At 43.3% G+C, this 144,179-nt stretch overlaps 3 protein-coding genes across 4 annotated transcripts; 1 reads left to right on the forward strand and 2 right to left on the reverse strand.

The window, feature by feature from the left end:
* Window positions 1–19,935: 19,935 nt before the first annotated feature.
* On the forward strand, window positions 19,936–75,128 carry jph3 (junctophilin 3). 2 transcript variants are annotated; one of them, XM_021568438.2, is made up of 5 exons: window positions 19,936–21,391; window positions 34,802–35,603; window positions 61,374–61,498; window positions 67,239–68,257; window positions 71,293–75,128. In XM_021568438.2, the coding sequence occupies exons 1-5, from the start codon at window positions 21,010–21,012 to the stop codon at window positions 71,371–71,373; spliced, it is 2,409 nt and encodes an 802-aa protein (XP_021424113.2). In that variant the 5' UTR covers window positions 19,936–21,009; the 3' UTR covers window positions 71,374–75,128. The 2 variants fall into 2 exon arrangements, with proteins under 2 accessions (XP_021424113.2, XP_021424120.2); XM_021568445.2 differs by having other exon boundaries at window positions 67,245–68,257.
* Window positions 75,129–77,546: 2,418 nt separating this feature from the next.
* Window positions 77,547–92,039, reverse strand: klhdc4 (kelch domain containing 4). The gene is made up of 12 exons (XM_021568459.2): window positions 91,821–92,039; window positions 91,505–91,596; window positions 89,981–90,059; window positions 87,622–87,720; window positions 80,582–80,718; window positions 80,372–80,464; window positions 80,004–80,166; window positions 79,790–79,868; window positions 79,444–79,652; window positions 78,917–79,325; window positions 78,710–78,829; window positions 77,547–78,372 (listed from the first exon to the last, which is right to left on the reverse strand). Exons 1-12 carry the CDS (start codon window positions 91,920–91,922, stop codon window positions 78,197–78,199), a joined length of 1,758 nt encoding a protein of 585 aa, XP_021424134.1. The 5' UTR covers window positions 91,923–92,039; the 3' UTR covers window positions 77,547–78,196.
* A 19,689-nt stretch (window positions 92,040–111,728) lies between these two features.
* Window positions 111,729–142,425, reverse strand: slc7a5 (solute carrier family 7 member 5). The gene is made up of 10 exons (XM_021568487.2): window positions 141,491–142,425; window positions 129,326–129,451; window positions 118,299–118,404; window positions 117,133–117,177; window positions 116,772–116,895; window positions 116,499–116,602; window positions 116,287–116,383; window positions 115,905–116,054; window positions 114,689–114,866; window positions 111,729–114,574 (listed from the first exon to the last, which is right to left on the reverse strand). The coding sequence occupies exons 1-10, from the start codon at window positions 142,068–142,070 to the stop codon at window positions 114,519–114,521; spliced, it is 1,566 nt and encodes a 521-aa protein (XP_021424162.1). The 5' UTR covers window positions 142,071–142,425; the 3' UTR covers window positions 111,729–114,518.
* Between the last annotated feature and the right edge of the window lie 1,754 nt (window positions 142,426–144,179).

A 144,179-nucleotide genomic window follows, 5' to 3' on the forward strand; every position in this document is an offset into this window, starting at 1 on the left:
GGTAGCGTTCTTGCATCCACCAAACCCAGATTCGTCAGTGGGATTGCCAGATGGTTAAGCGTGATTCATCACTCAAGAGAACGCATTTCCACTGCTCCAGAGTCCAATGGCGGTGAGCTTACACAACTCCAGCCAATGCTTGGCATTGCTTGTGGTGATCTTAGGCTTGTGTGCAGCTGCTCTGCCATGAAAACCCATTTAATTCATTTCAGTTTGAACTCGGTAGTGAGTGTTGCAACCAAGGACAAATTATTTCTATGCGCTACACACTTCAGCACTCAGCGGTTCCGTTCTGTGAGGTTGTGTGGCCTACTACTTCGCGGCAGAACCATTGTTGCTCCTAGACGTTTCCACTTCACAATAACAGCACTTACAGTTGACCGCGGAAGCTCTAGCACGGCAGAAATTTGACGAACTGACGAGTTGGAAAGGTGGTATCCTATGACAGTGCCGCGTTGAAAGTCACTGAGCTCTTCATTAAGGCCATTTGTTTGCCAACGTTTGTCTATGGAGAGTGCATGGCTGTGAGCTCGATTTTGTACACCTGTCAGCAACGGGTGTGGCTGAAATAGCAGAATCCCTCATTTGAAGGAATGTCCACATACTTTTGTATTAATAGTATATATTATTGCAAACATATTTTTAATATGTGTATTGCATTCATATATTGTTGAAAGATGCACTTGTTTGATGTTTGAGTATTCTCTAATGGAATTTCTTTCCTTGACCTCATAGTAGATTGACATTTATTCTCATGAGTCCTGTCCTGGAGGCAGGACTGATCCACTGGCCAAAAACTGATTGAATCAACATTGTTTCCACGTCATTTTAACCTCCCAAAAAATCAATATGATGATGTTAAATCAACATTGAAAACTAGTTGGATTTACACCAGTCATCATTGTAAGGGCATTTTGTATTTTTTTCACCTAACTTTCCAATGGCATTGTGAAATGTTTTGTTGATTTTACTTCAAACTCACAATTATTGAAAACTCAACACAATGTAAATCAAAACTAGAAGTGGAACAGTTGACCCTACAGGTGCATCAAAGCTGGGACTGAGAGTCTGAAAAACAACTCATATCTCCAGGCAATCAGACTGTTAAATAGATACCACTATCCAGCTTCAACCCGGTACTCAACCCTGCACCTTAGAAACTACTACCATATTTGCATAGTCATTGAACACTTTAATAATGTTTACTTACTGTTTTGCCCACTTCATACGTATATACTGTATCCTAGAAAAGACTCATCCTATATATCTACTGCTGTACAGACATTTTCTATTCATGTACTGTCCATGTCTATACACACCATCATATACATAAAAAGTGCATTTGGAAAGTATTCAGACCCCTTGAATTTTTCCACATTTTGTTACATTAAAGCCTTATTCCAAAATTGATGAAATAGTTTTTCCCCCTCATTAATCTACACACAATACCCCATAATGACAAACAAATATTGGTATAGAATGTATAAATGTATGAATGTAAAATGTATTAAAAAAAACATAAGTATTCAGACTCTTTACTCAGTACTTTGTTGAAGCACCTTTGGCAGCCTCGAGTATTCTTGGGTATGAACCTACAAGATTGGCAGACCTGTATTTGGGGAGTTTCTCCCATTCTTCTATGCAGATCCTCTCACGCTCTGTCAAGTGGGATGAGGAGCGTCGCTGCACAGCTATTTTCAAGTCTCTCCAAAGATGTTCGATCGGGTTCAAGTCCGGGCTCTGGCTGGGCCACTCAAGGATATTCAGAGACTTGTCCCGAAGCAACTACTGCGTTGTCATGGCTGTGTGCTTAGGGTTGTTGTCCTGTTGGAAGGTGAACCTTTGCCCCAGTCTGAGGTCCTGAGTGCTCTGGAGCAGGTTTTCATAAAGGATCTCTCTGTACTTTGCATTGTTCATCTTTCCCTCGATCCTGACTAGTCTCTCAGTCCCTGCCGCTGAAAAACATCCCCACAGCATGATGCTGCCACCACCATGATTTCACCATAGGGATGGTGCCAGGTTTCCGCCAGACGTGACCCTTGGCATTCAGGCCAAAGAGTTCAATCTTGGTTTCATCAGACCAGAGAATCTTGTTTCTCAAGGTCTGAGAGTCCTTTAGGTGCCTTCTGGCAAACTCCATGGGGGCTGTCATATGAATTTCCAAAGGGGCTGTCATATGAATTTTACCGAGGAATGGCTTCCCTCTGGCCACTCTACCATAAAGGCCTGATTAGTGGAGTGCTGCAGAGATGGTTGTCCTTCTGGCAGGTTCACCCATCTCAACAGAAGAACTCTAGAGCGACCATTGGGTTCTTGGTCACCTCCCCAACCAAGGCCCTTCTCCCCCGATTGCTCAGTCCGGCTGGCCGGCCAGCTCTAGAAGGAGTTTTGGTGGTTCCAAACTTCTTCCATTTAAGAACGATGGAGGGCACTGTGTTCTTGGGGATCTTCAATGCTGCAGAAATGTTTTGGTACCATTCCCCAGATCTGTGCCTCGACACAATCCTGTCTCTGAGCTCTTCGGACAATTCCTTGGTTTTACATGCTCTTACATGCACTGTCAACTGTGGGGCCTTATATAGACAGGTGTGTGTGCCTTTCCAAATCATGTCTGATCAATTTAATTTAACACAGGTGGACTCCAATCAAGTTGTAGAAACATCTCAAGGATGATCAATGGAAACAGGATGCACCTGAGCTCAATTTGGAGTCTCATAGCAAAGGGTCTGAATACTTATATAAATAAATGATTTCTGTATTTAAAAAAAACAACATTTGCAAACATTTCTAAAAACTTGTTTTTGCTTTGTCATTATGGTATATTGTGTGATTGATGAGGAAAACATGTATTTAAGTAGGGCTGTAAAATAACCAAATGTGGAAAAAGGGAAATGGTCTGAATACTTTCAGAATGCACTGTATATTTATATTCAGGAGTCTGACATTGCTTGCTTTAATATTTATATATTTCTTAATTCCTTAGCCTACTTTTTATTTTTGGGATTTGCGTGTATTGTTATTACTGCACTGTTGGAGCTCGGAACATAAGCATTTCGCGACAACTGTGATAACATCTGCAAAATATGTGTATGCAACCTATAAAATTTGATTTAAACTTTCTGTGTCCAGTCTGTGCCCAGTTGGGTGCGATTTCCCCTTAATTAGGCCAGCTGCAAAGTCTAAATTGGCTATATTGTAAAAATTCATTAATACTAAAATGTGCTTTTTGGTCTTAATTTAAGGTTAGGATTAGGCATTAGGGTTAGCATTGTGGTTAAGGTTAGGGTTAACAGTGTGGTTAAGGTTATGGTTCTATTTAAAATCAGATTTGAGGACTTTGTGTATGTGCCAGCTAGTGACCACTCTGCAGAGCTGCCTCCAGAACAAGATTCACAACGAAAAACCCTAACCTGCAACCTCATACAGGCTGTAATCATAAACACTGAGTGCTATTTGAATCTTGAATTTCACCTAATGAGAATTTCAAGTTTTCTCAGCTTGTTGTAAGGCCTTTTTTACCTCTTATACATGACCTTGCACTTCCCATAAATAACCAGTAGATGTCCACATTAGTTCATGCTTTGATGCACTGTAGTACCAATAGCCTGATTTGGCAGCACACACACACACACACTGTCTGGTTAAAACCAGACAGGATCAAACCTTTTTTTGAAAATTTTGCCTAAAATGACATACCCAAATCTAGCCTCTAGCTCAGGACCTGAAGCAAGGATATGAATATTCTTCATACCATTTGAAAGGAAACACTTTGACGTTTGTGGAAATGTTAAATTAGGAAAATATAACACATTAGATCTGGTAAAAGATAACACGAAGGAAAAAAATGGTACCATCATATTTGAAATGCAAAAGAAAGGCCTCAATGTATTATTCCAGCCCAGGCACAATTGAGATTTTGGCCACTAGATGGCATGCAGTGTATGTGCAATGTTTGAGACTGCTCCAACTAACCATTGCATTTCTGTTCAAAATGTTGTATCAAGACTGCCCAAATGTGCCTAATTGGTTTATTAATACATTTTCAAGTTCATAACTGTGCACTCTCCTCAAACAATAGCATTATATTATTTCACTGTAAAAGCTACTGTAAATTGGACAGTGCAGTTAGATTAACAAGAATTTAAACTTTCTGACAATATCATATATGTTTATGTCCTGGGAAATGTTCTTGTTACTTACAACCTCATGCTAATCGCATTAGCCTACGTCAGCTCAACCGCCCCGCGGGTGACCCAGTGACCCTGTAGTGCAGTGGTTCCAAAACTTTTTATAGTCCCGTACCCCTTCAAACATTCAACCTCCAGCTGCATACATAGCATAGCACCAGGGTCAGCGCACTCTCAAATATTGTTTTTTAGGCTTACATCATTGTAAGCCTGCCACACACACACACTATACGATACATTTATTAAACATAAGAATGAGTGTGAGTTTTTGTCCCAACCCTGCTCGTGGGAAGTGACAAAGAGCTCTTCTAGGACCAGGGCACAAATAATAATATTATAATAATCAATAATTTTCTCTTTATTTAGCCATTTTACATATAAAACTATATTTGTTCATCTAAAATGGTGAATAACTCACCACAGGTTAATGAGAAGGGTATGCTTGAAATTTTTATTTATTTTTATTTTACCTTTATTTAACCAGGTAGGCAAGTTGAGAACAAGTTCTCATTTACAATTGCGACCTGGCCAAGATAAAGCAAAGCAGTTCGACAGATACAACAACACAGAGTTACACATGGAGTAAAACAAACATACAGTCAATAATAAAGTATAAACAAGTCTATATACAATGTGAGCAAATTAGGTGAGAAGGGAGGTAAAGGCAAAAAAGGCCTTGGTGGCAAGGTAAATACAATATAGCAAGTAAAACACTGGAATGGTAGTTTTGCAATGGAAGAATGTGCAAAGTAGAAATAAAAATAATGGGGTGCAAAGGAGCAAAATAAATAAATTAATTAAATACAGTTGGGAAAGAGGTAGTTGATAGGGCTAAATTATAGGTGGGCTATGTACAGGTGCAGTAATCTGTGAGCTGCTCTGACAGTTGGTGCTTAAAGCTAGTGAGGGAGATAAGTGTTTCCAGTTTCAGAGATTTTTGTAGTTCGTTCCAGTCATTGGCAGCAGAGAACTGGAAAGAGAGGCGGCCAAAGAAAGAATTGGTTTTGGGGGTGACTAGAGAGATATACCTGCTGGAGCGTGTGCTACAGGTGGGAGATGCTATGGTGACCAGCGAGCTGAGATAAGGAGGGACTTTACCTAGCAGGGTCTTGTAGATGACATGGAGCCAGTGGGTTTGGCGACGAGTATGAAGCGAGGGCCAGCCAACGAGAGCGTACAGGTCGCAATGGTGGGTAGTATATGGGGCTTTGGTGACAAAACGGATTGCACTGTGATAGACTGCATCCAATTTGTTGAGTAGGGTATTGGAGGCTATTTTGTAAATTACATCGCCAAAGTCGAGGATTGGTAGGATGGTCAGTTTTACAAGGGTATGTTTGTGATGCATGTAACTCTGTAATGTTTGGTTGTATTAGAGAGAGTCTCAGTCTTAAATAATTTTCCACAAACAGTCTATGCCTGTATTTGGTTTTCATGCTAGTGAGGGCCGAGAATCCACTCTCACATAGGTACGTGGTTGCAAAGGGCATCAGTGTCTTAACAGCGCGATTTGCAAAGGCAGGATACTCTGAGAACAGCCCAATCTAGACATCTGGCAGTGGATTCTGATTAAATTAAATTTTCACAGAACCGCTTATTGTAATTTCGATGAGGCTCGCTTGTTCAGATATCGGTAAGTGGACTGGAGGCAGGGCATGAAAGGGATAACGAATCCAGTTGTTTGTGTCATCCGTTTTGGGAAAGTACTTTCATAATTGCGCACCCAACTCACTCAGGTGCTTCGCTATATCACATTTGACATTGTCCGTAAGCTTGAGTTCATTTGCACACAATAAATCATACATTGATGGAAAGACCAGTGTGTCCTTGTTAATGTAAGTAAAGAAAGTTTTCTTTAAGTAAAGAAACATTTAAGCTAGTATCTAAATTTAAAAAAACGTGTCAATACTTTGCCCCTTGATAACCAGCGCACTTCTGTATGTTGTAAAAGCTTAACATTTTCGCTGCACATATCATTGCATAGTGCAGAAAATACACGAGAGTTCACAGGCCTTGCTTGAACAAAGTTAACCATTTTTACTGTAGTGTCCAAAACGACTTTCAAGCTGCCAGGCATTCCTTTGGAAGCAAGAGCCTCTCGGTGGATGCTGCAGTGTACCCAAATGGTGTCGGGAGTAACTGCTTGCACGCATGTTACCACTCTACTATGTCTCCCTGTCATGGTTTTTGTACTAATCAGTACAGATACCAACACATCTTGACCAACAAAGTCCATTTGATGTCACAGAGCTGTCCAGTACTTAAAAAATATCCTTTCTTGTCCTGATTTCCAGTGGTTTGCAGAAGAGGATGTCTTCCCTAATTGACCCCCCGTAAACGTAACGGACATATACCAGGAGCTGTTCCAGGCCCACCACATCTGTTGACTCATCCAGCTGTAACGCATATTTTTTAAACATTTTTATTTCACCTTTATTTAACCAGGTAGGCTAGTTGAGAACAAGTTCTCATTTACAACTGTGACCTGGCCAAGATAAAGCATAACAGTGTGAAAAGACAACAACACAGAGTAACACATGGAGTAAACAATAAACAAGTCAATAACACAGTAGGGGGAAAAAAAAGAGTCTATATACAGTGCCTTGCGAAAGTATTCGGCCCCCTTGAACTTTGCGACCTTTTGCCACATTTCAGGCTTCAAACATAAAGATATAAAACTGTATTTTGTAGGGGAAGAATCAACAACAAGTGGGACACAATCATGAAGTGGAATGACATTTATTGGATATTTCAAACTTTTTTAACAAATCAAAAACTGAAAAATTGGGCGTGCAAAATTATTCAGCCCCCTTAAGTTAATACTTTGTAGCGCCACCTTTTGCTGCGATTACAGCTGTAAGTCGCTTGGGGTATGTCTCTATCAGTTTTGCACATCGAGAGACTGACATTTTTTCCCATTCCTCCTTGCAAAACAGCTCGAGCTCAGTGAGGTTGGATGGAGAGCATTTGTGAACAGCAGTTTTCAGGTCTTTCCACAGATTCTCGATTGGATTCAGGTCTGGTTTGACTTGGCCATTCTAACACCTGGATATGTTTATTTTTTAACCATTCCATTGTAGATTTTGCTTTATGTTTTGGATCATTGTCTTGTTGGAAGACAAATCTCCATCCCAGTCTCAGGTCTTTTGCAGACTCCATCAGGTTTTCTTCCAGAATGGTCCTGTATTTGGCTCCATCCATCTTCCCATCAATTTTAACCATCTTCCCTGTCCCTGCTGAAGAAAAGCAGGCCCAAACCATGATGCTGCCACCACCATATTTGACAGTGGGGATGGTGTGTTCAGCTGTGTTGCTTTTACGCCAAACATAACGTTTTGCATTGTTGCCAAAAAGTTCAATTTTGGTTTCATCTGACCAGAGCACCTTCTTCCACATGTTTGGTGTGTCTCCCAGGTGGCTTGTGGCAAACTTTAAACAACACTTTTTATGGATATCTTTAAGAAATGGCTTTCTTGCCTCTCTTCCATAAAGGCCAGATTTGTGCAATATACAACTGATTGTTGTCCTATGGACAGAGTCTCCCACCTCAGCTGTAGATCTCTGCAGTTCATCCAGAGTGATCATGGGCCTCTTGGCTGCATCTCTGATCAGTATTCTCCTTGTATGAGCTGAAAGTTTAGAGAGACGGCCAGGTCTTGGTAGATTTGCAGTGGTCTGATACTCCTTCCATTTCAATATTATCGCTTGCACAGTGCTCCTTGGGATGTTTAAAGCTTGGGAAATATTTTTGTATCCAAATCCGGCTTTAAACTTCTTCACAACAGTATCTCGGACCTGCCTGGTGTGTTCCTTGTTCTTCATGATGCTCTTTGCGCTTTTAACGGACCTCTGAGACTATCACAGTGCAGGTGCATTTATACGGAGACTTGATTACACACAGGTGGATTGTATTTATCATCATTAGTCATTTAGGTCAACATTGGATCATTCAGAGATCCTCACTGAACTTCTGGAGAGAGTTTGCTGCACTGAAAGTAAAGGGGCTGAATAATTTTGCACGCCCAATTTTTCAGTTTTTGATTTGTTAAAAAAGTTTGAAATATCCAATAAATGTCGTTCCACTTCATGATTGTGTCCCACTTGTTGTTGATTCTTCACAAAAAAATACAGTTTTATATCTTTATGTTTGAAGCCTGAAATGTGGCAAAAGGTCGCAAAGTTCAAGGGGGCCGAATACTTTCGCAAGGCACTGTACATTGTGTGCAAAAGGCATGAGGAGGGTAGGCGAATAATTACAATTTAGCAGATGAATAATTACAATGATCAGATGGTCATGTGCAGGTAGAGATACTGGTGTGCAAAAGAGCAGAAAAGTAAATAAATAAAAACAGTATGGGGATGAGGTAGGTAAATTGGGTGGGCTATTTACCGAAGGACTATGTACAGCTGCAGCGATCGGTTAGCTGCTCAGATAGCAGATGTTTAAAGTTGGTGAGGGAGATAAAAGTCTCCAACTTCAACGATTTTTGCAATTCGTTCCAGTCACAGGCAGCAGAAAACTGGAAGGAAGGTGGCCAAATGAGGTGTTGGCTCTAGGGATGATCAGTGAGATACACCTGCCGGAGCGTGTGCTACAGGTGGGTGTTGCCATCGTGACGAGTGAACTGAGATAAGGCGGAGCTTTACCTAGCATGGACTTGTAGATGACCTGGAGCCAGTGGGTCTGGCGATAAATATGTAGCGAGGGCCAGCCAACTAGAGCATACAGGTCTCAGTGGTGGGTGGTATAAGGTACTTTAGTAACAGAACGGATGGCACTGTGATGAACTGCATCCAGTTTTCTGAGTAGAGTATTGGAAGCTATTTTGTAGATGACATCACCGAAGTCGAGGATCGGTAGGATAGTCAGTTTTACTAGGGTAAGTTTGGCGGCGTGAGTGAAGGAAGCTATGTTGCGAAATAGAAAGCCGATTCTAGATTTGATTTTGGATTGGAGATGTTTAATATGAGTCTGGAAGGATAGTTAACAGTCTAGCCAGACACCTAGGTACTTATAGATGTCCACATATTCTAGGTCGGAACCATCCAGGATGTGGATGCTAGTCGGGCGTGCGGGTGCAGGCAGCGAACGGTTGAAAAGCATGCATTTGGTTTTACTAGCGTTTAAGAGCAGTTGGAGGCCACGGAAGGAGTGTTGTATGGCATTGAAGCTCGTTTGGAGGTTAGATAGCACAGTGTCCAAGGAAGGACCAGAAGTATACAGAATGGTGTCGTCTGTGTAGAGGTGGATCATGGAATCGCCCGCAGCAAGAGCAACATCATTGATATATACAGAGAAAAGAGTCTGCCCGAGAATTGAACCCTGTGGCACCCCCATAGAGACTGCCAGAGGACCGGACAACATGCCCTCCGATTTGACACACTGAACTCTGTCTGCAAAGTAGTTGGTGAACCAGGCAAGGCAGTCATTAGAAAAACCGATGCTACTGAGTCTGCCGATAAGATAATGATGATTGACAGAGTCGAAAGCCTTGGCCAGGTCGATGAAGATGGCTGCACAGTACTGTCTTTTATCGATGGCGGTTATGATATCGTTTAGTATCTTGAGCGTGGCTGAGTTGCACCCGTGACCGACTCGGAAACCAGATTGCACAGCGGATTTGAGATGGTCAGTGATCTGTTTGTTGACTTGGCTTTCGAAGACCTTAGATAGGCAGGGCAGGATGGATATAGGTCTGTAACAGTGCTCTTGTTCTCCATGGACTTTACAGTGTCCCAGAACTTTTTGGAGTTACAGCTACAGGATGCAAATGTCTGCTTGAAAAAGCTGGCCTTTGATTTCCTAACTGACTGCGTGTATTGGTTCCTGACTTCCCTGAACAGTTGCATATCGTGGGGACTATTCAATGCTAATGCAGAACGCCACAGGATGTTTTTGTGCTGGTCGAGGGCAGTCAGGTCTGGAGTGAACCAGGGGCTATATCTGTTCTTAGTTCTGCATTTTTTTAACGGAGCACGCTTATCTAAGATGGTGAGGAAGTTACTTTTAAAGAATGACCAGGCATCCTCAACTGACGGGATGAGGTCAATATCCTTCCAGGATACCCGGGCCAGGTCGATTAGAAAGGCCTGCTCGCAGAAGTGTTTTAGGGAGCGTTTGGCGGTGATTAGGGGTGGTCATTTGACTGCGGACCCGTAGCGGATACAGGCAATGAGGCAGTGATCGCTGAGATCCAGATTGAAGACAGCGGAGGTGTATTTGGAGGGCCAGTTGGTCAGGATAACGTCTATGAGGGTGCCCTTGTTTACAGATTTAGGGTTGTACCTGGTTGGCTCCTTGATGATTTGTGTGAGATTGAGGGCATCTAGCTTAGATTGTAGGACTGCCGGGGTGTTAAGCATATCCTAGTTTAGGTCACCTAACAGAACAAACTCTGAAGCTAGATGGGGGGCGATCAATTCACAAATTGCTGGGACAGCTGGGAGCTGAGGGGGGTCGGTAGCAGGCGGTAACAGTGAGAGACTTATTTCTGAAGAGATTAATTTTTAAAATTAGAAGTTCTAACTGTTTGGGTATGGACCTGGAAAGTATGACATTACTTTGCAGGCTATCTCTGCAGTAGACTGCAACTCCTCCCCCTTTGGCAGTTCTATCTTGACAGAAAATGTTATAGTTGGGTATGGAAATCTCCAAATTTTTGGTGGCCTTCCTAAGCCAGGATTCAGACATAGCAAGGACATCAGGGTTGGCAGAGTGTGCTAAAGCAGTGAGTAAAACAAACGCATATAATTCACTGGCTTGTATGCAAAGCAGTAATTGTTTCAAAACATCTCCTGCCATGGCACTGATGCATCGTGAAACAGTGTTGTTTGATGAAGGCAGTGTCTGTATAGTTTTTGTTGGCCTTTTCCCCCAGCATTGTCCCAGCCATATCCGCGGCAGCAGGAAGAATTAAGTCCTCCACAATAGTATGGGGCTTGCCTGTCCTAGCCACTCGGTAGCTCGCCATGTAAGACTCTTCTAGCCCCTTATTAGTAATGGTATATGTTGCTTTAATACATGTCTTACTACTCTTAATTATCGCCCCAAAATGTTCTTTCAAATTGGCATATTTTGTTTTGAAATGTCTGCACAAGAGTGAAGGTTTCATTGAGTTGTGAGATATTGTGAGGTGCTTTTGCACTTATAACACACTGTTTATTTTATTTATTTATTTTTTATTTCACCTTTATTTAACCAGGTAGGCAAGTTGAGAACAAGTTCTCATTTACAATTGCGACCTGGCCAAGATAAAGCAAAGCAGTTCTACACATACAACGACACAGAGTTACACATGGAGTAAAACAAACATACAGTCAATAATACAGTATAAACAAGTCTATATACGATGTGAGCAAATGAGGTGAGAAGGGAGGTAAAGGCAAAAATGGCCATGGTGGCAAAGTACATACAATATAGCAAGTAAAACACTGGAATGGTAGTTTTGCAATGGAAGAATGTGTAAAGTAGAAATAAAAATAATGGGGTGCAAAGGAGCAAAATAAATTAATTAATTAAATACAGTAGGGAAAGAGGTAGTTGTTTGGGATAAATTATAGGTGGGCTATGTACAGGTGCAGTAATCTGTGAGCTGCTCTGACAGTTGGTGCTTAAAGCTAGTGAGGGAGATAAGTGTTTCCAGTTTCAGAGATTTTTGTAGTTCGTTCCAGTCATTGGCAGCAGAGAACTGGAAGGAGAGGCGGCCAAGGAAAGAAAGTGTGGCTGAGGAAAGGCACTACACCCAATTTAAGTGAACCCCAAATCAATGTAGTTCTCATCATATTTGCGCCTCTTCGATGATCCAAGTCCCTGTCTGTTGTTCGGTGCTTTCCCAGGTAAGGGAGTAGTAGCTCTTCGGCTGCATCAGATTCACAACTGTCAGTGTCCATGCTAACTGGGCTAACAACAAATGTACAATTACTAATGCTAGCATTGGATGTGGTCGTGGAAGCACCACCAACTTGTGTCATCGACAGGTGCAGGTGTAGTACTGCTGGTAGTGTTTCTTACTTTTTTTAAACATTTATCAATTTTCTAGCAAATCCCTCCGAAACTTTCATTATGCACACCTGGTCCCCATTTCCCTGATTGTAATTGTATAAATGTTCCCTTTGGTTCGCCATTGGGCTGTCGATTAGTGTTCCAATGTCCGTTGGTTGTGTGAGTACCTGTGCTTGTTTTGACTTTCTTGCTGCTTGTATTGCGCAGATGATTACGGGTCTCGTCCGGTGTGGTATCATTGTGTGCGTGTGTGTTACGGGTCTCACCCCGGTGTATGTATTCGAGGTACTCCTCGCTCTTTTGTTTGGGTTTCAACCCTGTGTTTTGTATACATGTTTGGTTGGTCTTCATCCCCTTGCCTTTACATGGCATGCTGTAATTTGGGTAAATAAAAAAACATATCACGCATTCCTGCACCTGTCTCCCGATCCCTTTATGCCAACATGACAAACGGAATGAGCAACAGCTACTTTGGCTACATACGGACGTTAGTGAAATTCCCACGAGAGAGCAATGGTTAATATGATTGGATGTTAATTATTTGGCTAGGCTACCTGTATTTGACATTGTTGTTATTTCGCTGAAGACTAGACGGTTTCATTTTATTTTTGGCACTGAATCCAGGCTACTCACGTGAGAAAAAAAACCTCACCCAATTGTATAGCCCCGTTGGAAAATATAAATGGACTGTTTGAAAATGTGTTTTTAAATGTGAATCACATTTTTATTTGGCGTACCCCCGACGGAAAAAGTAGACCTCCAAAAGTACAAGGTTTGCATAACTGTAATGGTATGTGAGAAGTGTAAGTTGTGACTGTGTTAACAATACCAGAGGTCACATGTCAATGCACTCTAATGACCAGTAGATAGAGCAGCATTACCCATCTTCCCTGATCGATCATGCTACTTCTGTTCTGCTGCCAAGCCTTTAGTATCAAAATTCCAACACACATTCACAAATCTAGATGTATTTGTTAGGGGGTGGTTACAACTAAGATGTGAACTTGATGATCCTTTTAAACAGATGGAAGGTCAAGAGAGTAGGTTTCTGTTTAATGCTGGTCTATCTCTCCTTGCTGTTATTTCACTTGACAACATAGGAAAACCCTTCTTTGCCGTTGAATGTTTTTGTAAAGTTCCACAGATGCGTTTCAGAGAGGATCCATTATATAATGTTTGATGATGCGAATGAATCAGCGTGGCCTGTTTTCTCTAAGGATGGTGACTGTCATTGAGAGTAGCTATCAGCTGTGTGGCCACCTGGGCCTCAGCTTACTCATAGGCGCATCATGCTTTTGCCCCTTCGGGATCCCCTTGCGTATTAATAAAGTTATGCTTTTGACAAATCGCTCAAATTCCCTCACAGCCCCATGGCAGGCACACACATACACATTTGGCATCTGTTGACCCGATGTGGCATACTGCACAGCAGAAAGTATGTGACAATAACTCTGAGTGCTGGATTGTAACTTGAGTGTATTTGTGTTTCAGGGATTCAAGGACAAAAATGTTGGGACATAAGGACTCCCATGAGCCCTAGAAGCCATTTTGAGATTATATGTACCCTAACCTTAACCCTTACACTCATTCTAAACCAAACCCTAACCCTAAACGTAACCGTAACAAGCAGTTGCTTATCGACAGTTTGTTGATTGTATCTGTAAAGCACTTTGTTTATTGCCCCCTCTATCTGCCTGTTCCTCAGTTTGATCCCCGTGTCAGCGTTAATGTCATTTTGTTTCTCCTGTCCAGACGCTGTCAGTGTTTTGTTTCATGTCCGTTATTTATTAAATGTTCACTCCCTGTACTTGCTTCTCGTCTCTCAGCATCTGTCCTTACTCTGATTCAGAGGGCTTGTGTTAAATGAGGTATACACATTTCAGTTGAAGGCATTCAGTTGTACAACTGACTAGGTATCCCCTTTCCCCTTTCCCTTCCAATCACGGCCAGTTGCGTTACAGCCCAGGATTGAACCATGGTCTGAATTGACGCCTCTAGCACTGAGATGCAGTGCCGTAGACCACTGCGCCACTCAGGAGCCCCTTTATATGGAATCATGTAGTAACCTTTTTTTTTTTTTAAACAAATCAAAATATATTTTATATTTGATTCTTCATAGTAGCCACCCTTTGCCTTGATGACAGCTTTGCACACTCTTGACATATATACATACAGTACTGTGCAAAAGTTTTATGCAGTTTCAAAAATAGACATGTTAATAGATTATATTTAACTAAATGCAAAGCGAGTGAACAGAAAAATCAAATCCATATTTGGCGTGACCACCCTTTGCCTTCAAAACAGCATCAATTCTTGTAGGTACACTTGTAGAAAGTCAGGGATTTTGTAGGCATATAGTCAGGTGTATGCTTAAACAATTATACCAAACAGGTGCTAATGATCATCAATTCAATATGTAGGTTGAAACACAACCATTAACTGAAGCAGAAACAGCTGTGTAGGAGGAATACAACTGGGTGAGGATCAGCCAAACTCAGCTAACAAGGTCAGGTTTCTAAAGACAGTTTACTGTCAAAAGTCACACACCATGGCAAGACTGAGTACAGCAACAAGATGCAAGGTAGATGTACTGCATCAGCAAGGTCTCTCCCAGGCAGAATTGTCAAGGAAAACAGGTTTCCAGATGTGCTGTCCAAGCTCTTTTGAGAAACACAAAGAAACGGGCAACGTTGAGGACCGTAGTCGCAGTGTTTGGCCGAGGAAACTTACTGCAGCAGATGAAAGACACATCATGCTTACTTCCCTTCGCAATCGGAATATGTAGAGCAGTGCCATCAGCTCAGAATTGGCAGAAAACAGTGGGACCCTGGTACACCCATCTACTGTCCAGAGAAGTCTGGTCAAAAGTGGCCTTCATGGAAGACTTGCAGCCAAAAAGCCATACCTCCGACGTGGAAACAAGGCCAAGCAACTCAACTAACTACGAAAACACAAGAACTGGGGTGCATAAAAATGGCAGCAGGTGCTCTGGACTGATGAGTCAAAATTTGAAATATTTGGCTGTAGCAGAAGGCAGTTTGTTTGCTGGAGAGCGGTACACAAATGAGTGTCTGCAGGCAACAGTGAAGCATGGTGGAGGTTCCTTGCAAGTTTGGGGCTTAATTTCTGCAAAAGGAGTGGGGGATTTGGTCAGAATTAATGGTCTCCTCAATGCTGAAAAGTACAGGCAGATACTTATCCATCATGCAATACAATCAGGGACTCATCTGATTGGCCCCAAATGTATTCTGCAGCATGACAACGACCCCAAACATACAACGAAAGTTATTAAGAACTATCTTCAGCGTAAAGAAGAACAAGGAGTCCTGGAGGTGATGGTATAGCCCCCACAGAGCCCTGATCTCAACATCATCAAGTCTGTCTGGGATTACATGAAGAGGGAGAAGCATCGGAGGCTGCCTAAATCCTCAGAAGAACTGTGGTTAGTTCTCCAAGATGTTTGGGCCAAACTACCTGCCGAGTTCCTTCAAAAACTGTGTGCAAGTGTACCTAGAAGAATTGAGGCTGTTTTGAAGGCAAAGGGTGGTCACACCAAATATGGATTTGATGTAGATTTTTCTTCTGTTTACTCACTTTGCATTTTGTTAATTGATAAATACAAACAATTAACATGTCTATTTTTGAAAGCATTCTTACTTTACAGCATTTTTTCACACCTGCCTAAAACTTCTGCGATGTATGTATGTATATATATATATATATATATATATATATATAAGAGAGAGACACACACACGACTGGGGCAGCTCTAGCAGGGCAGAAATTTGATGAACTGACTAGTTGGAAAGGTGGCATCCTATGACATTGCCACATTGAAAGTCACTGAGCTTTTCAGTAAGGTCATTCTACTTACAATGTTTATTTAAGAGATTACATGGCTGGGTGCTCGATTTTATACACCTGTCAGCAAACGGTGTGGCTGAAATGGCAGAATCCACTCATTTGAAGGGGTGTTTACATACTTTTGTATATATGCTGTATATACTTGTTTTTTTTACTCAGTTGGGGTCTCAACTTAGAATAGTACACATTTTGAAAAAAAGTGCTATCTTGAACCTAAAAGGGTTCTTTGGCTGTCCCCAAAGGAGAAACATTTGAAGAACCCTTTTGGGTTCCATGTAGAACCCTTTCCTATGGGGACAGCAGAACAACCCTTTTGAAGCATTTTTTTTCGTAAGAGGGTAGAATACACAAGGTGCAATTTCAATTAGACCATGTCAGCAAATAATTTTAGATTGGTAAATTAGTCTAGCGGCCAGCTATCTAAATTTAGTATTCATGGTCGAATTACCGGCCGGAGGGCCCCTGTTGATTTTGTTAGTCAGTCTCAGTCAGATATCACATTATAAACTGCAAACATTTCACCACCCTATGGCAAAATGTGTAAAATTGCGTGAAATTTGCTGTAAAACAGAATTTTCCTCTCCACTCCATGGCAAAATAAGTAGAATTGCATAAAATGTGTTTAAAAAAATTAGAAAAATCTTCTCTCATGGCAGAATATGCAGAATTGATGTAAACTTGCTTTAAACTGCACCATTTTCTCTACGCCCCATGGCAAAATGTGTAGAATTGCACAACATTTTTAAATTCTCTCTGCTGTCAAGAGGGGGGTTGCTGGAATGTTTTGCTCGCAATGTGGTGGGGGGGGGTGTCAGTCCTCTCAGTCTATTTATTCCCAGCTCAGCTCAGTCTGATCTCATCCCAGGTAATTGACTGGATAAACACATCGCCAACATGCCAGCTGAGTGTGTGATAGGGAGAGACATGGCGATTGGATAAGCGGGAGGGCGGAGTCAGCGAAACACTGGGCGCAACTAAAGAGAGACTAAAGGAGGACAATGTGTAAAGCAATTCTCCTTCACTGTGTCAGAGATGTTTTACTCAGCATCCTCTCTCTCTATATCTTTCAATGAAGTCCCAACTTTGGATGTTAATATATCATGTCCTGACATTAAACGTAGGTTCAAAATGGGGATTTAAGAAGACCTGTTTTCTCATTTAAGTATCGTATGTCAATGTTATTCATCTGATGTCATATCAAACCAATGTCCATATATTATTAGTACTATGTGGGTTTATTGAAGGTGATACACATCCATTTTATTTGTAACACGCTTCGTAAACAACAGGTAGAGTAACAGTGAAATGCTTACGGGTCCTTCCCAACAATGCAGAGAGAAGAAAAACAGAAATAATAGAAAGATAATGACACAAGGAATAAATCAAATTGTATTGGTCACAAACCAGTGTTTAGCAGATGTTATTGCGGGTTGTAGCCATCACCACTTCCGCCGAAGTCGGTTCCTCTCCTTGTTCGGTCGACGTCACCGGCTTTCTAGCCATCGCCGATCCACCTTTCGTTTTTCCATTTCTTGTTTTCCTACACACCTGGTTTCAATTCCCTCAGTATTAGACGTATATAACCCTCTGTTCCCCCCCATGTCTGTGTGTGGAATTGTTTGTGGTTTTGTGTATGTGCACGCTAGACTGGTTTGCGCTGGGTTATGTCAACCCATATTGTGTTTAGTGCCGTGTGTTTTGTTCGCCCAAATAAAAGGCTCCTTTGGCTACCCAACTTCTCTCCTGTGCCTGACTCCCTTACAGCCAGTTACACATACCAAACAGCAGCAAAATGCTTGTGCTTCTAGCTCCGACAGCGCAGTAATATCTAACAGTTTCGCAACATATAACCAAAATACACCTAAATCTAAGTAAGGAATGGATTAAGAATGTATTGGACTTTGGACTAAGATACAGTGGCATAGTATAGAATACAGTATATACATATGAGATGTGTGATGCAATATCTACACACAATTAAAGTGACTAAGATACCGTAGAATAGTATAGTGTGCAGTTTACACATATGAGATGAGTAATGCAAGATATGGAGACATTATTAAAGTGGCTAGTTGCTTGGCCATGCAGTCATAGGTGAAGAGGGAGTACAGGAGGGGCTGAGCACGCACCCTTGTGGGGCCCCTGTGTTGAGGATCAGCAAAGGGGTGTTGTTTCCTACCTTAACCACCTGAGGGTGACCCATCAGGAAGTCCAGGACCCAGTTGCACAGGGCAAGGTACAGACCCAGGGCCTCGAGCTTGATGATGAGCTTGGAGGATACTATGTTGTTGAATGCTGAGCTGTAGTCAATGAACAGCATTCTTACATAGGTATGCCTCTTGATTAGATGGGACAGGGCAGTGTGCAGGCAATTACATCATCTGTGGATCTATTGGGGCGATAAGCAAATTGAAGTGGTTCTAGGCTGGCAGGTAAGGTGGAGGTGATATGATCCTTGACAAGTCTCTCAAAGCAATTCATGAGGTGAGGGCTACTATGAGTAATGATAACTTGGCTATATATATATATATATATTAACCTTTATTTAACTAGGCAAGTCAGTTAAGAACCAATTGCTCAGGGACAGAACGACAGATTTTTACCTTGTCAGCTCGGGGATTCGGGGATTCGATCTTGCAACCTTTCGGTTACTGGTCTAACACTCTAACCACTAGGCTACCTGCCGCCCCATACATGGAGTACAAGTACTGAGTCGATGTGCAGTATGTAGTAGGTAGATACAGTATGTACACATAGGCAAGGGTAAAATGACTAGGCAACAGGATATATAATAAGCAGTAGCAGCAGCATATGTGATGAGTCTAAGGAGTTCCCACAAGTGAAGGGAAAAGGTGAGAGGAGGAGAGTGCATAGATGCGAGACGGAATGCAACAAAGGGATAATGCTGTTATGCAGCTGCTATGAAAGTGAACTGTGTTTTCATTCTGCCGATTCTGTTGAAAACCGTTTCATAAACGGAAGCAAACGGAACGAAAAGGTGATAAACATACCTGAATTTGTCCAGTAGAAACTTTTCTTTGCAACTGTAGAACTGATGATGATTACACCCTAAATCAGCTAGATGCAGGCAAGAGTGTGAAAGGCGGTATTGAATGTGTCAATATCTGTCCCATTGACTACTCAAATTTCTCTCGACCTGTGCACTTACGTTATAAACTTTAATTTGTAGGCTAGGTTGTAGCAACCTCATGATGGGTATAGGGAAAATGTTAGTATCATGTAGTAGCCTAAACCTATCGATGTTACATTGAGCTGGGTGAGTGGGATATGAATGGCAGTAGTGGTGTGGACCATGTTAATTTCTTACTGATGTGGACACCATCTGCTAACCATGTGTATGTGACAAATAAAATTTGATTTAGGAACTTGAAGCTCTGGACCTGCTCCACTACAGCCCCTTCGATGTGGATGGGGGCATGCTCAGCCGTCCATTTCCTGTAGTCCCCGAATCTCACAATGAAACAGAATTGTGGTGAATACAATCTTACCACAAGTACGAATGCTGTCTAATAAACTTAGATTTAGCCGTCTCTATCTATTACCTCATAATTTGCGTACATGTTGATGAATCATGTTTTTATTCACAGACCAGAGATGGAGAGGTCAAAGGAGCTAAAGGCTTAAGAAAGCAAATAAAAAACATCTCTACTCTTCAGGGCAGCAAAAGAGAGAGGAGACAGAGGCTTGGATCTTATGCTGCCTCTGTCTCTTTAAAAACAGGAGCATGCAATCTCTGCTCTTCAGGGCAGCAAAAGAGAGAGGAGAGAGAGGCTTGGATCTTATGCTGCCTCTGTCTCTTTAAAAACAGGAGCACGCATGTGAGGGGGAGGGGGTGTTGGCTAGTTGGAACAGTCCTCCTCTAATGAGGAGATTTGAGAGACACCAGAGAGAGAGAGAGAGGGAGAGAGAGACCCAACCATAAGGAGAAAGGGGGAATGAGATGACAACAGAATGCAGGCTGTGATACATAAAAGAGCATGATGTATTGAATCAAAGGAAAAGGAGAAATAAATCTGGATTTCTCACCGGCAAGGGAGCAAGAATAAAAGCATCAGTATCGCTAAACCACTTAAGGACGTGGATTAAAAAAGAGAGAGGGAAAGGGAAAGGAGAGGAGGAAAATAATCAGATCACTTGTTTATTTTCATGGTCCGTGTGCGCACTTGCTGTCGGTGAGAGTGTGCATATGTGTGTGCGCATATGGGAAGAGACTGCATTGCTGTTCACTAGCAGAGGCATCAGGAGAGAACCAAGCTGAATCCCTCTTTTTTTCTTTCTCTCTCTCTATTTCTGTGTTGCACTGTGTGGCAGGAGCATGTTGGGTGGGTTGAGTACAAACGACAAGCTGAGCTAGCCAAAAGAGATGGACCTGTAACGCTGTAAATGCTGTTGGATCTGGCCAGTGGCTGCGTGGGATCCCAGGTTTCTAGGTGGAGCCTGGTGGTCTTCAGCTGCTAGGGAGAGTTAAAGCTAAAAGCCCCAGAGAGGAGGAGGCACAAGTATCTGGGAGTGTGCCGGCAGTGGGGCCCTGCGTGGAGGGAGGGGGCCTGAACCTAAACCCCAAAGAAAAGGAGTTTGCTGCGTTTGTGTTGGCAGGGAGGACGCATGGCTGGCGTGGGCCTTCCCCCTTCTGTGAGCTGCAGCTGTAGGAGATTGGACCGGGAGTGAAAGTGAACCAAACCTCCAGGATAATGGTTTGAAGAGGTTCCCGCTGCTCCTCCCTGGCCTGACAGGAGGGACCCTACACTCTGGGGGTCTATTTTGCTTTTTCCTCTTTTTATTTTTCTCTTTAAGTCAACCCGGGGGATTTGTTTGGGTGTCTTCCTCCCCCCCACACCTCATCATCATCATCATCACTAACCCCACCTCCATCTCTGTTTTTAGTTTGTTTTCTTTTTTTGAGATTTGGGGGATTTGCCAAAACCTATTTCATGCATGTCCACTGGGGGCAGGTTCAACTTTGATGATGGGGGGTCATACTGTGGGGGGTGGGAGGAAGGCAAAGCCCACGGCCATGGCATCTGTACTGGGCCGAAGGGCCAAGGCGAGTACTCAGGGTCCTGGAGCCATGGCTTTGAGGTGGTGGGGGTGTACACATGGCCCAGTGGGAACACCTACCAGGGCACCTGGGCGCAGGGCAAGCGCCATGGGATTGGAATGGAGAACAAGGGCAAGTGGGTGTATAAGGGGGAGTGGACAAGTGGATTTAAGGGACGCTACGGCCTCAGGGAGAGCACCGGCACCAGCGGGAAGTACGAGGGGACCTGGAACAACGGTCTTCAGGACGGATACGGCACTGAGACCTACTCCGATGGAGGTAAGACCCAATCCCAGACCCAGACTGAGCCATGTTTAATGGGTGAGTACCCTCTGTGTAAAGCATCAACATATGGATTTTGAGATACAGACCAGCAGGCCCATTCTTCAGAGTGAGTTGACAGTATTCGGGGAAACCTAGGTGCACCACACACACACATAATCTAAATGTCACTTGCTTCATTCTTCTCCTATCTCTCAGACACTCTCTAATCTCTCTTTCTCCGTCCATCTGTCAATTGGGAAAGCAGATCCCTCTCCCCTGCTCGTGCTGCAGTGGGAGAGACATTCCGAGGCCCAAATTAAGGCCACCGGACTCCGCATGCAGCCTGAGAGAGAGATTTCAGGTCACCCCCAAAGCATAGGGAACAAGCAGACAGACAGAATCATGGTTAACCTGGCTGGGAGGCCATAAATACACACCTTGAAGCTGACAGTGATGAGAGTCTGGAAGTCCTTACTCTACCTCAAATGCACACACACTCTCTCTCTACTAAGGTGGATTTCAGATCCATTCTGATATATTTATCAAAACACTTCCTTTAGCAAGGCAACGGTACTTAAAACAATCACACAGTCAAAGGGCATGACGGTCTGTAGAATATTTAGATTTCTTCTGGTGAAACCTCCTGGTGCAACATCATAGTCTTAGTATAGAAGGTTCTATCTAGAACCTAAAAGGGGTTTCCAATGGATTGTCCCCATAGGATAACCCTTTGAAGAATCCTTTTGGGTTCCATGGAGAAGCCAAAAAGGTTCTACATCAGTGGAGGCTGCTGAGGGGAGGATGGCTCATAATGATGGCTGGAATGGAGCGAATGGCATCAAACAAATAGAAACCAGCCATTACCACGAGACCGTCCTCCCCAATTAAGGTGCCACCAACTTCCTGTGTTCTACATGTAAGGTTGTTTTTTTTTCTCTAATTTGATTTTGAATTCTCTTGTATTTTATATTCATAAAATGTGTGAAATTGTAAAATGCAGGGCTCCCTTGGTCTCAATGGGTATCCTTGTTAAAAATAGTAGAACCATTTTCACAGAGGGTTCTACATAGAACCAAAAAGTGTTCTAGCTGGAACCAAAAAGTGTTACCCTATGAAGACAATGAGGAACCCTTATGGAGCCCTTTTTTCTAAGAGTGCATTGTTAAAGTTATATAACTCTCTAGCACCAGAACCTTACACAACTATGCACCCAACCAACAGCCCAATGAACACTGGCTGAGTCAGGAGAGGAGGCTAATGAGGACAGAATATGCAGAATAGATATGACACAGACGATATCCACAATGATAACAGTTACAGTGTCCGCTCTGAAGTGAGCACCAGGCCAGCGAGGCTTTGTTATAATGAAATGAGTATGAGGCATAAGATAAAGAAAGGGATTTGGAGAAGACAGACTGGTAGATGAAGATGGAAAAGCATGAGGTATACGATAGAATAGTGTACTATTTTCATATGAGAGAAACTTCAAATCTACAGTATTCATTATGTAACACTTCAATGTGTTCGTAAATCAGTCAGTGTCTTTAAAATACTCCAGTATACTCTTCCTGTCTGAAGGCTTCAGCATTTTATGCCCAACAACAATTGTTATCAGTTGATTACACCATCTAACATTGACAATAAGAAAGTCTTGCATTCTACCCCCGAACTTTGCTCACACCCTGCTTATCTTACCACTCCTCAGGAGAAGGATCTATGCCTGGAGCAGTTGTTTTTCTCTGTATTTATATCTGTCTACCTCGTTCCACTGCATTACAGCAGTGGCGCCTCTGTCTCTGTACAGCAAGTTGCTGTGGGAACGCACACAGACATGCAGCAGGGCTGCGTGTCACAGGGGACTCAGTGTTGCTCACTCTGATTGGCTGGCTGACTCTGCTAATGTTGTTTACTTACTTGAGCAGTGAGCGCTTATCTGGCTGCTATATCATAATCACAGAAGAAAGTGACAGAGAGGGGGAGACAAAGATACAGAGAGGTTACAGTAGCATTGTCTTTGCTCTCAGGAGGAGCTAGAAATTGTATACTGTCAATGGCCATGGAATGAGGAACCCATCCAAGTAGCTATCTAAGGAGAACACTACAACAGTGCCTGTAAAAGAGAAGTTACTACATGTCATGTAGTGTTTTTGATGGTTGTTGACACTCCACCTTGATTGCTGATTAGCACATCTGTGATTGGGAGTAAAGCAAACTCACTGTACTGGGAGCTACAGGAAACTGTCCTGACAGTTGTTTCTGGATATGAGTCAATATTACAGTGCAGTAGCCTGTATGATTTGACCCCTGACCTACATACTGAACCATCATGGTTGTTTAGAAATGGTTTGTGCCCTGTAGAGATGAGGAGGGGGCTAATTTTGTAGATGGCCAGGCGATTTAGGTGATTGTATCCTTGGGCAAGGTGTGTTATCTAAGTTACTGAGGTAATCTTTTTGCTGTTGAAACGGATTATGTTAATGAGACCAAAGAGACACCAAGAGCAGTTCCTCAAAATGATGAACACGATGTGAACAAACGTTTGTGATGTCCCAATTCAATTTTTTGAGGGGAATTAACGTTCAAATCATAATTCAATTTTTTAGGATGTTTCTATGAGTTAAATAATCCTTAAATGGACAAATCTAAGACTGGGGCACATCATCGCCTCTCAAAAACTAAATCCCTTAACCGGATAACATCCGTAGTCGATTTAAGCTTACTGAGAGATTTAGCTTTTAAACTGCAGCTCATTTTGAATGTTGCCGTTTCTCTAGCAGTTTCGCTAGCTGTAGTCTGTCCTGGATTGCAGTCTGTCTGTGTCTGTTCTAGCCAGCTCTTCTATGGTTGTCTTGCAAGCAGAGTGACATCAAACATTCCCATAGCCACATGATGCTCCTGTTTCAGAAGATGACACACACATTACGAAAGTAGCACCTGCTTTACAGCCCAGACCTATCTTACAACACTGCTGTAGCGTGTCTCCTGTTCTGTCCCGTGCACATTACTCTGTGTCTCTCTCACACAATCGCACACAAACACACTCAGATCTGATCTGCAAGTGCTGACTTGATGAAATATAAAAATGTTAATAATTCATGAAAGAGTTCATCCAAACACATTTCTTGCCATCCTTACTCCAGTTTGAATATCCTCTTATGAATTGTACACACTATGCGGTCGAGGGCTTTGTGTTGCCTATTAGGGGGGGTCCAGGTCAATTGGTTCCAGGGTCAACACCCTGGGGGTTCAGGGGTAGACTTCGAGGTAGCCTATGTTTGCCCTGTTTGGTGGGTGTGGCGGGGTGTGGCTTGAAGTAATGAGTGACATATTTGAAGGGCAGCGGTGTATTTTGAACCCACAGCCCAACCCCCTTCCCTGTTTTTCAACTGGTCGTTCAGAACATCACTGTTTCCCTTTAATTGAACGTTGCATTAAAACAATTTGTCCTGAACACAGCTCTGGTGTCTTTTCTACTCCAAAATTAATGAAAATAAAATGATGGTAAGGCCATTAAAAGGTCATTTCCCCCTCCAAAAATGAGGCTAACAACATAGTGGCTGAACCATAGGATTGCCCATCTGTATTTGTGCTAATCATTAGCTAGATCAGTGCTTCCTAAACCCTTTCAGTCATGGCCCCCTTTCATCATGGGGGAACAGCATCTGCTGAAAAATATTATAAAGGAGAAATAAACCATCGAACCGCTGTGCAATGTCACAGGCATCCCTATCAATGAAAACTAAGGTGGGCCAATTTCTTTTCTCAGTTGAAATCAAATGTAAAGGTGGTTCTGAAGCATTCTTAGGGTGATTATTAGGTTGCATTAACATGATGAGTGCTTTCCCCCCCAAAATGTTGGCCTTCAAATGTGTTTTCTAAACATAAATATGGAGGATAGGTTGCTGCTGCTGATGGTCAGAGTCTGTGAGACAGGCATGCTGCCTGTGACTGGGGAGATAATCAAATCAAATTGTTTTTGTCACATGAGCGGAATACAACTGGTGTAGACTTTTCCATGAAATGCTTGCTTAAGAACCCTTTCCAACTAGGCAGAGTTTAAATATAGTAATAAAAATAGTAACACATTAGATATAAATTAAGATACACAAGAATGGAACTTTATACAGGGAGTACCAGTACCAGATCAATGTGCAGAGAGGTACGAGGTATTTGAGGGACATGTACATGAAACAGGCTTGCTTGAGCCTACTGCTTGAGGTTCAGAGAAACAGCCCTTCTCTAATTCTGTAGCCTTCTAGAAACCAGTTGTTTCAAAGTGTAGAATACTACCAAATTTGACTTTGAACTCACATAATTTTACCTAATATAACCGTTACCAATTATCAGTCATTTTGAGAAATACCGCTCACAATATAGTTGCACAGCAGAAGAGCGCTTCATTGGTTTATAGTTAATCCATGAGGAGCTCTTTGATCATGGGATGAAATACTATAAAGCAAAAATAAGTTGCTGCTGGATAGTAAACACTGCGGAACAGCCTTTGTGTAAACAAACTTCCAGAAGTAGTCAAAGCACTCTTATTTAAAAGCCTTTCATTTATTATGATCACGAACCCCCTGTCCCCCCCGCAAGTTATGCGCCTGTATGCAGCCTATTACAGTGGGCTCCAAAATGACTGGCAATGCACAAACAATACTTAAACAAATATAAACAATTTCATTATAGAGAGAAACTCAAAATACCAACATGTGAGAAATGCTGTACTTTATTAATGTTTCAATGGAACCAACCAAAATCATTCAATTATTTAATACAAAATACATTTAACCAAAATCAAGGTTTCATAATTATTGGCACTCCTCATTTAGTACTTAGTGCAACCACCTCTAACAGCATGGAGTCTTTTCCTGTAATGTTTGACAAGGTTAAGGAACACATTTGGAGGGATTTTGGACCATTCCTCTATGCAGATCCTTTCAAGATCCTTCACATTCTTGGGATTGCGCTTATCAACTGCCCTCTTCCACTCAGCCCACAGGTTTTTGATTGGATTGAGGTCCGGCGACTGGGATGGCCATGGCAGAACATTGATTTTGTTGTCACAGAACCATTTCTGTGTGGATCTTGAGGTATGTTTCTGGTCATTGTCTTGTTGGAAAGTCCACCTACGGCCAAGTCCCAGCCTTCTGGCAGAGGCAACCAGATTGTCAGCCAAAATTGCCTGATACTTGGTAGAATTCATTATGCCATCAATCTTAACCAGTACCCCTGGCACCTCTGGAATTATAACAGCTCCAAAACATCACTGACCCCCCTCCATATTTCACCATGGGTATGAGGTTCCTCTCCTTGTATGCATCTCTGTTTCGACGTCAAACATGCCGATGCTGTATCTGACCAAAACGTTCAATTTTGGTCTCATCTGACCAGAGCACCTTCCAGTCATAATTTAAATGACGTTTGGCAAACTCCAAGCGCTTGCGTCTGTGTCTTGGGGCTTTCATCTCGCAACCCTTCCAAAGAGCCTGTGGATGTGGAGGTGGCGTCTGATGGTGCTTTTTGAAACCTGGTGACCCCAAGACGCCACCAAGGCCTGCAATTCTTTCACAGTGATTCTTGGGGATTTTGTTGCTTCTCTTGCCATCCTCCTCCCTATCCTGGGGAACAAAATGCATTTGCGTCCTCTACCCGTGAGGTTTTCAACTGTTCCATATCTTTTGAATTTTCTAATAATTGCCCTGACCGTGCTCAGTGGTATATTCAATTGTTTGTGGATCTTCCTGTAGCCATTACCAGATTTATGAAGGTTTAGGACCATGTGTCTCTTTTGAACTGCTAGTTCTTTTGTTTTCTTCATGGTGTTGGATGACAAAGGGATATTGCATGCGTGTTACCTCATTTTTATACTCTAGTGAAACAGGAAGTGATGTAATGGCTCAATATAGTTCGTTAAGACTTAGATCAACTTAAATAAGTGGAATTTAATTTGTGGTTTAATTTTGGTAGATGTTATTTACAATAATCTTTAATGGTGCCATTAATTGTGAAACCTTGATTTGGAGGACATTGCTTTTTAATTAAATCAATCAATTATTTTGTTTGGTTCCATTGAAACATTATTAAAGTACAGTATTTCTCACATGTTGGTATTTTGAGTTTCTCTATAATTATATTGTTTATATTTGTTTAAGCATTGTTTGTGCATTGCCAGTCAGGGGTGCCAGTAATTTTGGAGCCCACTGTATATCAAAATGAGAGCCATCATTTGATTACAGGTTGAGTAAACTTGCAAAAAGTAATGCAATCTCGATTGGAAGGAATATACAAACAGCCAAGTTCAGCCTAAAAACAGAACAACGCACATTGTTAAATACCCTATAATAAATTATGTTTTGGCGCATAATCAAATCAGGATTGCTGTGATGTGTCCGCGTCTCTGATCTTTCCGCGTTTAACCATTTGTGCTGCCGCCTGTACTGCTGTTCTAACGCATCTCGCAGCACTCCGGATGAAAACCTCCATCGAATTCGTTTTGACATGTGAGTTGCAGAGTCCATAGAAAACTAAAGATTCTTAGAAGATTATTGTAGGCTAAATGCATTACATACTAGGCCTTAATGTGAACAAGCTGTGCATGAAAACGACGGAAAGTGTTTTCGGGTGCGTTTCTTTCAAAATGTTAGCTGTTTTCATGGCTGTGGGGAAATTAAATAATATGCTCCCTGATTATTAACTCGACCGAGAGATGCCTCCACAATGCAGAATTTTCTACTACGCCCGAGTTAACCGATGAAACTATTTACTGTAGCTTCATTCTGAAATGAAATAGGTTTTCCGACTTCCTGATCGAGCTGTAAGGGCACATAGCCGGTGGGAAACTGTTCAGGCAAACCACAGATGAACGTGCATCCATCCACCCAACCCCACAAAGAGAACGTATAATTAACACCATGGAGTCTATAACGGCTACGTACTGTAGGGATGACACGATTCAAGTAGGCCTGCCTATAACATGTTTTGCTTGATGTGAAATGATTCATGACATGTTTTTTATGTCAATGTCAATGAAAGGAAAAGGAAAATGTCACTGACATTTCAAAGGCGCACAATACCTTTAATTTAATCAACACACATTTGTTCAAAATTTATACAGATACTGCATTTTTTCTCTGCTAGATGTGACATTGGATTTAATTTATGTATATAATCCATGTTCATGTGTGATGCACCAGACATTATAGCCTAGCCTAGCTATGCTTGACTAATGACTGTAGTGAGATACAAGTCCTAATGGGGAGATTCCCATGGAGTCAATGGATCCCCAAAGACTCAGAGTTTACCCATGCCGCCCTCTCCTGAGAGAGAGAGAGACATCCATCCCTTCCCTACTTTCTTTATGCTTGACCTCCTTCACTGAGAAAATCTGCTGTTGCAGGTCGGGAACACACCAGTCTTTCATTACGGCCTTATTCTAGTTAATGTGTCTGCAAACTATAACAACAATATAATATGCTGTGTCATGGACCTGATCACACTTTCAAGAGAGGGGAAGTCACTTCTCTGTGTATGTTCCAGCCAGACATAACCCACGTTATTTCAGTCAGGGCTTTATTTCAGCTGTGTCAGCAAAAGCTGTAAAAATACAACATTTTCAAAGACACACGGAAGAAGCACTCATACTCCTACTTACACACACTCACACATTCTCAACCCCCAATCTCTCGTTATCTTTCTCTTTCTCTCTCCCTCTGTATTTCTCTCTTTACCTTTGGAGAGTCTGTGCTGGAGTTAAAGACAGTGGGTGAAGGTGCGGAGCAGAGAGCTGGAGAACAGGAAGTGATCCTGGATAGAAATATGAGATGTGCCAGAGCAGAGCTGGAAGGCACAGGCTAATTTCTCACTGTCTGTCTTGCTGTCACTGTCTTTCTCTGTGGGAATATAAATGTATCCTATCAATTGAGGCCTGTGTTTGATCCATCATATGTCACACAGCTGTTGACTGATCAGGCGGGTGTGGCCAGATGTCGGCCAGCTGTCTGGGACAGGAGGAGTATTTTAAAGACACTGACTGATTTACGGACACATTGAAGTGTTACATAATGAATACTGTAGATTTGAAGTTTCTCTGGAGTGTCCCTCATATGAAAATAGTACACTATTCTATCGTATACCTCATGCTTTTCCATCTTCATCTACCAGTCTGTCTTCTCCAACCAAATACTAATTTTCCCCCATAATTTGAAAATAAATTCTTTAAAAATCCTACAATGTGATTTTCTGGATTTTTTTTCTCATTTTGTCTGTCATAGTTGAAGTGTACCTATGATGAAAAGTACAGGCCTCTCTCATCTTTTTAAGTGGGAGAACTTGCACAATTGGTGGCTGACTAAATAATGTTTTGCCCCACTGTATATAGGCCTGGCAGTATACAGCCCAGAGAATATGCAGATGCCCACCCAGCTTCAGTCAGACTGCCAGACCTGTTCTGAAGAGTAGTAGGTTTCAATAGGTTTCCATTCTAACTGTGGCGGCAGAAGTAGCAGCAGCACCAGTAGCAGCATCACCTCTAGCAGAAGTATCAGCAGCACCACTAGCAGCAGTAGCAGAAGTATCAGCAGCACCACTAGCAGCAGCAGTAGAAGCAGCAATAGCAGCAGCACCTCTAGCAGCAGTAGCAGAAGTATCAGCAGCACCACTAACAGCAGTAGCAGCAGTAGCAGCAGCACCTTTAGCAGCAGAAGCAGCAGCACCTCTAGCAGCAGTAGCAGCAGCCCCTCTAGCAGCAGTAGCAGCAGCACCTCTAGCAGCAGTAGCAGCAGCACCTCTAGCAGCAATAGCATCAGCACCTTTATCAGCAGTAGCAGCAGCACCTTTATCAGCAGTAGCAGCAGCACCTTTAGCAGCAGTTGCAGCAGCACCTTTAGCAGCAGTTGCAGCAGCACCTTTAGCAGCAGTAGCAGCAGCACCCTTAGCAGCAGTAGCAGCAGCACCCTTAGCAGCAGTAGCAGCAGCACCTTTATCAGCAGTAGCAGCAGCACCTGTAGCATCAGCAGTAGCAGCAGCACCTTTATCAGCAGTAGCAGCAGCACCTTTAGCAGCACTAGTATCAGCAGCACCTTTATCAGCAGTAGCAGCAGCACCTTTATCAGCAGTAGCAGCAGCACCTTTATCAGCAGTAGCAGCAGCACCTTTATCAGCAGTAGCAGCAGCAGTGTGTTGCTGTGGGGGTGGGGATATCCAACACTCTCTCTGCTGTTGCCTTATTGAGCCATCCAACCCTATGCATTTCACTGACATGCCAGCCCACAGAGATCAATAAAGGCAAAGAGTACAGGGGAGTGTGTGTGTGCGTGTGCTTGGGGTTAGGGAGTTTGGAAAAGGGGTGATACAAACAGAGATACTGAGATTGGTTGGAATCCTTATAGGGGCCTAAATGTGCTGATTCCACACATAAGCAGCATATTATAGAATGCTTGGCACGTTGAATCACAGAGCAAGAGGAGCTATTACATCAGAGGGTTTGCTCAGTCTTTGGCAGCACGGAAAGGACAGAATATAGATTAGATAGGCTGATACTGTATATAGATGGATCCCATAGATCCGTCAATCCGGCAGTGTGTGTGTAGTGTGTATGTGTGCGTGTAAGAGAGGAAGATATAGAGAGAGAGGAACAGAGAGAAACAGAGAGCGACAGAGAGATAGGCAGTGAATTGTCCTAGATTTCAGCACCACACAGTTGGACTTAAGCTGTAATGGGAAATAGAGAAATCCTGCTACATCTAAAATACCAGCTACTAAGGCAGTATACAGAGGGAAAGTACTGGATTGCGCCTATTCACAGACAAAATAGACTCGGAGTGTAGTTCACGTTTTGAAACCATGCTACTATCTCTAAAGAAAGGCCTTTAATGATTCAAAACTGTCAAAACATCATGTCATGTATCGCATCAGGCTGAAAATCTGTCACATAACCTCACATAATAGTATAGCACTGAACTGAATTACGGAATCCAGAGAGCGGGTCAATCTCAGAGTGAAGCATTATTGTTTTGGAATGACAATTGGAACCTAATCTTTGACCCTAGCCAGCCAGGATCAGTTTGCTACCTCTACAGTGCATTTGTAAAGAATTCAGACCCCTTGAGTTTTTCCACATTTTGTGACGTTACAGCCTTATTCTAAAATTGATTAAATACATGTTTTTCCTCTTCAATCAACACACAATACCCCATAATGACAAAGCGAAAACAGGTTTTTAGACATTTCTGCAAATGTTTGAAAATAAAAAACAGAAATACCTTATTCAGACCATTCGTTATGAGACTCGAAACTGAGCTCAGGTACATCCTGTTTCCAGGTACATCCTTGAGATGTTTCTACAACTTGATTGGAGTTCTACTGTGGTAAATTCAATTGATTGGACATGATTTGGAAAGGCACACACCTGTCTATATAAGGTCCCAAAGTTGAGAAAATAGCTGTGCAGCGAACCTCCCCATCCAACCTGACAGAGCTTGAGAGGATCTGCAGAGTAGAATGGGAGAAACTCCACAAATACAGGTGTGCCGAGCTTGTAGCGTCATACCCAAGAAGACTTGAGGCTGTAATCGCTGCCAAAGGTGCTTCAACAAAGTACTGAGTAAAGGGTCTGAATACTTATGTAAATGTGATATTTCAGTTTTAGTATTTTTTGTAAATTTTCCAACATTTCAAAAACCTGTTTTTAGCTTTGTCATTATGGGGTATTGTGTATGGATTAATTGTGTGTAAAAATAAACAATTTAATCAATTTTCGAATACGGCTGTAAAGTAACACAGTGGAATAAGTCAAAGGGTCTGAATACTTTCCGAATGCACTGTATACAGGACTATTCTGAGACGTGATCTGCCAGAGGGGTTGGCAGACAAGATGATAAACAGCTGCCATACTGGACGTCTCAGGGAAAATAACATTCCATTATTTTGTTGGCAAAATGTCCCATAAATAACGGTGCTGACAGGAAATGGGATGGACATGGTGATAGATGTTATAAGTGCTCTTCACTTACTTAGTACCTCTCCACAGTTTCACTCATACATATACTGTGTACATGTATACTGTGTACAAGTGTACAAAAGATTAAGGACTGCCCTTTCCATGTCATAGACTGACAAGGAGAATCCAGGTAAAATCTATGGTCCCTTATTGATGACACATGTTAAATCCACTTCAATCAGTGTAGATGAAAGGAAGGAGAGAGGTTAAAGTTTTTTTAAGCTTTGAAACAATTGAGACATGGATTGTGTGTGCCTTTCAGAGGGTGAATGGGCAAGACAAAATATTTAAGTGCCTTTGAACAGGGTATGATAGTAGGTGCCAGGGACACCGGTTTGTGTCAAGAACTGCAACGGTGCTGGGTTTTTCACATTTCCTGTGTGTATCAAAAATGGTCCACCACCCAAAAGTCACCCAGCCAACTTGAGTCAACATGGGCCAGCATCCCTGTGGAATGCTTTCTACACCTTGTAGAGCCCATCCCAACGAATTGAGGCTGTTCTGATGACAAAACATGTTCTTAATGTTTTGTACACTCAGTGTATATTGATGACAAGCATAGTATTATTACTCTATCTTTAGTATAGTAGTGTTGGTACTGGTAGTAGTAGTGGTGGTACTGGTAGTAGTGGTGGTACTGGTAGTAGTAGTGGTGTTGGTACTGGTAGTGGTAGTGGTGGTACTAGTAGTAGTAGTGGTGGTACTGGTAGTAGTAGTAGTAGTGGTGGTACTGGTAGTAGTAGTGGTGGTAGTAGTGGTACTGGTAGTAGTAATGGTGTTGGTACTGGTAGTACTAGTAGTAGTGGTACTGGTAGTAGTAGTAGTAGTGGTACTGGTAGTAGTAGTAGTAGTGGTACTGGTAGTAGTAGTAGTAGTGGTGGTACTGGTAGTAGTAGTGGTGGTACTGGTAGTAGTAGTAGTGGTGGTGGTACTGGTAGTAGTGGTGGTACCGGTAGTAGTAGTAGTGATGGTACTGGTAGTAGTGTTGGTACTGGTGGTAGTAGTGGTACTGGTGGTAGTAGTAGTAGTGGTACTGGTAGTAGTAGTAGTTGTGGTGGTATTAGTAGTAGTGGTACTGGTAGTAGTAGTAGTGTTGATACTGGTAGTAGTAGTGGTACTGGTAGTAGTAGTAGTGTTGATACTGGTAGTAGTAGTAGTAGTAGTGGTACTGGTAATAGTAGTAGTGGTGGTACTGGTAGTAGTAGTAGTGGTGGTACTGGTAGTAGTAGTGGTACTGGTAGTAGTAGTAGTGGTAGTAGTAGTAGTTGTGGTACTGGTAGTAGTTGAAGCATTCATTGTCTCAGGTAAGATGCAGACCATGCTGGGCAGCGAGTATTACTGTAGTTCCATCAGCTGAGTCCCGACAGAAGGATTTACACATAGTAGACTCTTTGTTGAGATATGAAACGACTCCTCCCTCCCCAGTTCTCACTCTCCCCCTCTCAATGGCTGGAGCACATTAAAAGCATGTCATCACATTTTTCCCCAAATATGACTTTCAGGAAAGTATGGGGGAAAACATTTAATGGTGTTGCATTAATGAACGTGAACTGTAAGTGAATTTGTCCCAATACTTTTAGTCCCCCTCGTTTTAGGGGACCATGTACGCAGCGGAGAGTACCACGCACCCGATATGGATGAAAATACAGACAGCACGTCAAAATACAGAGTGTACAGAGAAGTACAGAGCCAAAACAACAACAAATTGTCACTGTCCCAATACTTTTGGAGCTCACTGTATGTGCAATGTTCAGAGACAGTGAAGGAAGAGCTTTGACGTGGGTGCTAAAAAGATTGGAGGAGAAAATGGTTGATTGGTTTGTTCTATGAACAGGGAATGAAAGGGAGAGCAGTCACAGAGGGAGCTTTGGTATTGTTCTATAAAGCATTAAGTGAGAGGACGGTTGTCAAGTGTGTAAGTAGCGTTGGTACTGGAAGTAGTAGTGGTAATAGTAGTGGTGTTGGTACTGGTAGTACTAGTGGTACTGGTAGTAGTAGTGTTGGTACTGGTAGTAGTGGTACTGGTAGTAGTAGGAGTGGTGGTACTGGTAGTAGTAGTAGTAGTGGTGGGACTGGTAGTAGTGTATTTTGATGTCTGCTAGCAATCATACCATTCCCTTTTGAAGAACCTAAAGAGTGGGTATGAGTCTAAGGGGATAATATCATTGCTCTCTGCCCAGGAGTTCAGCCCTACAGCTGACCTGTTACTGGTGGTCTGGTGTCTCAATGCTAACAATGTGATACAACAAGGTCTCACTGTGAGGGTGAACAAACATCACATCTCGCAGTACCCCCAGACACCTTAGGCCCATATCTCCCTCACTAGTGTTGTGGTTGTCCTTGAAATATATGAAAATGAATTATTTATTGATATGCTGTTATATCATAGTGGCATGCATTGTAACATTTGTCTCTGTGTCTTTCTGCAGGTACGTACCAAGGCCAGTGGGTGGGGGGGATGCGGCATGGATACGGCATGCGGCAGAGTGTGCCATACGGCATGGCAGCCGTCATCCGCTCTCCGCTGCGTACCTCCATAAACTCCTTGCGCTCGGAGCACAGTAACGGGACGGCTCTGCTCACGGACCGGGCCGGCGTGGGGAGTGTGGGCGGGACAGGCTCCACCAGCAGTCCGGCAGTGTCGCGGGGGGGCTTCGTGCTCACTGCTCACAGCGAGGCAGAGCTGCTGAAGGGCAAGAAAAAGGGTCTGTTCCGAGGTCGCTCCATCCTCAGCGGACTCAAACTGAGGAAGTCAGAGTCCAAGAGCTCCCTGGCCAGCCAGCGCTCCAAGCAGAGCTCGTTCCGCAGTGAGGCGGGCATGAGCACGGTAAGCTCGGTAAACTCTGACATCAACTCCACCATCAGCCTGGGAGAGGGCGAAGCCGAGCTGGCCGTCGCCGAGGACGATGTGGACGCCACGGCAACGGAGACCTACTGCGGCGAGTGGAAGAACGACAAGCGCACGGGCTGTGGGGTGAGCCGGCGCTCGGACGGCCTGCACTATGAGGGTGAGTGGGTGGGAAACAAGCGGCACGGGTACGGCTGCACCACCTTCCCTGACGGGACCAAGGAGGAGGGCAAGTACAAGCAGAACGTCCTGGTGAGCGGCAAAAGGAAGAACCTAATCCCCCTCCGAGCCAGTAAGATCAGAGAGAAGGTGGACCGGGCTGTGGACACGGCCGAAAAGGCTGCGGACATCGCCAATCAGAAGGCTGAGATCGCCATGTCCAGGTAAGACCCAGCAGCAGGTCCATAATTTACACCTTCCGCTTCTTTGCTGTCCTCTTGGTCAACTCAAATTAAATGATCCAATTCGTACGTCCAGTCCCTAAATCTCTGCGACCACAGAACACTTTTCAAGGGAGTTGCCCTGATGAGGATGTGGACAACTGTGCGGAAAAGGGCGGACTTAAGTGGAAGGTGTAAATCACTAGTAGGCCTTATTTGGAGCAGGTCCATGTGTAGGCCTTACTAGTAGGCCTTATTAGCAGCAGGTCCTTGTGTAGGCCTTACTAGTAGGCCTTACTAGCAGCAGGTGCATGTGTAGGCCTTACTAGTTGGCCTTACTAGTAGCAGGTCCATGTGTAGGCCTTACTAGTAGCAGGTCTATGTGTAGGCCTTACTAGCAGGCCTTACTAGCAGCAGGTCCATGTGTAGGCCTTACTAGTAGATGTTACTAGCAGCAGGTCCATGTGTAGGCCTTACTAGTAGGCCTTACTAGATGTTACTAGCAGCAGGTCTATGTGTAGGCCTTACTAGTAGATGTTACTAGCAGCAGGTCCATGTGTAGACCTTAGTAGTAGATGTTACTAGCAGCAGGTCTATGTGTATGCATTACTAGTAGATGTTACTAGCAGCAGGTCCATGTGTAGACCTTACTAGTAGATGTTACTAGCAGCATGTCCATGTGTAGACCTTACTAGTAGATGTTGCTAGCAGTAGGTCCATGTGTAGACCTTACTAGTAGATGTTACTAGCAGCATGTCCATGTGTAGACCTTACTAGTAGATGTTACTAGCAGCAAGTCCATGTGTAGGCCTTACTAGTAGATGTTACTAGCAGCAGGTATATGTGTAGGCCTTACTAGTAGATGTTACTAGTAGATGTTACTAGCAGCAGGTCCATGTGCAGACCTTACTAGTAGATGTTACTAGCAGCAGGTATATGTGTAGGCCTTATTAGTAGATGTTACTAGCAGCAGGTCCATGTGTAGACCTTACTAGTAGATGTTACTAGCAGCAGGTCCATGTGTAGACCTTACTAGTAGATGTTACTAGCAGCAGGTCCATGTGTAGACCTTACTAGTAGATGTTACTAGCAGCATGTCCATGTGTAGACCTTACTAGTAGATGTTGCTAGCAGTAGGTCCATGTGTAGACCTTACTAGTAGATGTTACTAGCAGCAGGTCCATGTGTAGACCTTACTAGTAGATGTTACTAGCAACATGTCCATGTGTAGACCTTACTAGTAGATGTTACTAGCAGCAGGTCCATGTGTAGACCTTACTAGTAGATGTTACTAGTAGCAGGTCCATGTGTAGACCTTACTAGTAGATGTTACTAGCAGCATGTCCATGTGTAGACCTTACTAGTAGATGTTACTAGCAGCAAGTCCATGTGTAGGCCTTACTAGTAGATGTTACTAGCAGCAGGTATATGTGTAGGCCTTACTAGTAGATGTTACTAGTAGATGTTACTAGCAGCAGGTCCATGTGTAGACCTTACTAGTAGATGTTACTAGCAGCAGGTATATGTGTAGGCCTTATTAGTAGATGTTACTAGCAGCAGGTCCATGTGTAGACCTTACTAGTAGATGTTACTAGCAGCAGGTCCATGTGTAGACCTTACTAGTAGATGTTACTAGCAGCAGGTATATGTGTAGGCCTTATTAGTAGATGTTACTAGCAGCAGGTCCATGTGTAGACCTTACTAGTAGATGTTACTAGCAGCAGGTCCATGTGTAGACCTTACTAGTAGATGTTACTAGCAGCAGGTATATGTGTAGGCCTTATTAGTAGATGTTACTAGCAGCAGGTCCATGTGTAGACCTTACTAGTAGATGTTACTAGCAGCAGGTCCATGTGTAGACCTTACTAGTAGATGTTACTAGCAGCATGTCCATGTGTAGACCTTACTAGTAGATGTTACTAGCAGCAGGTCCATGTGTAGACCTTACTAGTGGATGTTACTAGCAACATGTCCATGTGTAGACCTTACTAGTAGATGTTACTAGCAGCAGGTCCATGTGTAGACCTTACTAGTAGATGTTACTAGTAGCAGGTCCATGTGTAGACCTTGCTAGTAGATGTTACTAGCAGCATGTCCATGTGTAGACCTTACTAGTAGATGTTACTAGCAGCAGGTCCATGTGTAGACCTTACTAGTAGATGTTACTAGCAACATGTCCATGTGTAGACCTTACTAGTAGATGTTACTAGCAGCAGGTCCATGTGTAGACCTTACTAGTAGATGTTACTAGTAGCAGGTCCATGTGTAGACCTTGCTAGTAGATGTTACTAGCAGCATGTCCATGTGTAGACCTTACTAGTAGATGTTACTAGCAGCATGTCCATGTGTAGACCTTACTAGTAGATGTTACTAGCAGCATGTCCATGTGTAGACCTTACTAGTAGATGTTACTAGCAGCAAGTCCATGTGTAGGCCTTACTAGTAGATGTTACTAGCAGCAGGTATATGTGTAGGCCTTACTAGTAGATGTTACTAGTAGATGTTACTAGCAGCAGGTCCATGTGTAGACCTTACTAGTAGATGTTACTAGCAGCAGGTATATGTGTAGGCCTTATTAGTAGATGTTACTAGCAGCAGGTCCATGTGTAGACCTTACTAGTAGATGTTACTAGCAGCAGGTCCATGTGTAGACCTTACTAGTAGATGTTACTAGCAGCAGGTATATGTGTAGGCCTTATTAGTAGATGTTACTAGCAGCAGGTCCATGTGTAGACCTTACTAGTAGATGTTACTAGCAGCAGGTCCATGTGTAGACCTTACTAGTAGATGTTACTAGCAGCAGGTATATGTGTAGGCCTTATTAGTAGATGTTACTAGCAGCAGGTCCATGTGTAGACCTTACTAGTAGATGTTACTAGCAGCAGGTCCATGTGTAGACCTTACTAGTAGATGTTACTAGCAGCATGTCCATGTGTAGACCTTACTAGTAGATGTTACTAGCAGCAGGTCCATGTGTAGACCTTACTAGTGGATGTTACTAGCAACATGTCCATGTGTAGACCTTACTAGTAGATGTTACTAGCAGCAGGTCCATGTGTAGACCTTACTAGTAGATGTTACTAGTAGCAGGTCCATGTGTAGACCTTGCTAGTAGATGTTACTAGCAGCATGTCCATGTGTAGACCTTACTAGTAGATGTTACTAGCAGCAGGTCTATGTGTAGGCCTTACTAGTAGATGTTACTAGTAGATGTTACTAGCAGCAGGTCCATGTGTAGACCTTACTAGTAGATGTTACTAGCAGCAGGTATATGTGTAGGCCTTATTAGTAGATGTTACTAGCAGCAGGTCCATGTGTAGACCTTACTAGTAGATGTTACTAGCAGCAGGTCCATGTGTAGACCTTACTAGTAGATGTTACTAGCAGCAGGTATATGTGTAGGCCTTATTAGTAGATGTTACTAGCAGCAGGTCCATGTGTAGACCTTACTAGTAGATGTTACTAGCAGCAGGTCCATGTGTAGACCTTACTAGTAGATGTTACTAGCAGCAGGTATATGTGTAGGCCTTATTAGTAGATGTTACTAGCAGCAGGTCCATGTGTAGACCTTACTAGTAGATGTTACTAGCAGCAGGTCCATGTGTAGACCTTACTAGTAGATGTTACTAGCAGCATGTCCATGTGTAGACCTTACTAGTAGATGTTACTAGCAGCAGGTCCATGTGTAGACCTTACTAGTGGATGTTACTAGCAACATGTCCATGTGTAGACCTTACTAGTAGATGTTACTAGCAGCAGGTCCATGTGTAGACCTTACTAGTAGATGTTACTAGTAGCAGGTCCATGTGTAGACCTTGCTAGTAGATGTTACTAGCAGCATGTCCATGTGTAGACCTTACTAGTAGATGTTACTAGCAGCAGGTCTATGTGTAGGCCTTACTAGTAGATGTTACTAGTAGATGTTACTAGCAGCAGGTCCATGTGTAGACCTTACTAGTAGATGTTACTAGCAGCAGGTATATGTGTAGGCCTTATTAGTAGATGTTACTAGCAGCAGGTCCATGTGTAGACCTTACTAGTAGATGTTACTAGCAACATGTCCATGTGTAGACCTTACTAGTAGATGTTACTAGCAGCAGGTCCATGTGTAGACCTTACTAGTAGATGTTACTAGTAGCAGGTCCATGTGTAGACCTTGCTAGTAGATGTTACTAGCAGCATGTCCATGTGTAGACCTTACTAGTAGATGTTACTAGCAGCATGTCCATGTGTAGACCTTACTAGTAGATGTTACTAGCAGCAAGTCCATGTGTAGGCCTTACTAGTAGATGTTACTAGCAGCAGGTATATGTGTAGGCCTTACTAGTAGATGTTACTAGCAGATGTTACTAGCAGCAGGTCCATGTGTAGACCTTACTAGTAGATGTTACTAGCAGCAGGTATATGTCTAGGCCTTATTAGTAGATGTTACTAGCAGCAGGTCCATGTGTAGACCTTACTAGTAGATGTTACTAGCAGCAGGTCCATGTGTAGACCTTACTAGTAGATGTTACTAGCAGCAGGTCCATGTGTAGGCCTTATTAGTAGATGTTACTAGCAGCAGGTCCATGTGTAGACCTTACTAGTAGATGTTACTAGCAGCATGTCCATGTGTAGACCTTACTAGTAGATGTTACTAGCAGCAGGTCCATGTGTAGACCTTACTAGTAGATGTTACTAGTAGCAGGTCCATGTGTAGACCTTGCTAGTAGATGTTACTAGCAGCATGTCCATGTGTAGACCTTACTGGTAGATGTTACTAGCAGCAAGTCCATGTGTAGGCCTTACTAGTAGATGTTACTAGCAGCAGGTATATGTGTAGGCCTTACTAGTAGATGTTACTAGTAGATGTTACTAGCAGCAGGTCCATGTGTAGACCTTACTAGTAGATGTTACTAGCAGCATGTCCATGTGTAGACCTTACTAGTAGATGTTACTAGCAGCAGGTCCATGTGTAGACCTTACTAGTAGATGTTACTAGCAGCAGGTCCATGTGTAGACCTTACTAGTAGATGTTACTAGCAGCATGTCCATGTGTAGACCTTACTAGTAGATGTTGCTAGCAGTAGGTCCATGTGTAGACCTTACTAGTAGATGTTACTAGCAGCAGGTCCATGTGTAGACCTTACTAGTAGATGTTACTAGCAACATGTCCATGTGTAGACCTTACTAGTAGATTTTACTAGCAGCAGGTCTATGTGTAGGCTTTAATAGTAGATTTTACTAGCAGCAGGTCCATGTGTAGACCTTACTAGTAGATGTTACTAGCAGCAGGTATATGTGTAGGTCTTATTAGTAGATGTTACTAGCAGCAGGTCCATGTGTAGACCTTACTAGTAGATGTTACTAGCAGCAGGTCTATGTGTAGGCCTTAATAGTAGATTTTACTAGCAGCAGGTCCATGTGTAGACCTTACTAGTAGATGTTACTAGCAGCAGGTCCATGTGTAGACCTTACTAGTAGATGTTACTAGCAGCAGGTCCATGTGTAGACCTTACTAGTAGATGTTACTAGCAGCAGGTCTATGTGTAGGCCTTACTAGTAGATGTTACTAGTAGATGTTACTAGCAGCAGGTCCATGTGTAGACCTTACTAGTAGATGTTACTAGCAGCAGGTATATGTGTAGGCCTTATTAGTAGATGTTACTAGCAGCAGGTCCATGTGTAGACCTTACTAGTAGATGTTACTAGCAGCAGGTCCATGTGTAGACCTTACTAGTAGATGTTACTAGCAGCATGTCCATGTGTAGACCTTACTAGTAGATGTTACTAGCAGCAGGTCCATGTGTAGACCTTACTAGTAGATGTTACTAGCAGCATGTCCATGTGTAACCCTTACTAGTAGATGTTGCTAGCAGTAGGTCCATGTGTAGACCTTACTAGTAGATGTTACTAGCAGCAGGTCCATGTGTAGACCTTACTAGTAGATGTTACTAGCAACATGTCCATGTGTAGACCTTACTAGTAGATGTTACTAGCAGCAGGTCCATGTGTAGACCTTACTAGTAGATGTTACTAGTAGCAGATCCATGTGTAGACCTTGCTAGTAGATGTTACTAGCAGCATGTCCATGTGTAGACCTTACTAGTAGATGTTACTAGCAGCATGTCCATGTGTAGACCTTACTAGTAGATGTTACTAGCAGCAAGTCCATGTGTAGGCCTTACTAGTAGATGTTACTAGCAGCAGGTATATGTGTAGGCCTTACTAGTAGATGTTACTAGCAGATGTTACTAGCAGCAGGTCCATGTGTAGACCTTACTAGTAGATGTTACTAGCAGCAGGTATATGTCTAGGCCTTATTAGTAGATGTTACTAGCAGCAGGTCCATGTGTAGACCTTACTAGTAGATGTTACTAGCAGCAGGTCCATGTGTAGACCTTACTAGTAGATGTTACTAGCAGCAGGTCCATGTGTAGGCCTTATTAGTAGATGTTACTAGCAGCAGGTCCATGTGTAGACCTTACCAGTAGATGTTACTAGCAGCAGGTCCATGTGTAGACCTTACTAGTAGATGTTACTAGCAGCATGTCCATGTGTAGACCTTACTAGTAGATGTTACTAGCAGCAGGTCCATGTGTAGACCTTACTAGTAGATGTTACTAGCAGCAGGTCCATGTTTAGACCTTACTAGCAGATGTTACTAGCAGCAGGTCCATGTGTAGACCTTACTAGTAGATGTTACTAGCAGCATGTCCATGTGTAGACCTTACTAGTAGATGTTACTAGCAGCAGGTCCATGTGTAGACCTTACTAGTAGATGTTACTAGCAGCAGGTCCATGTGTAGACCTTACTAGTAGATGTTACTAGCAGCATGTCCATGTGTAGACCTTACTAGTAGATGTTGCTAGCAGTAGGTCCATGTGTAGACCTTACTAGTAGATGTTACTAGCAGCAAGTCCATGTGTAGGCCTTACTAGTAGATGTTACTAGCAGCAGGTATATGTGTAGGCCTTACTAGTAGATGTTACTAGCAGATGTTACTAGCAGCAGGTCCATGTGTAGACCTTACTAGTAGATGTTACTAGCAGCAGGTATATGTCTAGGCCTTATTAGTAGATGTTACTAGCAGCAGGTCCATGTGTAGACCTTACTAGTAGATGTTACTAGCAGCAGGTCCATGTGTAGACCTTACTAGTAGATGTTACTAGCAGCAGGTCCATGTGTAGGCCTTATTAGTAGATGTTACTAGCAGCAGGTCCATGTGTAGACCTTACCAGTAGATGTTACTAGCAGCAGGTCCATGTGTAGACCTTACTAGTAGATGTTACTAGCAGCATGTCCATGTGTAGACCTTACTAGTAGATGTTACTAGCAGCAGGTCCATGTGTAGACCTTACTAGTAGATGTTACTAGCAGCAGGTCCATGTGTAGACCTTACTAGCAGATGTTACTAGCAGCAGGTCCATGTGTAGACCTTACTAGTAGATGTTACTAGCAGCATGTCCATGTGTAGACCTTACTAGTAGATGTTACTAGCAGCAGGTCCATGTGTAGACCTTACTAGTAGATGTTACTAGCAGCAGGTCCATGTGTAGACCTTACTAGTAGATGTTACTAGCAGCATGTCCATGTGTAGACCTTACTAGTAGATGTTGCTAGCAGTAGGTCCATGTGTAGACCTTACTAGTAGATGTTACTAGCAGCAGGTATATGTCTAGGCCTTATTAGTAGATGTTACTAGCAGCAGGTCCATGTGTAGACCTTACTAGTAGATGTTACTAGCAGCAGGTCCATGTGTAGACCTTACTAGTAGATGTTACTAGCAGCAGGTCCATGTGTAGACCTTACTAGTAGATGTTACTAGCAGCAGGTCCATGTGTAGACCTTACTAGTAGATGTTACTAGCAGCAGGTATATGTGTAGGCCTTATTAGTAGATGTTACTAGCAGCAGGTCCATGTGTAGACCTTACTAGTAGATGTTACTAGCAGCAGGTCCATGTGTAGACCTTACTAGTAGATGTTACTAGCAGCAGGTCCATGTGTAGACCTTACTAGTAGATGTTACTAGCAGCAGGTCCATGTGTAGACCTTACTAGTAGATGTTACTAGCAGCAGGTCCATGTGTAGACCTTACTAGTAGATGTTACTAGCAGCAGGTCCATGTGTAGACCTTACTAGTAGATGTTACTAGCAGCATGTCCATGTGTAGACCTTACTAGTAGATGTTACTAGCAGCAGGTCCATGTGTAGACCTTACTAGTAGATGTTACTAGCAGCAGGTCCATGTGTAGACCTTACTAGTAGATGTTACTAGCAGCATGTCCATGTGTAGACCTTACTAGTAGATGTTACTAGCAGCATGTCCATGTGTAGACCTTACTAGTAGATGTTACTAGCAGCAAGTCCATGTGTAGGCCTTACTAGTAGATGTTACTAGCAGCAGGTATATGTGTAGGCCTTACTAGTAGATGTTACTAGCAGATGTTACTAGCAGCAGGTCCATGTGTAGACCTTACTAGTAGATGTTACTAGCAGCAGGTATATGTCTAGGCCTTATTAGTAGATGTTACTAGCAGCAGGTCCATGTGTAGACCTTACTAGTAGATGTTACTAGCAGCAGGTCCATGTGTAGGCCTTATTAGTAGATGTTACTAGCAGCAGGTCCATGTGTAGACCTTACCAGTAGATGTTACTAGCAGCAGGTCCATGTGTAGACCTTACTAGTAGATGTTACTAGCAGCATGTCCATGTGTAGACCTTACTAGTAGATGTTACTAGCAGCAGGTCCATGTGTAGACCTTACTAGTAGATGTTACTAGCAGCAGGTCCATGTGTAGACCTTACTAGCAGATGTTACTAGCAGCAGGTCCATGTGTAGACCTTACTAGTAGATGTTACTAGCAGCAGGTCCATGTGTAGACCTTACTAGTAGATGTTACTAGCAGCAGGTCCATGTGTAGACCTTACTAGTAGATGTTACTAGCAGCAGGTCCATGTGTAGACCTTACTAGTAGATGTTACTTGCAGCATGTCCATGTGTAGACCTTACTAGTAGATGTTGCTAGCAGTAGGTCCATGTGTAGACCTTACTAGTAGATGTTACTAGCAGCAGGTCCATGTGTAGACCTTACTAGTAGATGTTACTAGCAACATGTCCATGTGTAGACCTTACTAGTAGATTTTACTAGCAGCAGGTCTATGTGTAGGCTTTAATAGTAGATTTTACTAGCAGCAGGTCCATGTGTAGACCTTACTAGTAGATGTTACTAGCAGCAGGTATATGTGTAGGCCTTATTAGTAGATGTTACTAGCAGCAGGTCCATGTGTAGACCTTACTAGTAGATGTTACTAGCAGCAGGTCTATGTGTAGGCCTTAATAGTAGATTTTACTAGCAGCAGGTCCATGTGTAGACCTTACTAGTAGATGTTACTAGCAGCAGGTCCATGTGTAGACCTTACTAGTAGATGTTACTAGCAGCAGGTCCATGTGTAGACCTTACTAGTAGATGTTACTAGCAGCAGGTCTATGTGTAGGCCTTACTAGTAGATGTTACTAGTAGATGTTACTAGCAGCAGGTCCATGTGTAGACCTTACTAGTAGATGTTACTAGCAGCAGGTATATGTGTAGGCCTTATTAGTAGATGTTACTAGCAGCAGGTCCATGTGTAGATCTTACTAGTAGATTTTACTAGCAGCAGGTCTATGTGTAGGCCTTAATAGTAGATTTTACTAGCAGCAGGTCCATGTGTAGACCTTACTAGAAGATGTTACTAGCAGCAGGTCTATGTGTAGGCCTTAATAGTAGATTTTACTAGCAGCAGGTCCATGTGTAGACCTTACTAGAAGATGTTACTAGCAGCAGGTCCATGTGTAGACCTTACTAGTAGATGTTACTAGCAGCAGGTCCATGTGTAGACCTTACTAGTAGATGTTACTAGTAGAAGGTCTATGTGTAGGCCGTACTAGTAGATGTTACTAGCAGCAGGTCCATGTGTAGACCTTACTAGTAGATGTTACTAGCAGCAGGTCTATGTGTAGGCCTTAATAGTAGATGTTACTAGCAGCAGGTCTATGTGTAGGCCTTAATAGTAGATTTTACTAGCAGCAGGTCCATGTGTAGACCTTACTAGAAGATGTTACGAGCAGCAGGTCCATGTGTAGACCTTACTAGTAGATGTTACTAGCAGCAGGTCCATGTGTAGACCTTAGTAGTAGATGTTACTAGCAACATGTCCATGTGTAGACCTTACTAGTAGATGTTACTAGCAGCAGGTCCATGTGTAGACCTTACTAGTAGATGTTACTAGCAGCAGGTCCATGTGTAGACCTTAGTAGTAGATGTTACTAGCAGCATGTCCATGTGTAGACCTTACTAGTAGATGTTACTAGCAGCAAGTCCATGTGTAGACCTTACTAGCAGATGTTACTAGCAGCAGGTATATGTGTATGCATTACTAGTAGATGTTACTAGCAGCAGGTCCATGTGTAGACCTTACTAGTAGATGTTACTAGCAGCAGGTCTATGTGTAGGCCTTAATAGTAGATGTTACTAGCAGCAGGTCTATGTGTAGGCCTTAATAGTAGATTTTACTAGCAGCAGGTCCATGTGTAGACCTTACTAGAAGATGTTACGAGCAGCAGGTCCATGTGTAGACCTTACTAGTAGATGTTACTAGCAGCAGGTCCATGTGTAGACCTTAGTAGTAGATGTTACTAGCAACATGTCCATGTGTAGACCTTACTAGTAGATGTTACTAGCAGCAGGTCCATGTGTAGACCTTACTAGTAGATGTTACTAGCAGCAGGTCCATGTGTAGACCTTAGTAGTAGATGTTACTAGCAGCATGTCCATGTGTAGACCTTACTAGTAGATGTTACTAGCAGCAAGTCCATGTGTAGACCTTACTAGTAGATGTTACTAGCAGCAGGTCCATGTGTAGACCTTACTAGTTGGCCTTACTAGCAGCAGGTTTATGTGTAGGCCTTACTAGTTGGCCTTACTAGCAGCAGGTTCATGTGTAGGCCTTACTAGTAGATGTTACTAGCAGCAGGTCTATGTGTAGGCCTTACTAGTAGATGTTACTAGCAGGTCCATGTGTAGGCCTTACTAGATGTTACTAGCAGCAGGTCCATGTGTAGGCCTTACTAGTAGATGTTACTAGCAGCAGGTCCATGTGTAGACCTTACTAGTAGATGTTACTAGCAGCAGGTCCATGTGTAGACCTTACTAGTTGGCCTTACTAGCAGCAGGTCTATGTGTAGGCCTTAATAGTAGATTTTACTAGCAGCAGGTCCATTTGTAGACCTTACTAGTAGATGTTACTAGCAGCAGGTCCATGTGTAGACCTTACTAGTAGATGTTACTAGCAGCAGGTCCATGTGTAGACCTTACTAGTAGATGTTACTACCAGCAGGTCTATGTGTAGGCCTTACTAGTAGATGTTACTAGCAGCAGGTCCATGTATAGGCCTTACTAGCAGCAGGTCTATATGTAGGCCTTACTAGTTGGCCTTACTAGCAGCAGGTCTATGTGTAGGCCCTGCTAGCAGCAGGTCCATGTGCATGCCTTACTAGCAGCAGGTCTATGTGTAGGCCTTACTAGCAGCAGGTCTATGTGTAGGCCTTACTAGCAGCAGGTCTATGTGTAGGCCTTACTACATTAGTCTGTGTTTAGTTTCAAATTTCAAGTTTTATTTGTCACATGCACAAGTACAGTGAAATGCTTAACTTGCAAGCCCTTCCCAACAGTGCAGTACTCAATATCAAGATAGTATAGCAACACAAAAAGAAATAGGAAATAAGAAAGGAAGAACCACATTTACAATGTGCAGGGATACTGGAGTAGCTGAGGTAGATACAAGTTACTGCCAAAATAAATAAATGAAGGATAAAAAGTGTATTGAAATGAAATGAAATGCTTCCACACAGGTGTGGTTCCTGAGTTAATTAAGCATCATGTATAAAAATGATGGGAAGGCCATTATTTTGGTCGTTATTCTGCTACCATGACAATGCCACCAATTAGAGGGCTCGAGTGGTCACTGAATGGTTTGATGAGGATGACAATTATTTAAACCATATGCCATGGTCGTCTCAGTCACCAGATCTCAACCGAATTGAACACTTATGGAAGATTCTGAAATGGCGCCTGAAACAGCGATTTCCCCCGCCATCGACAAAACACAAAATTCTGGAATTTCTCGTGGAAGAATGGTTTCGCATCCTTCCGATAGAGTTCCAGACACACTGTTCTGGTTCGTGGTGGCCCAACACCCTAAAACACTTTACATAGTTTTCTTTAATTGGGCAGTTACCTGTATGTACTTGTTGGCAGGGATCAGGAGAAAGTGACTAGTAGCTGGAGAAATAATAATTATAGTGAACAATATGGCAGGAGGATAAGCAATGGGTGTGTGAGTATGTGAGTCTGCAACAGTGTCAGTGTAGGTGTGTGTGAGTGGGTAGCTATTGTGTATCTGTTTAAAAGTCCCATTGCTTGGGGTTAGAAGCTTTCTCAGAGCCTGTTGGTCTGGACGGAGGCAGAGAGAACAGTCTATGGCAGGGGTGGCTGGAGTCTTTGGCAATTTTTCTGGCCTTCCTCAGACTCCACCTGGTGTGTATGTCCTGAATGGCTGGGAGCTCGCTCCCAGTGATGTGCTGAGCCGTCCGCAACCCCCTCTATGAGGGCGTTGCAGTTGCCATACCAGGCAGTGATGTAGCCAGTCAAGATGCTCTCAATGGTGCTTCTGTAGAAGTTTTCAAGGGTTTAAGGGGCCATGCCAAATCTCTTCAGCCTCCTGAGGGCAAAGAGGCACTGTCCATGTTAAGTTATCAGTGATGAGGACGCCCCCATCCCATCAATGTGGATAGGGGTGTGCACGATCAGTTCCTTGGTCTTGCTGACGTTGAGATGTAGTCCTGGCACCACATCAGGCCTACTACCGTTGTGTCGTCATCAAACGTGATGATGGAGTTGGAGCCGTGCATGGCCACACGGTCGTGGGTGAACAGGGAGCCACGTGTGAGGGTCAGCGTGTCAGATGTGTTGTTGCCTACCCTCACCACCTGTGGGCGCCCATCAAGAAGTCCAGGACCCAGTTGCAGTGGGAGGTGATCAGTCCCAGGATCCTGAGATTGGTGACGAGCTTGGGGAGGACTATGGTGCATGTTGAACGCAGAGCTGTAGTCAATTAACAGCATTCTCACATACACACAGCATACACACAGCATTCTCAGGAGGCTGGTAGAGGGTCAGCTTTGGGTTAAGCTGGATGGATGGAGAGCTTATAGTATCTCCAAATAGCATTTACTAGGGCTTAGTTTGTGGAAGTATCCCCTAATGGATGAAGACTGGCTTTCACTTTCTGATTGGACTGACGAAATACACGGAACAAAAATATAAACACAACATGTAAAGTGTTGCTCCCATGTTGCATGAGCTTAAATTCAAATCAAATCAAAATCAAATCAAATTTTATTTGTCACATACACATGGTTAGCAGATGTTAATGCGAGTGTAGTGAAATGCTTGTGCTTCTAGTTCCGACAATGCAGTAATAACCAACAAGTAATCTAACTAACAATTCCAAAACTACTGTCTTGTACACAGTGTAAGGGGATAAAGAATATGTACATAAGGATATATGAATGAGTGATGGTACAGTGCAGCATAGGCAAGATACAGTAGATGGTATCGAGTACAGTATATACATATGAGATGAGTATGTAAACAAAGTGGCATAGTTAAAGTGGCTCGTATTACATAAGGATACAGTCGATGACTAAAGATCAAGGGTTTAATGAATTAAAGATCCCACAAATGTTCCATGTGCACAAAAAAGCTTATTTCTCTAAAATGTTGTGCACAAATTGGTTTATATCCCTGTTAGTGAGCATTTCTCCTTTGCCAAGATAATCCATCCACCTGACAGCTGTGGCATATCCAGAAGTGGAATAAACAGCATGATCATTACACAGGTACACCTTGTTTTGATGGAGCATGCAAAAGGCAAGATGACTACAGGACTGTTCACCAGAACTGTTGCCAGAGAATTAAATGTTAATTTCTCAACCATAAGCCACCTCCAACGTTGTTTTAGAGAATTTGGTAGTATGTTCAAACGGCCTTCCAACCTCAGAAGATGTGTATGGTGTTGTGTGATCGAGCCGTTTGTTGATGTCAACACTGTGAACAGAGTGCCCCATGGTGGCGGTGGGGTTATGGTATGGGCATGCATAAGTTACGAACAACGAAAACAATTGAGTTACCGTGACGAGATCCTGAGGCCCATTGGCGTGCCATTCATCCGCCGCCATCGAAAGATCTGTACGCAATTCTTAGAAGCTGAAAATGTCCCAGTTCTGCATACTCACCAGTCACCCATTGAGCGTGTTTGTGATACTCTGAATCTAAATGCATGACAACGTGTTCCAATTCCTGCCAATATCGAGCAACTTCACAAAGCCATTGAAGAGGAGTGGGACAACATTCTACAGGCCACAATGAACAGCCTGATCAACTCTATGCGAAGGAGATGTGTTGCACTGCATGAGGCAAATGGTGGTGACACCAGATACTGACTGGTTTTCTGATCTACGCCCCTACCTTTTTTTTTAAGGTATCTGTGACCAACAGATGCATATCTGTATTCCCAGTCATGTGAAATCCACAGATTAGGACCTAATGAATACATTTCAATTGACTGATTTCCTTATATGAACTGTAACTCAGTAAAATCTTTGAATTGCTGCATGTTGCGTTTATAATTTTTTTCAGAATAAAAGACTATGGTAACATTGCGGTATATATCACATTGTGTTTCTTTTGAAGTAAATATCTTCAGGGAGTATTTATTTAGTGATAAACGAGGGTTGGACTACATACAGTGCCTTGCGAAAGTATTCGGCCCCCTTGAACTTTGCGACCTTTTGCCACATTTCAGGCTTCTTGTTCTTCATGATGCTCTCTGCGCTTTTAACGGACCTCTGAGACTATCACAGTGCAGGTGCATTTATACGGAGACTTGATTACACACAGGTGGATTGTATTTATCATCATTAGTCATTTAGGTCAACATTGGATCATTCAGAGATCCTCACTGAACTTCTGGAGAGAGTTTGCTGCACTGAAAGTAAAGGGGCTGAATAATTTTGCACGCCCAATTTTTCATTTTTTGATTTGTTAAAAAAGTTTGAAATATCCAATAAATGTCGTTCCACTTCATGATTGTGTCCCACTTGTTGTTGATTCTTCACAAAAAAATAAAGTTTTATATATTTATGTTTGAAGCCTGAAATGTGGCAAAAGGTCGCAAAGTTCAAGGGGGCCGAATACTTTCGCAAGGCACTGTAGATGGTTGCTCTTGGAGATCATACATGGATATGGAAATGTGAATGGCGTCATGGCTATATAAACAGTGCATCCCTCTTTCAGACCATGTGTGCATTTGTTTGTATGTACGTGTGTATGTCAAATCAAATCGAATGATATTTGTCACGTGCTTCGTAAACAACAGGTGTAGACTAACAGTGAAAAACGTACATACGGGTCCTTCCTAACAATGCAGAGAGATAGATAAATAATATGTGTGTGTGTGTACTTGCCTGCCTGTCTGTCTGTTTGTCAGTGTTTGTGTGTGGTTGACAGAGGGAGATAAATAGAAAGTGTAACTAGGCCATAAGCTTTCATAACAGAATATCTGTGTGTGATCTGCCTGTTTATTCATTTAGTTCTCTACTCCTGTGTTGGGCCATGGAGGCCTGACCTACTCCTGGAGGGATGTGTTGGGCCATGGAGGCCTGGCCTACTCCTGGAGGGATGTGTTGGGCCATGTAGGCCTGGCCTACTCCTAGAGGGATGTGTTGGGCTATGGAGGCCTGGCCTACTCTTAGAGGGATGTGTTGGGCCATGGAGGCCTGGCCTACTCTTAGAGGGATGTGTTGGGCCATGTAGGCCTGGCCTACTCCTAGAGGGATGTGTGAGAAAGGCATTATGAGAGGAAGAGCGAGAGAAAGCAAGCGAGAGAGAGAGAAGAGGGAGGGAGGGAGCGATTTCCGCATTATGCCAACAGTGTTGGCGGACAGCCGGAAAGAGACCAGGAAGGCTGAACTGGAGGCTGGCCCACGCACACACACACACACACACACACGCACACGCACACGCACACACACACACACAATTTGCAGCCAACAAATGTTCAAACATCCATGCTTACAACAGTCATACCCAGCGCACTCTTCCAAGAGCTCCAAAGTCTTTACCACTTTTGTGTTTTCGTGTCTGTGTTTGTACACATACTTACAGTGCCTTCAGAAAGTATTCATACCCCTTGACTTTTTCACATTTTGTTGTGTGTCCGGATAAAAAATATACTTAATCAATTTTGAATTCAGGCTGTAACACAACAAAATGTGGAATAAGTCAAGGGGTATAAATACTTTCTAAGTATCTACGTAAGGCACACTGACTACAGCTAAGTATCACTGACTACAGCTAAGTATCACTGACTACAGCTAAGTATCTACACAGGGCACACTGACTACAGCTAAGTATCTACATAAGGCACACTGACTACAGCTAAGTATCTACACAGGGCACACTGACTACAGCTAAGTATCTACACAGGGCACACTGACTATAGCTAAGTATCTACACAGGGCACACTGACTACAGCTAAGTATCTACACAGGGCACACACTAAGTACGTATCTGCAGTGCATTTGGTAAGCATTCAGACCCCTTGACTTTTTCCACATTTTGTTACGTTACAGCTTTATTCTTAAATGGCATCCCCACAGCATGATGCTGCCACCACCATGCTTCACTGTAGGGATGGTGCCAGGTTTCATCCAGACGTGACGCTTAGCATTCAGGCCAAAGAGTTCATTCTTGGTTTCATCACACCAGAATCTTATTTCTCATGGTCTGAGAGTCCTTTAGGTGCCTTTTGGCAAACTCCAAGCGGGCTGTCATGTGTCTTTTACTGAGGAGTGGCTTCTGTCTGGCCACTCTACCATACAGGCCTGATTGGTGGAGTGCTGCAGAGATGGTTGTCCTTCTGGAAGGTTCTTCCATCTCAACAGAGGAACTCTAGAGTGACCATCGGGTTCTTGGTCACCTCCCTGACCAAGTCTCTTCTCCCCCGATTGCTCAGTTTGGCCTGGGCAGCCGGCTCTAGGAAGAGTCTTGGTGGTTCCAAACTTCTTCAGTTTAAGAATGATGGAGGCCACTGTGTTCTTGGGGAACTTCAATGCTGCAGAATTGTTTTGGTACCCTTCCCCAGATCTGTGCCTCGACACATTCCTGTCTCTGAGCTCTACGGACAATTCCTTCGACCTTATGGCTTGGTTTTTATCTCTGACATGGCACTGTCAACTGTGGGACCCTATACAGACAGAGGTGTGCCTTTCCAAATCATGTCCAATCAATTGAATTTACCACAGGTGGACTCCAAGTTGTAGAAATATCTCAAGGATGATCAATGGAAACAGGATGTACCTGAGCTAAATTTTGAGTCTCATAGTAAAGGGTCTGAATACTTATGTACATAAGGTATTTATGTTTCTTATTTTTTTATACAGTTCCAGTCAAAGGTTTGGACACACCTCATTCAATGTTTTTTTCTTTATTTTTCCAATTTTAATAATAATAGTAAAATAATAATTTTTATGTAATAGTGAAGACATCAAAACTATGAAATAAGACATATGGCGTTCTCCCAACCAGCTTCATGAGGTAGTCACCTGGAATGCATTTCAATGAACAGGTGTGCCTTGTTAAAAGCTAATTTGTGGAATTTCTTTCCTTCTTAATGTGTTTGAGCCAATCAGTTGTGTTGTGACAAGATAGGGGTGGTATACAGAAGATAGTCCTATAAGGTAAAGAACAGCTCAAATAAGCAAAGATAAACAACAGTCCATCATGATTTTAAGACATGAAGGTCAGTCAATATGGAAGATTTCAAGAACATTTAAAGTTTTTTCAAGTGCAGTCACAAAAACCATCAAGCAGCTGGTTGAGAATGCCAAGAGTGTGCAAAGCTGTCATCAAGGCAAAGGGTGGCTGCTTTGAAGAATCTCAAATATAAAATATATTTAGATTTGTTTTGACACTTTTTTTGCTTACTACATGATTCCATGTGTTATTTCATAGCTTTGATGTCTTCACTTTTATTCTACAATGTAGAATATAGTAAAAAAAAGAAGAAAAAGAACAGTGTGTCCAAAGTTATGACTGGTACTGTAACCTTTCGCTTTGTCATTAAGGATTAATGTGTCTAGATTGAGGAGGAAAAATATTTATTTCATCAATTTTAGAATAAGGCTGTAACAAAACGTGGAAAAAGTAAAGGGGTCAGAATACTTTCCAAAGGCACTGTAGGTCCTCACTACAGCAGGAGATTGCTCAGTGTGTCACTGTTGTAGACTGGAGGGAGAGGAGAGGAGAAGAACTGGGGTAAAATAATGAGCTCAGAGCTGTATGAAGGTTCAGTAGGAACCCCAAATAAGACCCATACAGCCCAGCATTTTTGTGCAGTTGTCTGGGGAAGGACAGAGAAATGTTTTTATTTTGTATACAGGAACAATAGCAGTCACTGCTTTACTTTGCAGCTGTGCTAAATACAGTAAGGAGAACGTCGGGAGCATATGTCTGTCTGTCTGTGAGAAGAGAGGACAGGGGAGCACATTTCGAGGAACAGTGTGTGAGAAGAGAGCTTGACCTCAGCCATTCTATGCTAAAAATTGGAATTGCCTGTAGAACAATTCTCTGGTGCATGCAGTACTCAGGCTAACCCAGATATGAGGGAAGGTATTTTCCTGGTAGAACACCAAGATAAAAGTTACTGTAAGAGGTAAGATACCAAGCACTAATGCATACTCAAATAATAATATAGACAATATAGACAATATTTTGGACAACAACAAATTCTCCCTCACACACACACACAAACAAACAAACACTCACAAACAGGGGCAAAGGGAGACCAAAGTAACAGTAGACAGAAACAGATGTTCATTAGATGTGTTAAATAAGCTTATCAGAGTCCCTGTGTCTTGTAGGTCATGTTTAAAACAGAATCCTGTCCTACACACATGTGCTGCTGATGAGGCACTGATACCGGAAACAAGCATGAATCATCTCTGGCTCCGCTTAAGTCCATCTTGATGCAACTTATTAAAAAGAGGCAGCTTACATGTGTCATCCTGAGGATTAGTGAGACTCTTTGTGTTCCAAATGGCACCAATTTCACCATGGGGCTCTGGTGAAACTTAATGTACTATATAGGGAATAGGGTGCTATTTGGGATGGAGCCTCTCACGCCTTGCCGTGTCTTCGCTATGCCTTAGTCAGGCCATTCTAGGTTATTGAAGATTGTAAGCATGGCCCCTTTTACAGTAACAGCAGCTTTTCTCAACACAAATCCACTGAGTGTAAAAAAAAATATGAACACCTGCTCTTTCCATGACCAAGTGAATCCAGGTGAAAGCTATGATCCCTTATTGATGTGAAAATCCACTTCAATCAGTATAGATTAAGGGGAGGAGACAGGTTAAAGAAGGAATTTTAAGCCTTGAGACAATTGAGACTTGAATGGCAGGGGCTGATTCCTCACTGTTCCCATTATCATTGCAACTCCACGAGGATTAGCTCTTGGAGTTAGTAGTTACTACTCCACGAGGAGTAGCTCAAGAAGAAGCACATTAAGGTCCTTGAGTGGTCTAGCCAGTCTCCAGACCTTAAACCCATAGAAAATCTGTGGAGGGAGCTGAAGGTTCGAGTTGCCAAACGTCAGCCTCGAAACCTTAATGACTTGGAGAAGATCTGCAAAGAGGAGTGGGACAAAATCCCTCCTGAGATGTGTGCAAACCTGGTGGCCAACTACAAGAAACGTCTGACCTCTGTGATTGCCACCAAGGGTTTTGCCACCAAGTACTAAGTCATGTTTTGCAGAGGGGTCAAATACTTATTTTCCTCATTAAAATGCAAATCATTAACATTTTTGACATGTGTTTTCCTGGATTTTTTTCTCACTGTTCAAATACACCTACCATTAAAATTATAGACGGATAATTTCTTTGTCAGTGGGCAAACGTACAAAATCAGCAGGGGATCAAATACTTTTCCCCCTCACTGTATGCTCCCTGCTTTTGTTTTGCCGATTAGCTGAACAATCTGTGTTCTTCAGGTCACTGTACCAATCTTTCACCCAAGGCTCAGACTTTCCAGAAAGCAGGCAAGGCCAGCAATACAGGCGGCTTGATGAAAGGCGCCCTGTTAACCAGCTATACATTTGATACCAATTGGTATTAAATGCCCTCACCTTTTCATCCCTCTTCATGAAACTAATCTCAGGCAGAGTGTCACGTGTGCTCCCTCTTCGGCCTCTAGGTCACCAGGCTGCTCGTTATGGCGCACACCTGTCACCAGCGTTACGCGCATAATTACACTCACCTGGACTCCATCACCTCCTTGATTACCTGCCCTTTCTATGTCAATCCCTTTGGTTTCTTCCCCAGTCATCATTGTTTCTGTTCCAGTGTCATGTCTGTGCGCTGTTTGTGGTTCTTCTTTTGTATTTAGATGCGACTAGATCCCGATTCTCAGCGCACATGGTTACACAGAGGTCGACCCTCGGTTTTAATTCACACCTTTACTGTGTACCCCTGAGAATGAAAGGGGTTCTTCAACAACATTTGTAGTAGTGTTGGTGGTGAAAACTGCACACTCGAGCTGGTAGCTACTGCTACTTGCTACTGATGTTAGCAAGGCAAATTGAAATGAATTGCACTAACTGGACACAAAAATAAAGTTCTAAAACCAAGAAAACTATTTATAATCTACCTCCACTGTCTCCTGTAATTTTAAGAAACTAATTTGAATTGAATAATATCCCAAAAATGCTCAACTATCACTATCCAATAATTTCCCCAACTCACCAAGCTTCTCAACACATAGAACCCCCCCATAATGATCTGTGGCACAACCCCAATACAACATACTAGGTTCATTCTCTGATCCTAATCCTATGATTGGATGGACGACATGTTAGTTCACACTGCATAAGCATTGATTGGTTGGAGGTCGTCCTCTGGAAGTGGTCATAATTACCATGTAGAGGACCAGTCAAAAGTTTGGACACACCTACTCATTCAAGGGTTTTGCTTTATTTTTACTATTTTCTACATTGTAGAATAATAGTAAAGACATCAAAAGTATGAAATAACACATGGAATCGTGTAGTATCCAAAAAAGTGTTAAACAAATCAAAATGTACTTTATAGTTGTAACGTATACGCTGGAAGTTGGAAAGCAAGTGCAGTTAAATAATGAACAGAACATGGACCAATACAAGAACCACGAGAAACACATAGTCAATCCTGCCTGGGGAATGGAACTAAGGAAGTGACAGATATAGGGGAGGTAATCAGTGAAGTGATGGAGTCCAGGTGTGTCTCATGATGTGACACAGGTGTGCGTAATGATGGTTGCCAGGGCCGGTGGTTAGTAAACCGAATGCTGGAGGGGAGGAGCGGGACTAGACGTGACAATATTTTTGATTCTTCAAAGCAGCCACCCTTTGCCTTGATGACAGTTTTTCACACTTTTAGCATTCTCTCAACTTGGACTCATCACATTTGGACTCATCAGACCAAAGGACAGATTTCCACCGGTCTAATGTTCATTGCTCATGTTTCTTGTCCCAAGCAAGTCTCTTCTTCTTATTGGTGTCCTTTCGTAGTGGTTTCTTTGCAGCAATTTGACAATGAAGGCCAGTTTCTGAGGCTGATAACTCTAATGAACTTATCCTCTGCAGCAGAGGTAACTCTGGGTCTTCCTTTCCTGTGGCGTTCCTCATGAGAGCCACTTTCATCATAGCGCTTGATGGTTTTTCCGACTGCACTTGAAGAATCTTTAAAAGTTCTTGAAATGTTCCGTATTGACCTTCATGTCTTGAAGTAGTGATGTTGTTTCTCTTTGCTTATTTGAGCTGTTCTTGCCATCATATGGACTTGGTATTTTACCAAATATATACCACTCCTACCTTGTCACAACACAATTGATTGGCTCAAACGCATTAAGAAGGAAAGAAATTCCACAAATTAACTTTTAACAAGGCACACCTATTAATTGAAATGCATTCCAGGTGACTACCTCATGAAGCTGGTTGAGAGAATGCCAAGAGTGTGCAAAGCTGTCATCAAGGCAAAGGGTGGCTACTTTGATGAATCTCAAATATAAAATAGATTTTGATTTGTTTAACACTTTTTTGGTTACTACATGATTCCATGTGTTATTTCATAGTTTTAGTAAAAAATAAATAAAGTAAAAATAAAGAAAAACCCATGAATAATTAGGTGTGTCCAAACTTTTGACTGGTACTGTAGGTCTTTGGAAGGGGATGAGGCCTACGAGCCTCCCAGGTTTTGTATTGAAGTCAATGTACCCAGAGGAGGACAGAAGCTAGCTGTCCTCTGGCTACACCATGGTGCTACCCGAAAGAGTGCTGTTGAAGTTACTATAGACATTCATTACAAAACAGTTTGTTTTAATCAATTATTTGGTGACATATGAAAATATTTAGTATAGTTTTATCAAAAACACTTTTAGTGTTTCACTTTTTCTTTTTATGAAATTTCACTGAGGAGGATGGTCCTCCCCTTCCTCCTCTGAGGAGCCTCCACTGGTAAAGAGAGATCCTTGATGAAAACCTGCTCTGGAGCTCTCAGGATCTCACACTGGGGCGAAGGTTCACCTTCAAACAGGACAATGACCCTAAGCACACGCCAAGACAACGCAGGAGTGGCTTCGTGGACAAGTCTGAATGTTCTTGAGTGGCCCAGCCAGAGCCCGGAATTGAACCTGATCGAACATCTCTAGAGAGACCTGAAAATAGCTGTGCAGTGACGCTCCCCATCCAACCTGACAGAGCTTGAGAGGATCTGTAGAGAAGAATGGGAGAAACTCCCCAAATACAGGTGTGCCAAACTCATCGCGTCATACCCAAGAAGACTCAAGGCTGTAATCACTGCCAAAGATGCTTCAACAAAGTACTGAGTAAAGGGTCTGAATACTTATGTAAATGTGATATTTTTTAATATATTTTTTTATAAATGTGCAAACATTTCTAAAAACCTGCTTTTGCTTTGTCGTTATGGGGTATTGTGTATAGATTGATGAGGGGAAAGAACTATTTAATCATTTTTAGAATAAGGCTGTAACGTAACAAAATGTGGAAAAAGTAAAGGGGTCTGAATACTTTCCGAATACACTGTAAATAGACAGAAAATCAGTACACCCCAACCCAGTACCACAGTAAATATAGATCAGATCAATATTTGCCTTACACGCCATCCCTACTGTGTGTGTGTGAGTGAGAGAGAGAGAGAGAACCCTTACCATTAATTCCCTAAAGTATGTACATTGTATATAATTTACAAGTAATACATAATGTAACCATCATCCATGAACATTTAGTTATTTATTAACCTTTCTTTTTCTTTTTGTAATCTTAGTTTTCTTTAATTAAATGTATCGACTGACGATTACACAATACAACAGCAGTAGTGTTGTACCTGTATACATGATTATATGTACTATTATTATTATTACTAGTGAAATTAACTGTAACCTCATTGCATTGTACTGTATTTACTGAAATACTGTACCACTATACTGCTTTGGCAATATCTACAAATTGTATTTCATGTCACTAAAGAAATCTGAATTCGAATTTGAGAACACCACAGAGCCCCACGACAGCAACACAATTAGACCCAACCAAATCAAAAAGATAATTACTTGACACGTTGGAAAGAATTTACCACAAAACAGAGCAAACTAGAATGCTATTGGGCCCTAAACAGAGAGTACACAGTGGCAGATTACCTGACCACTTTGACTGACCCAAAATTAAGGAAATCTTTGGCTATGTACAGATGCAGTGAGCATAGCCTTCCTATTGAAAAAGGCCACCGAAGGCAGACCTGGCTCTCAAGACGAGACAGGCTATGTGCACACTGCCCACAAAATTAGGTGGAAACCTCCTGCCAAATGTATGACCATATTAGAGACACATATTTCCTTCTGATTACACAGACCCACAAAGAATTTGAAAACAAATCCAATTTTGAAAGACTCCCATTTTTGTTTGGTGAAATACCAAGGTGTGCCATCACAGCAGCAAGATTTGTGACCTGTTGCCACAAGAAAAGAGTAACCAGTGAAGAACAAATACCACTGTAAATACAATTTATATTTATGTTTATTTATTTTCCCTTCGTACTTGAACTATTTTCACATCATTACAACACTGTATATATACATAATATGACATTTGAAATGTCTTTATTCTTTTGGAACTTTTCTAAGTGTAATGTTTTCTGTTAATTATTATTGTTTATTTCACTTTTGTTTATTATCTATTTCTAAACATATGTTTCCCATGCCAATAAAGCCCTTACATTGACATTGAAATTGAAATTGAATTGAATTGAGAGAGCGATGATCACTGCATTATGTCTGAATCATGAAACTCTAAATGAACTCATGCAGTGCTCTGGGGCATTGTAACACTGAATGGAAGATTCCTATCCTCCTTCACGCTGCCTCCCTTCCCTTTCTCTCTCATTCTCTCTCTCTCGCTCTCTCTCCCTTTCTCTCTCTCTCGCTATTTCTCAATATTTCGTTCCTGCAGTTGCTAGGACAACGGTCCAGGAGAGGGCTAGTTCCCAGTGTAGAGCAGGAAATGGAGCTCTATCTCACCTCAGCTGCCTCCTCACCCCCATCCTGACCACACCCCTCTCCAACACCCACTAATGTGTCCCTACCAAACACACCAAGCCAGCCAACACTTTCGACACATGGCTAACTAAACCTAATAAACAGAAAAATGTACAGACTATTAGTCACGCTATAACTCATACATTATCTCTCTCGCTCACACACACTGACACAGACACACACAGTGCTGTGAGTTCTCTGACATGTCCGGCATGGCTCTATTGCCAGGGTGAAGAGAGCCAGAAGCAAAAAGAAACAGAGGCAAAAAAAAATCAATAACCATCGACATGCAATACTGCACCAAGACAGTTCCTGCACAAACAAGGAGGAAAGAGGGAAATAGAAAAGGAAAGAGACTGAATAGAGGGTGGAGAGAGAGAGAGAGGGAGAGACAGAGAGAGAGAGACAGAGCGAGAGAGAGACAGAGCGAGAGAGAGACTCTGAAGAATGGTAAAAGCAAAACGCCTTCATGTCGGCATTATGTCATGCGAGCTTAAACAGAACTATCCATTTGAAGGGATTGTAAGTGCACATTATCATCAGGCCTCTATTCTTTTATAAGACCACAGTAGCATGACAGGGAAAGATGAAAGCCTGGGGCTGTCTGTCTGTCTTCGTATGTACTGTACACTCAGTAGGCTATCTCACCAGACTGCAGAGAGGAATCTGAGTCTAACGTGGGATTGAAGGTAGGTAACGAATATGGCAGAGATCAATGAGAGCGCAGCCAGATGAAAACACAGAGGAGACAGTGATTATGTCTGGGAATACAGGGTGGGCTCATTGTTTCTGCAGGTGCATTATTTATTAGGCTATCCCAGCTGGTCAGCCTCTTACTACTTAGAGGGCCTGACCTCAAACAGAGTGGCTCTTAGGAAAAGGGAAATTGGCCATCTATTATATTTTAAGCACAACAAAAAAGCTGTACTTTCCAATGCACTTACAGAACAATCACAGTCAGTCATATCAACATTCCCCGTTTAGTTGCTGTCTTGAATTTATTTCAATTTTTTTATTAATATGATTATTACCCCCCTCCCCCCTAGGACGGCCCATGCACGGGGAAAGGCGGAGGCGGCCATGGGAGCCAGCCAGAAGGCCCAGGAGGAGTGTCGCCTCGCCAGGGTCACCGCCAAAGGGTTCTCCCCCTCCTTCCAGCACCGCGAAAACGGTGAGTGTGCCACCACTCACTGCCGGGATCACCATCCCCATGGCAACCATCAATACAATACACCAGAAGCACCAGTTTTGAAGACACACAGTCGTCTTTTCAGAACCACAAATGCCAATGCACTAATGCTATTAGTCTATTTGACACTTACAGTGCGTCACTTTATGTTATCAACTCGAAATGCTGAGAGAAAATACCGTATCAAAGGGAGGAAACCAACTCATTGTCACATATGTCTCCTGAACATGTAACTAATGGAGAGAGGAACATGTAACTAATGGAGAGAGGAACATGTAACTAATGGAGAGAGGAACATGTAACTAATGGAGAGAGGAACATGTAACTAATGGAGAGAAGAACATGTAACTAATGGAGAGAGGAACATGTAACTAATGGAGAGAGGAACATGTAACTAATGGAAAGGAACATGTAACTAATGGAGATAGATAGGAGACAATGACAAAGTAAATCAGGTGTCAGTGTCAGGCGTGTGGTTGCTGTAGAGTATGTGCTTGGGCCCAATGGGACCGGTTACCCACAGTGCAGTGCAGGCCATGAGTGATGGAGGCAGCAACAGAAAGCTGGAGGGAGGTCAACATTGACCTTTCCAACAAGCCCACGCAAGGCAGGCTGACTGACACACACACACAAACAAACACACACAATCATACACACACACTTCCTGACATATACTGTCCCTAGCATGTTTTTTTTTGTCCACGTACCTGACGATACCTTGATAGCAGTTTTTAATGTCATGACATTATAAAGAATCACAGTCACAGATTCCCTATAAGGCTGGGTTTATCCTCAGAGCCATGGCAGCAGATTGTCCCAACCGCTCTGAAAAATAGTTCATTTCAACAAGCTGCTATGGGTGAAGAAATCGTAAGGTTACTATACTGCATAACCCCGGTTCACTGATATTATGAGTGAGATATCTCACAAGAGGGATTCACCAGAATCTCAGAAGCTCGAAGAACCAATCACGCACATCTGTCGGAGACAGACATGTTGAGTGTCAAAAAGTGACAGTGGGTGTACTCTGTGCCACAGAATAATCCTGACTGTGTAAGTGACGGGAGCAAATGCCGTTCTGATCAAGATGTGAAAATTCTGAAGGGAGGGTCAAAAGTGTCTCAGAGAGAGAAGCACTGTCAGCAATTCAAGGTCATTTATGTGAACAATGCAGAGTTGTGGGTTCCACACTCCATTTATTGGCTTCCCCTCGTGACCTACGCCCCAGCCTGTGAGTGACGAGTGTGTCGTCATCACGTTCCTCGTTGCCACTACCTCAGGGGAGTGTCAGGAGCGAAGATCGAGGGGTTCTTCTGGTGACGGAGAGCCAAGAAACATGCTTAAAGATGGCGGCGGAGGAGATGGCTGCTGTTTTATGGGTTCCTATCCAATTGTGCTATTGTGTGTGTTTTTTCGCATTATTTGAAACTTATTTTGTGCATAATGTTCCTGCCACCGTCTCTTATGACCGAAAAGAGCTTCTGGATATCAGGACAGCGATTACTCACCTCATACCGGACAAAGATTTTTTCTTTAACGAGTCGGACGCAAAGGTTTTACTTCAGACACCTAACAAGGCCTAAATCCCTGTCATTCGCATGAAGAAGAGACAGAGATATCGGGGACGTATGTCTGGGCGCCTCTACCATGAGTCCTATTAGCCAACGTGCAATCATTGGATAATAAAATGGATGAGCTCCGATCAAGACTATCCTACCAATGGGACATTAAAAACTGTAATATCTTATGTTTCACCGAGTCGTGGCTGACTGACGACATGGATAACATACAGCTGGCTGGGTTTTCTGTCCATCGGCAAGATAGAACAGCTGCCTCCAGTAAGACAAGGGGTGGCGCTCTGTGTCTATTTGTCAATAACAGCAGGTGCACAAAATCTAATATTAAGGAAGTCTCGCCTGAGAGTTTTCATCTATATTTTTCATTGCTGTCTATTTACCACCACAAACCGATGCTGGCACTAAGACGGCACACACAGGTGTATAAGGCCATAAGCAAACAAGAAAATGCTCATCCAGTGGCCTCCTGGGTGGCGCAGTGGTTAAGGGTGCTGTACTGCAGCGCCAGCTGTGCCATCAGAGACCCTGGGTTCGCTCCCAGGCTCTGTCGTAAACGGCCGCGACCGGGAGGTCCATGGGGCGACGCACAATTGGCCTAGCGTCGTCCGGGTCTCATCGCGCACCAGCGACTCCAAGGTTGCCAGGTGAATGGCGTTTCCTCCGACACATTGGCTTCGGGTTGGATGCGCGCTGTGTTAAGAAGCAGGCTTGGTTGGATTGTGTATCGGAGGACGGATGACTTTCAGCCTTCGTCTCTCCCGAGCCCGTACGGGAGTTGTAGCGATGAGACAAGAGATAGTAGATTACTAAAAACAATTGGATACCACAAAAAAGGGGTAAAATATATATATATTTTTTTTATTAAAAAGAAAATGCTCATGGCATTGGGGGACTTTAATGCAGGGAAACTTGGGAAACTTAAATCCGTTTTGCTAGCACAGACTGGATAATGTTCCGGGATTCTTCCGATGGCATTGAGGAGTACACCACATCATCCACTGGCTTCATCAATAAGTGCATCGATGACGTTGTTCCCACAGTGACCGTACGTACATACCCCAACCAGAAGCCATGGATTACAGGCAACATCCTGTAGTTAAAGGGTAGAGCTGCCGCTTTCAAGGAGTGGGACGCTTATAAGAAATCCCTCTATGCCCTCTGACAAACCACCAGGCAAAGCAGGACTAAGATTGAATTCTATTACACCAGCTCCGACGCTCGTCACATGTGGCAGGGCTTGCAAACTATTGGAGACTACAAAGGGAAGCACAGCCGCGAGCTGCCCAGTGACAAAAGCTTACCAGACGTGCTAAATTACTTCTATGCTCGCTTCGAGGCAAGTAACACTGAAGCATGCATGAGAGCATCAGCTGTTCCAGACGACTGTGTGAGCCGATGTGAGTAAGACCTTTTAAACAAGACCAACTGGCAAGTGTCTTCACTGACATTTTCAATCTGTCCCTGATCGAGTCTGTAATACCAACATGTTTCAAGCAGACGACCATAGTCCCCGTGCCCAAGAACACTAAGGTATCCTGCTTAAATGACTACCAACCCGTAGCACTCACGTCTGTAGCCATGAAGTGCTTTGAAAGGCTTGTCATGGCTCACATCAACACCATTATTCCCTGAAACTCTAGACCCACTCCAATTTGCATACCGCCCCAACAGATCCACAGATGATGCAATCTCTATTGCACTCCACACTGCCCTTTCCCACAAGGACAAAAGGAACACCTACGTGAGAATGCTATTCATTGATTACAGCTCAGCGTTCAACACCATAGTGCCCTCACTGCTCTTCACTAAGCTAAGGAACCTGGGACTAAACACCTCTCTCTGCAACTGGACTTCCTGACGGGCCATCGCCAGGTGGTAAGGGTAGGTAACAACACATCTGCCCTTAGGGTTGGGTGCTCAGTCCTGTACTCCCTGTTCACCCATGACTGCATGTCCAAGCACGATTCCAACACCATCATTACGTTTTCTGAAAACACAACAGTTGTAGGACTGATCACCGACAACGATGAGACAGCCTATAGGGAGGAAGTTGAAACCTGGCAGTGTGGTGACAGGATAACAACCTCTCCCTCAACATGATCAAGACAAAGGAGATGATTGTGGACTACAGGAAACAGAGGACCGAGCACATCCCCATTCTCATCGACGGGGTTGTAGTGGAGCAGGTTGAGAGCTACAAGTTCCTTGGTCATCACCAACACACTATCAGGGTCCAAACACACCAAGACAGTCTTGAAGGGGGCACGACAATGCCTATTCCCCCTCAGGAGACTGAAAAGATTTGGCTTCGGTCCTCAGATCCTCAGAAAGTTCTACAGCTGCACCATCGAGAGCATGGTTGCATCACCGTCTGGTATGGCAACTGCTCGGGCTCCGACCACAAGGCACTACAGAGGTCCCAGTACATCACTGGGACCAAGCTTCCTGCAATCCCAGACCTCTATATCAGACTGTGTCAGAGGAAGGCCCTAAATATTGCCAAAGACTCCAGCTGTCACGTTCTGACCTAAGTTCCTTTGTTTTAGTATGGTCAGGGCGTGAGTTGGGGTGGGCAGTCTATGTTCTTTTTTCTATAATTTGGGATTTCTGTGTTTGGCCTGGTATGGTTCTCAATCAGAAGCAGCTGTCAATCGTTGTCCCTGATTGAGAACCATACTTAGGTAGCCTGGTTTCACCTTTGATTTGTGGGTGATTATTTTCCGTTTCAGTGTTTGCACCATTCGGGACTGTTTCGGTTTTCATTTTGATTGTGATGGTAATAACTTTTGTTTATGAAGATTGATGACTGATGATTTGATTGGATGTTGGCTAAGGTCGCTAGCTAGCTACAGTATATTCAGCCTAGCTTTTAGCTAGCTCTGTAAGAGTAACAGCAATAATATTGTAGCGGTGGCAGCCTAACAGAAGATTGGAGGCTTGGCTTATTGGAGGCATGGCTTTCATATAGTTATTTTTGTCCACCTGTGATAGTAAATGTCATGCCTGTTCTGTTATACTGTTATTAAAGGCAAAGCTTGTACACTATCAGTGTGACTTACATAAGTGCATATGATACTAAGAGCCAAATAGCATTACATTTTTCAGATAGTCACAATTTTGTTAGTATTTTAACCAGGCTTCAGAACTGTCAGTGTACAACCTTAACCTATAATGACAATACAACAGAACACATGAATAGGTGTAACATTTACTCTCACAGGTGGCCAAAAACAACTATCTGAAAGCCACGCCAATATGCCACGCCTCCCATCTTCTGATCACAAAAAGGTTCATGCTTGAAACTTTTCAGAGGGGTTCCTCTAAGAACCCTTTCAGAGGGGTTCCTGAAGGAACCTTTTCAGAGGGGTTCCTCAAGGAAACTTTTAGAATTGAAAAGGTTCTCCCACAGTGACAATCGTTTTGAACCCCAAAAGGTTCTTCAAGGGTCTTTTTCTTCTATGAGTGTACTGTGATGTGTTGCAAAAGATAAAGATTGTGTGCTGTGACTGTCTGGGTGCAGATGTCTAGGAGACAACAAGGTAAGGTAGGCAATGCAGAGAAAGAGAGGGGTGATTAGAGTAACTGAGCAGAATGCTTCACCAGCTCCCGATCTCAAAGTCAGTTCTGCTGACTTTAAAAGAGGCAGAGTCTAGTCTACAGACAAGACAAGGGTGGTCACGAATAGTCTGTCTAATTTAAAGAGGTATTATGTGCTGTGTGCATGATTGCATAATAGAATGGGGATGTCAACTACACGCATCTCTGGAAAGGAAATTAGGTCATTTAATTAAAGTCAATGTGTGGGGTAATGGTTCCTTCCAGATGCACTTCCCTTTGACTTCCTTAACATTATACTGACATCATCTGGTTGACATTAGCAGTACAGTTGTTCATGGCATTCACAGGGTAAGTTGGTCTCGCCCATAAAGCAGATGTTGGACTACATGCATGCAAAACAGAGAATAGCTAAATAACTCTAAATCATTCACTTTGAAATGGAACTATGCCAATGTTTTGAAATGTGACTTTCCCAAAGTTATGTGTCATGCTGTCCTTACTCTCTGTGTGTGTCTCTCTCTGTGTGTCTCTCTCTGTGTCTCTGTCTCTCTCTGTCTCTCTCTCTCTGTCTCTTTGCTGTTGGTCAGGAGTAGAGGTCCAAAGGCCAAAGCATCAGAACTCCAGTGAGAACGACATTGAGGTGATCTCCAGTGGCACGGGGCCAGACAGTCCTGAACTCTACATAAAGGGCACCACACCCCCCAACCTGACCCCTGACCTTAGTCCTGAGGCCAGCCACCCCTCCTCGCCCCCCTGCAGCCCCACCACCTCCAAGCCATACCGCACCAAGAACGCACGCTTCCTGCGGCAGAGTGCTGTGGACGACGCTGGGGGTGGTGGCGGTGGGGGAGGGGGCGGTGGGGGTGGGAGAGGGGGCAGTGGTGGCCAGGAGATCCAGGTGCTAATGGAGGGCCGTGGAGGAGGGGAGTACCTAAGGGCCAACAGCTGGAGCGAGGACAAACGCTCTTCTAAAGAGGGCAGCAGGGGGGGCAGCAGGGGCAGCAGTCGCTCCACCACCCCCTCTGTCCAGGACGAGGCCAGGGGCCGCACCAACGGCCACGGCCATAAGCATGCCTCCTCCAATCACAAGTCTCGAGAGCATGGCTCGTCCAATCACAAGGCCTCCAGGGACCGATGGTCGGACTGCCCGTCGGCATCGTGGAGGTCCCAGCGGACGCACAGCGGTGACACGCGGCTGCTGGAGCAGGATGAGGAGAAGCTGAGCAACTACGAGATGGAGATGAGGCCGCTGCAGCCCATGGACTCCAACTCCCAGAAGCCTTATGGGTTGGGAGAGGAGCACCATGGTCACAGTGGCGAGGCCCGCTCCCACACGCTGCAGAGACAGCGGCCTTCTAAGACCCGGGAGGCCAGGGAGGGCAGGGAAAGGGAGGCAGCACGGCCGTCAGGAGCACGGGAGGGCAAAGAGAGAAAGGAGGGACCGGCCCCAGACTCAATGCAAAAGCTGGACAGTCTGAGCAAGGGGGACAAGTTGGAGGCTCGGCCTCTGCGCAGGGATCTCACCCTCTCCCCCCCACAGAAATCCTCACCCATTGCACTAGAACACGACGACGACAAGAAACTAACCCAGCTCAAAGCAAACTCGGTAAGGACGCCTCCTCTCACCCACACATTCATAGCCACACTTAGTCATATAATTTGCTTGTCATGTGCACACATGCAGAAAATCACACACGCATGAGTAATCACTTGCATGCAGATGTTAATTGAATTTACACAGCATTCAGACACAATTGTACTGTAATCAATGATAGAAGAGCTATGAATGTATCATTACTGTGCGATGTACAGACATAATAACAGAATTAACTCATACAGTAGCTATGTACAGTAGTAAGTGGGAGCATCCGGGGCCCTGGTGTAGTCCACTGGATAGGCAGGTGCTCTACACAACACAGACTCTATGGTTGGACACTCTAGCCTCCCACATCCCCTCCACCACACAGCCTCAGCTAGCTATCTCCCACTGCACCTTAGTAACAGCAGATTGGCAAAGTAGCTCCTTCCACAAAGCATCCCCGCATTGGCTGCCCCACGCTCTGTTGCTAGGAAACAGCTTATGCCTTGCTTCAGCAGTAGCCAATCAGTGGGCGTGTGATGGTGACTGGGGGGGGGGGGGGGGGGGTTGCAGCCGCAGAGAGGCGAGTAATGCAGCTGACTTGTGTAAGACAGGTTCACATGAAACACAGATACATTCACGCATAAGCAGACACAGATTCTGCAAGTGATCGCACTGTAGAACACTTTTGCACAAAGCTCTCCCCTATAATCTATTCCAGCAGCACAGTTAAACATACAGATATCCACAAGGATATGCCAACAGTGCACATGGAGCTAATGTCCACGTATCACACAGACAAATGGGATCAGTGAACTGAGCCATCTACAACATTTCTGGCATGGAGAGTGCACCACCGTAAAGACAGGGTCACTGGCATATGAAATGCATCAATTATACACAACATACATATCCTTCGGGAATGATCATTCAGTTGCATGGTGTAGAGTAAACATAGCTGTTGTTAGAGGCTACCAATGAGCATGTGAATTACAGTTTAAAGTATTTTAGATGTCATACTATGGACTCAACTTTACATAAGTCATTTGTAATGCACTTTCCCTTTGATGAGTGCTCCAGTCCTATACATTTTCCATGGCAGAGTTACAAAAACCCATCAGTTAGATGTCCCTAATAGTCTGCTGTTTTAACATGCTGGCTCTCAATAACACTGAGAGACTAATTTACAGTACATGAAAATGCAGTATCTCTCAAATGAACCTAATTATACAGAGTAAATACCAACATTAAATAAAGTACACATTAGCTGTGCCTTTGATTTTGTGTGTGTACAGGTAGAGCTACAGTGGAGCAAAAAAAGTATTCAGTCAGCCACCAATTGTGCAAGTTCTCCCACTTAAAAAGATGAGAGAGGCCTGTAATTTTCATCATAGGTGCACTTCAACTACAACAGACAAAATTAGAAGAAAAAGAATCCAGATAATCACATTGTAGGATTTTTAATTAATTTATTTGCAAATTATGGTGGAAAATAAGTATTTGGTCACCTACAAACAAGCAAGATTTCTGGCTCTCACTCACCTGTAACTTCTTCTTTAAGAGGCGCCTCTGTCCTCCACTCGTTACCTGTATTAATGGCACCTGTTTGAACTTGTTATCAGTATAAAAGACACCTGTCCACAACCTCAAACAGTCACACTCCAAACTCCACTATGGCCAAGACCAAAGAGCTGTCAAAGGACACCAGAAACAAAATTGTAGACCTGCACCAGGCTGGCAAGACTGAATCTGCAATAGGTAAGCAGCTTGGTTTGAAGAAATCAACTGTGGGAGCAATTATTAGGAAATGGAAGACATACAAGACCACTGATAATCTCCCTCGATCTGTGGCTCCACGCAAGATCTCACCCCGTGGGGTCAAAATTATCACAAGAACCACACGGGGGGACCTAGTGAATGACCTGCAGAGAGCTGGGACCAAAGTAACAAAGCCTACCATCAGTAACACACTACGCCGCCAGGGACTCAAATCCTGCAGTGCCAGACTTGTCCCCCTGCTTAAGCCAGTACATGTCCTGGCCCGTCTGAAGTTTGCTAGAGAGCATTTGGATGATCCAGAAGAAGATTGAGAGAATGTCATATGGTCAGATGAAACCAAAATATAACTTTTGGTAAAAACTCAACTCGTCGTGTTTGGAGGACAAAGAATGCTGAGTTGCATCCAAAGAACACCATACGTACTGTGAAGCATGGGGGTGGAAACATCATGCTTTGGGGCTGTTTTTCTGCAAAGGGACCAAGACGACTGATCCGTGTAAAGGAAAGAATGAATGGGGCCATGTATCGTGAGATTTTGAGTGAAAACCTCCTTCCATCAGCAAGGGCATTGAAGATGAAACATGGCTGGGTCTTTCAGCATGACAATGATCCCAAACACAAACTTCGTAAGAAGCATTTCAAGATCCTTGAGTGGCCTAACCAGTCTCCAGATCTCAACCCCATAGAAAATCTTTGGAGGGAGTTGAAAGTCCATGTTGCCCAGAAACAGCCCCAAAACATCACTGCTCTAGAGGAGATCTGCATGGAGGAATGGGCCAAAATACCAGCAACAGTGTGTGAAAACCTTGTGAAGACTTACAGAAAACATTTGACCTCTGTCATTGTCAACAAAGGGTATATAACAAAGTATTGAGATAAACTTTTGTTATTGACCAAATACTAATTTTCCACCATAATTTGCAAATAAATTCATTAAAAATCCTACAATGTGATTTTCTGGATTTTTTTTCTAATTTTGTCTGTCATAGTTGAAGTGTACCTATGATGAAAATTACAGGCCTCTCTCATCTTTTTAAGTGGGAGAACTTGCGCAATTGGTGGCTGACTAAATACTTTTTTGCCCCACTGTATATGTGTTCCTGTGTGTGTGTGTGTGTGTGTGTGTGTGTGTGTGTGTGTGTGTGTGTGTGTGTGTGTGTGTGTGTGTGTGTGTGTGTGTGTGTGTGTGTGTGTGTGTGTGTGTGTGTGTGTGTGTGTGTGTGTGTGTGTGTGTGTGTGTGTGTGTATTAACATGTACTATTCTCTCCCTCCCTCCTCCACAGGGCTCCAGCTCAATTCTGGTCATCATGGTGATTTTGCTCAACATTGGAGTTGCAATTTTGTTTATTCACTTTTTTATTTAAAAATGGATTGCCTATTAATTCCTATTATTATCTATGCTATTATTATAACATATTATGAGTATTATCATGACTATACAGCCCTTGGGCATTTGACACAATGTAAAGAGTACAGTAAGAGGATTAACAATATGGGGATAAAGCTGGTTCCCAATGCCCAGATGAAAGATAAGCAGTGATCTGCAAAAAAAAAAAAAAAAAAAAAAAAAAAAATGTAATTCTTTCTCTCCCTGACATTACCTGTTTTTCATCATAAATCAATGTTTAAAAAAGGTTTGTAACTTATAATTTAACTTATTAATTTGCTCACGTATGATATATTCATTTAAATTATTTTTTATTCCTTACTTGCCTTTTCTCTGTTAATATTGCTGATGTTCTTTTGGTTTAGTTTGTCTGGAATGGTAGACTCAGATGAGCACTTCTTGTATAATGGTGTAGCGGGTCGAATGAGACAGGATATAATGTATCTAGTCTGGTTATGGCTGTGTCCACCTGACCTGGGTTCAAAAACTATTTGACATAATTTAAAATTATTTAGCTGTGCTTGATTGAGCTTGCCTGTTGCACTGGAAACAATAGAAACGTCTGAAAAGTGCAAAACCCTGCCTACCTGGTGGTTGAGGCAGGCTAAAGCAAATGCTGAAAGTATTTGAAAGATTTCAAGTAGTATTTGAACCCAGGCGTGTTGTCCACCCAGGTAATACAATGTTAAAGGGATGGGAAATGGACCCCTGTCCTACCCACTGCCCTCCAATCCCTCCCCCTTCTCTCCCTCCTGACACGTTGTTCCTCTTCCCAATTATTAATTCAGTCTCTCTTCCCCCCTTACTCCCCTTCCCGGTAGTCCCCTCATGACATCACGCCGTATCCTGTTACCCCTTTATTTGTTTCATGTAACTCTCCTTTTATTCAATCCTGCACCATGCTCCCCTATTCCTACAACCAGCCATCTTAACCAAGACTTCCCCAAATAGACCAGAGAATGTCCATGGCAAGCAGGTGTTTCATGAAAAATGAAACAACATATATATATATAGATATGATTAAATAAAATAGGGCTACAAAAACACTTTTGCAACTACAGATCCTAGTTAGCAACAGGACATGTTTACAATCTGAAAAACCGGGATGACCAACACAAAATTGCCTCTAACAACTATAGCACCATAAAACCTATCTATGTTAGAAAACCTGTTGCAAATTTAGCAACTTGGGTTACCAAGATTGAGCCATGTGCAAATAACAAATAACTACTGTATATCAACTCTAATCTGTCTGCAACTGGAGTAGGAATAGTTTTGTCTGAAAGGGCTTCTAATGTGAAAGATTCTCTTTATAGTCAACATACAACAAAATGAACAAATTATCTAAAGGAAAGAACTCTCAAACACACACACACACACATTGTACAATACCATGTACACAACAGGTACAATACTCCCACACATACAGTGGTATGTGAATGATAAGCTATATTCATATAAAATATTGACATTCCAAAAAACTTTCTCAATGTCTCTCTGGCCTTTAACGCACAGGTTGAACTTTATATGAGGACTAGCGAATAACATTCTGTCAGTTCTCATCTATCTGCTCCTCTGTCCCCTACAGAGCCGTTCTCTCTCTCTCTCTCTCTCTCTCTCTCTCTCTCTCTCTCTATCTATCTCTATATCTATCTATCTATCTATCTATCTATCTATCTATCTATCTACAGTATCATGTCTAAAGGTTTCTACCCAAACCTGACCCCACACACCTGGTCTGGTCTGGAGGCACTCGCTGGCCGTACTGTAAGAGGCCTAGTGCAAGTTCAGAGACTGTTATGTTTAAAACTGCTGCTTTCAAAACAAATGATTTACCAAGACAGAAAAAAAATCATATTTTTGAGCTATTTGCAAGACTTCTGAAGAAACGCCTACTGCCTTGTTTTATAAAGTTGAAAAAAATATCTAAAATGCATGCTCATGTATGTTTTAGTTTTGTATAGATACATCTTTTTGGGGAAAAATATAAATGTCTCCTCTAGCCCTCTACTGCTAATATTCCATCCTATTTTTTGGGGGAAGATTTAGGCTTTTCTCCCCCTCCACCCAGATTTCATTGTTGATAAAACACCAAGGAAAATCTGATATATTTAGAACACTTATTAAGAGGAACATACTAGGAAAAAAACACTCTTTTCAACACTCTTACAAGTTGGGGGCATAAACTAGTATTTCACTGCCTCTCAAACCTGATTCTTCCTCGCTGTCACTGTCCTCCAGCTCACTGTCCTCACTATCAGAGGGTGATCCTAACTGCTCCATTAGGATCCTTTCGCCCATATAATGTCGCTGTGTCCATTGCATGTGAATGTCAGTGGATATTTTGGCAAAAATATCCATATCCATCAAATGTCTTTCATTGAGCATGATATTGCCCTGAAAAGTAGCCTAACTGCACAACGTTGCCCTGAGGCAACAAAAAGAAAACGACATTTGTTTTTTCATATATATATATATATATATATATATATGTGTGTGTTCAAAAATCAAATATGCTTCTTTACAGGTTCCTACACAATTAGATATTTTTAATTGTCAAGTTATCTCTAGTTAAACATGCAAAATAATATAATGTATTGTACACTTCAGTCACACCACGTGCTCAGGTTGCTCTGCTTCCTGAAAGAAGGTCCCTCCCCCAGTTGATACATCATACCAACTTCTGCACCTCATTGGATTGTTTACAAACATGTCATCACATATTATCATAATATGGGGAGGTTGAGGGGCAAAAATATTTTCTGTTGCCTAAGGGCAACGATGTGCAGTAGAGGGCTAGTTTTGGAAGCAGTATAAGAAGGGAGTGGGAGGGTGGGGGGGCTGCAAAAAAAATACAAATAAAAGTGGTACTACAGGCTTTGCCAAGTTGCTCTTAGTCCTGAGCAAGCAGAACTTTTCCAGATGTTGTCCAGTACTGTTCTGTGAAGCAGACTCTTCCATAGGGTAGCCTGGGCTTGCGCTACAGTACAGTACATTACAGTACATTACAAGATCCAGACACAGGCTACTAGTCTACTGCATCCCACTGCTTCTCCAAGACAAAGCCCACATCTTAGACGCAATGAAAACAAGAGAGAAAAAACAAACAGACAAACTAAGAGAAGTGTTTTGCTTTTTTTTTTTTATATATATAGCTGGCTAACTAACTCAAAGACTCTGAGATGTTTTTATAGCATGTCTCTAAGGGGCTTGTACTCCACCCTGATTCTCCTGGTCCTCCTGTAAGTGATCATCCGGTCTGTGTGTGCTCGCTCTTCTCTTCCTCCTATGCCTCTCCGTTTCTCTATCCAGCAAAGTTAAACAGAGCTGCCAATGTGAAGGAATGAAAGTTGGGTCCAAACGTGTGGAGTTTTATTTTTCAACAACGTTTGCTCCCCCAGTCTTGACTACATGAGTTAGTAGGTACTGTTGGAAACTGGACTGATGCCGTTAGAGGGTTAAGGCATATTATGGGAAAGGGTTTACTGATTCAAAGAACAACTATGGAAAAGTGTTCCAGTGGCTGTTGATGATACTGAGAGGTGCAGAGGTGACGACTGGCTGATCTACCTGCTCCTGTGGTTTTTCTACCATTCCGACTGGAAGTACCCATCGCATGCCAAAGCATGCCCAGTTCTTTTCTTCTCCTCCTCTCTTTTATTTCTTTACTTTTTGGGGGTCTGTTCGTTTTTGAGTTATGTGGAGAAAATAATGAAAGTGTTTGAAAGAAAACTCCTGGTTTGTGGTTATTGAATCTTTGTCCTCTCCCTCTTTCTTCAAATCTGATTTTACTCAATAATTTCCAAAATGAAAAAGAGTATTGAAGATATCAGAGATAAAATTATTTGAATGTGCGTGTGTATGCAGGTATACACTGCATATTGTTCAATTGTTTAAGGTGAACAACATGTTAGATACCAAAGTACAACAGAGACAGGAGTAAACCAAGCTGCTACTTTAAACTGCAGCATTGGAGGGTGGGTCACCATGGCAACCCTGACTTCATATTCCCCTCCATCATATGAGGGGCGTGGTCAGACCGATGAGGGCGGGGTTTGTCTCCTGGGACCCATCTTCACAATGAAAGGGAGGGCAGAGAGAGAGAGAGAAAAGGCAGAGGAAAATGGTGAATCAAGCTCGACACATTTCCCTCAGTCTTCCCTCTCTGTGCCGTTTCAGTCTATATACTGTATATGAACCCTTCCTCTATCCTTTTCTATTCTTCTTTATTTCCCATGCTCTTGCATTACCATTACCCAGAGAGAAAAAAAAGTCTTCCCCCTGAATAGATTTAAAATGGTACACTCCAAATACACAACTGCAGCTTGGCTTGTAGGCTTCATGTCAATAACATTAGTTTGTGTGTGTTGCCTTCATGTTGCTACATCAGCCAGCAAGACCACACAACAAAACCAGAAGGATGCAACTTACATACAAAATATATTCTTTAGCTTAGCTGGTATATAATGGCACAAGTACATAAGAACATATCCTAGTTGTATTGCTAGTATTGTCGTACCCCTGTCAACTCCTATCTCAACTCCACTGTCCTTTTCTCAGTGCAGTTTTCGGTCTGTCTTGTCGTGTCTCTGCCTCCTCTGCCTCCCTGTCTGCTCATTGTCTGAAGGGAAGTTAAGCCAATTTCACCAGATTACTGTAATGAAATCACTGCGTGGAGTTTAGCTGTGTCCCACTACTAGAACAGGATGATGGGTAATTTCTCTAAATCTATTGGAGGAGGTAGAGAAAGAGGTAACAGTCTGTCATGGACTCACCAAATATCTGTCCAGCTGACAGCTGTGTGTATGACCACAACTACTCACATAAAACATGCAAACAAATGGCTATAAATGTAATTATTTGACTTCTTATCTTGGAAACTGTATTAGCATGTTATGAGTCAGAATAGCGGGCCGGAACAGCTTCAGTGCGACAACGTTGAGAAGGGTTGATAATGAATGATGATTACTGCACCTAGTCAGTCTAAAAACACCTAATATGGTATTATAAAATAGGAGAACACCAAAAAGATCAAGAAAACAGGGTATGAAATTATACAACTAACACTGAAGTAGCCATACGCTCTGAATGAGTCTCACTCTCACATGGGACCACTGACGAGTCTGTGACGATAACACTTCATGTGCTCCGACACGTCAGCAGCACTGGGCCCCCAAAAAAGTATATTTTTAGTTATTTATATCGGTCTTTTTTACAGGATTTAACATTTTGGGGTCGAAGGCGAATGAAGAAGGGAGTGAGGGAAAGAGTTGGAGACAGTCTGCAACATCCCAGTAACCTCATCCATCTATCTGCTTTCCATCTATTATTCATCCCTCCACTCTTCATCCCTCATTCTTCTCAGGGCTGAGAAAATAGGTCACTCTGGGATAGCTAGCTAGCTAGGCTGCGTTTCATTTGGAGGCACTGTTTTCCTCACCCCTCGTCTCTTATCTTGAAGAATGATCTGGCCTTAATGGCTATGTACTCCTATAATCTCCACTGACACAGCCAGAAGAGGACTGGCCATCCCTCAGAGTGTGGTTCCTCTCTAGGTTTCTTTCTAGGGAATTTTACCTAGCCACCATGCTTTTACATCTGCATTGCTTGCTGTTTGGGGTTTTAGGCTGGATTCCTGTATAGCACTTTGTGAATCTGCGGATGTAAAAAGGGCTTTAAAAAAACATTTGATTGATTGATACCTGACTACTATTCTAAAGTATTTTCATTGTCCTTTTCAAATCACTCACTCGCTGAATTGTCCTCCCTCTGCGATATACCTTCCTCTCTCCATCATCAGATAAGAAGATGAGTCTGGAGGAGAGGTAGAGCTAAAACGAAGGAACTGTTTTACCTTTAGCATACAGCAGGGGAAGTTTGACTACATGTGTGACCGCTGCACAGTGCATGGTAAACAGTTGGGGAGCCAATGTACTACAGTATATGTTCTGGCAAAGCTTTGGTAGCAGGGTAGAGTGGTTCAAATATGTCAAGAGTTGAGTCAACAACTATTTTAAAGGCTAAAACATAATCTTCTTATCTTCAATACAACACAAACACTGGGAAAGATCAACCAGTATTTATCAAGTTGAGCCATTTTCAACACTAAACACATTGGCCATCACCTTTAAAAAGACTACAGACACTACGGAAGTATTATGGTTGGATGTTTAATGACAAATTGGTTTAGAAAACAATAATCAAAGGGGGTGAGCAATGACAAGGATTTTCTGACCATCTTCTTGAAGATATGAAACTAGAAACTAATTCCAAATACGATACAGTATACATACTGCAGTGTAGTCCAACTGCCAAAACAGCAGCATATTTTCTTGCACAGTTAGGCCTACTGTACAAAGGCATGGATGGTTATGAGGGCAGAAAATGTTCACTAAGCAGAGAAATTATTTAATTGGCCTCTTCAGTTTAAAGAAGTGTTTTCCAACTCTAATAATGTGCCATTGGGAAGAATGAGGATACTCATCAGTGGTTCCCAACTCCAGTCCTTGAGTACCCCCAACCGCGTACATTTTTGTTGTAGCCCCAAACAAACTAACCTGATTCAACTCATTGAGGTCTTGATGATTAGTTGATAAGTTGAATCAGGTGTGCTTGTCCGTGGCTACAATACAAATGTGTGCTGTTGGGGGGAGGGGGGGGGTACTTGAGGACTGGAGTTGAAACACTGATGAGTACCCTCATTTTTCCCTATGACAAACTATCACTCTCCACCTGTCTCACACACACACACACACACACAAACAAACAAACAAAGAAGGCAGATACACATACACCCTGGCTCACTGCTGGTCTTCATAGAACACCTTGGCCATGGCTATGCCCACTTTCTGCACCTTCGTGTCCTTAGCCTCTGGGCCCATGTTGGCCCGGGCCTGGCCTACCCAGTATTGCTCTGTACGGCTCTGGAAGTCTTCCAGCGCCTCACCTGGCTGCACTGGGGGGTGATCCTCCTCATCTGTAAACGCATACACCACACAGAAGAGAGTGTTACTGCTGGTGTCAACACTACTGCGACTGACATTGTGTTTAGACAGCACTGTCCCTTGAGGCTTTCTATAAGAGGCTTTTGGTTTCGGCTTTGATGCAACCTGTTCACTGCTCTAGTGGAGAAGTACATTCTCTGATATACTACGGCTTTCAGCCAATCAGCATTCAAGGCTCGAACCACCCAGTTGATATAGCCTGATATACCACAGCTTTCAGCCAATCAGCACCATTGAACACATGAAGAGCAGAATAAAGTAGGGTTAGAAACATACACCGAAAATAATAGAGGGATATTTCTCATTTACCCTGTTCGTCACTTTCTTCTTCAGATTCCTCCTCTTCGTCATCACCTCCTTTAGCCTCCTCTTCATCTCCCTCCTCATCATCCTCTGAGTCAGACCAGTCATCCAGCCACTCTTGGGTCTCTACAGAGAGAAGGGGTCAGTGTGATCAGGAAGTCAACCTCCATCCCACAGAAACACACGGACAGGCCCAGTTTCCCTCTTACTTACTGGGGTCCATCTCGACCAGCACCTCCCACTGGTCCATCTTGTGGAGGTCCAGACAGTACAGGTCGTTGAGGGTGAACTGGCGGTCACCCACCTCAAACATGCCCCCGTACAAATACAGCTTCCCATATTTCACTGTTGCCATGGCACTGGAGCGAGCACAGGGCTCGACAAGTATGGCCGAGGCACCTTCCTCACCTTCCTCCTCTTCCTCACTCTCTTCCTCCACCTGTGTCCCGGGGATTATTTCCTTGATGGTCATGACTGTTCCGTCTTCAGTGACGATCTCCTTGATGACCTCCACAGGTCCCTGTGCTGCTGCTCCTTCCTCCTCCTGACCCTCCCCTGACCCCTCCCCTGTCTCCCCTCCCTTCTTCCCCCTTCGACGCTTCTTCTTCTCCGACTTACAGCCCTGGACAAGGGGAGGGAAAAACAGGTCAACAACAATAATATTAACACAGTTGCTTACAAATGTCCAAGTAAACATTATATCTACTGTATGTGCCAAAATAGAAGTTTCCAGCAGTTACCTTGAGCTGAGCAGGGAACCAGCGGTGCTTGTTGATGTCATACAGGTAAAGGTCGTTGTAGAAGTCCCCCTCCAGAGTTTCATCTTCCTCCTCGTCACACACCCCTCCGAAGAGCAGCGCCCGGCCCGTGGGCCCCACAGCCAGGGAGAAGCCCGACCGGGCAGGTGGCTTGGAGCCTGAGGGACTCACCCGGGACCACAACCACTTCTCTGAAAGGAACAGGGAGAAAATAAACATGAGGAACAATGTCATGTGAATAGAAATCCCATTGCCTCTCTGCCCTGCGTTTTATTTTTCCAGGCTAGTCTGTAGCCAATAGTAAGTACAAGCCTGAGCAACACTGTACCTTGTTCTTCTTTGCCATCTCTCTTGAGGAGAAACATGTCAGAGTGGATGGTTCCCTTTTCCACATCTTTCTTAGCTTTCTAATAGGGAACAATAAAAACACAACTTTGATTAAAATGTCATGGAGTCATTCAAAGACTTGCTGCATATCTCTCAATATCATATCAAATTAACATGAGCAAACTTAAGAACCTGTTGTGCACACACACACACACCACTTTGGAGTATCCTCCGTAGATGATGACCCCGGAGCCATCGGGGGTAGAGGTCATCTGGCAGGCTGAGCGAGGGGAGGGGCCAGTGCCGGAGGGGGAGAGGCGACTCCAGGTGAAGGAGTCCAGACTGAAGGCGTGTACATCGTTGTAGTAGATAAAATCCCTGCAAGATAAGAAGTACACTATCAACAAAATAATCTAGTTCATTTTGCATATTTCATGCAGCAGCTGTATCTCATATTGTGATAGTTTGACCTCCATAAAGCTAGCCAGAAGGTTATCTTTCCTCTCCTCTTATTTCCTACAATTACTCCGCCTATCACCTCTCCTTAACTGACACGATAGCTCCTCCCATCATCTCTCCTTACCTAGCACTTTCGTGGAAGCCTCCGAACACCAGCAACTGCCTCTTACTCAGGACCATACGATGTCCACTCCTACCAGAGGGGGCACCTGGAACCCTGGGTTACAGACACAATACTTGAACTCACACACACAGACACAAACAGATTCATCTAGTAGCATCTCAAACATACGTTTAACACACTATTACTACTACAGCAATATGGCTCCCTCACTTGATCTGCTCCCAGGTGTTTGTGGAGAGGTGAAGAACCCAGAGGTCTTTATAGTGGTAGAACTGCTCCCCGTCAGGAGACGCAAACTCCCCTCCAAACAACCACAGCTGCCCCCCTGCCTGGGGAACTACCACCGCCTGCAGAGAGAGAGAAAGAGAGACAGAAAGGAGAGAGAGAGAGAGAAAGATGGAGAAAGTTGGCAGTGAGAGAGTTATCAGGTAGATATCATCTACTTTGGCAATCTCTCAAATCTCTTCATAGCTGTATCAAAGGTATAGTCTGTCCTCTGGTGTCCAAAAGGGAGAATGACAGCACAATGGGCAGGCTACCACCTGAGACCGGCAGTGAGAGAAATCACTCATCCACAACAGAGAAAAAGTTACAAATAAAATAAAATGTGTCAGTAATGGTGTGACATGGCTTTGAGTTCCCCAAAAGTAGAACAAAGGTGTGAAAAAGTTACCCTGAGCTGTCTAAGTGACTATAAAGAGTAAAGGTAGACTCCTGAAAGAAGGCAGGGGGGGATCTGGTGAGCTCTGTAAAGTACAAGGATGCAAACTGGTGAGGGCCCAAAAAGTTGAAAGAAATGTTTTGCACGGAAACACACGAGAAATCGATGGAAATGTTCTGAGTGGGGTTGTCTCTCTGCATTTAGATATATTCATACTGATACTGTACATTTTTACATCCACTGTGTATCAACTGTATACCCAGTGTATATCAATCATATACCCACTGTATATCAACCGTATACCCACTGTATATCAACCAGATACCCACTGTATATCAACCAGATACCAACTGTATATCAACCAGATACCCACTGTATATCAACCAGATACCCACTGTATATCAACCAGATACCCACTGTATACCGACTATATATCAACCATATACCCACTGTATACCCACTGTATATCAACCGTATACCCACTGTATATCAACCGTATACCCACTGTATATCAACCGTATACCCACTGTATATCAACCGTATACCCACTGTATATCAACCATATAACCACTGTATATCAACCGTATACCCACTGTATATCAACTGTATATCCAGTGTATATCAACCATATACCCACTGTATATCATCCGTATACCCACTGTATATCAACCAGATACCCACTGTATATCAACCAGATACCCACTGTATATCAACCAGATACCCACTGTATACCGACTATATATCAACCATATACCCACTGTATACCCAGTGTATATCAACCGTAAACCCACTGTATATCAACCGAATACCCGGTGTATATCAACAGTATACCCACTGTATATCAACCGTATACCCATTGTATATCAACCGTTTACCCACTGTATGTCAACCGTTTACCCACTGTATATCAACTGTATACCCACTGTATATCAACCGTTTACCCACTGTATATCAACCGTATACCCACTGTATATCAACCAGATACCCACTGTATATCAACCAGATACCCACTGTATATCATCCGTATACCCACTGTATATCAACCAGATACCCACTGTATATCAACCAGATACCCACTGTATATCAACCAGATACCCACTGTATACCGACTATATATCAACCATATACCCACTGTATACCCAGTGTATATCAACCACATACACACTGTATATCAACAGTATACCCACGGTATATCAACCGTATACCCACTGTATATCAACCGTAAACCCACTGTATATCAACCGTAAACCCACTGTATATCAACCGTTTACCCACTGTATGTCAACCGTTTACCCACTGTATATCAACCGTTTACCCACTGTATATCAACCGTTTACCCACTGTATATCAACCGTTTACCCACTGTATATCAACCGTTTACCCACTGTATATCAACCGTTTACCCACTGTATATCAACCGTTTACCCACTGTATATCAACCGTTTACCCACTGTATATCAACCGTTTACCCACTGTATATCAACCGTTTACCCACTGTATATCAACCGTTTACCCACTGTATATCAACCGTATACCCACTGTATATAAAAAGTATACCCAATGTATATCAACAATATACCCAGTTTATATCAACCGTATACCCACTGTATATAAACTATATAACCACTGTATATCAACCGTATACCCACTGTATATCAACTGTATATCCAGTGTATATCAACCATATACCCACTGTATATCAACCGTATACCCACTGTATATCATCCGTATACCCACTGTATATCAACCGTACACCCACTGTATATCAACCGTGTACCCACTGTATACCCGGTGTATATCAACCGAATACCCGGTGTATATCAACAGTATACCCACGGTATATCAACCGTATACCCACTGTATATCAACCGTAAACCCACTGTATATCAACCGTAAACCCACTGTATATCAACCGTATACCCATTGTATATCAACCGTTTACCCACTGTATGTCAACCGTTTACCCACTGTATATCAACCGTTTACCCGCTGTATATCAACCGTTTACCCACTGTATATCAACCGTATACCCACTGTATATCAACCGTTAAACCCACTGTATATCAACCGTTTACCCACTGTATATCAACCGTTTACCCACTGTATATCAACCGTATACCCACTGTATATAAAAAGTATACCCAATGTATATCAACAATATACCCAGTTTATATCAACCGTATACCCACTGTATATCAACTATATAACCACTGTATATCAACCGTATACCCACTGTATATCAACTGTATATCCAGTGTATATCAACCATATACCCACTGTATATCAACCGTATACTCACTGTATATCATCCGTATACCCACTGTATATCAACCAGATACCCACTGTATATCAACCAGATACCCACTGTATATCAACCAGATACCCACTGTATATCAACCAGATACCCACTGTATACCGACTATATATCAACCATATACCCACTGTATACCCACTGTATATCAACTGTATATCCAGTGTATATCAACCGTATACCCACTGTATATCAACCGTATACCCACTGTATATCATCCGTATACCCACTGTATATCAACCAGATACCAACTGTATACAGACTATATATCAACCATATACCCACTGTATACCCAGTGTATATCAACCACATACACACTGTATATCATCCGTATACCCACTGTATATCAACCAGATACCCACTGTATATCAACCAGATACCCACTGTATATCAACCAGATACCCACTGTATATCAACCAGATACCCACTGTATACCGACTATATATCAACCATATACCCACTGTATACCCACTGTATATCAACTGTATATCCAGTGTATATCAACCATATACCCACTGTATATCAACCGTATACTCACTGTATATCATCCGTATACCCACTGTATATCAACCAGATACCCACTGTATATCAACCAGATACCCACTGTATATCAACCAGATACCCACTGTATATCAACCAGATACCCACTGTATACCGACTATATATCAACCATATACCCACTGTATACCCACTGTATATCAACTGTATATCCAGTGTATATCAACCGTATACCCACTGTATATCAACCGTATACCCACTGTATATCATCCGTATACCCACTGTATATCAACCAGATACCAACTGTATACAGACTATATATCAACCATATACCCACTGTATACCCAGTGTATATCAACCACATACACACTGTATATCAACCGTAAACCCACTGTATATCAACCGTACACCCACTGTATATCAACCGTACACCCACTGTATATCAACCATACACCCACTGTATATCAACCGTACACCCACTGTATATCAACCGTATACCCACTGTATACCCGGTGTATATCAACCGTATACCCACGGTATATCAACCGTAAACCCACTGTATATCAACCGTATACCCACTGTATATCAACCGTAAACCCACTGTATATCAACCGTATACCCACTGTATATCAACCGTATACCCACGGTATATCAACCGTATACCCACGGTATATCAACCGTATACCCACGGTATATCAACCGTATACCCACTGTATATCAACCGTTTACCCACTGTATATCAACCGTTTACCCACTGTATATCAACCGTTTACCCACTGTATATCAACCGTATACCCACGGTATATCAACCGTATACCCACGGTATATCAACCGTTTACCCACTGTATATCAACCGTTTACCCACTGTATATCAACCGTTTACCCACTGTATATCAACCGTTTACCCACTGTATATCAACTGTATATCCACTGTATATAAAAAGTATACCCAATGTATATCAACCATACAGTGCCTTGCGTAAGTTTTCGGCCCCCTTGAACTTTACGACCTTTTGCCACATTTCAGGCTTCAAACATAAAGATATAAAACTGTATTTTTTTGTGAAGAATCAACAACAAGTGGGACACAATCATGAAGTGGAACGACATTTATTGGATATTTCAAACTTTTTTAACAAATCAAAAAGTGAAAAATTGGGCGTGCAAAATTATTCAGCCCCCTTAAGTTAATACTTTGTAGTGCCACCTTTTGCTGCGATTACAGCTGTAAGTCGCTTGGGGTATGTCTCTATCAGTTTTGCACATCGAGAGACTGACATTTTTTCCCATTCCTCCTTGCAAAACAGCTCGAGCTCAGTGAGGTTGGATGGAGAACATTTGTGAACAGCAGTTTTCAGTTCTTTCCACAGATTCTCGATTGGATTCAGGTCTGGACTTTGACTTGGCCATTCTAACACCTGGATATGTTTATTTTTGAACCATTCCATTGTAGATTTTGCTTTATGTTTTGGATCATTGTCTTGTTGGAAGACAAATCTCCGTCCCAGTCTCAGGTCTTTTGCAGACTCCATCAGGTTTTCTTCCAGAATGGTCCTGTATTTGGCTCCATCCATCTTCCCATCAATTTTAACCATCTTCCCTGTCCCTTCTGAAGAAAAGCAGGCCCAAACCATGATGCTGCCACCACCATGTTTGACAGTGGGGATGGTGTGTTCAGCTGTGTTGCTTTTATGCCAAACATAACGTTTTGCATTGTTGCCAAAAAGTTCAATTTTGGTTTCATCTGACCAGAGCACCTTCTTCCACATGTTTGGTGTGTCTCCCAGGTGGCTTGTGGCAAACTTTAAACGACACTTTTTATGGATATCTTTAAGAAATGGCTTTCTTCTTGCCACTCTTCCATAAAGGCCAGATTTGTGCAGATTGTTGTCCTATGGACAGAGTCTCCCACCTCAGCTGTAGATCTCTGCAGTTCATCCAGAGTGATCATGGGCCTCTTGGCTGCATCTCTGATCAGTCTTCTCCTTGTATGAGCTGAAAGTTTAGAGGGACGGCCAGGTCTTGGTAGATTTGCAGTGGTCTGATACTCCTTCCTTTTCAATATTATCGCTTGCACAGTGCTACTTGGGATGTTTAAAGCTTGGGAATTTTTTTTGTATCCAAATCCGGCTTTAAACTTCTTCACAACAGTATCTCGGACCTGCCTGGTGTGTTCCTTGTTCTTCATGATGCTCTCTGCGCTTTTAACGGACCTCTGAGACTATCACAGTGCAGGTGCATTTATACGGAGACTTGATTACACACAGGTGGATTGTATTTATCATCATTAGCCATTTAGGTCAACATTGGATCATTCAGAGATCCTCACTGAACTTCTGGAGAGAGTTTGCTGCACTGAAAGTAAAGGGGCTGAATAATTTTGCACGCCCAATTTTTCAGTTTTTAATTTGTTAAAAAAGTTTGAAATATCCAATAAATGTCGTTCCACTTCATGATTGTGTCCCACTTGTTGTTGATTCTTCACAAAAAAATACAGTTTTATATCTTTATGTTTGAAGCCTGAAATGTGGCAAAAGGTTGCAAAGTTCAAGGGGGCCGAATACTTTCGCAAGGCACTGTATACCCAGTTTATATCAACCATATACCCACTGTATACCAACTGTATACCAACTGTATACCCACGGTATATCAACCGTATATCAACCGTATAACCACTGATTATTTGTATATCTGCTCATACTTATTTTCCACCATAATTTGCAAATAAATTCATTAAAAATCCTACAATGTGATTTTCTGGATTTTTTTTCTTCTCATTTTGTCTGTCATAGTTGAAGTGTACCTATGATGAAAATGACAGGCCTCTCATATTTTTAAGTGGGAGAACCTGCACAATTGGTGGCTGACTAAATACTTTTTTGCCCCACTGTAACATTCAGAGTACGTGTAAATGTACTTGTCGAATAAAGGGGATTCTGATTTTACTAACAATGTGATACCAGGCCAACTATAACAATACCTAGTAGTATGGTGATCCACCCCCTCAGATTGAGTTTAGAAGTATATTGATTAGACATATGCATCCTACTTCGAAGCATCTCTTTGAGTAGGCTATCTATCCCTTTTCCCTGCGCCATCCAAATGTGTGTATAGCCAAGGTACCATGGTGTTCGTTAGCCAGGTAACATGACTAAACAAGGTCGTTTGTTATGAAACCAAAAACTCGCAAAATGGCCTGTTAGTTCTTAGAGGCGAAATCAAAAGATACCTATCCACTTTGCTCACCCTGGGAGCTGCTCTAATAATTAAACAAATTTAACAACAGAAACCCCATGGCTGTCTGCACTCCCCAACTCGCCATTGCAGCTAAATAACATTTTCAAAACTTATGGAGATGCGCATAAAGAACAGACGGAGCGAAGCAGCTGAGTAGGCGAATGGCTGGTTAGGGGGACGCGGGTAACTGCTCACATCAGACACACGTGATGTTGGATGAAGCACTCATTTTGATATAACATATCTGACATCACACTCTGAACTCCGTTTGATATTCAATTTGTAGGACGCGTACGGTAGGGATGGATCCTGTACTCGTTAGAGAGAGAAGGCAGTAATCGCAGAGGGAGAAGATCTGCTTGCGCTCTCTCTTTTATAGCTTAATGTGTGATACACTCTAGGTCTGCACACTCTGATCCGCTAAGGTGTTGATCTATTTTGAGATCTAAACTGCGGATATCGTCGAAAAGAGACATGTTTGCATCCCTGAAAGAAAACAGAGGTGGTTGTAGAGATGGTGGTTGAAAGGAGGTACATAGTTACCTGGTGAGCACAGCGTCGTGGAGGAGGGTTGGGGATGTCTGACTTCACCCAGGTGTTCTTCTTTAAGTTATAGAAGAACAGGTCATTGTAGAGGTACGTCTGAAAGGAAGAAAATTAACCCACTGTCAACCCTATTCATCCAAAGTCAATAAGGATTAATAACAGACAAAAAAATGGTGAATATAAATATAAAATACATTAATAAATATATGAATACATTAATAAATGTATGAATATAAAGGCTCCCGAGTGGTGCAGCGGTCTAAGGCACTGCTTCTCAGTGCTAGAGGCATCACTACAGACCCTGGTTCGATTCCAGGCTGTATCACAACCAGCCGTGATTGGGAGTCCCATAGGGCGGCACACAATTGGCCCAGCATCGTCCTGGTTAGGGTTTGGCCGGTGTAGGCCGTCATGGTAAATAAGAATGTGTTCTTAACTGACTTGCCTAGTTAAATCAAAAAATAAAAGGTGTTCAGCATATACTATATATACAAAATTATTTGGACACCCCTTCAAATTTATATATCTATGCTGACAGGTGTATAAAATCAAGCACACATCTCCATAGACAAACATTGGCAGTAGAATGGCCTTGCTGAAGAGCTCAGTGACTTTCAATGTGACCCCTTCATAGGATTCCACCTTTCCAACAAGTCAGTTCATCAAAAAGCTGTGCTGTTGGCCTCCCGGGTGGCGCAGTGGTTAAGGGCGCTGTACTGCAGCGCCAGCTGTGCCATCAGAGCCCTGGGTTCGCGCCCAGGCTCTGTCGTAACCGGCCGCGACCGGGAGGTCCGTGGGGCGACGCACAATTGGCCTAGCGTCGCCCAGGTTAGGGAGGGCTTGGTCAGTAGCACCAGCGAGGGCTTGTCTCATCGCGCACCAGCGACTCCTGTGGCGGGCTGGGCGCAGTGTACGCTAGCCAAGGTGGCCAGGTGCACGGTGTTTCCTCCGGCGCATTGGTGCGGCTGGCTTCCGGGTTGGATGTGCGCTGTGTTAAAGAAGCAGCGGCTTGGTTGGTTGTGTATCGGAGGACGCATGACTTTCAACCTTCGTCTCTCCCGAGCCCACTGTCAACCCTATACCCGATGAGACAAGATAGTAGCTACTACAACAATTGGATACTACAAAATTGGGGAGAAAAAGGGGTTCAAAATAAATAAATAAATACAAATTTAAAAAAAGCTTATTGTGAAGTGAAAACATCCAGGACCAACAACGGCTCAGCCGCGAAGTGCTAGGGCAGACAAGCTCACTGTAAGCTTGAGTGCTGAAGCGCGTAACTGAAGCGCGTAACGCTCACTCCAAAGTTCCAAACTGGATGTGCGCTGTGTTAAAGAAGCAGCGGCTTGGTTGGTTGTGTATCGGAGGACGCATGACTTTCAACCTTCGTCTCTCCCGAGCCCGTACGGGAGTTGTAGCGATGAGACAAGATAGTAGCTACTACAACAATTGGATACTACAAAATTGGGGAGAAAAAGGGGTTCAAAAAAAATAAATAAATAAAAATAAAAAAAAAGCTTATTGTGAAGTGAAAACATCCAGGACCAACAACGGCTCAGCCGCGAAGTGCTAGGGCAGACAAGCTCACTGTAAGCTTGAGTGCTGAAGCGCGTAACGCTCACTCCAAAGTTCCAAACTGCCTCGGGAAGCAACATCAGCACAAGAACTGTTTGTCGGGAGCTTCATGAAATGGGTTTCCATGGCCTAAGATCACCATGTGCAAGAGGTGTAAAGCTCGCCGCCATTGGACTCTGGAGCAGTGGAAACGTGTTCTCTGGAGTGATGATTCACGTTTCACCATCTGACAGTCTGACAGACGAATGCATAGACAGACACTGTAAAGTTTGGTGGAGGAGGAAAAATGGTCTGGGGCTGTTTTACATGGCCCAGCCTTAGTTCCAGTGAAGGGAAATCTTAATTCTAGACGATTCTGTGCTTCCAACTTTATGGCAACAGTTCGGGGAAGGCCCTTTCCTGGTTCAGCATGACAATGCCCCCGTGCACAAAGCGAGGTCCATACAGAAATGGTTTGTCGAGATCGGTGTGGAAGAACTTGACTGGCCTGCTCAAAGCCCTGATCTCAACCCCATCGAACACCTTTGAGATTAATTGGAATGACGACTACGAGCCAGGCCTAATCGCCCAACATCAGACTTCACTAATGCTTGTGGCTGAATGGAAGCATATACCTGCAGCAATGTTCCAACATCTAGTGGAAAGCCTTCCCAGAAGAGTGGAGGCTGTTATAGTAGCAAAGGAGGGACCAACTCCATATTAAAGCCCATGATTTTGGAATGAGATGTTCAACGAGCAGGTGTCCACATGCTTTAGGTCATGTAGTGTATATGAATTGTACCTTTTTGCCATTGAAGAACTCGCCTCCAAACAAGATCAGCTCATCCTTGTCGGGGTGTGCTGACAGTGAGGCGTTCAACCTGAGTGATGAGACAAACAGGATACCACTACTATCAAATCAAATCACATTTTATTGGTCGCATACAAATATTTAGCAGATGTTATTGCAGATGTAGCAAAATGCTTGTGACACCTGGCTATGAAATCTCCTAACACCTGGCTCTGACTTGAGCTGCCACACCTAACACCAGGCTCATGTTCGTCAACAAAACTAAGGAGATGATTGTGGACTTCAGGAAACAGCAGAGGGTACACCCCCCTATCCACATCGATGGAACAGTAGTGGAGAGGGTAGTAAGTTTTAAGTTCCTCGGCATACACATCACAGACAAACTGAATTGGTCCACTCACACAGACAGCATCGTGAAGAAGGCGCAGCAGCGCCTCTTCAACCTCAGGAGGCTGAAGAAATTTGGCTTGTCACCAAAAGCACTCACAAACTTCTACAGATGCACAATCGAGAGCATCCTGGCGGGCTGTATCACCGCCTGGTACGGCAACTGCTCCGCCCACAACCGTAAGGCTCTCCAGAGGGTAGTGAGGTCTGCACAACGCATCACCGGGGGCAAACTACCTGCCCTCCAGGACACCTACACCACCCGATGTTACAGGAAGGCCATAAAGATCATCAAGGACATCAACCACCCGAGCCACTGCCTGTTCACCCCGCTATCATCCAGAAGGCGAGGTCAGTACAAGTGCATCAAAGCTGGGACCGAGAGTCTGAAAAACAGTTTCTATCTTAAGGCCATCCGACTGTTAAACAGCCACCACTAACATTGAGTGGCTGCTGCCAACACACTGACTCAACTCCAGCCACTTTAATAATGGGAATTGATGGGAAATTATGTAAAATATATCACTAGACACTTTAAACAATGCTACCTAATATAATGTTTACATACCCTACATTATTCATCTCATATGTATACGTATATACTGTACTCTATATCATCTACTGCATCCTTATGTAATACATGTATCACTAGCCACTTTAATTAACTATGCCACTTTGTTTACATACTCATCTCATATGTATATACTGTACTTGATACCATCTACTGTATCTTGCCTATGCTGCTCTGTACCATCACTCATCCATATATCTTTATGTACATATTATTTATCCCCTTACACTGTGTATAAGACAGTAGTTTTGGAATTGTTAGTTAGATTACTTGTTGGTTATTACTGCATTGTCGGAACTAGAAGCACAAGCATTTCGCTACACTCGCATTAACATCTGCTAACCATGTGTATGTGACAAATAAAATTTGATTTGATGTTCAGTAGGCACGAAACAGCAAAGGTTTTGAAATGTAAAAAATCGACAATGAGACAATTCTTATTGTACAAGATCAGCCACAGTAACTCCCTGGTTTCAACACATTTTCTCCCGTTTTGTGCCCATTGAACACGATCCAGGTCAACACATATCAACATCTAGGACAGAGTAGTGGGTCACCTGGGTGAGGGGGGCGGGCAGGCGGTCTCCACAACCGTTGTCTTCTTTGCATCCAAGGACTGAAACTCAGCTATCAGCGCAGCCAGGTCCTCCTGTATCAATGCCAAAGGAAAACAACACAGCAGTGAACAACAGCTGAAACTATTCACTCTGTACAATGTCATGTAATTGAGTAGAAGTTAATTGAATTTCACACACACGATTTTATGTAATAAGATGTTATGCTATAAAGACATTGTAATGTACTGTAGAACTATCTAGCTAGCTAATGTTAGTAGCCAGCAGTTGAAAGGGAGACAGACATGCCTAACGTTACCTCTTCTCGTTTAGACCGCTTTGAAATCTTTTTATCCATTTTGGCTGCTGTCTTCTCTGCTCCTTTCACTTTCTTTTGCTCTTTTTTACCCTTTTTGCCCATTTTTACAGGACAGTACTAGCTACAGATTAGCTTTGAATCAGTTGTTGAATCAGAACCACATGGAAATTGTCCAGCTAAATAAACTCACATGTACTTCCACAGACAAGCGCGGTTCACTTCCGGCAACAACAGCGAAGTGACATAGAAACATGTCTATTGTCTATACAGTATGAAATAGTGCCACCTGTTGCACTGGATGTAGTACTAGCTCACTCCTAGTAAAATGAGAAGCAGGTTTAGACTCTAGAAATATTTAGTTCGGGAAAAACTGTAAATCTAAAAGAATATCAACTTGGAAAGTGTAGGCTAGTTCTGTGGACCAGTTATCTGGGAAGCATTGCAGATGTTATTTCACACAATGAGTTCAGTAGATTATGCTACATTTAAAGAAATTATGTTTCCACTCATATTTGTATCATATAAGACATAATGCCTGGTATTGTAAAGAAGTATGTTAAAGGGCACGTAAAAGGATTAAGCTCATTGTTTTTAGAGAGGACAAGCCTGTTGCATGTTGTCACATAATTAATTGAGCTGGTCAGGAGAGTCCCAATCACTCAGACCTATATCTATCCTACCCTGTCTTTCCATTCATCTTCTGCACATCTACCATTCCAGTGTTTAATTTCTATATTGTAATTACTTCGCCAGCATGGCCTATTTATTGCCTTAACTCCCTTATCTTACCTCATTTGCACTCACTGTATATAGACTTCTTGTCTTCTTTTTTTCTACTGTATTATTGACTATGTTTTGTTTATTCCATGTGTAACTCTGTGTTGTTTTATGTGTCGAATTGCTATGCTTTATCTTGGCCAGGTCGCAGTTGCAAATGAGAACTTGTTCTCAACTAGCCTACCTGGTTAAATAAAGGTGAAAAAATACATATATATATATATATATATATATATATATATATATATATATATTCCTCCTGGTGGTGTATAATTTAACATCACCTTCAAATTGATGAAACGAGCGTCAGTTTACTGTTGAAACCCTGTGACAGGCATAGACCATGTGCACCCGGCAGGCTTCATGTATGGCTCTCACACAAAGTGTCTAATCTTGATGCTGTTTTTGGCCACTGCCTTCCTTGGTTTCTCTTTGAGTCCTGCCCTGATCTACAGTTGTAGCATTGGGGTATAACAATTTATTCTGGGAACCTTAAGGAACATGGTCAGTATGTCAGCATGCACGTGGAAGTTAGCTGATAGGATGGTTGGTCAGATAAGGTTAGTCACATTAGGCAAGTAGTACCGGTGCATCAAGTCTGACATCAACAGCTTCTATCCCCAAGCAATACGAGTGATAAATAACTAACAAAATGGCTACATGGTATGTTTACTGACCTTTTATTTAAATATTTGCACTGTCTCTATGCCCACTCACAGGGCCCTACACACTCACACACACTGTCACTCCTAATAAAATCTTGGACACAGAGCATTGGTAAGGAACTGTCTTTTTTAGGACACACCACTTGTTTTTCCATACATTGAGCGTGTAGAAGGGGCTCAGGCATTGGATACTCAATGGCCTTGAGTGGCAAGTCTGTCACATTCAGATTCAGCCTCTCACAGGCCAGGGCCAGAAGGCCATGGCCAGAGGGTCATGGCTTCTCGGTGAGGATGGCAAATCTCCTCATTCACTTGGGTCAAAAGATCCCTGCTTAAAGATAGCTGCCTGGGCTGGTTGTAAAGCAGGAGAGTGATCTCTGCCAACCAAAGCTTCCCTGGTCATCGAAGGGGTCTCGAAGATTAGGGATAAGCCCTGTTCCCTCACTCTGTTTACTGGAGTGGGGACTATTAGGCATAGAGTGGGAAAAAGCGTAAGGCGTTATCCTTGCCAAGGGTGTGCTAGTGCTTTCACCCCTAGTGGTGCATTCTCCCCACTTGGGGATGGAGTCTCTAAAAACCCTTACAGGATTGTCACCTCTAACAGTCTGGATCGATGCGAGAAGCGGGGTCTCTAGAGGCTGGAATAAGCTAGTGCCTGCATGTCATGCGCACCCAAGGGTGTAATAAATCTGCAGAGGGGGAAGAGAGTGTGTCCCAGTAAATGGGGTACTTCGAAAATGAGTGAAAACAGGCTCAATACTCGTGGATTGTGCCCTAGTGAGTGGCGACAGGTATGGCCATAACATGTCACCATGCTGGGCTATGTGCAAGAGAGAAATGATGTAATAATGGAATGACGTAAGACGTCAGATGGTGTAGCTAAAAGAAAGAAGGAAACATACTGGTTTCCCAGATGTCCTAATCCTGAGCAGTAGAGCAGCTACAGTATGTGTCTGGTCGGTCTTGGCTCTAAAATATTGTGGAAGTAGAGTGTGCCTTGACTGCACTTACCAAGCGCAAGTGTAAAAACAGGACGAGGAAAAGACCTGAGCGTTGTGGACTCGCAAATAACCGATAGCTGTCTGGGGCTCTGACACCTTCTCTTCTTTTTAACCAGAAAGTATAAGTAACTGTACTGATAGTACTGAGCTCGATAGATAGGGTTCTCCGTCAATAGAGCCAAGTTTCCATTGGCTTGTCAAAAAATCCCCAAAACTAAGTGGGCTGCAGATGTAGGATCTTAATTTGAGCCAGTTTGCTACAGCAGGAAAGTTCTCCTGCAAATGTGATAAAATGTAGATCCTACATCTGTAAGGGAGTTTCATGGGTGAGCCAACAAAAACCTGTTCCCCTGTTAAATAAATTAAAACTGAGCTAATGAGTGACAGGAAGCCACAGAGTGAATGGGGAAGTGTTAATCAGGTTACATTTACATGCCTTGTTCACCTAGAGTGATGGCAACCAATAAGATCAGAGGGAATGCGGATATGCTGACTTTCGCCCCTGGCTGAAACCTGACAAGGCTCTGAGGGTAGAGTCTAAAGGGCTCTACACAGGCTAAGCAAAGGGAGGCGACGGAGTCCCTTTGCGTTGCATTCCAAAAATTCAGCTGCACAAATGAATGTAGAAATACGCCGAGAGCGATGCAAACAAACCTCCATTGCTCCATTTGCTGTGTAAATGTTAAAACTGTGTAAATTAAGGGACGATGGCACTTGGGAGTAAAGTGCAGCTCCTCCATTTTCTCATGTGAGCAAGGCCACGAAAGTGAGCTGCTGCACAGTGATATAAAAAAAACTGCACCGTGCCTCCCCACTGCCTTTTCATGCGGAGAGGGGGAGAAATGGCTCACGTTAAACCTAAGAGAGAGAGAGAGAGAGTGTAAGGCAGGGAGGCGTAGGCTTTGCGCGCTATCTTCCTCCGCTGCCAGTACTGCGTCCTAAGAGTGCGGACATGCTGAGCCTAAAGAGCACTACACAGTCTTAGCAAACGGAGCCGACGGAGGTTCGTTTGCATCGCGTTCCAAAAATTCAGCCACACAAACGTACGTAGAAATATGTAAAGAGCGACGCAAACCGACTTCCATCTGCTCCGTTTGTGTACAGTGTAGCTAGCACCTGTGCAGCTCACTTTCATGGCCTTGCTCACATGGAAAAACGGAGGAGCTGCACTTTATCCCCAAGTGCCATCATCCCAAAGCCAGTTTGTTGTTCCCTCCAGTGTTGCCAACTCCTCAGTAAGGAAAGTAGCTATTGGCTGTCCTAAAAGTCGCTAGAAGTTGTTAATTAAATGACGTCATCGCCGAATTTGCATAATTGACCATTTGCATGTAAGTGTGATGGATGCAGTAGGAGAGAGGAATAACATCATGGGAGAGACAAAAAGTGAGTAAAAAAACACCCTAAATATGTTTAGAACTACAAATTAACTTTCTTCTGTTTCTTCATGTTTTTTTTAATGTCACAATTCCAACCCACCTCCGTTATCCGGGCTTGGGACCGCCAAAAGTGACCCAAAAGAGACCCTCTGGCAGAGTTACTTAGTTTTCTATTTCATTTTTTATTTTATTTTTAGTTTTTAAGTTTAGTTTTCTTAATTTGGTTTGGTTTGTAACCTTATGGTCCACTTAGGAGCCTACATCAAGTCACAGTAAAACATGAACATTTTTAACCATAACATTTTATTTTATTTTTGTACAATCGACATTAACAATCTAAATGGACCAAAAAGAGAAAATAGAAAAAAACTGTCAATGGCAATGTGAGACAATTATGGTAACTAGTCTGGCCTTAATTCAGGTTAATTGTTTTGTTTTTCCAGACCCTCCTCCACACACACAAAGGGTGTGCTGGCTCACAGAAAGAGTGGGTCATCATCATTTTGGTCAAGGCTCTCTATGGCAGGTTCAGCAACTGAGGGAGCTGACTTACATAAGTAGGCAGCTGATGTGCCAAAAAGATGAAAAACATTATCAGGCAACTGGTGCTCATAGCAAGCCTCACCAGACAGCTTCAGTCCATATCGAATGTACAGGATGGAGTTAAGAGTCTGCAAGGACATTTGTTTTCTATTTTGCTTTTTACCACACTCATCTGGCTGAATACTCTCTCGACTTCAGCATTCGAGTGTGGCAAGGACAACACAGACACAGCATCCATGGCAAGTTCTTGAAACAGGTTGATATCAGCTGCATCCCTGAACTTCCAAATCTGACTCCAGAAGCCCAGTGTGTTTTTTGTCTCATTCCATTTACTAAGATGGATGGCACGCCGTTTCTGGACAATCTTGTATATCTCTGCAGGGGAGTAGCCAAGGACCTTGGCTATTTTTTTCTATTTCTCCAGGACTCTTATTGTGCTTCAGAGTTTCCTCCACATTGAAAACTAACATGTACTGCAATGCTTCGATGTTGTCTGGCAGTCTCACCCTCAACTCATTAGTGAGGGAGATGGTGAAGGCTACACACCGCTTTCGGACATTGTTTTCATCCTCAGGCGTAAGGTGGAGCTCAGCTGCTTTTGACTCAAAAAGGTAACCAAGGTACAGTTTGGGACTGATGTATCCATCTATTGGCCCTTTGAGTACATCAACATTTGCCAGTGGATTCAGCACCCTGCTGCTCACAGACTTGATCAGGCTAACCAAGCTGTCATGTACCTCTGTCATGTAGCAGTGTTCACTGGACTTGGTGACTGTGAAATGCAGCCTAAGCTCCTCCCACTGGTTCAAAATGTGTGAAACCGCAGGTTCAATGGAGAGCCAACGTGTGGCACACACCTTGGTTATCTGTAAACGTTTCTCCACACAGTTGATGGTCTCATATATGGCCTTTTGTAGGCCTCCCTGCGCTTTGGAGACACTGAAAATCAGTTATAAGTCTCTCGTACCAAGTACTCCACACTACGGGGATGGTGTCATTGGAAGCATGACTTACAGCAAGCTGCAGAGAGTGGCACACACAGCGAATAAGAACCAGATATGAGGCCATACTCCTCCCCCAGCACTTTATGGGCCCCATTGTTAATCCCCGTCATAACAGAGGCAGTGTCAGTCCCTATCACCAGGAGTTTCTCTTTTTTAAGACAACACTTCTCGAGGAAAGCCACAACAGCACGGGCTATAGATTTGGCATCTCCTCCCTCCAACTCAACATGCCCCAGAAATGTTGATACAATTGTCTGCTTGGTGTCACTAAAGTACCTTATCACAACCCCCAGGTACTTAGAAACACTTACATCCGTGGACTCATCGAGGAGGAGGCTGAAACGCTGGTCACCCACATCTGCGACCAACCTTTTCAGAAAGTATGGTGCTAGAACACCATTAATAATTTCTGTGCACTTTGTCCTGTGCATTTTGAAGTGGGTAGCAGCAGTGGCGTCTGAGAAAGCAGCTCTACATACCTCTCCAATGTGATCACATGCCAGCATGGAACAGTGTTCAGCGATAACTAATGCCATGGTGGCCTCAGCCTTTTTTGCAGAGCCAATTTTTTTAACCAGAAATGGCTGCTTGTTCTGGGTGGAACTGTTATAAGGCTTTGCCTTTTGAGTATGTTTTTGAGTTGTCATGTGTTTTTTTACATCACTAAGTTTGGTGTAGAAATCAGCCTTACAATACAGGCAGTATGCCCATGTATCATCTCCAATAAACTGCTTCAACCAGCCTTTGAATTAATTTTTGAGTGTACAGTTTAGACTGAGACATGATGAGTTAGCCAGCTGGATGTTTAGCTTATGTCACAGAGAGGCACACACACAGTGAACAAGGTGAGTAAGTGACTGAGGCTGTGTGAGTCACATGCAGTGATTTATTTTTGTGCAGTGATTTATTTTAGACAAAGAACATTTTACATTTACATCCCGCCCTGAATGTAAGTCAGGGCGGGATCAGCCAGCGGCGGCTTCCCGCAAGCGTGATTCATTTGCAGTCTGGACGCGGAGGGGTGAACATCTGCTCTGACTGCAACTGGGAGGGACTGCAGCGAGAGGACTGGATGTGCTTTGGGATGGGGGTGGGGCCCATGGCAGCACCCGCTGCTTGTTGAGAAGAGTGAGAACGATACGTGCTTTCACGTCAGAGTCTCCAAAAGTCTCCAATAACACCAGAAAAAGTACTAGATTTGTCGCTAGTCGATTTGTTGAAAATGTGTCGCTAGAGGGGTCTGAATACTCGCTAAATATAGTGACAAAGTCACTAAGTTAGCAACACTGGTTCCCTCCCGGTTGTGAGGCTGGAACGAGTTGTAGGAACCAACAGGCTGTGCCTTCTTTCTTATGTACAGTGCATTCGGAAAGTATTTAGACCCCTTCACTTTTTCCACATTTTGTTGCTTTAGAGAATTATTCTAAAATGGATGAAATAGTTGTTTTACCTCTGTCTCCACACAATACCCCATAATGAAAAAGCAAAAATAGGTTTTTAGAAATTGTTGCAAATGTATAAAAAATAAAAAAAGAATCTAACATTTACATAAGTATTCAGACCATTTACTCAGTACTTTGTTAAAGCACCTTTGGCAGTGATTAATGCCTCGTGTCTTCTTGGGTATGGCTGCACAGCTTTCTCTGCACAGCTATCTCTCTCCAGAGATGTTCACTCAGGTTAATGTGCGGGCTCTGGCTGAGCCACTCAAGGACTTGTCCCGAAGCAACTACGGCATTGTCATAGCTGTGCGCTTAGGGTTGTTGTCCTGTTGGAAGGTGAACCTTCGCCCCAGTCTGAGGTCCTGAGCGCTCTGGAGCAGGTTTTCATCAAGGATCTCTCTGTACTTTGAATCGTTCATCTTTCCCTCAATCCTGACTAGTCTCCCAGTCCCTGCCGCTGAAAAACATCCCCACAGCATGATTCTGTCACCAGCATGAATTCACCATAGGGATTGTGCCAGGTTTCCGCCAGACGTGACCCTTGGCATTCAGGCCAAAGAGTTCAATCTTGGTTTCATCAGACCAGAGAATCTTGTTTCTCAAGGTCTGAGAGTACTTTAGATGCCTTTCAGCAAACTCCATGGGGGCTGTCATATGAATTTTACTGAGAAGTGTCTTCCGTCTGGCCACTCTACCATAAAGGCCTGATTGTTGGAGTGCTGTAGAGATGGTTGTCCTTCTGGAAGGTTCTCCCATCTCAACAGAGGAACTCTAGAGCGACCATCGGGTTCTTGGTCACCTCCCTGACCAAGGCCCTTCTCCCCCGATTGTTCAGTTTGGCTGGCCGGCCGGCCAGCTCTAGAAAGAGTTTTGGTGGTTCAAAACTTCTTCCATTTAAGAATGATGGAGGGCACAGTGTTCTTGGGGATCTTCAATGCTGCAGAAATGTTTTGGTACCATCCCCCAGATCTGTGCCTCGACACGATCCTGTCTCTGAGCTCTACGGACAATTCCTTCAACCTCATGGCTTGGTTTTTGCTCTAACATGGACTGTCAACTGTGGGGCCTTATATAGCCAGGTGTGTGCCTTTCCAAATCATGTCTAATCAATTTAATTTAACACAGGTGGACTCCAATCAAGTTGTAGAAACATCTCAAGGATGATCAATGGAAACAGGATGCACCTGAGCTCAATTTCAAGTCTCATAGCAAATGGTCTGAATACTGAAAATAAGGTATTTTGTTTTTTTAATCTTTTATAAATTTGCTAAAATGAAAAAAAAAATATCTGTTTTCGCTTTGTCATTATGGGGTGTGTAGATTGATGAGGAAAATGTTTTTATTTAATCCATTTCTGAATAAGGCTGTAACCTAACAAAATGTGGGGGGAAAACACTACTGCCAGACGGCAGTGGCATTGGGCCCAAACATTTCCTCCAGGAGGTCCACTTTTTCTTTGTCTGTCAACCTGGACAAACTTAATCGAAGTGCCCGCTCTCCCACCACAGCCAGGCTCATGGTACGATCACAGCCTTGGATGGCATTACGAGAGGTGCTGAGGTTTAGGTCTGTAATTATACAGAGCTCATCCCAAGCATCTGGATTCAGGGTGTCTGAATCCAGGTGATTCCCCAACTCCTCCAGTAACTCAAATCAAATCAAATTGTATTGGTCACATACACATGGTTAGCAGGCGTTAATGCGAGTGTAGCGAAATGCTTGTGCTTCTAGTCCCGACAATTCAGTAATATCTAACAAGTAACCTAACAATCTAACTAAGCCAACAAGCTAACTAAGCCAACAATCTAACTAAGCCATCAATAAAGAGGTTATGTTGAGTGGTCTGAATTACCTGGGCTGAGGATTTGTACATCTTCTGAAAAATGGAGGCAGAAAAGCTTTCCATCTTTCCATGGAGGCAGGTACAGGTGTTGTTAGTAACACAACGCGTGGGGTGGAGGTGGTCAGACAGTGATGGCTCCACCGTGGGGGGTTGCGAAACCCGGATTCCTCCATATTTTGCATGTCCAGGCTAAGGGAGCGCCTAGCAAGGATCTCACTAGTAAGGACCTTTTCCCACGTGCCCTGAGGAAAGCTGGGACAGTGGGAAGCAGTTGTTTAACAGTGGCCATACGGGATGGGAGTATTTTCCCATTGTACAGGTCCCTTACGAAATCTTGACACCCACCAAGGGAGCCGGCCACTCGATGCAGAGTCTGGGCGCGGCTCATTTTTAAACACTGAAGAGCCCAAACTTAAAGTTGGGAAGAGCAGCTCCCCCGTCCTGGGGGGCAGGGAGACATAGATTCTTCCTCTCTCTCAAGTCTCTATCTGCCCGTGATAAATGGGGCTGCAGGAAAGAGGGGAGATCAGGAGTAATAGTGTTATCTGACTTGATAGGTGTTCCATTTCTTAAATATGAATGTTATTGCATATAGATCCATACACACAGGAGAAATAACCTGCTATTTCCTTGTTGCCCAGAGACAAGGCAAGCCGTGGTCACCCTCAATTACTCATCTAAACAATATCCCTTTCTCTCTCCCACAGATAAGCACACACTGTCACGCCCTGGTCTAAGTATTTTGTGTTTTTCTTCATGTATTGGGTCAGGCCAGGGTGTGGCATCGGGTTTTTTGTATTGTGGTGTGTTTTGTCCTGGGGTTTTGGTGTGTATGTATTGGGATTGTAGCTAGTGGGGTTATCTAGCAAAGTCTATGGCTGTCTGGAGTGGTTCTCAATCAGAGGCAGGTGTTTATCGTTGTCTCTGATTGGGAACCATATTTAGGCAGCCATATTCTTTGAGTTTGTCGTGGGTGATTGTCTTGATGTCCTTGTTTGATGTTAGTTGACACAAGTATAGGCTGTTTTCGGTTTTCGTTTATTGTTTTGTTGTGTTCGTGTTTAGTCGTGTTTACGTTTGTTTAAATAAACATGGATCGCAATCGACACGCTGCAGTTTGGTCCGACTCTCCTTCACTATATGAAAGCCGTTACAGAATCACCCACCACCAACGGACCAAGCAGCGTGTTAACAGGCAGGAGCCACAGGAGAGGCAACAGAGGCAGCAACAGCAGGAGCAGCTGCAGTGGGAGAGGCTGCACCACCTGGAGAAATGGACATGGGAGGAAGAACTGGACGGTAAAGGACCCTGGGCTCAGCCTGGAGAATATCGCCGCCCCAAGGAAGAACTGGAGGCGGCGAAAGCTGAGAGGCGCAGATATGAAGAGGCAGCACGGCGTAGCGGATGGAAGCCTGAGAATCAGCCCCAAAAATTTATTGGGGGGGGGGGCTCAGGGAGAGTGTGGCAGAGTCAGGAGTCAGACCTGAGCCAACTCTCCCTGTTTATCGTGAGGAGCCAAGGAGGAGACCAGAACCAGAGCCGGTGTTGGAGGTGAGCGAAACAGAGACTGTGAAGGAGTTAATGGGGAAATTGGAGGAGAGAGAAATGAGGGAGTTGCTGTGTTGGTGCTTTTTGCATGGAATTCGCCTGACGGAACGTGTTGGGGATTTGATGGCACCTGGGTTAGCGCTCCATACTCGTCCTGAGGTGCGTGTTAGTCGGCTGGTGAAGTCGGTGCCAGCCTCACGCACCAGGCCTCCTGTGCATATCCCTAGCCTTGCACGTCCTGTGCCAACACTGCTCTCAAGATCTCCAGTACGCCTTCACGGTCTAGCCCATCCTGTGCCACCTCCACACTCCAGTCCTCCGGAAGCAGCTCCCCGCACCAGGCTTCCTGTGCGTGTCCTCGATCCAGTACCACCAGTTCCAGCACCACGCACCAGGCCTTCAGTGTGCCTCGCCTGTTTAGCGCAGCCAGAGCCTTTCTCCTCTCCTGCGCTGCTGGAGTCTCCCGCCTGTTTAGCGCAGCCAGAGCCTTTCTCGTCTCCTGCGCTGCCGGAGTCTCCCGCTTGTTTAGCTCAGCCAGAGCCTTACTCCTCTCCTGCGCTGCCGGAGTCTCCCACCTGTTCAGCGCAGCCAGAGCTGCCAGCCTGCATGGAGAAGCCAGAGCTGCCAGCCTGCATGGAGAAGCCAGAGCTGCCAGCCTGCATGGAGAAGCCAGAGCTGCCAGCCTGCATGGAGAGGCCAGAGCTGCCAGCCTGCATGGAGAAGCCAGCCTGCATGGAGCAGCCAGAGCTGTCAGTCTGCATGAAGCAGCCAGAGCTGTCAGTCTGCATGAAGCAGCCAGAGATGTCAGTCTGCATGAAGCAGCCAGAGCTGTCAGTCTGCATGAAGCAGCCAGAGCTGTCAGTCTGCATGGAGCAGCCAGAGCTGTCAGTCTGCATGGAGCAGCCAGAGATGTCAGTCTGCATGGAGCAGCCAGAGCTGTCAGTCTGCATGGAGCAGCCAGAGCTGTCAGTCTGCATGGAGCAGCCTGAGCTGTCAGTCTGCATGAAGCAGCCCGAGCTGCCAGTCTGCAATGAGCTGCCAGTCTGCAATGAACTGCCAGTCTGCAAGGAGCTGCCAGTCTGCAAGGAGCTGTCAGTCTGTAAGGAGCTGCCAGTCTGCAAGGAGCTGCCATTCTGCACGGAGCCGCCAGAGCTGCCAGTCTGTAAGAAGCCGCCAGAGCTGTCAGCCTACATGGAGCAGCCAGAGCCGCCAGTCAGCATGGAGCAGCCAGAGCCGCCAGACAGTATGGAGCAGCCAGATCTTTCAGTCTGCCAGGATCCGCCAGTCAGCCAGACTCTTCCAGATCCGCCAGTCAGCCAGACTCTTCCGGATCCGCCAGTCAGCCAGACTCTTCCGGATCCGCCAGTCAGCCAGACTCTTCCGGATCCGCCAGTCAGCCAGGCTCTTCCGGATCCGCCAGTCAGCCAGGCTCTTCCGGATCCGCCAGTCAGCCAGGCTCTTCCGGATCCGCCAGTCAGCCAGGCTCTTCCGGATCCGCCAGTCAGCCAGGCTCTTCCGGATCCGCCAGTCAGCCAGGCTCTTCCGGATCCGCCAGTCAGCCAGGCTCTTCCGGATCCGCCAGTCAACCAGGCTCTTCCGGATCCGCCAGTCAACCAGGCTCTTCCGGATCCGCCAGTCAACCAGGCTCTTCCGGATCCGCCAGTCAACCAGGCTCTTCCGGATCCGCCAGTCAACCAGGCTCTTCCGGATCCGCCAGTCAACCAGGCTCTTCCGGATCCGCCAGTCAACCAGGCTCTTCCGGATCCGCCAGTCAACCAGGCTCTTCCGGATCCGCCAGTCAACCAGGCTCTTCCGGATCCGCCAGTCAACCAGGCTCTTCCGGATCCGCCAGTCAACCAGGCTCTTCCGGATCCGCCAGTCAACCAGGCTCTTCCGGATCCGCCAGTCAACCAGGCTCTTCCGGATCCGCCAGTCAACCAGACTCTTCCGGATCCGCCAGTCAACCAGACTCTTCCGGATCCGCCAGTCAACCAGACTCTTCCGGATCCGCCAGTCAGCCGGGATCTGCCAGGATCTGCCAGTCGGCCAGGATCCGCCAGTCGGCCAGGATCTGCCAGTCAGCCAGGATCTGCTAAAACCACCAGCCAGCCAGGATCTGGTAGATCTACCTACCTGCCTGAGCTCTCACTCCTGAGCTTTCTCTCACTCCTGAGCTTTCTCTCACTCCCGAGCTTTCTCTCACTCCCGAGCTTTCTCTCACTCCCGAGCTTTCTCTCACTCCCGAGCTTTCTCTCACTCCCGAGCTTTCTCTCACTCCCGAGCTTTCTCTCACTCCCGAGCTTTCTCTCACTCCCGAGCTTTCTCTCACTCCTGAGCTTCCCCTCAGTCCCGAGCTGTCCTTCAGTCCCGATCTGCTCCTCAGTCCAGTGGGTTTCTGGGTGAGGACTACTAGGCCATGGTCGGCGGCGAGGGTGGACTATCCAGGGACGCGAGGAGAGGGGACTAAGACATTGACTGAGTGGGTTCCACGTCCCGCGCCGGAGCCGCCACCATGGACAGACGCCCACCCGGACCCTCCTTATTGTTTTGAGGTGCGTTCGGGAGTCCGCACCTTAGGGGGGGGGGGGGGTTCTGTCACGCCCTGGTCTAAGTATTTTGTGTTTTTCTTCATGTATTGGGTCAGGCCAGGGTGTGGCATCGGGTTTTTTGTATTGTGGTGTGTTTTGTCCTGGGGTTTTGGTGTGTATGTATTGGGATTGTAGCTAGTGGGGTTATCTAGCAAAGTCTATGGCTGTCTGGAGTGGTTCTCAGAGGCAGGTGTTTATCGTTGTCTCTGATTGGGAACCATATTTAGGCAGCCATATTCTTTGAGTGTCTTGATGTCCTTGTTTGATGTTAGTTGACACAAGTATAGGCTGTTTTCGGTTTTCGTTTTGTTTATTGTTTTGTTGTGTTCGTGTTTAGTCGTGTTTACGTTTGTTTAAATAAACATGGATCGCAATCGACACGCTGCAGTTTGGTCCGACTCTCCTTCACTATATGAAAGCCGTTACACACACACTCATTTTACAATGACAGCCACTGCTTTCAAATGTAATGGTGGACATTAATTGCGTCCAGATTGCCCTGTCCTTGTATGATGAGTAAGACTGGTTATTGAGGGAGAGTAGACGTGGGAAAAAGGTGAAGGCATCTCCATGGTGATGATACCAGGGCGTAGCACCTGCCAATTCTGCCCACTGGGTGTTCCTCAGTTCCTCAGTGACATGTTGGGAAATGTTGTACTGGAGGTAACATACAAATAAAATGTTATGTGATAAGGAAGTGGTGATATCTGTATGATAATGTTATGTGATAACATAACATGATATGTGATAACATCATCACACTACCTGTGTTAGCCTGTCATATATGATGAAACGCACTAAACTGGCACAGTGTGGCAGCCCTAATAATGAAACTATGAATGGTAGGGGAATGAGAATCTGACTGCAATGATAGTCGGGGCTCGGTAGGTAGAGCACTTTTGCACAATAATTGTTTGAAATCATTCAATAAATTGATTTGAACACATGCTGTAAATCATGAATTATGGAGGACAAAATGTACACGCATTCACACTTCTCCTTTATTGTATTTCCAAGAACTTGTAAACCTCTTTTTCAGGGGTAGGCGTATTGTAATATTACAAAAAGGAAAGTGCATGTTATTTCCCCTTTCCTGCCCCATAGACCACATGACTGCTCCATGCCTTCTACTCCTACCTCCTGACTGACTACTAACCTTTTTCTGTGAAGGCGGCATTGTGAGATTTGTGTGAGAGCGTGTTTGTGCTCGAGCGTGGATGTTGGTAGCTCAGAGGGTAGTCACAGACTTTATCACAAGCTCCACTCACGCTGCCCTGTGAGTGCCCTGGGACACACACACACACACACACTCTCCTCCATGCCTCCCCTGTTCCCTCTAATGAAGATGGACAGAAATCTGCTTTGCAAACTGAGTGCTTCCTTTAACTTATTGTTTCAAATTTAGAGAGCTTGTTGCCTCTCTTTGATTGTTTGTTTGCGAGGAGCAAAAGTGGCGATGGTTGAGAATCGTTTAAAGTGTGTGTGCTCACACACACATGTGAATCAGCACAACCTGTGTCAATAATAGCATAGCAGTTAGAGCACAGGGCCAGTAACTGAAAGGATGCTAGTTTGAATCCACGAGCCGACAAGGTGAAAAATATGTTGATTTGCCCTTGAGCAAGGCACTTAATCCTCATTTCTCCAGGGTAGCTGTTGATGATGGCAGATCCTGGCCGTGAACCCACTCTCATGGGGAGTTGGGATATGCAATGAAACACATTTCCAATTCACACGTGTATTAATACACACGTGTACATGTGTGAAATAGGACAAATGTAAGCACCCACCAAATGATTCTATCTAGGTGCAGGTCCCTGGTATCTGTCCTCTCAGAGCTGAAAGGCTAATCTATCTGCCTGTGATGAATGGGGCTGCAGGAAAGAGGGGAGATCAGGAGTAATAGTGTTATCTGACTTGATAGCTGATCCATTTCTTAAATATGAATGTTATCGCATATAGACCCATACACACAGGAGAAATAACCTGCTATTTCCTTGTTGCCCAGAGACAAGGCAAGCCGTGGTCACGCTCAATTGCTAATCTAAACAATATCCCTTTCTCTCTCCCACAGATAAGCAGACACACTCATTTTACAATGACAGCCACCGCTTTCAAATCTAATGGTGGACATTAATTGCGTCCAGATTGCCCTAACTCAAATCAAATTGTATTGGTCACATACACATGGTTAGCAGGTGTTAATGCGAGTGTAGCGAAATGCTTGTGTTTCTAGTCCCGACAATGCAGTAATATCTAACAAGTAACCTAACAATCTAACTAAGCCAACAATCTAACTAAGCCATCAATAAAGAGGTCATGTTGAGTGCTCTGAATTACCTGGGCTGAGGATTTGTACATCTTCTGAAAAATGGAGGCAGAAAAGCGTTCCATCTTTCCATGGAGGCAGGTACAGGTGTTGTTAGTAACACAACGCGTGGGGTGGAGGTGGTCAGACAGTGATGGCTCCACCGTGGGGGGTTGCGAAACCCGGATTCCTCCATATTTTGCATGTCCAGGCTAAGGGAGCGCCTAGCAAGGATCTCACTAGTAAGGACCTTTTCCCACGTGCCCTGAGGAAAGCTGGGACAGTGGGAAGCAGTTGTTTAACAGTGGCCATACGGGATGGCAGTCTTTTCCCATCGTACAGGTCCCTTACAAAATCTTGACACCCACCAAGGGAGCCGGCCACTCGATGCAGAGTCTGGGCGCGGCTCATTTTTAAACACTGAAGAGCCCAAACTTAAAGTTGGGAAGAGCAGCTCCCCCGTCCTGGGGGGCAGGGAGACATAGATTCTTCCTCTCTCTCAAGTCTCTATCTGCCCGTGATGAATGGGGCTGCAGGAAAGAGGGGAGATCAGGAGTAATAGTGTTATCTGACTTGATAGGTGTTCCATTTCTTAAATATGAATGTTATCGCATATAGACCCATACACACAGGAGAAATAACCTGATATTTCCTTGTTGCCCAGAGACAAGGCAAGCCGTGGTCACCCTCAATTACTCATCTAAACAATTCTCCCTTTCTCTCTCCCACAGACAAGCACACACACTCATTTTACAATGACAGCCACCGCTTTCAAATCTAATGGTGGACATTAATTGCGTCCAGATTGCCCTGTCCTTGTATGATGAGTAAGACTGGTTATTGAGGGAGAGTAGACGTGGGAAAAAAGTGAAGGCATCTCCATGGTGATGATACCAGGGCGTAGCACCTGCCAATTCTGCCCACTGGGTGTTCCTCAGTTCCTCAGTGACATGTTGGGAAATGTTGTACTGGAGGTAACATACAAATAAAATGTATTGGTCGCACACACCGATTTGCAGGTTTTATAATCCCCTAGAGTCGATTGAAGCGCAGGTGTTTCAATCTAAGTACATAATAGGATGCGTCTCAAGCCACCGAATCCGCCGAAGTTGCCTTTCCTTATCTGCAGTGAAAGGTGGCAGAGCTAGAGTTGTGTTTGTCAGACCATGAGACATCCCGAAAAAAATCGATCTTCTCACGAAAACATCTTTAGCATCCAAACGGTTTGACCTACAAAACAATTATGACCACTCTATGGAAACGGGAGACTCTCACAAACATGATGGGGTCTCCGTACCTACCCCAAAAAGGGGTTCAATATGTGTAACAAATAGTCATCAAATTATCTCCTTTTTTAAAATAATTTTTGTAATTTTGAGACATGTAATTTATTTTTCCGTTTTTTATTTTTTGATATTGTTATTATTGTTGCAATACAGAAAATGGCACATCAATACAGGGACATTCCTGTGAATACAATGAAAATAATTGAATCGTAGAACATTAGGTGAATAATTCAGCTTAGACCCCCCTCTCACCCCATCAGATACAGTAGTAGGTATACCAGGATGAACTATGTTGGGAATACAGTATATTCATACACAGTGAGTAAAGAACAGTATGTAAACATACAAAACAGGAGGAGAGAAACTAAAACAACAATAAATCCCTCTGTGTCAGTAACTTCCAGCTCCAACCCAGACTTCAAGAAGCCTCCCGGTGCATTGTGACTGGCATCCTCCTCTATCTCCCCAACAAACCAGCTCAATAACAGAGCTAAACAACAGACTGTAACAAGCACAGTAAACAGACAGTGTTTGAGAGCCCCTCCATTTGTGTTGACACAGGGAAGTGTAAATCAGGGTGACATTGTCTGCCCCTCACACCTGTGACTTCCTGCAGAATCAATATTGGGTGCCTGTTGTTGAGGCCTATCTCATGTCCCCCTCACATACAGCAGGCAATGTTTCACCAGCAGGCTCACAGTGTGGGAAGGAGCTTGATCCTGCACTTGTTTCCCCCTTCCCAACTCTGTCTCTGTGGTGGGTTATCGAGAAGACAATCCAATCAACTAATGTGGTTAGCAATGAACACCTGCACACTCTGCATGTAACTCTGAAAGAGGGTATCTACAAACTATCCCTTTAAACAAAAAATGAGGCACTATCAGTGAGGACACATGGAATAACCTCTAATGCACTTTAGTAAATTCACTCGGAGCACTCTAATGGGAAATGCTTCCATGTTTTTACCTTTTTGCCCTGTCTTCTTTGCTCAGTCTCATTGAACTGTGTGACAGGCACGTCATATTTAATCTTGTTTACCAAATGTTCTAGAACTACCAGGTATGCAAACACATTGATCCGATGTCACGTGAATGCTTCGCAAGATTACATTCACTCCTATGCCACAATTACTTGAATGGAATATACGTGCACAACCTCATATTTTTGGCAATTTTCTGTCCTGGAGGTTTAGCATCATGCTCATTGTCACTTCAATGGGTATTTTTCCCGAGTTCCCAGTTCTTTTGAACGCCGCATCAGTATCGGCGCATGCTCCAAAGCTTCAGTTCTTTCTGCGTCATGTTTTGGAAAACGTCATTGTTCTTTTAACATTTGGAGAGCAACACGTTGTTCAAAAAAAAAATCTTAATTGGGCTTGCCTATAAATTGGGAAAAGGAAGGCTTCTAGGGCATAGGTTAACTTTGATTTTGTTCGATGAAAATGATATACCTTTCAAACGTTGTATGCAACGTTGTATTAATCATTATTGGCAAGTGACTTGATGCGATAAGAGTTGTTAAACGGGAATGACGAGTGTGTTGATATAATGGTAATTATTGTCAAAATTACGAATTTAATAACCATCAGAATTGTATATTTGTTTTAGGGTTATGCATATTAGGGAAAGTGATCGTGTCAAGCTGAATTGATCAAAAGTTGTACCATTGCAACATTTGAAGTACAGTCACATTTGATTCACCATGCTTTTCTGAAGCAATGCTTGTTGACAGATGGCAAGGACTGGCCGGATTGGTTATTTAAGTAATAAAGCAGGAGGGCGTGTGGTATATAAGAATTTGTTCTTAACTGGTTTGCCTAGTTAAATAAAGGTACATATATATATGCCTGTAGTATATATATATATATATATATATATATATATATATATATATATATACACACACATACATACATATATATACACATACATACATATATATATATATATATACACATACATACATACATACATACCAAGGCTAAGGGCTGTTCTTAGTCATGCAGAGTGCCTGGATACAGCCCTTAGCTGTGGTATATTGGCCACACATCACAAACCCAGAGGTGCCTTATTTCTTATATAAACTTGTTACCAATGTAATTAGAGCAGTACAAATAAATGTTTTGTCATACCTGTGGTATACAGTCTGATATACCATGGCTGTCAGCCAATCAGCATTCAGGGCTCGAACCACCCAGTTTATAATTGTCTAGTCTACTCCTGCTATCCCATTCCAGCGCTTGACATAGCCGGTCTACTAACCTATCATCATGCACATCTGGCAACCATCATTACGCACACCTGCGCCCCATCATGAGACACATCTGGACTTCATCACTCCCTGATTACTTCCCCTTTATCTAGCGCTCCGTTGTATCACCCATTAGGTAGTATTGTTTCCTGTTTAGACGCTACTCCTGTTTCTCAATGTTTGTGCCTATTAAACTCACCTACTCCCTGCGTCTCCATTACAATCATCCTACATTTGCAACAATGTCAATGAGCGTTATCACCATCTTTTCTTTGCGGAACCTCAAACTGTCGTGATTACAGCTGAGAAACTTTGTCTGGGCAATGTCTTATCCTAAAACCTACTCTGAGCTGGGAGTTTGTCCTAAAAGACACCGATGTCACAGGAAGGCCAAAAAGATCATCAAGGACAACAACCACCCGAGCCACTGCCTGTTCACCTTGCTATCATCCAGAAGGCGAGGTCAGTACAGGTGCATCAAAGCTGAGAGCGAGAGACTAAAAAACAGCTTCTATCTCAAGGCCATCAAACTGTATAGCCATCACTAGCAAAAAGAGGCTGCTGCCTACATACAGACTTGAAATCACTGTCCACTTTAATGGAACACTAGTCACTTTAATAATGTTTACATATTTTGCATTACTCATCTCATATATACTGTATTCTATCCTACTGTATCTTAGTCTATGTCGCTCAGACATTGCTTGTCCAAATATTTATATATTCTTAATTCCATTCCTTTAGATTTGTGTGTTGTGAAGTTGTTAGATATTACTGCACTGTTGGAACTAGAAACACAAGCATTTTTCTACACCTGCAACAACATCTGCTAAACACGTGTATGTGACAAATACAATTTGATATGAAGCATGTGTATGGAATAAAGTGTACTACAGCCAGATTTAGAAGTGTGTCAGGACCCACCTTGCTGAGAAAGAACAGTATTCCGCTCCATCCTGGCTTCTGCCCTCAAGGCAGAATCAGGAAACCTGTTATCCTCTGAGTAGCAGGTTTGTAATTACACATACAGGCTTGAGCAACTTAATGATAATCAGCACGAACCACTGTATAACATATAGGGGTGGTTTCCCAGACACAGATCAATCTTAGTCCTGGACTACCAAGCTATTTCAATAAAGATTCTCCATTGACCGTACTTCTTAGTCCAGGACTATGCTTAATCTATGTCTGGGAAACCACACATCTGTTAGGGAGAGGATTGTAATTGAAACATTTTACACATAAGAACACAAAACAAAAAAATGGACAATACATGTATGGAATAAAATGTAAGATTTATTCATAAAGCACTTTCACAAATGCCCTGTAAAAAAATAAGGACCCCCAAAAAATGAGAACGCTGACAGTTCCTACAATAAATAAATAAACCTATGGTACTATTTAAATGACTTCAGATGGCTGAAGTGTTAGCTCGCTATGCAGCTGTTCTAAAAACAATGACAGATCCTCTGAGAAACTGATGGGAGACCAGACTCATGAACTATACGTTACCATAGCAACCGGGTGGTCTATAGCACAACACATCATACGCTTTACCACGGTAACGATACAGCGTGGAGGAACACGGGTCTGGACAAGCTTCTGGAGGATGAGTTCAGTTAATACAGTACACAACAAGTCCTTTCAGCAAAAAATAATAAGAATAACAATGAATTAATCTTGTCAACCTTCCCAACCCCCTGAGGCATCTGTATCCAAAGACTGTGGTTTTAACCTCTACTCTGAATGCCCTGCCTGCCTCCCCCTTTTGACTGGGCAACTACCCATCTTCCACTACCATGGTCCATACCTCATCAAACCTTTTACAGCACAAATATCATTATCACCCTAAAATAATGAAATCCTTCTATGAAGTTGTGCGCTGACAGTAGTGACAACATACAATATACCTTTTCTAATGTAGGATACCAAGACACACATAAGCACAGAAACACTAAAACACTGAAAGAATATTCACAGCTATGAACCTATTCTTAGACACATAGACCTCAAACACTCACGCACAATGGCCCATTCTAACCCAATATCTAAGGTTATTAGCCCCCCTTGTCGTGGTAGGTAAAAACAGTGGCTGTGACGTCAGTGCTCCTATCGGGGGCCTTTGTTACGACCTGCTCTGTTATAAAAACACTAACTTAACAGTAGTAAGTAGCAATGTGCATCAGATGATACCCACAAGATAACCGTGATCTAAGAACAAATGAAGTCCTCAAGCAGGCAACTATTATGCTCATACGCTGGTGTTAATGCCAGTATTAAAAAACCATGACGTTGTGACCTTCACAGGACACAAGCAACTTGTATATGAGAAATAGTTGTAATAATAACTATAATTAAAATGTCCCCTGCATTGGTATAATTGTGAACCAGAAATCTCATAGGAATTTACGAATTACCTGGATTTACAAAATTGTTAATTGACAGCATTAAAAAAAAGCTCCACTGCATCTACCTATAAAAATAAATGAATTCAAGTAGAAATTCATATCTACAAAGAATTTAAAAAAGAACTGCCAAAGCTGGGATTTCCAACGTGTACAGTCTAGGCGCAGTGAACCAGTCTGGTCTGCCATAGATGCCGAGGGGAGGGGTGCTATTACATAAGAAGTATACCACTGACACTCCTCCAATCGCTGTTACACGTGCATTTACCTGTCTACCTCTGTCTTCAGCTTCTCTGGGGTCAGATGAGTTGTACTGTGTCTGTAGTCGGGGAACTGAATAGCCTTTGGCTTCATCAGAGGCACTAGTTTAAGCAAATGTTATTTGTGGGTCCTTCATGTTTGGCTATTCTTTACAAATACCCACCCAAAAGCTGAAAACATAAAAGCATACAGAAAACACAAATATACACAGATATTTAGATACACACCCAGATGGCAACACATAATGGCTGCATTATACAGCCTGTAAGGTGCTGAAATTTAAATAGAAGCCATGGCAACACAGAGATGATACCCTACTGGGAAGCAGTTGACTCCCTGACTGGGTAATGGCAGAACTACTGAGAAACAGTGAGTCTACCATGAAAATCTGAACAAAAGATCTAGCTTTAGCCTACAAGGAATTGGCAAAAAGCCAGGCCACAAGTGTCCATCACAACTCCATGAAAGCACAGATTGTAATTACATGAACACATGGATGCTAAACCCTCAGTGAAATAATAGTTTGAACGAGAGGACATCTCTCTGCAACCCAAATATGAAAAATAAAAGTAACATCTTTCTTATAAAAACAACACTTGTGGGTCATGGTGGGATAAGAGTACAAAGATATTCAAAAATACAAATCAACAAAAATGTTAAAAGGTCCAATGCAGCAGTTTTTATCTCGATAGCAAATCATTTCTGGGTAACAATTAAGTACCCTACTGTGATTGTTTTCAATGAAAATGGTAAAAAATATATATATATATTCTTAGCAAAGAACAATTTCTCAAGCAAGACTTTTGCTAGGTCTGACTGGGAATGTTCTGAGTGGGGAGGGGAAAACTGAAAACTAGCTGTTGGCAGAGATTTTTGGAACTCTCTTTCTTATTGGTCTATTAACTAAATTACCGCCTGGTGATGTCACTAGCAGGCCAAAGCTTCATCCCACCAAAACAAGCAGACATTTCAGGTAGTCTTTTCAAATAGCTCTTCACGAAAAGGGCATTATGATCATTTTCACAACCTTGTAGTATGGAAATATAAAACACAGGATCACCATGTTTTTGACTGTACTGGCCCTTTTAAACTGATACTATGCAGTGAAAACCTGTCTGAATATATCCCAGCACTTATCAAACGGCCTATGAGTGGCGTGGGGGTGGCCGTGCCCCTGCCTGGTGCGGAGGAATGAAGGAGGGGCTCTGACATGTAAACCAGTCTGCAGCATGGCTCTCCTTCACTACAGCACTAGCAGATCAGGGGGAATGATTGGAGTGTGCTTGAAGAACACATCGATAGGGGCTGAGTTAGGGTGTACACTGGGTGCAGGGGGGGTAGGGTAAATTAGCAGTTACTGGGTTTCCCGTGACGAGGGGCTTCATCGATTTATCTCATCTTTAGGACTCCTGTGGTACCACCTCCATCATCTTCTGGCATAGCGCCGTGGAAGAGACTGGGGAGAGAGACAAATACACACCATCAATTATAACCACTGTATAATCAGAAACAGACTACATCATGAAGACAGATCAAGAGTATAGTGAAGCAATTCATAAGTAAAACTTACAGATTAATTGAAGGAGCCATTTGGGCTTGTTTTGCCACCAAACGCCAATAAAGTAGACTGGCACTCCCGTGGCAATGATGCCAAAGCCGATGGCACACTCCACAGGTGTTTTCCAGATGGACACCACGATAAGGAACATACAAGCCAGGACGAAGCTGATAGGCAGCAGGATATTCACCTGGGGGAAACGGTTCCATGGGATACTGAATACATTACAAACAGACAAACACATTGAAACTCCCGCTAACGAAATACACAGAGAATGACTGGATTCAAACTAAACTCACAGAGGAAATTGAAATAGGAAAATAATGTGAAATTGTGTGACCGTCATTGGCAAAGCATCTTTATATATTAAATATAATATTTTAAATCCAATATTTTGAAAATAAGGAATCCTTTCATCAGAAAATACTATTTTTCCTCAGCTTTACTGAGGTACATGCCTAAGGTTAAAGATCTGACGAGGGTTAGAGGTGAAATTCTGACTAACCAAATGGCATTCATCCAGAGGACCAGAGAGAGAGGGAGAGTGTTGGTGCTCTTGGTCACACAGTGATCAGAACACTAACTCACATCCAGCTGAATGCGGAGCATAAGACCAGTAATCAACTGTCATCTTTTCAGAGGCTGACAAAGGCTGTGTGTGATGTTAAGCCACACAAACTTAATGAGTACCAGCGAGTGCGTATATGAGAGAGAGATATTCAAAGGCCGACAACTGAATGAACAGTGTTGGGGAAAAAACTCCACCCCCTCCTCTGTGGTGGCACAGACCAGGCCACTGTATGGTCCTCTGTCCCAAACACACAGGACATATTTATGTGGTCAATAGATAAGATAGATCCATCTGAACCACCAGCACTGTGCAGCGATGGCCTCTTTCACTTCACTGCCTTTCTCGGCCACTCCCCTCATTAACACATCGCTATGTCAACCAGGAATTAGGGGTCCATTTTGAGGGCAGGCAGAGGACCCACAGTCCCACAGTTGCACAAAGGGGCTCTGTGTGCCCAACAGTCTTAATGCGACTGTATCAGTGCACATGCTGTTCTACCTTCACTAGCCAGCAGCACATGCCCATGGCAGGTCACACTGCAGCCTACGCTTCCAAGTAACCAGTTCCTTTTATCATTCTCTTTTTCTCCCTCGCCCTTCTCCCTCTCTGGTGCCTGATCAGTTGATAACAGGTTAGAGGCATTACACATATTCTCACCTTGATTGGTCGTTCCAGCTCAGGTTTCTTGTAGCGCAGCCACATCATGCCAATGATCGCCATGGCAATACAGAGCCAGTTGAAGAAACTGAAGAAGTTGATGACGGAGAAGATGTCGTTGGAGAAGGCGTACAGCAGCGTCATCAGGCACTGTGAAGGAGAGATTGAAGTGTGTGAGAGAGAGGGAGGTTTGGAATGCAGCAGGCAGCAGTGACTATCAACGACAGCCATGGAAAAAAAGCTAATATGACAATAATACTGAGCCTCAATTCTCGGGATTAATGTTTGACTTCCAATAGGTTTTACTCGTTGAATGATGAGAGCCCTTGGTGTTGGGGTGGTTTTGAGAAGCCCCTGGTTAAATGGCAGTTTGTGTACGTACTGTGAAGATGAGTGACGGCAGAGGAGTCAGCAGGTTGGGGTGGATCATGGACAGCAGACTGGGGAGGTGGCCCTCTCTTGAGCCCACAAAGAACAACCTGACAGAGGACAGGGGTTACAGTAATTCTACATACACACGAACCAAAGTAGTCCATAAAGGAGCATACTCGTCGTTGGTGTGTGTGTGAATCAAAGCATGTGTGTGTGTGTTACCTGGATGATGTAAAGAGAGAGCCATTGACGGAGCCGAAACAGGACAGTCCCACAAACACCGGGATGATCCAAGCCATGGGACCCAGGTGGTAGTTTCCAAAGTCCTGACAGACAGACAAACAATTTCAGCAAACTGTCCATCTACCAGTCACTGGGGCTGTGTGTACAGGGACATAGAGCGATGTATTTATAGCCAGAGATTGTGTGTGCTTAAGGGAACATAGAGAGTACAGTATGTGCAGGCTGCATGGTGTGGTATGGGGGAGAACTCACCACAGCCACTGCCTCAGAGCTGAGCATCTCATCTGGGCTCAGAGTAGTGAAGTAGGCCAGGTTAGTTAGTACGTACACCACAGTGACGATGGGAAGGGAGATGATGATTGCACGCGGCAGGTTCCTGTGGGAGAGGGGGGCAGTGAGGGTTACACAGTTAAACTCTTCAGCTGTGACATTATACTTCCTATGTTTACCTACATCTGAAGAAAATCTCATGTAATTCTACATTTAATACGGACTGAGAAAGGGATCGTGCCAACATAAAACATGACTGTACCAGTAATTCTTCTACATTCACAGGGAGTCATTCTTGACATATAGCATGTTACAGGGAACACAGAATAGAGTTGACACTCACTTGTAAGGTTCAATCATTTCTTCTGTGACAAAGTTCAAGTAATTCCTGCAAGATGAGGATGACATGGTTTAGAGACACTAGCTAGGTTTCCATCCAATTGGCGACAGATTTTCATTTTCATTTTAGAATCCGCATAAATAAAATATGTACATTTTTCCACCATTGGTAGGGTTCCACCAAATGGACTTATTGCTGATAAAAAAAAATGTAATGTTCTAAATAAAATCTAAAGTTCAATTTGTTTCCATCGCATGTTAAACTCTACCGATAGTTTTGTCACAAAAAGGGTTGCGTTAAATAGCAAATGCGCCTACACTGGGCATGGCATGTGCGCTCCAGCCAACAGCTCACAGATACAGTGCGGGTAGGCGAGTCTACATTATGAGATTATTATGGATAAGAGCGAGAATATTTGTAGTAGTCAAAAACGGCAGTCAAGCATCGATCATCATGCCACCAAACTAAGACTCTTGATATTTATTGAAAAAAGGAGCATCTAGATCCTGTGAAGTTCATCATAACGTATTTCATATGTAACCTAATAAATTGTGTGGTTTCCTCGAGTCGAGGTGGGAGGACCACACACCATATCATCGTGCGACTCCAAGTTTACTTCGATACAATGGTTATTATATAAATATTTGCACATAAATACGTTTCCACCGTCATTTCTCGCATAACACATTTTACAGACACAAAAAGATCCCACCACATCGAACAAACAAATGATCTGTCGGCATTTCTAAAATTATACCGAAACTTCCTGTTTCCATCGCAGCTGTCGTGATTTTACTCGCATAAAAACTGTGGATAGAAACGTGTTTACAGACAGACCACCGTGTGCAAATCTATTGTAGACAGGCTGTGATTTCATTGAGTGTGTGTGAGGATAAAGTATTCAATCATACAGTAATGTTCATGTCCCATAGAGCAACAAAACAGTGCTAAAAAGACCAAGGGGAAGAGGAACTGTTTTAGGTTGAAACCTGAGCACCATGCATTGGGAGGATTAGTCTGAGCAGACTTTTCAATTCACTTAGTAGAGTTCTTAATTGGTCAGCCCTCCTAAAAGGGGGTTTACAATGGGATTATATGGAGGACAAAATGCTGCTCTCGTGTTAAATACTCCTGGATGTGTCAGTCAAGTTCTAGTTCTCTGTACTTACCAGCCCCCATAGGCAAACAGACCACTGTACAGGGCCAGACCAATGTTCCCAAAATCGTAATTTGAATTCTTGAAAGAATTTTCTGGTAGGAGGTTGACTGTGTCACCTGGAAGAAGGGAAGAAAGAATTGGAAAGGTAAGTCCAAAGTTGACACTGAATTATTGACCACAAAGTGGACAGAATTAGCAGCCCTGTGAATTGTGTCCGAGCAGGGCCCTGGAATGGCGAAACACAAGATCACATAAATGCACCATGAAAACTAAGATCAACATGAGAAAGTTTTAAAATAGTGGAAGACCAGACAAATATACCCAGACAAAATACCAGTGTTAATACCAGAGCTAGATTAAAAGGCTGTGAGCAGTGCTTGGGTTCAACCTAAATCCCCTATAATAAACAGTTATGAGGGTTTCACTAAATCCACCACTCAGGGGGGTAGAATGGCGATGGGGCTACCTGTTTTATTAAATGAAAAACAAGACAAATATGTGGAACGTATACGCCTGAGGGGGGACACAAGGGATGGACATTCCATGAGTACCAGCCAGCCAAAAGAGCCAGACATCCTCAGAACAAACAACTCCCAGAGAGTTATTTCAGACAGAGGCCCATGCTTAACCAGGACCAGCACTGGGCCGTGTCCCTCTTCATGTAGGATCATGACCTTCCACCTTTATTGTCCCCTAACTCCAACCCTAAAGCCTGCAAGACACCCCAACATGGAAAGGGTCTTTCCAGGGTTGTGCAACATCAGCTAGTACACTGAAACTCTATGACACAAATACAAAGTAACCACAGTCCTATATACACGGAGTGTACAAAACACTAGGAACACCTTCCTAATATTGAGTTGCACCCCCCTTTTGCCCTCAGAACAGCCTCAATTCGTCGGGACATGGAATCTACAGTGTTAAAAGTATTCCACAGGGATGCTGGGCCATGTTGACTCTAATGCTTCCCACAGTTGTGTCAATTTGGCTGGATGTCCTTTGGGTGGTGGACCATTCTTGATAAACACAGGAAACTGTTGAGCGTGAAAAACCCAGCAGCATTGTGGTTCTTGAAACAAACCTGGCACCTACTACCATACCCCATTCAAAGGCTCTTAAATATTTTGCCTTGCGCATTCAACCTCTGAATGCCACTCATACACAATCCATGTCTCAATTGTCTCAAGGCTTCAAAAACATTCCTTAACCTGTCTCCTCCCCTTAATCTACACTGATTGAAGTGAATTTAACTGCTTTGTCAAGCATCGAACATCCCAACAGTGTATTGGCTGCTCTCCATACACACAACATATACACACACACACACAGGTTTCTGAATGCCTTGATATTGGTGGTGATGGAAAGGTGATAGGCAGTGAGTGAGCGTGTGTCTGGGTTGATGACTGACTGAAAAGAGTCATGAGAGGCCGTTTTGGCCTCAGCTCATGTGACCCACCGCCCACCCGGGACAGGCCTCAGGAGCTTGCCATCAGTTATTCACATGACTGCAGTACCAGGCAGAGGGAGGGATGCAGTGGCCTTAGGGTCAGGCATGGCAGAGAAGCGGGCAGGCAGACAATGGGCCAGACGGGGCCCAGTGAGTATTACCAGTTCAGACATGACTCTGCAGAATGCAGATAAGTATCAGAGCCTCGAGGCAGTTTGTCTGAATGGGAGCTACCACTGTGAACACACCACATCTTTCAGACACACAGGGTACAGTATGTAAAGTATGGGTGATCTGTACCTTTCAAGTTTCAAGTTGTATTAGTCATATGTACAGGATACACATGGTGTACACCGTCCAGTGAAATGCTAACTTGCAGCTTCCTTCTCGATAATGCAATAACAATAAGAAATAATAAAAGATAAGAAGCATCGAGTAAATGGCTCATTAGAATAGAATAACATTTTTAGGATGAGTCTAATTTATAGTCCAATATTTACACGTGTTTTGGGGAACGGGGCATTGGGGGGCACATGTTTAAATTGTGCAGTATTTAGCAATCATAATAAGAGTCTGGTAGCAGCAGTTGTGATGTGTGTGTGTGTGTGTGTGTGTGTGTGTGTGTATATATATATATATATATATATATATATATATATATAAATGTCTGTGTAGGTGTGTGTGAGTGCATGTGAGCTAAGGTGCAGAGAATCAGCAGATGGTCAGTCCAGTTCAAGTGTTCAGCAGTCTGATGGCTGGTAGATACCAACAGACTCAGAGATAGTTTCTATCAGACCTCATGCTCCGATACCGTCTGCCTGGTGGTAAGGGAGTGAACAGCTCGTGGCTGAGGTGTGTGGGGTCCTTGATGATGCTGCAGGCCTTCCTCAGGCACCGTTTCGAATAGATGCCCTGGATGGGTGTGCACTGTCCCAGTGATGTACTGGACCTTGCCGCACCAGGCCGTGATGCAACCGGTCTGGACGCTCTCGATGGTGCAGCGGTACTATTTGTAGAGGACCCGGGGCGGCATGCTGAATTTCTTCAGCCGCCTTAGGAAGTAGAGACGCTGTTGCCCCTATTCACAATAGTGGTGGTGTTGTTGGTCCCTCGGTGATATGTGTGTGTGTGTGTGTATGTGTCATCTATCTCAAGTTTCTTGAGCAATTTCAGGTGAACACATCACTGCATCAAACAAGTCTATCCTTGTTTGATGAATAAAGAGCGGTGAAGGGTTGACATAATAAAATGGGATCATACAGGAGCTGGTATGCTGCCTGTATTCCTGAGTTTGTACAGGGAAATATAAACAAAGATGGCTGCCACATCAGATCATAAATGGACTAGATCAACATGTCCAGGGCGGTGAGCACAGAGGAGCATGCCCCCGAATCCCAAACCTAATATTTTCAGGAACTCCTACTGAGTAGTAGATGACTGTGGAATAGTACAAGTAAAATTACACGAGCTGAGATTACAACAGCAGGCCAATTCTAATCTTTTTTCCACTAATCTGACCAATCACATCAGATATTTTTCAGAGCTGATCTGATTGGTCCAAAGACAATTCATGAAAAAAAATATCAGAATTGGGCTGCCCGTTTCAACACAACCACTGATGGCCAGTAGTGTGTACATACAGTGCCTTCAGAAAGTATTCATACCCCTTGACTTATTCCACATTTTGTTGTGTTGCAGTCTGCATTCAAAAATGTATTAAATATATGTTTCTCACCCATCTACCCCATAATGAAAAGGTGAAAACAACAAATGTATTGAAAATGAAATACAGAAATATCTAATTTACATAAGTATTCACACCCCTGAGTCAATACAAGTTAGAGTCACCTTTGGCAGCGATTACAGCTGTGTGTCTTTCTGGGTAAGTCTCTAAGAGCTCTTCACACCTGGATTGTACAATATTTGCATTTTATTATTTTCAAAAATTCTTCAAATTGGTTATTGATCATTGCTAGACAGCCATTTTCAAGTCTTGCCATAGCCAGTTTAAGACAAAACTGTAACTAGGCCACTGAGGAACATCGAATGTCTTCTTGGTAAACAACTTCAGTGTAGATTTGGCCTTGTGTTTTAGGTTATTGTCCAGCTGAAAGGTGAATTGATCAGACTGAACCAGGTTTCAAGATGACAACCAGGTTTTCCTCTAGGATTTTGTCTGTGCTTAGCTTCATCTTTTTTATCCTGAAAAACGAACCAGTCCTTAACGATTACAAGCATACTCATAACATGATGCAGCCACCACTACGCTTGAAGATATTTAGTGGTACTCAGTATGTGTTGTTTTGGATTTGCCCCAAACATAACACTTTCTATTCAGGACAAAAAGTGAATTGATTCGCCACATTTTTTGCAATATTACTTTAGTGCCTTGTTGCAAAGAGGATGCATGTTTTGTCATATTTATATCTGTACAGGCTTCCTTCTTTTCACTCTGTCAATTAGATTAGTATTGTGGAGTAACTACAATGTTAAATAACGTTCATCCTCAGTTCTCCTATCACAGCCATTAAACTCTAACTGTTTTAAAGTTACCATTGGCGGCATGGTGAAATCCCTGAGTGGTTTCCTTCCTCTCTGGCAACGGAGTTAGGAAGGACGCATGTATCTTTGTAGTGACTGGGTGTATTGATACACCATCCACAGTGTAATTAATAACTTCACCATGCTCAAAAGGATATTCCATATTTTTATTCTTACCCATCTACCAATAGGTACACTTCTTTGCGAGGCATTTGAAAACCTCCCTGGTCTTCGTGTTCGAAATTGACTGCTCGACTGAGGGACCTTACAGATAATTGAGATGAGAGATGAGGTAGCCTTTCAAAAATCATGTTGAACACTATTATTGCACACAGAGTGATCCATGCAACGTATTATGAGACTTGTTAAGCACATTTTCACTCCTGAAACGTATTTAGGCTTGCCATAACAAAGGGATTGAATACATATTGACGCAAGACATTTCAGTTTTTTCATTTTGATTTAATTTGTAAAAACTTCTAAAAACATAATTCCACTTTGACATTATGAGGTAATGTGTGTAGGCTAGTGACACAACATCTCAATGTAATCATTTTTAAATTCAGGCTGTAAGACAAAATGTGGAAAAAGTCAAGGGGTGAGAATACTTTCTGAAGGTGCTGAATATTCTGTCACGCCAGCCAAGGGGAGACACGGGGCTGTTCTGATATAGTGAAGGTCGGTGCGTACCTGCTGCCGAACCTGTATTTCTGAGTTGTACGGTTAAACAAATACAAACAGGGCTGCCACGTCATCCTGTCGGGTCGCATAGATTAAATCACTCCCTGGTCACTGAGCAATGGCCCTCGTCGCTCTGTTCTCTGCTAATCTGTCTGGAATATAAACAGCTATCTGTCAACCCTCAACCCTGTCAACCCTTGCATAAAGAAACAGGTACAGTAGTTGTCTATTTGACACGAGGGCTGCATGGGAAGAATCACTGACATTTTACCATTTACCCCCATCTTTATCACTAGAGCATTTACATTAACAGCCGCCCCTCAGGTAAGGCTAAGCTCTGAATTCACCTCTTCCCGTTTCTTTGTCAAGAGATACTGGCTTGGCCTACAAGCAAGCAATCTCCAGCTCTAGGTTCTCCTAGTTTGGACCAACTTCCTTATTTGGTCAAGATAACAAAACAATGGCCCGGTAGTTTAGAACTTCTTAATACAATATGAGTGTATAAGCAGCAACCGGTGGACTGCATGGCACATATCTGGTCTAACCTTTAAATCAGGTGCTTGAAAGGTAGAAACAGGTAAGCCTTATATGATTAGCCACCTGGGTGGCGGCTGTGTTGTGTTTGGGGATGGGTTAAAGTCAGTCACAGCAGCTCGGTGAGCAGCTGGGTCAGGTTGTAAATAAACCATTGAGAGATCCCGTTACACTACTGGCTACCTTCAACTGAACCAGCAGATAACATGTGATGGCGAAACCAAGGCTGGGCTGCCTCTTTCATAAGGAGCCAAGGGGAGAAACTTGTTTTCAAACAGAGACATAGAGATGTACAACCGACACACACGAGAGACACGCAGACAAGGAATGTCCCTACAGAGGACTCAGGACTGGCTCCCAAAGACAAACAAAAAAGCTTTTGATTGAAAAGGAACTGGATCATTGGAGTAGCCTAATGAGATTATTTTTGTAACAATCCTGTTGTCATTAACCTGGTAGAGCCTATTACCAAATGAAGGAATGACCCAGAATCGTACACTTCATCCGTTAACCCTAGAAGACGGTCTGGTGTAGATAACAGGCATTCTAAAATGCACTGAAGTGAGGATGTCTCTCAGTCAAGAAGAGAAGACAAAGACAAGTGGAGCATTCATTTGATCTCTGTGGTTAGATTTCTCTCTCCCACCCAGTGGAGTCCCAACCGGACCAGACCGGACCAGACCAGCTCTGGAAGACCCTCCTCCATACAACAGTCCTGAACTGGCAGCAGGAAGACTCTAATAACTCAACATAGGGATATTTCACAACACTGAGTCAGTCACAGGGCAATAAAACTACTATCACCCACAGACAGATATAGACAGACAAACACACTTAAATCATTTAGCAGATGCTTTACACAGAGTGACTTACAATTTGTGCATTCAACTAAAGACAACCACTACCATGACCAACCTTCATAAAAATGAGCCTCTATCTGAAAGATCTGTCCTAGAAAAAAAAAAGTACAATATTATATTTTTGTGAGAACTTGGCTGACAGTAAGCAGTGTCGTCCCATGCTCATTGGGGCATGCAAGAGATTAATTGACAAATCCATCGATAGAAAACGCACAATACCATATCGATCTTGCAGACACAGCTCTTCTTTATTAAAATGTATTTCCCCCCCCCTCACAGAACCTACCGTCCATCTGCATGTGACCACTGGAAGAACCATGTGGATGGAGGGGAGGAGAGTGGGGCTGCTGTATTGAAGACAGGAATACAGTCTGACCACTGGAAGAACCATGTGGATGGAGGGGAGGAGAGTGGGGCTGCTGTATTGAAGACAGGAATACAGTCTGACCACTGGAAGAACCATGTGGATGGAGGGGAGGAGAGTGGGGCTGCTGTATTGAAGACAGGAATACAGTCTGACCACTGGAAGAACCATGTGGATGGAGGGGAGGAGAGTGGGGCTGCTGTATTGAAGACAGGAATACAGTCTGACCACTGGAAGAACCATGTGGATGGAGGGGAGGAGAGTGGGGCTGCTGTATTGAAGACAGGAATACAGTCTGACCACTGGAAGAACCATGTGGATGGAGGGGAGGAGAGTGGGGCTGCTGTATTGAAGACAGGAATACAGTCTGACCACTGGAAGAACCATGTGGATGGAGGGGAGGAGAGTGGGGCTGCTGTATTGAAGACAGGAATACAGTCTGACCACTGGAAGAACCATGTGGATGGAGGGGAGGAGAGTGCGGCTGCTGTATTGAAGACAGGAATACAGTCTGACCACTGGAAGAACCATGTGGATGGAGGGGAGGAGAGTGTGGCTGCTGTATTGAAGACAGGAATACAGTCTGACCACTGGAAGAACCATGTGGATGGAGGGGAGGAGAGTGGGGCTGCTGTATTGAAGACAGGAATACAGTCTGACCACTGGAAGAACCATGTGGATGGAGGGGAGGAGAGTGTGGCTGCTGTATTGAAGACAGGAATACAGTCTGACCACTGGAAGAACCATGTGGATGGAGGGGAGGAGAGTGCGGCTGCTGTATTGAAGACAGGAATACAGTCTGACCACTGGAAGAACCATGTGGATGGAGGGGAGGAGTGGTCGGCTGCTGTATTGAAGACAGGAATACAGTCTGACCACTGGAAGAACCATGTGGATGGAGGGGAGGAGAGTGTGGCTGCTGTATTGAAGACAGGAATACAGTCTGACCACTGGAAGAACCATGTGGATGGAGGGGAGGAGAGTGTGGCTGCTGTATTGAAGACAGGAATACAGTCTGACCACTGGAAGAACCATGTGGATGGAGGGGAGGAGAGTGTGGCTGCTGTATTGAAGACAGGAATACAGTCTGACCACTGGAAGAACCATGTGGATGGAGGGGAGGAGAGTGGGGCTGCTGTATTGAAGACAGGAATACAGAGTTATATATTGTATTTATCTCTGAATTATTGCGAGTCTTAAATCCGCCATCTTAGAATGTTTAACAAAAATATATGCAAGTACACCACCAATGTTATGGTATATTGACTCTAGTATGGTGCTTCAAAAGGGGACTCATTACTCTCTGGCATGCTAAGAAACTCTCGTGCTAGCTCGACTTCAGATGTATCCAAATATACTCCTTATTACTACTTCAAACATAGTAATTAGATGTACTCCACCAAAAACACATGATTTCACATGATGGTAAAGCACCCAAATCAGACACAATCATATTCTACAAACATTGACTCTAAGCTCTCAATGCCTCACGCAACAATTAATATCATCAGATTGTCTACATTATGCCCTGAGTGACTCTGGGGGCAACCTCCATCGGCTGACTGATTCATTCAGGCAAGCTTACGCTTCACTAGGTCACTGGCTCTTCCAGAAGAATGGCCGTTGCTGGTCTGGTTCACTCCAACGTTCGCCAGTAAAGCCTGCCAGGAGTTAATGCAAATCTTGGTGTCTCGTTCTCCCTCCTGCTCACTCTCTCTCTCTCTTTTCATAGTCTCTCCATCTCTCCCTTTGTATGTGCTCCAGCTCTGAATGGAGAACAATCCCAGGCAGTGTTCTGGGCACGCCACACCACAGTCAGCAGTTCTGACTGCGGAACAGTTCAGCCTGAGCCAACCTGGCCAATCGCATCCACCAGGCCATAGCTTCAGCCCCAGCCAGCCCAAATTCAATATGTATTTGGTATTTTATTAGAATCCCCATTAGCTGTTGCAAAAGCAGCAGCTACTCTTCCTGGGGTTCACACAGAACATGAAACATAATACAGAATGACATAAGAACAGAACATCGTAAGACAAGAACAGCTCAAGGACAGAACTACATACATAAAAGGTACAAGTAGCCTACATGTCAATGCATACACACAAACTATCTAGGTCAAATAGGGGAGAGGCGTTGTGCCGTGAGGTGTTGATTTATCTGTTTTTTGAAACAGGTTTGCTGTTTATTTGAGCAATATGAGATGGAAGGAAGTTCCATGCAATAAGGGCTCTATACAATACTGTAGGTTTTCTTAAATTTGTTCTGGATTTGGGGACTATGAAAAGACCCCTGGTGGCATATCTGGTGGGATAAGTGTGTGTGTCAGAGCTGTGTGTAAATTGACTATGCAAACAATTTGGGATATTCAACACATTGTTTCTTATAAAAAGAAGAAGTGATGCAGTCAGTCTCTCTGGCATGCATAGTATTTATATCAGCCCTCTGATTACAATTAAGAGCAAAACGTGCCGCTCTGTTCTGGGCCAGCTGCAGCTTAACTAGAGTCACACTCCATGGCCCAGGTCACATGGGAGAGGCCATCGACATGGCAAATACTGGGGGCAACAAGGAGAGAGGGAAGAGCTGTGATAACAAGCAGGTCAACAAGAAGGATCCAGGACCAGCAATGGCTACACAGCTGGCCATGACTACACATATTCACCTAACAGAGGGGATCTGGCCCCTTAGGGTACAGGGTTACCTGGGAAAGGTTAGCAGTCTCAGAAATGATTTGATAAGCAGCGGTGCAAATTGATGTACCTTACACATTGCAGTCTTGGTACACTGAAGGAGGGTGGCATCTCTCAGTAAGCTGTTTAGTAGCTTGAATCACACATGTTTACCCATGCACTGACCACACACTTCTGTAAAGAAATTCTCAGTTGCTACAGTATAACATCAGGTTACAAAATCTCAGTCGTCTCCGGGACAGAGGTCTGAAGAAGTGCCATTCGTTGCACTTCAACGATACCTTAAATTCTAACATAATTACTTATACACAACATTAAAATCAGTCTGACTGGGGGACTTCAAGGTGGCCCATAAGCCCCTTCTGGGGGAGAAGAAGAAATGTATTGTTTGTATAATGTTACAAAATGGTAGCTGTACTTACCATGAATATGTTTTATTGTGTGTCATTTTGTTTTGTATTTTGTGCACATGATTCTTCAAGATATGGGCACTGTGCTTCACGGCTGGAAAGGCTACGTGTCCACTGTCAAAATTCATACCATAACCAACAGTGTTACCGCTGAAACTAGCATTTGGTTGGTCTTAAATATTCCTATCAGTGTTGCATGAAACTAGCACTTTGGATCATGTTTTTAAGGACACACCTCAAATATTTCAACTCCGCCTATAAAAAATAAATAATGTTCAAAATTGATTGGATTCGTAAAAAGTCAATGTAAGCGAATTTCGTCTTTTTTTCACCCAACTTTTAACTTACATCTAATGACATGGTGAAATGTTTTGTTGATTTCATGTTGAATTCACATTAGTTGACAACTCAACCAAATCAAAACTATACGTTGAACTGATGTCTGTGCCCAGTGGGATCACTCTCTAGGGCAGGATTAGGCAACTAGATTCAGCCAAAAGGCAGATTTTTAGTGGAGCAAATGGTTGTTATAATAATTATAATAATTTGTTGTTATGGGATTTTTATAAATAATGACTAAATGATGTATACATTTAACTTAGAACTATAACTAAACAGAATACTGGATGAATGTATGAATCTTATTATAATCATAATACTGAATATAATGTGTGTAGTTTTAGTCAAGAATTTTAACAGGGACTTTCTGTTCCTTGTTAGAAATGAATGGAGCTATCTTCAGACCGGCTGGAATACTGTGTTCCGTACAGGACATTCTGTCCCCACCCAGGGAGGGGAGAGACCTTGGGCTTGTAGTAGATCGTTTAACAGGTGGCAGACAATGTGGGAAGGCTTGTGAACTATATTGCCGTTGTATCTTAGAGAAGGAGATACATTTATGACGAAATGTGAGGTATATAAATCAATGTACATGGTATTATGACCAGAGCTCTCTCAAAATAAACGCTACTGATTAATTATGAGACTGGTCTCTGTCCATTTTATGCAAATAAGCATCTTACAAATTCTTAGAAACGGACAGTGTTGTAATTGAACATATAAAAAATAAATTCCTCTAACATTTGTACACTGCAAATTGACCGCAATTAAGCCCAAAAAGAGATACTACTAGAGTAAAACAAAAATGTCATACCTTGATTACATTGAGAAACGGTCACAAACCTCTTTTTATTTGAAGGAATACTTGGGAACAGATTTCCTAAATTAAACAAATGTTTTTCTGAATCTATCACCAAAAGATGACATCATAAAAAATAAAGCTGTTTCCCCTCTGTGGGGAAACAGCTTATTGGCCATGAAAGCCAAGAGGTGCCGCCACTTCCTGTTCCTGATCACGTGACTCAGACTACATCGTTATTGTCCCTGAATTCCTTTCCTGTCCCATTGCACTTTATGTCTTGTCTGTTTGGTTTGCACTGTGCACCTCCTCCTGTAAAGGGCATTTTGTAGAGTGTGGTAGTGTAAGTGATTATGTATGGCCGTATCTTACCTTTCCCAATCTCCACAAAGCCCACAATAATGATGAGGCCCAAGGCAAGGAGCTTGGCAGCAGCAAAGGCATCCTGGACCCGCGTGGCTGCCTTCACACTGTAACAGTTTATAGCAGTCAACAGCACTGGGCAAAGAGAGAGACAGAGGAAGAGAGAAACAGAGTGTGTGAGTTATTCCTTTCTATTTTTGACTACTGTCTACATCAGTGGTTCCCAAACTCTTTATAGTCCCATACCCCTTCAAACATTCAACCTTCAGCACACTCTCAAATGTTGTTTTTTGCCATCATTGTAAGCCTGCCACACACACACTATACGATACATTTATTAAACATAAGAATGGGTGTGAGTTTGTGTCACAATCCGGCTCATGGGAAGTGACAAATAGCTGTTATAGGACCAGGGCACAAATAATAATATAATAATAATCAATAATGTTGCTCTTTATTTAGCCATCTTACATATAAATCCTTATTTGTTCATTAAAAATTGTGAATAACTCACCAAAGGTTAATAAGAAGGGTGTGCTTGAAAGGCGGCACATAACTCTGCAATGTTGGGTTGTATTGGTGAGAGTCTCAGTCTTAAATCATTTTCCACACACAGTCTGTGCCTGTATGTAGTTTTCATGCTAGTGAGGGCCGAGAATCCACTCTCACATACAGTGGCGAGAACAAGTATTTGATAACCTGCAAAATCGGCAATGCTTCCTACTTACAAAGCATGTAGAGGTCTGTACTTTTTATCATAGGTACACTTCAACTGCGAGAGACGGAATCTAAAACAAAAATCCAGAAAATCACATTGTATGCTTTTTAAGTAATTAATTAGCATTTTATTACATGACATAAGTATTTGATACATCAGAAAAGCAGAACTTAATATTTGGTACAGAAACCTTTGTTTGCAATTACAGAGATCATACGTTTCCGGTAGTTGTTAACCAGGTTTGCACACACTGCAGCAGGGATTTTGGCCCACTCCTCCATACAGACCTTCTCCAGATCCTTCAGGTTTCGGGGCTGTCGCTGGGCAATACGGACTTTCAGCTCCCTCCAAAGATTTTCACTCAGGTGCTTCGCTATATCACATTTGACATTGTCCGTAAGCTTGACTTCATTTGCTCACAAAAATAATACAATGATGGAAAGACCTTTGTGTTGTCCTTGTTAATGCAGACAGAAAAGAGCTCCAACTTCTTAATCATAGCCTCAATTTTGTCCCGCACATTGAATATAGTTGTGGAGAGTCCCTGTAATCCTAGATTCAGATCATTCAGGCAAGAAAAAACACCACCCAGATAGGCCAGTCGTGTGAGAAACTCGTCATCATGCAAGCGGTCAGACAAGTGAAAATGATGGTCAGTAAAGAACTTTAAGCTCGTCTCTAAAATAAAATAAAAAAAACGTGTAAATACTTTGCCCCTTGATAACCAGCACACTTCTGTATGTTGTAAAAGTGTTACATGGTCGCTGCCCATATCATTGCATAATGCAGAAAATACACGAGAGTTCAGGGGCCTTGCTTTAACAAAGTTAACAATTTTCACTGTTGTGTCCAAAAGGTCAAGCTGTCAGGCATTCCCTTGGCAGCAAGAGCCTCTCGGTGGATGCTGCAGTGTACCCAAGTGTCGTCGGGAGCAACTGCTTGCATGGGCGTTACCACTCCACTATGTTTCCCTGTCATGGCTTTTGCGCCATCAGTACAGATACCAACACATCTTGACCACCAAAGTCCATTTGATGTCACAAAGCTGTCCAGTACTTTAAAAATATATTCTCATGTTGTCCTGGTTTCCAGTGGTTTGCAGAAGAGGATGTCTTCCTTAATTGACCCCCCATAAACGTAACGGACATATACCAGGAGCTGTGCCTGGCCCGCCACGTCTGTTGACTCATCCAGCTGTAACGCATAGAATTCAATGGCTTGTATGTGAAGCAGTAATTGTTTCAAAACATCTCCTGTCGTATCACTGATGCGTCGTGAAACAGTGTTGTTTGATGAAGTCATTGTCTGTATAGTTTTTTTGGCCTTTTCCCCCAGCATTGTCCCAGCCATATCCGCGGCAGCAGGAAGAATTAAATCCTCCACAATAGTATGGGGCTTGACTGTCCTAGCCACTTGGTAGCTCACCATATAGACGCTTCTAGCCCCTTATTATTAATGGTATCTGTTGCGTTTATACAGTTGAGGTCGAAAGTTTACATACACTTAGTTATTAAAACTTGTTTTTCAACCACTCCACAAATGTCTTGTTAACAAACTATAGTTTTGGCAAGTCGGTTAGGACATCTACTTTGTGCACGACACAAGTAATTTTTCCAACAATTGTTTACAGACAGATTATTTCACTTATAATTCACTGTATCACAATTCCAGTGGGTCAGAAGTTTACATACACTAAGTTGACTGTGCCTTTAAAACAGCTTGGAAAATTCCAGAAAATGATGTCATGGCTTTAGAAGCTTCTGATAGGCTAATTGACATCATGTGAGTCAATTGAAGGTGTACCTGTAGATATATTTCAAGGCCCTACCTTCAAACGCAGAGTCTCTTTGCTTGACATCATGGGAAAATCAAAAGAAATCAGCCAAGACCTCATAAAAAAATGGTAGACCTCCACAAGTCTGGTTCATCCTTGGGAGCAATTTCCAAACGCCTGAAGGTACCACGTTCATCTGTACAAACAATAGTACGCAAGCATAAACACCATGGGACCACGCTGTCTCCTAGAGATGAACCTACTTTGGTGCGAAAAGTGCAAATCAATCCCAGAACAACAGTAAAGGACCCTGTGAAGATGCTGGAGAAAACATAACCTGAAAGGCAGCTCAGCAAGGAAGAAGCCACTGCTCCAAAACCGCCATAAAAAAAGCCAGACTACGGTTTGCAACTGCACATGGGGACAAAGATCGTACTTTCCTCTGGTCTGATGAAACAAAAATAGAACTGTTTGGCCATAATGACCATTGTTATGTTTGGAGGAAAAGGGGGAGGCTTGCAAGCCGAAGAACACCATCCCAACCGTGAAGCACGGTTGCAGCATCATGTTGTGGGGGTGCTTTGCTGCAGGAGGGACTGGTGCACTTCACAAAATAGATGGCTTCATGAGGAAGGAATATTATGTGGATATATTGAACCAACATCTCAAGACATCAGTTAAAGCTTGGTCGCAAATGGGTCTTCCAAATGGACAATGACCCCAAGCATACTTCCAAAGTCGTGGCAAATGGCTTAAGGACAACAAAGTCAAGGTATTGGAGTGGCCATCACAAAGCCCTGACCTCAATACCATAGAAAATTTGTGGGCAGAACTGAAAAAGCGTGTGCGTTGAGCAAGGAGGCCTACAAACCTGACTCAGTTACACCAGCTCTGTCAGGAGGAATGGGCCCAAATTCACCCAACTTATTGTGGGAACCTTGTGGAAGGCTACCTGAAACATTTGACCCAAGTTAAACAATTTAAAGGCAATGCTACCAAATACTAATTGAGTGTATGTAAACTTCTGACCCACTGGGAATGTGATGAAAGAAATAAAAGCTGAAATAAATCACTCTCTACTATTATTCTTCTCTCTACTATTCATTCTTAAAATAAAGTGGTGATCCTAACTGACCTAAGACAGGGAATTCTTACTAGGATTAAATGTCAGGAATTGTGAGAAACTGAGTTTAAATGTATTTGGCTACGGTGTATATAAACTTCCGACTTCAACTGGTCATGTCTTGCTACTCAAAAGTCGTCTTTATTCTCACTCAGAACTCCTGTGGTTTCTTTTTCAAATGACCATGTTTTGTTTCTAAATGTCTGCGCAAGAGTGAAGGTTTCCCGTGAGAGAGTAACGGTTAATGTGATTGGATGTTAATTATTTGACTAGGCTACCTGTATTTGACATTGTGTTGTTATTTCGCTGAACACTAGCTGGTTACATTTTATTTTTGGCAGTGAAACGAGGCTACTCAGACGAGAAAAAAACCTCACCCAAATGTATAGCCCCGTTGGAAAATGTAAATGTACTGTTTAAAAAAAAAAAAATGTGAATCACAATTTTAATTTGGCATACCAAAGACGGCATTGTGCCTACCCCAGTTTAGGAATACCTGGCCTACATGAATGAGTCCAAAAAAATAATCGTTCTCCCTCTTTTTGTAAACTCAATTAATCTTCCTAAAGGTACTAAATATTTATGTAGATTCCATTCAGCACACACAGGACAATGTGTATGTGATAAGTGTGACAAACTGCTGTGTGGTGTGTCATGTGGCACAGAGGGGGGGAATCATTCAGAGACCTAGTAAACAGATTCTTGAGGGAATAAAATTAAGCCCCCCACAGCCAGCCTCCCCTCCCAGTCCCCCAGCCTCGCCTCCCTGTCCCCCAGCCTCGCCTCCCTGTCCCCCAGCCTCCTCTCCCCGTCCCCCTGCCTCCCCTCCCTGTCCCCTCTCCCTGTCCCCCAGCCTCCCCTCCCTGTCCCCCAGCCTCCCCTCCCTGTCCCCCAGCCTCCCCTCCCTGTCCCCCAGCCTCATCTCCCTGTCCCCCAGCCTCATCTCCCTGTCCCCCAGCCTCATCTCCCTGTCCCCCAGCCTCCCCTCCCTGTCCCCCAGCCTCCCCTCCCTGTCCCCCAGCCTCCCCTCCCTGTCCCCCAGCCTCCTCTCCCTGTCCCCCCAGCCTTCTCTCCCTGTCCCCCAGCCTCCCCTCCCTGTCCACCAGCCTTCTCTCCCTGTCCCCCAGCCTTCTCTCCCTGTCCCCCAGCCTTCTCTCCCTGTCCCCCAGCCTTCTCTCCCTGTCCCCCAGCCTCCCCTCCCTGTCCCCCAGCCTTCCCTCCCTGTCCACCAGCCTTCTCTCCCTGTCCCCCGGGCTCCCCATTAAAAATGATTAACTAACAAACACTTCAAAGCACCATAAGCCGTAAATCAGCCCTGGTAACAGTAGGGAACCCAACAGCCTCTGTGTGGACCAACAGCACAATGAGGGCCTGTGTGGGAGAGTACAGTATAGACTGGGAAGAATGGCACATAAACACGAAAACGCACACTCCCGCTGAGGGTGAGAATGAGAGCGCAGAGCAGTCCTGTAGGATCAGGGCAGACAGGCTTCAGAGTCTCAGCCTCCTAAACTCACCACATGGACTGAGACTGAGGTTTCCCCACAACCCACTATAGAAGCCATACAGAGCCAGCCAGGGGGTCACTATACAACCTCACTACTGGGACCTACAGTATGCACTAAACTAAAAGCACAGTGACCTAATAACTACAAAACACTAAATAAATAGGTCACTGGAACAATAACTCAAAGTCGGTCAGACAAATCCTGTAGCCTAGCACAACAACTCAATAGATTAGCAAATGTGGATAAGAGTGGCTTGGCTATCCAGACTGACCCTGTCAACCACCAAGACCAGAATAAGCAGACTGGACTAACAACATCATGGCTTCAATCCTATCTCTTTCTCTATACTTTCGCCCTGGCCTGGCTGCGGCCTTATCACAGTTTCTATCATGTGGTCACTGGCGATTACACACTTAGAATAGGGATTAGAGACTAGCGCAAGTACTGAACCGTACAACATTCACACACACACACAGAGTCTGTGACAGCTTTTTTCCACCAGGCAGGTGCAGTCATGATCATGGCTTGAATTCAATCTCTACAGTACCACGGCCCTGCAATGATTGCCGCTGCCGCTTCTGCTTCCGCTGCCCACACATTTCTCATTGCAAAATGTATTGACAGATGGTACTGTTAGGTCTGGTATTCAGCATCCACTGGGAAGTGGTGATGAACACTGATCACACAATGTCCAAAACCCTCAGTGGGTTAGACGCAGAAAGAGAATCATGTCAGGGTTTGAATAGAATGTTATACATATATGGGGGATACAATCTTCCCAGATCTGCAGATTTTGCTGCGAGGAGGCAGAGTCATTAGATCATTTATTTTGTAGCTCTTTTTTTGATCAAGTCCAGGAATGGCTGAAGAATTGCAACATTTACCTAGAGCTAACACTGCAGATACTGTAGCAATACTGGGTGATTTAAAAAGGCATAGTCAATCGATCAATAGTATAATAATTATTTTAGCTAAAATTTTTCTTTAATTTACCATCTGTAGAAACTATGAGAATAGGACATTCCGTAACTTTTGTGAAGCATCACAGCACAGTTGAAAAATATATGGCAAATAGAAATCCAAAATGGATGGTGTTGAGAGATAGATGGGAGGGGCTGAATGGAGCTGAAGGGTGGGACTAATACCAACAAGATAACCAACGTAAAACATACAGGGTCCCCCAGCCTCCTTGTAAAATGTATGTAGGTTCAGAACTTTTGTGAAATAGCACAGTTACAAATAGAAATCAGATTGACATCAGAAATAGAGGAAGGGCTAAAAACAAACAAAATATAACTATTGTAAAATAGACTGTAAAATGTGTATAGTATGTATAAACTGGAAGTAGAAGACTAAGTCTTATTGTTTATTAGTTTAGTCCATTTGGTGGAGGGGTGGTAGGGTTTGCAGGGAATAATAAAGGCAAATATATTGGAAGAACTGTGCAGATGCAAAGTTTGGAAACAGAATTACGGTCAAATCTCCCTCAGTTTTTTATGCGACCACGTACTTCAAAAACTTTGGTAGATATCGACTCCGAATTGAGGATTCAAAGATGTCTGCAGAAAAAAATGGGGTGTCAGCCATATAATGACACCTTGAGTTTGAAACAATCTCTTTTGGTTATTGAACTACAATAGGTGGATTTACATCCGTTAAGATAACAGAATTCTGGTAACGGATCATGGGTCCCTGATCTGTACTGGGTAATTCCACCAATTAGCTGCCTTTTGAGTAGCGTAACTTGTTTGGGGGAAGAATTGTTTTATTTTAAAATTACATTATGTCATAATTATCATCATTATGTTCATGTTCAACTTAATAAAAAAACACTTTCTCCCATCTCAAGGGGTTAAATAAATAACAAATCCTATAGTAACTGCCTATTTAGTGCCAAATAAAGTAACAGGGTTGATAGCATGGCTATCTATGGGTAACAGGGATGACATGTTACACTCAGTTTTCCACCACAAAACACCAGAAAATGGCCAAAAAGAGTAGAACCAGCTCACCTATTTTTACACTATGATTTGACTATTAGCTGGTCAAAGTAAAAAAAAAAGTTTAAAAAAAGGGAATAGTTTCACCATATTAAAACGACAGTTCAGTTCACGTAACAGGGTTGACCTTAAAATGAGGGACAGTCGGTTGTTCGTTTTTAACCTTAACATTCATTAAATAATATTCAGAAATTCAGAAACTACTTTGTCAAAGCAACAAAATACCTAGGGTTTACAATGATGGTGAATACTTCAATATAATATCATTGAAAAGCTTCAATCTGGTACGTTAATGCTAAAAGATATACATCAAGAAACATGACGCTTATGTGTATACAGTACATTGCATTCAATTGGGGGAAGATTAGTGTCAATATATTGACGCCAAGAGATACACATCAAAGACATGATGCCTAAGTGAATACATTTCATTCAATAGGGGGGAAATTAGTGCAACAAAATTGATTCATAGAGATATGCGTCTGTCTATGATGGCTAAGTGCCAACAAAATCCAAAACAGTTTCACATTGTGGAGATTGCTGGTCATCTCAAACAGACTTTTCTAATCCAAATTTGCCCCATTCATTTTTTGTTGTAAAACTATAATTTAGCTAACACCCCATCTACTTTTGTGACTATGTACCATTTGGTTTTGAAGTAGGCTGTCATAAGAAGCTTCACCATTTCAACAACATGTCGTAGGCTATTATACAAGGACTTTCCAGATGATTTGCAGCCGCTGTGTTAAAAAAAACAAACGGCTTTTTCTCTAATCTATTGATGATCAGATACTTCAGTCGTAACTGGTTCTGTTGCGCTCACATTTTGCAGGTGATAGCAGTGGTAAAGTTGTCTACAAACGCTGTGTCTTTTTTAACAATAGCATACATCAAAACGTCTCCAGTGCTGCTGCATGGGCTCATTCGTTGTCTTGCTATCAATTACACAGGCTGTGTGACCTATTTCTTCGACGACCCATATAGAATATCTGTGCATTAGTGGTGGGGTAGGCTAAATAAATACAACAGAATAGGCCAAATGAAAATAAGATTGATAAAGGAAATGAAAAAAGCTGCACGCCCAGAGCTCGTGGCTGAGCACGTGCTGAACAATCCCATACGTGAAATGTGTTTCTAGCCTCAACCGTTCTACCGATGTCACTCGAAAGGACCTTAACTTTAGGTCAGGCTTCAAATGAGGCCTGCCTTTTTGCCATGTAGTGGGGGAGGGGTGAAAAAAAAAAAAAATATATATATATATATATATAATTTTTTTTAGCCCCTTTTCAGCCCAATTTCATGATATCCAATTGGTATTTACAGTCTTGTCTCATCGCTGCAACTCCAATACGGACTCGGGAGAGGCGAAGGTTGAGAGCCATGCGTCCTCCGAAACGCAACCCAAACAAGCCGCACTGCTTCTTGACAATGCCCACTTAACCCGGAATCCAGCCGCACTAATGTGTCGGAGGAAACACCGTACACCTGGCGACCGTGTCAGGAGTCAGTAATGGGACAAGTACATCCCTGCCGGCCAAACTCTCCCCTCCCCTAACTCGGACAACGCTGGGCCAATTGTGCGCCACCCCATGGGTCTCCCGAGCGCGGGTGGCTGCGACAGTGCCTGGACTCGAACCCAGAATCTTTAGTGGCCTTAGACCACTGCGCCATTCATGAGGCCGAGTTTAACATTTATGTACACTACCATTCAATAGTTTGGGGTCACTTAGAAATGTCCTTGATTTTGAAAGAAAAGCACATTTTTTGGCCATTAAAATAACATCAAATTTATCAGAAATACAGTGTAGACATTGTTAATGTTGTAAATTATGCAGATTTTTATGGAATATCTACATAGGCGTACAGAGGCCCATTAACAGCAACCATCACTCCTGTGTTCCAATGGCACGTTGTGTTAGCTAATCCAAGTTTATCATTTTGAAAGGCTAATTGATCATTAGAAAACCCTTGTGCAATTATGTTAGAGCACAGCTGAAAACTGTTGTTCTGGTTAAAGAAGCAATAAAACTGTCCGTCTTTTGACTAGTTGAGTATCTGGAGCATCAGCATTTGTGGGTTTGATTACAGGCTCAAAATGGCCAGAAACAAATACCTTTCTTCTGAAACTCGTCAGTCTGTTCTTGTTCTGAGAAATTAAGGCTATTCCATGCTAGGAATTGGCAAGAAACTGAAGATCTCATACAACGCTGTGTACTACTCCCTTCACAGAACAGCGCAAACTGGCCCTAACCATAATTGAAAGAAGAGTGGGAGGCCCCGGTGCACAACTGAGCAAGAGGACAAGTACATTAGAGTGTCTTGTTTGAAAAACAGATGCCTCACAAGTCCTCAACTGGCAGCTTCATTAAATAGTAACTGCAAAACACCAGTCTCAACGTCAACAGTGAAGAAGCGACTCCGGGAGGCGGGCATTCTAGGCATCTTCTGAATACCACCCCTACCTATCTTCTGTATACCACCTCTAACTTGTCACAACACAACTGATTGTCTCAAACACATTAAGAAGGAAAGAAATTTCACAAATGAACTTTTAACAAAGCACACCTGTTAATTGAAATGCATTCTAGGTGACTACACTCTATGCCAAGAGTGAGCAAAGCTGTCATCAAGGCAAAGGGTAGCTACTTTGAAGAATTGGTTTAACAATTTTCTGGTTACTACATGATTCCATATGTTATTTCATAGTGTTGATGTCTTCACTATAATTCTACAATGTAGAAAATAGTCCAAATTAAAAGAGAAACCCTGGAATGAGTAGGTGTCCAAACTTTTGACTGGCACTATATACACATACAATATGACCAAAAGTATATGGACACTTCCTTGTTAAACATTAATATGGAGTCGGTCTCCCTTTTGCTGCAGTAACAGCCTCCACTCTTTTGGTAAGGCCTTCCACTAGATGTTGGAACATTGCTGTGGGGACCTGCTTCCATTCAGCCACAAGAGCATTAGTGAGGTCGGGCACTGATGTTGGGCAAGGGCCTTCCCCAAACTATTGCTTTAAAGTTGGAAGAACACAATTGTCTAGAATGTCATTGTATGCTGTAGCTTTAAGATTTCCCTTCACTGGAACTATGGGGCCTAGCCCGAACCATGAAAAACAGCCCCAGACCATTATTCCTTCTCCACCAAACTTTACAGTTAGCACTATGGTGTATATTTATACTCTGGAATCCGACACTGCTCATCCTAATATTTATATATTTCTTAATTCCATTATTTTACTTTTTAGATTTGTGTGTATTGTTGTGTGTTGTTAGATATTACTGCACTGTCAGAGCTAGGAACACAAGCATTTCGCTAAACCCGCAATAACATCTGCTAAATGTGTATGTGACCAATAAAATGTGATTTCATTTGACGCCCTGGAACAAAGCTACTGCCTCAAGCATTGTACACGACCAACAAACATCTACAGGTTGCATGCGCACATAGAGTACCATCTGAGATGCAAAATACCATCTAAGATGCACGCTTATGCGCTTTGAGGTTCGCAGACCAGGCGCCGTCAGCGCTCATAATCACTGCTGGATGCTTCTCAGCTAGCTAGCCATTGTAGCCAATTTATCAAGGTGACAGCTAAAGCACAAGCAACTGAGATTTCTTGGTTGTAGTGCTAGCTAGCTAACTCTCCCAAGTTTGACCACTGCGATTGTGTACTGCATCATCCATTTCGTATGATATGTTACGTCCTTTTTTTCGGGTGCAATTCGTATGCTATTTTACGAATCCAATTCATACAATATGTTATGAACTTGTTGTGCTTAAGATCCCAGACTGCATCTTTAACTAGAGAGAGAAAGAAGAGAGAGACAGAAAGAGAGAAAGAGGGAGGGGTTGTCCAGACTGCTCCACACTCTCGCTTTGACCACAAGACACAGAAAGAAAACAGTTATGAGCTAAACATAACAGTATGCCAGTGGAAGGGAGGACAGTAGAAGGTGACCCTGTGGTTTGTGACTACTGTGATTTGTCATTGTAACCAATTCAATTGCAGTAATTCCATTGGTGATTTTTCTGTAATTCTGTTACCAATTTGGTAACAACAATGGTATAAGTAAAAACACTATAACTAATTGATAGGTCTACCCTTTACTTGTTACTTCTGCGAACTTTCATTATCGGAGAGAAATTAGAATGTGGGTTTTTGTTAATGGCATTAAAAGGCACAAGGCAATGTTTCTTAAACTTACAGAAGGCAAGTCATTTCAAGTGTTGATATGAGATGGCAGGGGTCTTTACTTCAACACGATTGTTGACATAAATACTTTTTCTGGTAGTCTAGATGTTTTCTAAGACCCCTTTTCCATCTGTTTGACCAGAAATCAAAGCCATTACCTATTCATCATTTTTATGATGGAAAATTGTTGAAAAATGTATCTATGGCTTAATTTCCCAAAAATATAGATATAGCTTTCATTTGACACCCAATTTATCATGCTGCTAAGAACTTCAAATGTTGGGTCCTTTTACATGGTCCTTTTAAATGTATTGCACACGCAATAGTGTAATGCAATGTGCATGAGACAAAAGGCTGAATTAATTGAATTTGCAATCTATTGTAGATGTTTTATTTAATGTTTTATTATTTTTATTATTATTATTGTCATCATTAATAATGAATTATCTTATCTAAAAGATAGATACAATTTCCATTTGAGCTTGATGAGACATTATGGCGCGTGGGTGACGCTGGCTCTATAGGCCTACTAACCAAAGATGATGAAATAACGCTGTAGTTTTACAACAGTAGCCTAGTACACCCAGTGTTTCCGTTTGGGTGAGTCTCGTGCGGCTGCCAAGAGAACAGTGCATACTACGATATCCTTATGTGGCGCAATCACACTGGACACAAACGTCATTTCAACGTCAATTCCGCGTTGGTTCAACGTCATTTCATTTAATTTAAACAAACGTGTATTCAACCTGTGTGTGCCCAGTGGGATGCAACGTGTAGGCTACAACAGTTCCAACATCTAATCGTGCTTAGTGTGGTAATAGTGAATTGCATCGGCTTGGATACTTACAGATGCAAAGACAGGCTATCAGCTTCGCCCCATTCTCGGGCACTGGGCAGTCAGGGAAAATGGGCTTGAGAAGGTAGGTAGCGAAGACGTACGCGACAATGTACTGCGATGATGGCCGGATGATGAGCAACTCGATCCACAATTTCAGGAAAGCCGGCAGGGAACCATACACTTCAAGGATGTAAGCATAGTCTCCACCTGATTTGGAAATAGTGGTGCCCAGCTCAGCATAGCACAGGGCACCTATGGTTGAGAACACTCCACACACTGCCCAAACAATAAGGGACAGTCCGACTGACCCGGCTTCCTTTACCACTCCAGTCGGGGTCACAAATATACCCGAGCCGATAATGGTACCCACAATGATAGCTACGCCATTCACCAGGGTAATGGTTCTCTCTAGGACAACCTTATCTTCGCCGGGTACAGATACCTTGTCCGGGCTTCCCGGTGCGCCTCCCGTTCGGCTCGAGTTTCCATTCTCCCCTCCGGACGGAGAGAGCATCTTCTCCGTAACCTCCTTGTCTTCCACATCCCGGTCAACTGACGAATTCGAATTTCTTTTCTTTAAACTAGACATTGCTCGATACTGTGGGGACACAGCTTTTAGCGTGCTGTCTGTGTCTCTCCTTGCGTTGTTTTTTCTATTCAATGTCTATGATTCTGTCTGAGTCGCTCCTGTAGCACAAATACACGATGCTGACACGGAAAAACGTGCTTGCTGTGTCAACGCAACTCTGTGTATAAAGGACTCGAGTAGAATGCATCAAGGGGAGAATCGCAAGTGCCCTGTTGCGTCCTCTCTCCTTACCTCCCTCCCATTGGAAAAGGTCAGAGGGGCGGGACCTCTGGCTTTCTCATTCAAATTGTCTTTGAGGACGCGACGACGAACATTTGAAATTGTCATATGGGCCAGTCTCCTTCTTTTTTTGCCTGTCATGACAGCGTCACAAATCCACCCCAAATGATGCTGCTGAGTTGCTAAATGTGAGACCGAAGCTTTTACGCCCTCTAGTGATGTTTTCGCTGTGACAAACCGTTTAAGGGCCCAAACTGCCAGACAAGCTGAAATGCTTTTGTTGGCATTCTCTGCTAGGCAGTTAAAGAGTGAACTGAGATCATTTTAAGGAAAATACAAAATGGCCATTGTGGTAAAGACGCACTAGTTGCCAAATCCATACACATTCCTTTCATTATGTGACATGTTGGCCTTTGTTTATCAGTGCCACATTAAATATATCACAAGTAGTCCATTTAACTTTAATCCTTGACATTTCAAATAATCTAGAATGTTTGTTTATGGTAATTCTTGTTAGTTTACTCAATATATTATTGGGGTATACATTAATTTAGCCTATCGCTTTCATTTTACAAGTGGACATGTAGCTTGAAGAGCTCACAAACTGCACTGCCTACACTTATGTGGAATTCGTTTTGGTTCATTAAATTCCATTTACATGTTTTATGTCAATTTCTTAATTGTCTATTGTCTGGAGCGCTTCATGTAGGCCTATGCATTATGTGTGAACGGGCGCACATAAAAGTACCTAGGCTAGAGCTGCCGCAGAAATCCCACTGTGCCCTCGTACAAACCATCAAACAAGCAAAGCGTCAATACAGGATTAAGCTTGTATCCTACTACACCGGCTCTGAAGCTCGTTGGATGTGGCAGGGCTTGAAAACTATTATGGACTACAAAGGGAAACCCAGCCGTGAGCTGCCCAGTGACGTGAGCCTACTAGACGAGCTAAATGCCATCTATGCTCACTTTGAGGCAAGCAACACTGAAGCATGCATGAGAGGACCAGCTGTTCTGGACGACTGTGTGATAACACTCTCGGTAGCCGATGTGAGCAAGACCTTTAAACAGGTCAACATTCACAAAGCTGCGGGGCCAGACATTACCAGGACGTGTACTTAAAGCATGCACGGACCAACTGGCAAGTGTCTTCACTGACATTTTCAACCTCTCCCTGACCGAGTCTGTAATATCTACATGTTTCAAGCAGACCACCAAACTTTGGTCCCTGTGCCCAAAGAGGCGAAGATAGCCTGTCTAAATGATTACAGCCCCATAGCACACACGTCGGTAGCCATGAATTTCCTTTAAAGGCTGGTCATGGCTCACATCAACAGCATCCTCCCGGATACCCTAGACCCACTCCAATTCGCATACCGCCCCAACAGATCCACAGAAGAAGCAATCTCAATCGCACTCCACACTGCCCTTTCCCACTTCCCACCTGGACAAAAGGAACACCTATGTGAGAATACTGTTCATTGACTACAGCTCTGCGTTCAACACCATAGGGCCCACAAAGCTCATCACTAAACTAAGGACCCTGGAACTAAACACCTCCCTCTGCAACTGGATCCTGGACTTCCTGACGAGCCGCTCCCAGGTGGTAAGTGTAGGCAACAACACGTCTGCTACACTGATCTTCAACACTGGGGCCCCTCAGGGGTGTGTGCTTAGTCCCCTCCTGTACTCTCTGTTCACCCACGACTGAGTTGCCAAACACAACTCCAACACCATCATTAAGTTTGTTGACAACACAACAGTGGTAGGCTTGATCACCTAATGATGAGACACCCTATAGGGAGGAGATCAGAGACCTGGCAGTGTGAGCAAGACAAGGAGTGTGAGCAAGACAAGGAGCTGATCGTGGACTACAGGAACAGGTGGGCC

The sequence above is a fragment of the Oncorhynchus mykiss genome, chromosome 2 (assembly GCF_013265735.2).
Source record: "Oncorhynchus mykiss isolate Arlee chromosome 2, USDA_OmykA_1.1, whole genome shotgun sequence".
Lineage (NCBI taxonomy): Eukaryota > Metazoa > Chordata > Actinopteri > Salmoniformes > Salmonidae > Oncorhynchus > Oncorhynchus mykiss.

What these genes read in the sequence shown, in the direction of transcription:
- slc7a5 (XM_021568487.2), bottom strand. Translation starts at nt 142,070, where the DNA reads ATGTCTAGTTTAAAGAAAAGAAATTCGAATTCGTCAGTTGACCGGGAT. An exon ending in GATAGCCTGTCTTTGCATCT is followed by an intron (nt 129,452 to 141,490) that starts GTAAGTATCCAA and finishes CTCTTTGCCCAG; the next exon opens with TGCTGTTGACTGCTATAAAC. An exon ending in ATGGCTCCTTCAATTAATCT is followed by an intron (nt 114,575 to 114,688) that starts GTAAGTTTTACT and finishes CTCTCTCCCCAG; the next exon opens with TCTCTTCCACGGCGCTATGC.
- jph3 (XM_021568438.2), top strand. Translation starts at nt 21,010, where the DNA reads ATGTCCACTGGGGGCAGGTTCAACTTTGATGATGGGGGGTCATACTGT. An exon ending in GCTGAGATCGCCATGTCCAG is followed by an intron (nt 35,604 to 61,373) that starts GTAAGACCCAGC and finishes CCTCCCCCCTAG; the next exon opens with GACGGCCCATGCACGGGGAA. An exon ending in CTTCCAGCACCGCGAAAACG is followed by an intron (nt 61,499 to 67,238) that starts GTGAGTGTGCCA and finishes GCTGTTGGTCAG; the next exon opens with GAGTAGAGGTCCAAAGGCCA.
- klhdc4 (XM_021568459.2), bottom strand. Translation starts at nt 91,922, where the DNA reads ATGGGCAAAAAGGGTAAAAAAGAGCAAAAGAAAGTGAAAGGAGCAGAG. An exon ending in CACGACGCTGTGCTCACCAG is followed by an intron (nt 80,719 to 87,621) that starts GTAACTATGTAC and finishes CTCTCTCTGCAG; the next exon opens with GCGGTGGTAGTTCCCCAGGC. An exon ending in GCTGGTCGAGATGGACCCCA is followed by an intron (nt 78,830 to 78,916) that starts GTAAGTAAGAGG and finishes TTCTCTCTGTAG; the next exon opens with AGACCCAAGAGTGGCTGGAT.